The sequence below is a fragment of the Telmatherina bonti genome (genome assembly GCF_933228915.1).
Source record: "Telmatherina bonti genome assembly, chromosome: 10".
In the NCBI taxonomy this organism is placed as follows: domain Eukaryota; kingdom Metazoa; phylum Chordata; class Actinopteri; order Atheriniformes; family Telmatherinidae; genus Telmatherina; species Telmatherina bonti.
This window is the reverse complement of record NC_136628.1, coordinates 32,774,036-32,918,214: the sequence shown is the minus strand read 5'-3', so window position 1 is coordinate 32,918,214 and position 144,179 is coordinate 32,774,036. Positions and strand designations below refer to the sequence as shown.

At 40.0% G+C, this 144,179-nt stretch overlaps 2 protein-coding genes across 2 annotated transcripts; both read left to right on the top strand.

The window, feature by feature from the left end:
* Positions 1-50,578: 50,578 nt before the first annotated feature.
* LOC306761097 (junctional adhesion molecule 3B-like) lies at positions 50,579-96,153 on the top strand. The gene is made up of 9 exons (XM_079247191.1): positions 50,579-50,662; positions 88,024-88,092; positions 88,186-88,299; positions 88,400-88,552; positions 89,092-89,294; positions 91,977-92,076; positions 92,189-92,318; positions 92,402-92,456; positions 93,696-96,153. The coding sequence occupies exons 1-9, from the start codon at positions 50,614-50,616 to the stop codon at positions 93,729-93,731; spliced, it is 909 nt and encodes a 302-aa protein (XP_079103317.1). The 5' UTR covers positions 50,579-50,613; the 3' UTR covers positions 93,732-96,153.
* Positions 96,154-103,306: 7,153 nt separating this feature from the next.
* vps26bl (vacuolar protein sorting 26 homolog B, like) lies at positions 103,307-115,287 on the top strand. Its single transcript, XM_079247076.1, has 6 exons — positions 103,307-103,583; positions 106,578-106,734; positions 109,031-109,195; positions 109,327-109,502; positions 109,612-109,754; positions 114,320-115,287. The coding sequence occupies exons 1-6, from the start codon at positions 103,361-103,363 to the stop codon at positions 114,455-114,457; spliced, it is 1,002 nt and encodes a 333-aa protein (XP_079103202.1). The 5' UTR covers positions 103,307-103,360; the 3' UTR covers positions 114,458-115,287.
* Positions 115,288-144,179: the final 28,892 nt, after the last annotated feature.

Here is a 144,179-nt window from a genome sequence, read left to right as displayed (position 1 = left end):
CATCCAGAGAACCAGAGGAAGACAAGGTGAAGAGAAATTTGACTTTTGCCTTGACTTTAGTTCCCTGTCCACCCTGGGCGGCTGTGTCTGCGTTTGCTGGCCCCTCAGGGCCCGAGCACACAACTGTAGCTGCGTTTCCATTACATTTTTCTGCAAAATAAAAGCGACGTTTGTCAGTTTCAACAATCAAAAATTGAAAAAATTGCAATTTGCGAGGATTTCCATTTAACAGTGTTAAGCGCGTTAGCCTAAAGTCTCGTAAAATCTCGAGATTTTACCAAAATTGCTGTTTATGCAAAATTATTTTGGGGTTATCTACTTACTGCGGAGAATTTTCTAAGTTGGAAATAAACTGGTCATGTCCCCCCTATGTCACGTCTGCACTGCAAAAACTGAAATCTAAAGTCAGATTCTTAGTTTTTATGCCAGATAATTCCTCTTGTTTTAAGAGTATTTTTACTTGTGTCGGGAAGTCTTGACAAGCCAAATTTTCTTCTTCTGTTGGCAGATAATTCATCTTATTTTAAGCAACATTTACCCAATTTTTGTATGTTTTTTCTATTTTTTTTAAGGGTGAATTTTTGCAGTCTAAGGACATGTAAATGTGAAAAAGTATTTCCATGACAGTTTGGCAATATATTTCTGTATCAAAACATTTTAGAGATATTTGAGACTTTTGTTTTAAATGTAGGTGTTTCCATTAGTGTTTTTTTTTTTTTTTTTTTTTTTTGCTTTATTTAGTTTTTGCACATTTCTAGGTGTGGAAACGTACCTACTGATGGACTCTGGCTGGAGCCTCCCTCTGCCACCTCCTGGCCGGATGCTGGGCTGACTTTGGGGTGGAGTCTGTGTTCATCGGGTGGCTGTTGTTTGCTTGGGTCTCAGGGTCCTCATGGCATGCCTCTCACCTTTTTGGGTCGCACTGGCATGACCACTCTTCTCCTAACACTTTTCACTTGTACATTCTGCATGCTGACAGTCACCGTGTTGTTCTGTAGATCAGTATTTTTCAACCTTTTTTGAGCCAAGGCACACTTTCTCTCACTGAAAAATCACAAGACACACCACAAACCAAAATGTTTTTTTGTCCATATTATTAACATAAAGTCCATCTCATCAAAGCCTCTTGAATAGAAATCAGATAAACACGAGAAGAGGGATTTTTTAATTATCTTTCACTGGGGCCCGTTTAGATGAACACAGAGCTGCTTTTTAGACCAATTAGGTGAAATTGGGTAATTTCTCAGGGCACACCTGATAATCTCTCACGGCACACTAGTGTTCCACGGCACTGGTTGAAAAACACTGGAGTAGATTATTCACTTACAGCCATTTTCAGTCGCCTTTGTGTTTCTGGTTTCAGATGAAATACATGGTTTCTCTTTCACTTCTTCAGCTTTGGTGCTTCTGACAGTTGTTGGCTTGTCAGGGGACGTGGCATTTCCCTTGTTGTGTTTCTGTACAGGTGGAACAGACTGTCTAGAACAGGGGTCACCACCGCCGGAGATATCATCCTAAATGTTTTAGTGCTTCCCTGGAACAACTCACTAAATTCAAATGAAAATGTTCTCCAACCACTTGTCATCTTCTGCACCTGCCTGTTAATGAGCTGTTGTTTAGGGCAGGTGTGTTGCAGCTGGGAAACAGTGAAACCTGCAGGATAGTAGCTGTCAAGGACCGGAGTTGGTGACCCCTGGTCAACATCATGTGGTTGTTTTCTATGTGTCGTATTTCTGTGAATTTTCCTTTCCCTTTCTGTTCCCTTTCCATCCTTTTTAAATCCCCTCCACTCAGGTATGGCAGAATGTAGATTCAATAAAAAAGACATTTATTCAAAATAAACAAATAAAATAATAATTTAGATTATCAAGGTTTTTTTTACATATATAAAGTACAGTTGTGCTCATATTTATTCATACCATTTCATTAAAGAAGGAAAAAAAAACAGCTGCCTGTAAAATAAGCTGAAATTGACTAAAGTAATAATAAATAAAAATTTTATTAAAATCATTACATTATTTTCTAATTCTAGTTCAATAGAAATATTTTTTAAAAGCAAATAAGATAATTTATTACATATTAAATCCCTCATAAACTAATATTGAGTTGAACAATCCTTTAATGTTTCCACTACAGTCAGGTGTTTTCTGTTCCTCTCAGTCAGACTTCTGCACCTGTTGACAGGTATTTTGTCCCACTGTTCAACAGAAAAGTCTCTAATTTGTCCAGGACTGATTTGTTTGTTTGTTTTTTTTCTTTCTTCAACTCAATTAAATGAAAAAAACAGTGTCTTATGTTACTAAATTATATTTTTGCAAATTTTTAGTTATTGTTCCTTTTTTAAGTCTCCAGTTATTTGAGTGACTGTTATAAATTCAGCCTTTTTTTTCATGAAAGGGGATGAATACATATGAGCACAACTGTATGTATCTATTTATCTATAAAAGTAAAGAACAGTAAATAAGTGAAAAAGTAAATATGAATATAAATCCCATCCGAGGGTCACACTAATACAATACAATCATGTGATTTTTCTGTTAGAGTAGCAAGTACCAGTATCTATAATGGAGACATTAACCCATCCTTTACCAGGACAAGATGACGTAAAACAAACCATGATTCTCATTACGGAGCCACAGAAAACAGATTAATTCCCTGGATGATCCAGTGCGACCACACTCTGTGGGAACATCCAGGAAGAGTTTACTGGCCTCTCTATGACCTGAAGCTGCTATGACTTATTTACTGCACACTGGACAACGTAGCACGTTGTGTGATCCAACTTTCTCGTCTCCACTTGTCAGTAAACGAGCTGGAGAAGAAACCGGGGCGTCTTCAGGTCCTTTACTGAACTGCAGTTGTTCTTAACCATCTGGCAGGCTGAACATACTCATCTTTCAAAGCACTAACAAGCATCAGGAAGAACGAGCAATAAATTAGTTTATGTAGCGGTTTTAATGAGTATTGATTTTCCTTTTTGGCCGCATGTGCATGGGAGGGCCGAGACCTTCACTGTAGCGAATACTGCAACGTCAAAGCCATGAAAACAGTTGAGTTTAACCCCTTTTTTTTCTTATTGTATGATCCCATGCATGAAATCACACCGCACTTTAAAGTATCGTCTGAATCGTACGTTGCATGGATGTGCTCGCTTCTACTTAGTAATGAAGAATGAGGATCACTGAAGTGTGACACAGATGGTGAACTTAATGCGTGTCCTAAAGGGACAATTTACTTCTTTTGTCTGCAGTATTTGCTGTCACAATATTTACAGTAACTATGGAATATCTATAATTCATGTGCATCACATGAAATGTTAAGTAACACGCATCGGACTTGTGGTATTAAGTAACCTGATAAAATATGTACTGTACTCGCCGCACGGTTCACCTCTGTGAGAGACTTCCAGTGCACTTCCAGTCCTCCAGGCCTTCATAATTAATCTAATTTGAACACGTGCACGCATGCAGACGGAGAGTGAGCATGTGCTTTTCACTCGAAGCATCTCAAATGTCTGTGGCCTTTAATTAGGCTGGAGAGGGTTAACAAGCAGCTTCCTTTTGTTTTAGTCGCATTTGCAGAGAGAGACGCGATATTTCAGCTTCTCACCTTGTAAGGTTCGTTATAACAGGCAGCTTGATGGAAGATACGTCATTTTCACACCTTGGAAAGCATTGGTGTTGTTTCACATAAAAATACTTCCTTCTTTTGTTTCATAATATATTTATGCTGAGAGATGAAACAAAGAAGCCAGAAGAGCAGAAACTTTCATAAAGTATTGACTTTATTTATTTGTTTATTTGTTTATTTATTCATTTATTTATTTTTTATTTATTTATTTACAGTTGTGCTCATATGTATTCATCCCCTTTCATTAAAGAAAAGGCTGAATTTACAAAAGTCACTCAAATAACTGGAGACTTAAAAAAGGAACAATAACTAAATATTTGCAAAAATGTAATTTAGTAATATAAGACACTGTTTTTTCATTTAATTGAATTGAAGAAAGAAAAAAACAAACAAACAAATCAGTCCTGGACAAATTAGAGACTTTTCTGTTGAACAGTGGGACAAAATACCTGTCAACAGGTGCAGAAGTCTGAGTGAGAGGAACAGAAAACACCTGACTGGAGCGGAAACATTAAAGGATTGTTCATCTAAATATTAGTTTATGAGTGATGTAATATGTAATAAATTATCTTATTTGCTTTTTAAAAAAATATTTCTATTGAACCAGAATTAGAAAATAATGTAATGATTTTAATAAAAATTTTTGTTTATTATTACTGTAGTCAATTTCATCTTATTTTACAGGCAGCTGTTTTTTTTTCCTTATATTACTAAATTATATTTTTGCAAATTTTTAGTTATTGTTTACGGAAGAGTATTAGGGCCACTGAATAAAAAAAAAAATCTAATTCTGAGAAAAAAGTCAGAATTCTGACTTTAATCTCAGAATTCTGACTTTTAATCTCAGAATTCTGACTTTTAATCTCAGAATTCTGACTTTAATCACAGAATTATGACTTTAATCTCAGAATTCTGACTTTTAATCTCAGAATTCTGACTTTTAATCTCAGAATTCTGAGCTTTTTTTCAAAACCGAAAAGAATAATATATTAGGTCTGTGCCTTCTGCTAACAAGGAACTGGATTGTGGTCAGTGCTCAACTACAGGAGAGCAAGAGCGGTCTGAAAATATCCGATATTCAAGATTTTCTTCAAGACAGAGGTGTTTCTGAGGACCAGATATCGTATTTAGAGGAGCAAAAGGTAAGTAAAACAGACATTTACTGGTTGGTTTATGAGTTCTGTTCAGTAAATGTGTGGAGCGATCCGATTAAGTTAGCTTGCATGATGTCATTAGCTAATCATTTGCAAACGTAACGTTAACCCAACGAGTGAACCAGTTTGTCGGATAATTTCAATATATATTACAGCAACATTATATTGTCTTCACTGTTTATCTTCATACAATTATACGGACTCCTCTGGGGACTGGTTAACTGGTTCGACCATATCGACCATACAAGGCTGCTACTCATTGTTTACGTACACAACACACATCAGACAACCTCAAATGCATGATATAATGTTATTGTGGCGGTTTGTGTTAGGAGTGTTTGAGAGCCATCCCGACAAAATCGTCGGTGTTATTTATTTATTTATTTAATTGAACTGTATTATATTGCCCTGCGATGGACTGGCGACCTGTCCAGGGTGTTACCTGCCTCTCGCCCGAAGGCTGCTGGGATAGGCTCCAGTTTCCCTGTGACATTTACTTGGGATTAAGTGGGTTCAAAAAATGAATGAATGAATGACTGATTGTATTATATCGCACACTGTCCCTGAAAAAATAATGCGAATGAATGAACTTATGAGCATACGCGCCTGTATTAGTTATTCATAAACGCTGGTGTAATTTGTTTTCTGACTTTGATCCGTATGATATTAAAAGAGATTACTTACATTTACCACACGGAGTAAGCCATTGTAAGTTAAGGTGCTGTCGACTTTATCCATTTTAGATCTGTGTATCCTTTTGCAGGAAAACGCTAAAATAATTCATTTAGAATTGTTTCTACTGTAGTGAAAGTACAACAGTGCTGTACTGTATTACTGCACATCAGAAAACATTTTTTGGGACTACTGCATGCACAGCTTTTGTTTGCGAAACTATGAGGATACAGACTCTTATTCACTAGCAAGCAAACTAACCACCTGAAATAGGAGACTTTTCTGGAAGTAACACTCGTATTTGTGTGTATACACATGCCTTTCATATAAGAATTATGTGTTGTACTGAAAATCAGTGTCTTTGTTTTGTCATTTTGCAGATTGACAGCGGTATTATTCTGCTGATGGATGATGCAGCCCTGGCGAACTATATCCCATCCTATGGAGACCGTATTGCCCTCTTCAACTTCTTCACAGTTTTCCATTAAAATTAATTTAATTGGTGTCATTAGTTTTTCCATTCAACAATGCCTCCCATATCACAGTTGGACAACTTAATCAAACTTTACTTTAGACTTTCTTTTAGCAACAAAGAAATTCTTGCCATTTTAGCGCAAAACAATCAGATAGTAATAAGTATCCGGACTTTAAAGAGAATCTGTAAAAGACTTGGACTATTTCGAAGGAAAAATCAATCAGATTTGGATGAAGTTTGGCTTTTGTGCAAAATGAGGTCATGACAAATGGACAGATGCAGGGTTATCGCTGGTTACATCTTCGTGCGGTTCAGCGTGGATTTGTTGTGTCACAAGAAACAATAAGACACATCATTAAGCTGGTTGACCCACAAGGTGTGGAATTGAGAAGAGCAAGACGCTTGAGGAGACGTCAGTACAGCTGCAGAGGACCAAACGCACTCTGGCACATAGACGGCTACCTTACAGCATTGCCATTAATGGCTGTATAGATGGCTATAGCCGATATGTATTATGGATGGAGGCTTTCACCACAAACAATGATCCCAAACTTGTTGCAGGGTATTTCATTAGAACAATCTCAAACTTAGGTGGATGCCCTGAGAGGATTCGAGCAGACAGGGGCACAGAAAATGTCTGTGTAAGAGACATGCAGATTTTTTTACGAAGGAACCACCCAGACAGTTTTGCAGGCGAGAGAAGTTTTCTTTATGGAAGAAGCACAGCCAACCAGCGGATTGAGGGGTGGTGGAGTACCCTTTGCAAACAGAGTGTGCAGTTCTGGATAAACACGTTCCAAACGTTCCAGGATGATGGTCACTTTACAGGAGACTTTTTGGACAAAAGTCTTGTTCAGTTCTGTTTTCTAAATCTTGTTCAGGTGAAAGTCTTTCAAATCACCCTGGAAAGAGTCTGTCTGTCATAAATTTATTTAAAGTACTGCTGCTGGTTTTTAAGTAGGTATAAGTGTACAAAATGTACAATTAACATTAGCAGAAGGTCTATTCATGCCATGACATTGTTCTTTTTGAAAAAAGTTAAGATTGTGTACATGTATATAAATATATTTATGAAGTTGATCTTGTAATCAATGTTAACATCTTCCTTTACTGTGATATATTGACAAGTACAGACTTAAATTTATCAGTTTAAATTAGACTTTAAATCTACAATATATTTGTACAATATTTTTCTTACAATTTCACCTGATCTGGGACATTTTAATAAAACATATTACAGATCCACAATTTTGGTCAAAATGATCATTAAATTTTAACCATTATAGTGATCCCAAATATTTATCACAATAATATCTTCACTGTACGCCTTAGTGCACCTACTGTCCCAGTGAATCACTCTCTGCTGACTCTTGTGGGTGAAAACATGCAGAAGAGTATTCAAAGAAGTTGAGAGAAGCATCCCAGGCAGGTGGCTAAAAATGCACATGTGTGAGAAGTATTGACAAATAATGTTTTGCATATTGTAATTTTCCATGTATACATAGAGAACATGGGAACCTCTCGAAGTTTAAGGTGGATGACATATCTTTAAAAAATAACACTATAATTAAACGTCACTTTGTTTGTGGTGGACAAACCATGCATCATAAACATAAATATTCATATGCAGACCTACTACTTTGATTGAGGGCAGTCCAAAGTTGTGATCATATCATGATTAATTGTGCATGTCTGGGTCTGTTAAAAAAACAAGGTTACAAAAACTTTTTATTTAAAATCATTTTAAATATCTACCCTTGCGTTGTTGCTACCAGGTCAGTTGATGAAATATCAGCTATTGTTAATAATGTTAAAATTGAGTGTGAATTAAGTTTGACTTTCAATTAATGTCACTGTATGTCTGAATTTATTATAAACTATTAAAATTAAAGTCCGAATTCTGAGAAAAAAGTCCGAATTCTGAGAAAAATGTCAGAATTCTGAGAAAAAAGTCAGAATTCTGAGATTAAAGTCAGAATTCTGAGAAAAATGTCAGAATTCTGAGATTAAAGTCAGAATTCTGAGATTAAAGTCAGAATTCTGACTTTTTTTTCCTCAGAATTATTATTTTTTTTATTTAGTGGCCCTATACTCTTCCGTAATTGTTCCTTTTTTAAGTCTCCAGTTATTTGAGTGACTGTTGTTAATTCAGCCTTTTCTTTAATGGAAGGGGATGAATACATAATATGAGCACAATGGTAGATAAATGTGAGGATTGAAGCATGTGTATGAGCAGCTTGAGACTCCGCGTTTTTTTTTTTTTTTTTTGTGTGTCTTTCAGTTCTAAATAATGAACATAAATAGTGTTACATCATTTAACATTCATTTGTTAAATAAATGTTGAATATTGTGTCATAGTTGATGGTTTTTGGTTTCGTTCTTTTTACATTTTTGTTTCATGTGTTCGTCGGTTCTTTCTCGTGTCATTTTTAGAGGTTTTCCTTCAGCTAAATTTGCTTCCTGCTCGTGACACACCTGGTCTTCAGAGCTGATTAACACACCTGCTGCTCATTTAGAATTGTCTCCCTTTGTATAAAAACCCTTTTTGTTTATTTTAGTCATTGCCAGATTCTTGTCCATCCTGTTTAGTATTCCTCGGCTTCATGTTTTGGAGGTCTCCTGCGCCTGCAGAGTTTTGGTTATCTAGAAACAACAGATTTTTGTGGCCACATCAGCCTGCTTCTGGGCTTTCTTCCCCCGGCGCTGTGACAAATTTGTTGTTTCAGCGCTGCACAGTTTAGTCTACGTGCGGTCAGATTCTCACTGAAGCAATGGAGCTGAGGTTCAAGAAGAAGAAAACAGTTTTTTGTGGTTTTCTTCCTTTTTTTTTTTTCAATATATAATTTTCCTACCTTTTTTGTCAGCATGCTGGCATTCATCACGTACGTTCCTGGAGCTGTCACCACCCAGCAGTGTCCTGAGGCTGATAAACAGCTGCTTTTCCATCACAGTTCTTCACAAAATAAAACTGATGTTTCTTCAATTTAATTTCCATTGTTTCCAGAGATAATGTTTAGCACATAAGCTGTAATTCTGGTAAAAAAAAAAAAAAACTTGTAAAACTTTACTTTGAGGAGGCTGGAGATGCAAACATTTTACGCTTTGGAGAAGCTATTTTGGCTTCCACTACTGCTGTTGCCGTTATCCTCATCAGAAGACAAAAGAAATCATCCAGAAGCCTGAAATAAAGTGGTCAGGACCCCCTACGCCATGTCCAGAGATGTGTAAATGTGGAAAAAGGTGTTTCCATTACACCTTTACTATATACTTCTATACTGACTTGTCTGAAAAAACAACCTTGTGAGTGTAAACATTTTTCAGATGGAGGTTTTTTTTTGTTGTTTTGTTTAAATTTAGGTGTTTGAAATTTCATCACCAGTTTTTTTTAAGTTCAGGTTTTGTATAATTAAAAAATTGTGTTTGTGATTTTCATGGGGTCCTCCGCTGTTCCCAATAACATGATGCCGTCGTGATTTAGTTTGAGGTGATTTATTTGTTTAGGCAATCCACCAGCGTGCAGCAATATACAGTTGTGCTCATATGTATTCATCCCCTTCCATTAAAGAAAAGGCTGAATTTACAACAGTCACTCAAATAACTGGAGACTTAAAAAAAGGAACAATAACTAAAAAATTTGCAAAAATATAATTTAGTAATATAAGACACCGTTTTTTCATTTAATTGAGTTGAAGAAAGAAAGAAAAAAAAAACAGGTCCTGGACAAATTAGAGACTTTTCTGTTGAACAGTGGGACAAAATACCTGTCAACAGGTGCAGAAGTCTGACTGAGAGGAACAGAAAACACCTGACTGGAGCAGAAACATTAAAGGATTGTTCAACTAAATATTAGTTTATGAGTGATGGAATATGTAATAAATTATCTTATGTTTGCTTTTAAAAAAAAAACAAAAACATTTCTATTGATCCAGAATTAGAAAGTAATATAATGATTTTCAATTTTTTTTTAAATTTATTATTGCTTTAGTCAGTTTCAGATTATTTTACAGGCAGCTGTTTTTTTTCTTCTTTAATGAAAGGGTATGAGTAAATATGAGCACAACTGCATACAGTGAATAATATTAACAACTATTTACACTGATTTCACCACTAACTCCCTCCAGTTCCAAAAACACACTGTGACTTGCGACGCTCTAATCTGTACTCCTTACTCTCCACTCCAACAACTCCTCTCTTGTAAATACCAAGCCCCGCCCAACAGCAACTCCCCAGTTACCATGAATAACTGGTTTCAACTACCCCCCCACAGTAATACATATACAACACTCCAAAACTAAGATACATATGTAAACCCCATACATTTCCCATCTTTGAAACATAAAGAAAGGAAACATAATGGCGCCTTGCTGCGTTCAGAGGGGCACTGGATGGTGACGGCAATCCATGGCTATTTAAACATCATGCACCCATTCATCCCATTCATCCCCAGCACACATGGCTGACACCCAGGTAAGTTACCCTCCTGTACCCTGTTCCCATTACTATGACAAGGTGGCGGTGTCACAGTGTTTCACTTCATCCCACATCAGCACCTGGATATCAACACATCAGCCATTTTTTAAAGCCCAACATGGCTGCTTTAGTAAAGAAACACCAGCGGAGTAAGCACAGAAAAGACAATAAAAAGAAAAAGTGATAAAACATTAGACTGACTTTTACTGGCTGAAGAGAGCTCAGAGAAGAAGCAGGAAGCAAGAATGAGGCTGAATTAGCCTATATTTTGGTTTACCAAAGTTTATTGTTGCTTCAAAACTTTCTTCCTTCTTGGTTTTTCTTCAGGTTTTTATTCATTTACTTAACATAATGCTTGTATCACAGCCAGCCCACAAGCTCCAAACACAGGAGCAGGTAGCTCTGATGGTTTCACCGAAGGTTTTAAACAAAAACCATTTCAAAGTGCTTAAAATACATCTAATGGTAACAACACCAAATGAAACAGATTCTGAAAAATTAAACATGTAAATTAGGACAGGTGAAAGCAACAATTCGGTAATAAAATAAAATACGATAAGAACAATGAGAAACTTTAAATGTTCATTTAAAGAGTTTCATCAGATCGACAGTTCTAAAAAAGCGTGTTCTGCATACAAGGCATAAACATCTGTAAAGTAGTAGTCCAGGGTTAACCAAGAGCTGCAGTCCTGCAAGTTTTAGATGTTTTCCTGTTGCAACACACCTGATTCAAATGAATGAGCCTCTGAGCAGAACTTGATAAGCTGTTGGGTCCATTTTATTTTAATTAGATATGTTGGAGCAGAGAAAAATCTAAAACTTGCAGGATTGCAGCTCCACAGGACTGAACTAGCCTACCCCTGGATTGGTCCTGATTTAGTGCACCAAAAGCAAAGTTTGCACTGATGCTTGAAGCTGCCTGAGAAGGTCAGATCAGAAGATGTAGTGCTCAACTATTTAATAATTCCTACAGTAGACCAGGGATCTACTTCCAGTGTTATTCAGGTTTTAGATGTTTCCCTCCTTCAACATTCCTGAATCATCTGAATGGGTCTTTAAGAGGCTTGTGCAGAACTTGAAACGAGCTGCTGGATCTGGGTTTATTTGAAACAAATGATGCTGCAGGAAAACATCTAAAACCTGAAGAACACTGGTCCAGGAGGTTCAGAACTGTGATCCCTGCAGGACACCAAATCAATTCTTTCATCAATCAAAGTGGCTGTAAACTCAGCTGATCAATCCAAACAGAGTTTCACTTCCTGTCAGGATGTCCTCAAAAAAGGGAAAAAAATAAGGATTTATTTGACTTTACAGCAGCGTCAAAGCATAAACCTCTTCCTGTAGGCCTAAAAATAAAACTGGAAACCTATAAAGCAGCCAAATGGGGGTCATTATGCCATATCAGCTCATAATATCTATTTTTATCTCTGCAACAGACTCATGAACCTCCTGGAGGGATCAATAAATACAGTTCCACAAAAGATTATCAATTTCATTGAAACAGAGTTTAGCAGCAAAAGCCATATGCTGTTTAATTCTAATCCCAGTAAATTGGCATTAGCTCAGCATCCCTTACTGGGACTCGACAGAAGAGAGCAGAGCTGAAACAGCAAAGCACATCAAGATGAAACTAAGCGTAGCAGGTCGGCTGCAGAGCAGCTGGAAAGATGGCACCGTCCCAGTCTATCGTTTTCTCTCTCTAACCAGTGCTGTACCAGTGTTGGCATATCAGGAACATTTAAGTGAGGTCAATAGGTAGAAGCAGTTGGACCACATGACTCCAGCATCTGGGCCAGCGCCGGAGGTGCCAAAGGATCTCAATCTCACCGAGATGTTCGCTCTCCAACCAAGCCAAGCAGACCGTTTTTTGGCCTGTGAGCCCTTTTAACCAGTGTACTGTTCATGCCAGGCATTCTGGGATTTGTGACAGCTGCAGGCAGAGAGACTAGACAGTCGGTCAGTTTTGGCAACTGGAAAGGAGGAACAGGTGGAGCACAGCTCATCCGCTTGAGGCTTGAATGCATGAGGGGTTGAGTCGGCCAAAGCCACATATTATCATCATCATGCAGAAATCCAGTACATGACCCTTATCGGTGTGCTATCTGCAACTCTGATGCCTGAAAAGAGTAAGCTCTGACTCAACAGGAGATGTGATTTAGCACAGTGATCAACTACCGTCCTCAAGTTGTTTAAGTGCTGCAAGATAAGAGGTAAAAAAGATAACGTCTGCATCATAGAAATACACAAAATACCTCAACCGTGGACAAAAAAATTAGGGAGGAGATGCATCATTTGAAAGGAAAGCCATGTTCTAAACTTCAGAGTATGCATTTTTACAAATTACATATTATTTCCAGTCTGTAGTTCATTCGAGTTGTTCTTCAGTCACCTTATTTATTGTGAACATGGGATCTGCATTATAAATCTGTGTCCATCCCAAGCTCCAGAAGTACAAGGTTTCAATCCTCTGAAAGGTTAGTTAATCTTTTCAACCAGTCTTTCCAGAACCCTCTTCTAATAAAGAAAGAAATTTAGACAACTAAAGTCATGCCTCAGTTTGGTTTGCTTCACTTTTTCTTGTGTTTTTTTTCTGTTTTCAGAGTGGCAGGTGGAGCTCATCAGGCCATCAAGGAGCACCTGCCCAGTCCTCCTTATATATAAATGCCATCTGTTGCAGCATGGAGTCCCCCGCTTTTGCCCTCTTCCCTGTCTTCTCTACAGCATTTTGGTTTCGTTGGGCATTTTGCTTTGTTTAATAAATTATCGTTTACTTTTGTTTGCAACTTTATCACGTACCGCGTCTTTGTTATGGCTTTTGGTCATGGCAACTTGGGGGCTCGTCCAGGATTTGAACCCGGGACCTCTGGCCGGGTCATGACACTAACAAAGCTAACTCTGTATTTTTAATTATGTCAACTGCAAGCTGATAACCTTGGGAATTGGAGGGATTTTCAGAGACAAAAAATCAAATAAAACAAAATCAAATCAAATTGAATCAAAATATATTTACATAGCACTTTTCATACATGAAGCAGCACAAACTGCAAGAATAGTCACATGTAAATCCATTTCACCAGACTGTAAACAGTGGTGTCAAACTCAAATATACAGTCGGCCAACTTTTTAAATTGGACAAACCCGCGGACCAACATTGATATTTATTGAAAAAATCTTCCACATAAGACAATGAACCTGATAGATAGGTGGTAAAATCACATGAGCCAATGTTATTTTGCCACAGGCTCTCATTTGAAAACGCTTGTTTTCTCTCTGGGCTCACAAGCTCACAAATCTGATGCCCTTTTTCACAAACACGCAGGGCTTATTTTGCCATCTTTGCTGCAGTAGCTTGAGGTTGCTATGACTACGGTCTACATTGAAGAAGGTCCTGTCCTGACTGACACACCGAACCAACTCCACTGGGGTTTGTTCATGTGCTGTTTAACACCGGTGGGCCAGCTTTAGTAGTCATTTGGTATTGCCTCATGGACCAAATATAAGTACATGAAGGGCCTTAATTGGCTGTGGGCCAGAGTTTGACACCTATGCCGTGGAACAGCTCAATCCATCCATCCATTTTCTTAACCGCTTCGTCCAATTAAAGGTCACAAAGAGGCTAGAGTCTATCCAAGTAATCACAGCGTGAGAGGCAGGGTCCACCATGGACAGGTCACCAGTCCATCACAGAAGCTCAAACCAATCAGAACGATGTCATACCCAGTTACAGTATAGATCTTGTTCGTTAAATGTGGCACTTTGTGTTCTTTTGTGAGGCTGAAGTCTTCTTTTGTTTCCTTTTTAAAATATGCTTTAAAAAGCAGACTGACACAAATGCAAAGCATGTGTTCATCAGAAGCCACAGTTAATGTAGAGATTGGTTTTCATTTGAATATAATGAAAAGTAGAGAAAATCTATGAGTTCAGTAGGTTTTTATATAAAAGAGGATGGTCTTAACTGAGTGAAATGACCTGGAAGTATCTGAGAAGCAGCCATAATGAGGTCTTCTTGATTCTCTGAACACGAAGGAAATGAGATCCATTGCTTCTTTTATTACGTTCTTTAGAAAAAGAAACACTCGACCATCCTTTATGAAAGAAAAGGTAATTTCTTCCCTTGTGACTGCAACGGGCAGCAAGAAAGTCGCTGGTTTGAGCCTTGGCTGGGGGAGGATTTGAACACTGGTCTTTCTATGTGGAGTTTGCATGTTCTCCCAGTGTATGGGTGGGTACTCCACTTCCTCTCATTGTCCAAAGACATGCATGTTCAGCTAGTTTATTACTCTAAATTGTCCCGAGGAGTGAGTGTGAATGGTTGTTTGTATCTCTGTGTTGGCCCTGTGATAGACTGGTTACCTGCCTCTTGCCCAATAACTGCTGGGATAGTGACCCTAAATTGGTTACGAAAGCGGTTACGAAAACGGATGGATGGATGCAACTGTTCAAGTGACCCTCAACTATATTTATCCAGCTGTTCTAACAGGAATTCATCGGGGTAAAGATTGAGAAAAGGAGAAGCGGAAGAGCCTTTGACTGTTACGTATGTGGTAGATGTGAAGACCCAAGTACAGGATGGAGAGGCAGTAGAAATACCTGAACAACGTTTTAATCATGTCAGAGTCAACGGCAAAACTTAACATGATTATCTGACAAAGAAACCTGAAAACCAAAGAGCTAAAAATACACAGAGGAACTGGTGAGGAACAGGTTAAATAAATCAGAAAATCAAACCAGATGAGCTGATAAACAGGAAGTAAAACAAACAACAATACAAAAAGAAAAATAATCTACAAAATAAAACAGGAACCCAAATTTAGGGACTGGACTACACAACCCAAAACCATGACATTCACAGCAACATATTCACCGTTTTGTGGCTTGTTCTTCCAGTTTTTAATTCTAATGCCGGTGTGATTTTAGAAATCTGACTGTTGGGGAAATGCTCCCACTGCACGACCGGGTTTGTCCCTCGTACTCTATTTGACCCTACGACATGTGTACTCATACTGTACGACTGCTGTCAGCCACCATTAATGACAACCACAACTAGTTGTCGGCGTCAGTCGGCGTGTGACGGCACGACGTGATCGAATATGAACAACGAAAAACAAAGGTCCCTAGTTCCTATGACAACAACAGCGTGCCTGACAACAAGATGGCGAGCAGGCAGCAAGTTGTTGCAGTTGTGTGTGCTGTCTTGTGTGCTGAAACGAAATAAAAAAAAGAAAACCTCGTGTTCTCTCCATAGCTCTACTAATCTCTCTTCTAGCAGCTGTGTCCACCGCACACGTCTGAAGTTGGGGTTGCCCGCCATTGTTTAAAGCTCCACCGGTGTCTTCTGCGCAGGTGCGAACGTAGAATCGTGACGTAACACCACTCACACTGTACGAGCGACGGCGAATATTTCTGACATGCCAGAAGTTTGATCGGCAGGTCGCAGCATCATTGTTAGAACGTAGCAGCAACTCCAAAAAAAATCGTGGTGAAATCCCCTCAAAATCGCACAGTGTCCGCCTGGCATAAGATATCTTACGCTACCTTAAGGACAAGCTTGCACTTTGATTGCGTCAGCTTTTCCTCACGCCAACTTTCATTTAACTTGTCACATCTTCCAACGCAGTAATGAACAGACTTATTTTTTACTACTATTCAACCATTCCCTCTCATCTGCTAATGGACTGGAAACAGTTGTGAGAGACTCAGACATAGCCTGATGGCTAAGAGTCAGGAGAGAGGAATGAGGCGAGTTAAAGTTTCATCCCCAAAGAATGAATTCCTGGAAAGATGAAGCAGACTGGTACAGGGATCAACTCACTTACAACCCTAATAAAGCTAAAAAGCCATTCCTGGACCAATAACCACTCAAACATCTGCATTAGCTAGCTAGCTTGTATTTCCCTTATTTTTCAAAGCATCATAAGCCTAAAGTTTAATATCTCACATTGGAGTGTGCACACAGTTTGACTGGGATGTTTTACAGTAAAATGTCCAGATGCACAGTTAGCATTCGCTTCTGCACAGTGACTTTCACAAGCTTGAGTCTTCCCACATGCTTGCTAATCAGATATTTGAGCACAATAGCAGGGATTTGGGTTACTGTCGGTGGAAGACAAACCCCTATCAAGAGTCAGCACATTGGTCTGACAGAAAGTGTCACGACTGTGGAATCTTTATACCGATGATGGGAGAAATAGCAAGGTAATATGTACTACTTTGTGCAAACAGATAGGGCAAGATGTTTGGATGACAGATGTGCAAAATTCAGACAGCATGGATGGCTAAAATTGCGAGCAGATTAGCAAGGGTTCATTCAGTCTGTCAGCTCAGGGTTATCTGCGCTACTGTATGTGTGTTTGAGTGAGAGGGGAGAGACAGGGAGAGGCTGCATGAATGACGTTTTATCTGTGACAGTAAATTTTCAACCTGAGCACAGTCGATGCACCTTCTTTAAATTGAAGCCACTGGCTCGCAGCCATATTCATCCTCCTGAGACCAACTTTGTTTGTGTGCAGCCGCCACTGGTTCAATATTGGCGAATGCAAGCGAGAAGAGGGAAATCCTCACCTGGACATGCTGGTTCTTCCCACCTGACAGCCAACTTTAGTTGAAAACTGTCTAACATGGCAGACTTTTTTTTTTTAAAAAAATACTGCGCCTTCTCTGTTATAAACAGTATATTCCCGCCGTGTACACATTTCTAATTCCTTCAGACATAATCTACCACTAAATTCTTAATTCCAGTCCAACCACCTGCTTCTATGTCTCGGTTAAGGAGCCTCAGAAATGCAGCTTGAAAAGATCCGTCCAACCCTCCGATCTGTGGTTCAGAGTCCACGTGTGGTTTGCTCATGCCTGCTGTCGGCTCCCATTACCTAATTGGAATTGAGATGCATCTGGCCTGTGTTTTCATGTGTGAGTGTGTGTGTGTATGCTACACTCCTGGTGGAGATACCCTTTGAGCCCTTCCCCTCCCATCCTCCCTCATTGCAACTCATATTCACGCCATCCTGCTGGGAGAAGCTCTTTTCCCCTGACGTGTGGTCAAACTGTCGTTTTGGCTAATAAAAACAATGAGAGATGGCAATGAGTGGATCACGGCCAACTGCAGGAAGCCAGCTCCTGTGATAGACCGCAGTTAATAAGATCACTGTTTAATTCATGAGATCTGTCATGCTACAGTGGCTTCATCCTCAGTGTTGGCAAATGAAAATTCACAGAAGCTTCTGTACTTCCAACTCTTTTTTTATCTGCTGGGCTCCATGACCTTGTATCCTCCTGGCCTGCAGATCCATGAAGACATTTTTCTCAGATGCATTCACATCCTTCACAGCCGTGTGTCACGAATCGGGATGTGCTATATCACTAGGCATGAAAAAGCTTCAATCACATAATTGATAGTGATTTTCTCCCCACCGTACCCGCGGCAGAATGAGCCCTCCTTCCATGGGAGGAAGTATAAGTAGCCTGTCACATCAGATGGATAATAGCTCATTAATATCCATTAACTTAGTGGGAAAACTACTGGCAAATGGCCTAAATTCCTGAGTGTTTCAGGACAGCTTTTGTAAGAGAACAAGAACTTTGAAACAAAAGAGCGAGTGTTAGTTGAGAGATTATTTTGTTCGACTCTGCGGCTTTTAAAATGAAGATGTTTAATGTAAAACTGATTAGAAGCTAAAAGAAAACAGTTGTGTTGGTTTTGAGGTCTTGTAACATGACAATCGATGCATGTTGATAATGGATTTCATATGTTTCTGCAGATTTCTGTCTTGTTGCTGTGATTTTGACCCACAGTAAAAGGTGATATCAGGCCAGCGTTTTGATTTCTGGAGCAGAAGCTTGGACTTTTCTCCTGAGCCTAAAATACTCGGACGATGAACGATCGTGTTACGTGCAGCTTTAGTGAGATTTACAGCCTCGCCTTGAATACTGAAAGGTTTTTAGTCCTGAGGATGATAGCTGAAGAAGCAGAGAGGGATAGCAGATATCTAACTTTCATTTTCACTGAGAACAAATGTGTAGCCCCCACTGTGATGAGACAGAAAGACCAACATAATCTATCTGGCACAAAAGGCTGAATGGCCTGAGAAAATCTTCGCAGTTCTCAACAGATGTGGCTCCATTTTCTGACAAATGTATTGAGATAATACACTTTAAATAAAGAATAAGATATATACATCCTCATAATACTCCAGCAGGAACAAGGACACAGTTTGATCAACTAGAATCTTTTGCACAAATATTTCCTTGTTTCTTCACTGAGAGTGTTTTTAAAAAAGCAGACATGTGATGGAAAGCAGATTTCTTCCTGAAAATGTGCTGGAAGAGAAGCAGGTGGAATAAATGATGATTATACTCGGATAAAGTCGATTATAAATCAACACAGAGGCTGTTGACAGTAGAAACCTTCAGAAGCAGTTGAAACTTTAAAAAACTTTCTCATCTACATGCATACACACACACACACACACACATAATACACACATAAACACTTTTCCATAATATTTATTGAGAAAATAAATAAGTAAATAAACAATCAGCTTGATTTTCATTATTCTTTAAGAAATCAGAGACAAAAAAAAGTAAAATCAGGCTGTTTTTTGCTCCACTATGCACCACAGCGACCAACATCCACCCCATGGTGATGCTATGGGAGAGAACAGTAAGTACTCACCACAGCCCTCCTCAAACTGGGGGTTCCAGGATCATGTATAGAGGTTGACAGGTCAGTGCAAAAAATAAATGCATTAATGAAATAAATTAGGGATTTTCAACAAACTTGTCAAAACGGACCTGTTTCGCAAAGAGAATAAACTGTGAAAGTAACATATTAATGTTTTTTAATACATAAACATCAAACATTGGAACGTCACCTCTCTGGTGGGGAAGGAGCCTGAGCTTGTGCGCGAGGTTGAGCGGTTCCGACTAGATATAGTTGGACTCACCTCGACGCATGGCTTGGGCTCTGGAACCAGTACCCTCGAGAGGGGCTGGACCTTCTTCCACTCTGGAGTTGCTCATGGTGAGAGGCGCCGAGCAGGTGTGGGCATTCTCATTAGCCCCCAGCTTGGTGCCGTCACGTTGGGGTTTACCCCGGTGGATGAAAGGGTAGTTTCCCTCCGCCTCCGGGTGGGGGGACGGGTCCTGACTGTTGTCTGTGCTTATGCACAGCAGTTCAGAGTACCCACCCTTTCTGGGGTCCTTGGAGGGAGTGCTGGAGGGTGCTCCTTCTGGGGACTCCATTGTTCTGCTGGGGGACTTCAATGCTCACGTGGGCAATGACAGTGAGACCTGGAGGGGAGTGATTGGGAGGCATGGTCCCCCCCCCTCTGAACCCAAATGGTGTTTTGTTATTGGACTTCTGTGCTCGTCATGGATTGTCTATAACGAACACCATGTTCCAGCATAAGAGTGTCCATATGTACACCTGGCATCAGGATTCCCTGGGCCGCAGTTCAATGATCGACTTTGTAGTCGTATCGTCGGACCTGCGGCCACATGCCTTGGACACTCGGGTGAAGAGGGGGGCGGAGCTGTCAACTGATCACCACCTGGTGGTGAGTTGGCTCAGATGGTGGGGGAGGAAGCCGGTCAGAGCTGGCAGGCCCAAACGTGTTGTGAGGGTCTGCTGGGAACGTCTGGCTGAGTCCCCTGTCAGAGCGAGCTTCAACTCCCACCTTCAGCAGAGCTTCGAACATGTCCCGGGTGAGGCGGGGGACATTGAGTCCGAATGGGCTGTGTTCCGTGCCTCTATTGCTGAGGCGGCCAGCCGGAGCTGTGGCTGCAAGGTCGTTGGTGCCTGTCGTGGCGGTAATCCCAGGACTCGTTGGTGGACACCAGCAGTGAGGGATGCTGTCAAGCTGAAGAAGGAGTCCTATCGGGCCTTCTTGGCCTGTGGGACTCTGGAGGCAGCTGATGGGTACCGGCGGGCTAAGCGGCATGCGGCTTCGGCCGTTGCCGAGGCAAAAACTCGGGCATGGGAGGAGTTCGGCGAGGCCATGGAGAAAGGCTTCCGGACGGCTTCGAGGAGATTCTGGTCCACCATCCGGCGGCTCAGGGGGGGGAAGCAGTGCTCCATCAATACTGTGTACAGTGGAGATGGGGAGCTGCTGACCTCAACTCGGGACGTTGTGGGTCGGTGGAAGGAATACTTCGAAGACCTCCTCAATCCTACCAACACGGCTTCCCATGAGGGAGCAGAGCTGGTGGACTCAGGGGTGGACTCTCCTATCTCTGGGGCTGAAGTCGCTGAGGTGGTCAAAAAGCTCCTTGGCGGCAAGGCCCCGGGGGTGGATGAGATCCGCCCGGAGTTCCTTAAGGCTCTGGATGCTGTGGGGCTGTCCTGGCTGACACGCCTCTGCAGCATCGCGTGGACATCGGGGGCAGTACCGCTGGATTGGCAGACTGGGGTGGTGGTCCCCCTTTTTAAGAAGGGGGACCGGAGGGTGTGTTCCAATTACAGGGGAATCACACTCCTCAGCCTCCCTGGTAAGGTCTATTCAGGGGTCCTGGAGAGGAGGGTCCGCCGGATAGTCGAATCCCGGATTGAGGAGGAGCAGTGTGGTTTTCGTCCTGGTCGCGGAACAGTGGACCAGCTCTATACCCTCTCTGGGGTCCTGGAGGGGGCATGGGAGTTTGCCCAACCAGTCTACATGTGCTTTGTGGACCTGGAGAAGGCATTCGACCGTGTCCCCCGGGGGCTCCTGTGGGGGGTACTCCGGGAGTATGGGGTACCGGACCCCCTTGTACGAGCTGTCCGGTCCCTGTACGACAGGTGTCAGAGCTTGGTCCGCATTGCCGGTAGTAAGTCGGATCCGTTTCCGGTGAGGGTTGGACTCCGCCAAGGCTGCCCTTTATCACTGATTCTGTTCATAACTTATATGGACAGAATTTCTAGGCGCAGCCGAGGGGTTGAGGGGATCCGACTTGGTGGCCTCAGGATTGGGTCCCTGCTTTTTGCAGATGACGTGGTCCTGTTGGCTTCATCTGGTCGTGATCTCCAGCTCTCGCTTGAGCGATTCGTGGCCAAGTGTGAAGCGGCTGGGATGAGAATCAGCACCTCAAAATCTGAGACCATGGTCCTCAGCCGGAATAGGGTGGATTGCCCTCTCCGGGTCGGGAGTCAGGTCCTGCCTCAAGTGGAGGAGTTTAAATATCTCGGGGTCTTGTTCACGAGTGAGGGAAGGATGGAGCGTGAGATCGACAGACGGATCGGTGCGGCGTCTGCAGTAATGCGGACTCTGCGCCGGTCTGTCGTGGTGAAGAAGGAGCTGAGCCAGAAGGCGAAGCTCTCGATTTATCAGTCGATCTACGTTCCTACCCTCACCTATGGTCATGAGCTGTGGGTCGTGACCGAAAGAACGAGATCTCGTATACAGGCGGCTGAAATGAGTTTCCTCCGCAGGGTGGCCGGGCTCTCCCTTAGAGATAGGGTGAGGAGCTCAGTCATCCGGGAGGGGCTCAGAGTAGAGCCGCTGCTCCTCCGCATCGAGAGGAACCAGTTGAGGTGGCTCGGGCATCTGGTCAGGATGCCTCCTGGACGCCTCCCTGGTGAGGTGTTCCAGGCACGTCCCTCTGGGAGGAGACCCCGGGGAAGACCCAGGACACGCTGGAGGGATTATATCTCTCGGCTGGCCTGGGAACGCCTCGGGATCCCCCCCGCAGAGTTGGCAAATGTGGCTGGGGAGAGGGAAGTCTGGGCTTCCCTGCTTAGGCTGCTGCCCCCGCGACCCGACCCCGGATAAGCGGCAGAAGATGGATGGATGGATGGATGGAACATCAAAGTTAAACCACATTAAAAAAAAAAAAAAACAAATTCTGCATTTTCCTGATGAGAAAAAAGAATCTTTTGTGGAGTGGTGAAGCAGATCCATCAAAAAGACTTTATCCTCCTTATACATGAAGATTCTGACTGTTTTCAAGCCCAACATGTAGAGCGGTGTTTCTTCCACCAGCACCCTGTATGTTTTATAGGCAACCCCACTTTAACACACCTGACTCAGATCAGTGGCTCGTCGGTAGACTTACAAAGAATTTCACAAGCTTACCTGAATCAGGTGTGCTACAATCAGAGAGAACTTCAACATACAGGGGGAAAAAAACAAGAAAACATCATTCATTTAAAGAACGGTTGCTTGTGACCAGACTGGGATGGAAGAATCTAAACACCAGCTTATGTTGTCTTCAGCGTCTGGGCTTAAAAAGTTTGGGAAGCACTGCACTGCTACACTAAGCCATGTTTATGGTTTATTTTCATCTCTACCTTTTATTTACAATTAAAGAGGAATTAAACTCATGTAAACGTGGCCACTGTTGTCAGTGAGCATTTCATTTAAATATTCTTACACAATCCCATTTTCTGGGAAACTGTGTCAGATGACAGGCAACATTACAACTTATTTTCATTATGAGACTTGTAGGATGACTCATATTCGCTATTTCTTTTTGCTTTTTGTTCAAACACATCAGATAAAACTAGGCGAGTGTCTTGACATTTTCAAGATTAATTTTAAAGCATTGAATTGATGTCAGAAATAGATTTTGAAGAGTCTGATATTGTCAGGTCATGACAAAGTTAACCTTTCTCTAAACTGAAAACATTGTTTAAAATAGATTTTTTTTTTAATGAGGAAGCAGTGGATGAGCGAGCTATGTGATGCTGTGCAGGTTGTGTTGGACCTCTGGTCTCTGTCATAGCAGAACATTTATGCAGAAGACAGGCCTAAGTTTCCATTTTCTCAGCTGGGACGTCAATGTGAACAGCCGGAGATGCATGTTGGTATCTGTTATCCGACTCGCTGGAGCCTTCATTCCCCTTGTTTCAGTGGATTTTACATTGATGTGAAATAACGGCCGTTTTTTTAAAATAAAAAACTGAAGTTAACAAATATTCTCTGTTGTGGTAACAAAGTCTTCAGGTTCTTCCAACTTCCTATAAATCATATTTCAGCCCTGAACATCTCTGCCCCTTGTTGCCTGTGAGAGGTTCAGGGGTGTTTCTAGAAAATGTTTGTTGGGGGGGCCAAGCACAGGCATGGGGTGGGAAAAGGGTGGCAAATTTAAACGAAACCTTTTCTTTATTTTGTAAAGGATCTAGATTTTAGGAACAAATTAACTGATTTTTACAACTAAAGCAACATTTATTATGAAGAGTAAAGCAATAAATGAACTTGGGATGATTTTTTTTATCCCGCGACTAAAGCTTGTTACATCCTCTACGAGAAACAAGAACTTTGTTCTGGCTCTTGATGCTGTCCAGACTGATTTAGACTGAGTTAGTCTGGTCAGTTCCTGCTGCACAAAAAGCTTTGACGGCAACATGGCTAGGTTGTGCAACAAGGTCTTTCAAAGACACGTGTGGTATTTTCTCACCATCTCGATCAGCTGTTTGCTAAAACAATCCACTCAACATTGCATCAGAAAAAATGCTGAAGAAGCAATCATCCGTTTCATACTTTTCCACTTTAACCACGCCCACCCCAGCTGTCCAAACAGTCACACATACTTCTTCTTGGAGCCCCACAAGAAGAAAGGTCTGCTCGACTGATGTGCTGAGAACAAGCCGCAAACCCAGGCAGAACCAACTGGAACCCATTCAGGTAAACACAAGGGAGGCCACTATGGAACTTGCAAACAAACCCACGTGGGACCCTAATCTGCAGCCCAGATGTAACCATTATGGGCCCCACATGGACATGGAGACAACTAATGCTTAAATCTGACTGGCTCAGGGGGCTGGAGGTGGAGCTAAACTGAGGTCAAATCTGATTGGCTGATGAAAGCGAGTCAAATTGGCAGTCAAGGCAAGGAAAGCAAGGCAAGTTTATTTGTACAACACCTTTTATGTACAAGACAATTCAAAGTGCTTTATATGCAACATTAAAAGAAGGTTTAAAACAGACAAATAAAGCATAAAAGAAAACACAAATATATAAATCAATAAAGTAAAATGACATCAATATTCATTCATTCATTCATTTTCCGAACCGCTTATTCCAATTCAGGGTTGCGGGGAAGCTGGAGCCTATCCCAGCCGGCTTTGGGCGACAGGCAGGGTACACCCTGGACAGCTCGCCAGTCCATCGCAGATGACATCAATATATGGATGTAATTTTAATTCAAGAAGAAACTATTTTTTAAAAAAGTATGTGGTGAAAGGATTATTATAAATAAATTATATAAAAGATCATTTATATATTTTTTAAATTAATTAAAAAGGTAGATATATAAATAAAGTTAGACAAAAGTTCTTTAATTTGGCATCTTATTTTACCATATTTTTGTTCCTTTATTTTTTCATATTTTTACAGCTGTTAACTAAATTTGTTGATATATTTGGGGGTTTTTTATACCTATTTATAGGGATTGATTTTTAGCATATTACTTTGTATTTATTGCTATTTTAGCATAGTTCATATTTTAGTATAGTACCATTGTTTTTTTATTTTTCACTGTTTTATTCTATTTGAGCAGCACTTTGGAAACTGTTTACATTTATAAAATATGCTATAGAAATAAAGGATATTCTCTAGTCTTTTTCTGATTTTTAAAACATTTTTACTTTTTGTATGGCACTGCCACACATGTGGTCCTAGATCCACCTCCCACAGAGTCACCGAGCGCCTGTTTTCACATGAGCAAAGATGTTTGTTTATCTGTGTGACTGCATGACTGCCTGAGCACAATGAACTGTGGAGCAGCTCTCCACTACTGCACATGTGAGCACCGTTCACATGAGATTTATTGATCCCATCATTCATTTCCCTCTGCAACCTCCAGCGATCCTGGGTGCACATCACTCACCACCTTGTATTTTTTATATGTCTTGACAGGTAAACAAACACAGAAAAATCTCCTCAGCTAAATAAACTGTGTTTCGGGTCTGTTTGCCATGTAATCAAATCATACATGCGGCTCTGTGTCAATGAATCTTTTATGAGCCCATGAATATTAACGTTCACTCCTTGATGATGAATTTGAAAACTTTCCAACTAGGTTTGCATTAAAAAATGAATTAAGAATATAAAAAATTCAAGCCATGATTTGCTTTGATTCGAGTGTGTAGTTTCGATCCAGCATTTAAAACAAGCTTTAATTAAAGCAGGCTGGCTCTTCTGCTTCACACTCAGTTTGCAGGTCTAATTTTAGCCGTGGTTTTAGCCTCTTTCCCCCCTTGAGGCTTAAGATTTTACCTAAAGGGCCATTGTAGTGTAAATATTTCTAACCGTATTAGTTAAGTTACGGATGTTTCTGTGACAGCTTTGCGAAGCGTGAGAAATGATTACTTGAGACACACGTGTCCCCTTGAGAAAAGTTTTCCCATTTCTTTGATGTGATTTTTTTTCTGCTCTGCATCTGTCCTTTCTTTTGATTTATACTTTAATTGCCCTCAAACCTGATGTTACATGCCTGATTGGGAGTAGCTACAACTAGGAAAAAAAAAAAAACTTTTATTACCCCAGATAAATTCACTAGTCCTCCCATGCAGCAGTTTATTTCCTGTTTGTTTTTTTGGTTTTTTCTGAGGCAAGATGGTGCCATGGAGAATTTTGTGTGACAGAAGCTTTCAGTTTGCCTGTCTATCAATCTAAAAGATGCGAGACATGAGGGATATAAATACACTGCCGAGATACCCTTGTCTCCATCCTTCAGCAACCCTTTCCCACGTGGTCCATCTGATTGCACACCGCTCGCCTCCCGTGGCCCCTCGCGGAGGCTGGAGTTCGCCTGAGTGCGAGGAGTGTTTTGCTCTCTGCTGCTCTGATAGGGACCTCAAAATAGCAAACGCCGCCATCATTGTCAAATTGACCAACCACTGTAAAATGATAAGGAAATTGTGTTAGCCTTGTGTGTTATGAAATAAGGAGTGAGTGAAACAGCAAGGCAGCAGCTCCATGAACGGGTTTATTCCATCACAATAAGGAGACGTGAAAATACATCCTGCCCAGTCAAACAAATGTTTTGGCAGTGTGGACAAACAAGGTGAACCACTCACAAGGATGCATTGACCCAGATCAAACCAAATGGGAATAGACAGCAGGCAAAACATGCTTCTTCTGTTGAAGTTGTGTTACATACTGGAGGTACTGGTCGTTTTTGCTATTTAAATTCACATGTCCAGTTCTGGCACATGATCATTTTCCAGTCAAAATGTTTGTTTTGTATCTTGTGCTATATTTTCTTTCTTTATTTATTTATTTTTTTTGCTTTTGTTCAAATAACTTGGCATAAAATACCAAATTTTAAACAAAGTTTAAACTAGGCGTGCATGTCTGCATCCCTGCAACTGCAGGAATATCATGCTAGTTGGTCTGATAGACATTAAAGCAACAATACATAAGTTTCCAGCCTTAAAACTCTGCTTCTGACTCTTTTTCATGAAGCACTGACATTTCTTCTGATCATTCCAGTAGCATCCCAAAGCTGAGAAACCGCACTTAATCTTTTCTATTCCCATCTGGGAGCATCACTTTACAGAAACATTTTGCTTTAAGGCATCGTCTCAGATGCCAGCAACTGCATATTCACACACCAGCTGTTTTAAATGAGCATTGTAGGTGTTGGAGTAAAAAGGAAAAAAAAATAATACAAGAGGACATTATCAGATGATAATACGTTATCTTGCTTTTGACATGGCAAGAGATACAGCAACATCTTCTTGACTTTTACCAGTTGGAAAGAGCTCAGAGAAGAGACAGGATGCAAGGTGGCCAAATCAGCCTTCGTTTGGGGGCACCACAGTGGATAAAACATGCCAAAGGTAAGGGATGCTACTTTAAGTCCTTTAACTGAGAACAGTCATGTCAACAAGTGTTGCAGAAATGTTGCCTAGCGCATGCTGAAGATGGGGGGGTTGGATCAAAGTCAAGATTCAATGCAATCTGTTGGTTTTCCATAACTAGGTTTTCATTATGAATTAGTGTGTCAATTAGGTGCCCTGAGATGACATTGTTGTGAAGTGGGGCTACACAAATAAAGCTGAATTGAAACGAAACACATCTCTACGTGAGACTACTGCAACATCCTGTTCACTTGCCACAATAAGAGGGAGCTAACCTGTCTTCGTGTAACTGGTGAGTTTCTGAGCGGAGCTGCTAATAAAAATGCTGTAACTTGAAGATCACTCGAAGAAACAGTTCATTTGCTGAGAATAACATGGAAAACTGTTTATCTCCACAAGCTTTTAGTTCACGTATTCGTCGTGAATTTGCCAGCGTGTTTGTCCGCCTCTCTGTTAGCAACATAACTCAAAATGTCATGGATTTAGACTGAATTTGCAGGAAATCTTAGAATTAGAATAGGACACAAGTGATTAGAGTTTGGGGATAATCTGGATCACCACCTGGATCCAGGACGTTTTTTTTTTAGGAATTATTTTCTATGGGGATATAAGGAGGGTTTTTTTGCCATTTGAGCATTCAACTCAACAATAATGTCCGCATGCGACCTCTGAGTGCTTCTAGTTTAACGTGGGCTCTGATGACTGTTTATCATTTTATTTTATACATTTCATTTTGTGCATTTTTATATTTTTCTGAAAGTTATCAGCTTACTTTGTGAAGCACTTTGTGACGAGTGTCTGTGAACAGTATCATATAGATTAGAGGTCACTAACTCTGGTATTCAAGGTCAAACATCCTGCAGGTTTTAGTGTTTCCCTGCTGCAACACTCCTGACTCAAACCAATGGCTCATGGCTGGTGCAGAATTTGGCAAGTTTTTGGAGAACTTTGTTAGATGTGTTGATAAGATAAGATTAGATTAGATTAGATTAGATTAGATAAAATAAGACAAGATAAGATTTATATAATGCATTTTATTGACACAAAGTCACAAAGTGCTTCACAACAATAAAAACATACAACGTTTGAAAAAACACCACAGTGTAAATACAAAACAGTGTCACCGAGTCTATTTGGAGCTAAAATGCCTGAACAAATATGTTTTAAGAGCTTTTTAAAAGCATCTACTAAATAAAAAGAGCGCAGATCCTGGAGAAGCTCGTTCCAGAGACGGGAAGCAACAACTTTAAAAGATCGGTCTCTCCAGGTTTTAAAACAGGTTGTGGGACCATCAACGGGTGTATCCCGGAGGACCTCAGACTTCGAGCTGGACTGTAGGTCTTAGTTTAGTCCTCAGTGTAACTAGGGCCCTGTAGATGTAGGGCTCGGAAAGTAGGTACCAAAATTCTGAAGATTTTTTTTGTACCAGGGAAACACTAAAACCTGCAGGATGGTGGCTCTAAAGGGCCAACATTGATGACTCCTGACATACATGCAACACAAGCAAATAAAAATGCATTTACCTTCAGGGATGAACCAGTGTCTAGAAATCCTCCAGAACACCTTCCACTTTTTCTCCCACATGAACACCGTTTTGCTTGGTCTTGTTACTCCAGAAGTCATTATTTATTCCTTGTTTGTGTTCAGGGCGAGGCGATTGTTTCTTTACCATCTCACAAACTGACTGGTCAGCTCATTCATCACTGATTCCACTGCAGAGTCAGACCCAACACAAGACCTCAGAGATGCATCTGGACCTTCCGTTAATCCATCCACAGTTGGCCGAAGCCTTATCAGAAATGATCTCCATTTAAGGGTGGCTGTTATGAAGCCATTCTTAAGGAAGGAAAACAAGGAGAAAAGGCTGAGGATCGCATTAGACAGGTCTGATGGAGAGCTCAAACATCAACATTGTTGAAGCATGTGGGTTCATCTTGTCATGCCCTGCCTTCCTGGCTCCCTCGCCATCCTCCAGCCTCAGCTGCACCTGGTCAGCCTGATGAAAACACACCTGCCCACAAAAACCACCATCTCCTTTAAAGCCAGTTCTTTCTTCTACAGCAGTCACCAGTCTGTAGTCAAACTCTGTTCCTGGTTTCCCTCCTTGTACCTTGTTTGACTAATAAAAAAAACCTTTTGGATTATTCAAACTTTCTGCAGCACGAGTCCTTCATCAAAACATGACACATCTGGACAGAAAACAACAAAAGGAAACTTTTGAAAGTCCTGCAAAGATTCTGGAGAATTTTCCTGGAGACGATAGAAATGATAAGAAAGCTTGTTGAAGCTGTGGTGGAGGATAAAGCTGCTCTTACAGCTCATTAAATCTCTGTTTTTGCCTCATGCACTGTACTTCCATTCATGTTTGTACATGTCTCAACAAATTACTCTTGTTTTCCAGTTTTCCAGCAGAGTGGTGCCATAGGGGTGCAGACTGCTGTGTCCAAAGACACAAAAGCAAACTATATTTAAGTGGTTTCATGAGGTTTTTCATGAATGTCATAACCCTCTGACCTTACTCCAGCCCCAGCCAAGGATTCCCATCTGAAAACATAAAAACAGTTCATGTCCTTTTTGTGTGTGTTCTGTTTCATCAGGCTCACTGTGGCTTTTCTTAGAAAGTTTCATGTTTACACCTGCTACGCCAAAACAACTGAAGTGGCTCCCTTTGTTGCATTATGTCTCGCTTCATCTTTAGTCAAATTTCCCTAAAACATCATGACATAATACAAGTAGCGGGACGAGGCTCGACAAAATGTGCAAAACTATGAGTTTTTTAATATACGATGCGACAAAATCCCCAACAAACCACAAGAGTAGCAATAAATGAAACTGAGATCAGGACGATAACTGACACTTTCACTCCCTCTGGCATACACCTTAGAAGGAAAGGTTTCATTTTTTACAAAAAAATTATGCTTGCCGAGAGCATAAAAGTCCTGAAGTATTAATGTGTGGTGCAAAATGACAGCATGCTTTCAGAGTCAGAGCTGTAAGCCAAGCATTTAGAAAATGAATCAGACTGGCGAGCATGTCGGCTGGCATATTTGGTGTAGGGACTGAGGGGTAAACACATCGTACACTGCACCTCCAGGTTGGGAGAGATGGAATAAGGCTGCACCGAGTGAAAAAGTATGACAGCCAGAGTTGACGTATGACTGAATCTCTCAGCTGCTGAATCTTTATCAATCAGGAGGCACTCTGGCTGTGTGAGCTGGATCATAAAAGTCCACAGGGCTTTGGCAGCCGCTGCTGCTGCCTGCTCCTTTATTAGCATTGCAATGGCTTCACAAGGTAACCGATCAATAACAGCTAAACTTTGGAGGAACGTATCACGGCCTCAGGGATTTGCACATTTATGCAGCCTGTGGAAATACATTTCCAGCATGCATTTGCTCCCAGCAAAACACCATGTGCCTCAACCTCAAGGCAGATATTGCACAAAGATCATTAAGGTGCATGCTTCACAGACGTGGGTAGCGGCGAGGAAGTAATTTAACATGACAGCTTTCTCTCAGTCATCTTTATTCACATCATGTCAGAGGTTGCACTAACACATAAAGTCAGATACTCTATGCACAACTTTTGCAATCGCATTGCAACCCTGAATCTCTGCACTGTTTACCATAGAGAGATGTGTCCATTTTTTACAAACTTTTATAGAAAAATAAGTTTTAAACACAGAGGAGAACCTTTTTCACCTACCAACAGTCACCACAAATGATGCTGCTGGGTTATTCTTATTTTATCCTTATGTATCTTCATGCATAATGCTCATGATCTACATACATGGAAGCTAATGGCATCAGGAACCATTTCAGAGTAAATCTGATCGGCTCCTTTACACACGTCTGACAGGATTTTTAAAGACATTCCTGCTATGCACTCTGAAAAAGGCAACAACATAAAACCCAACCAGTCTGGGATTATTTGCCCCACTGAGACCAGATCAGTGTCGTACTGTGTTAGAGCAATGTTAGCTGATTCCGCGTGTACCTCTGTTGCTCCTCTGGGTTTCGTCTGAGCCGATTATTCTGGCAGTTTCAGCAACAGGTTTGTACCAGGGGGCTGCTTAAAGAAGAGTAATGGAGACTCCAGTTAAATGAATATTAGGCTGTAGCAGGAAGTGTTATTGTAAGGACAATTATTAATATTTAATAAAGTTTTTTAATATAAAACATTACCTGCTACCAATGGAAAATTCCAAAGCTAATAGCTATACCTTAATGTCATTGTCAGAGGTCTCACTCTGTATGGGTCAGTCTTTGACAGATATAACATGCACAGAGCAGATAATGAAGACGATGACCATCACAACCAGCAAGCACACAATGATCACACAACTTCTCCTTTAAAGATATAACAATACATTATTAAAGTAAACATAGGGGAGTGTGGATTTGAGCAGAATGGAGACTTCACCATTTGGCTGCGGACGACAGATGTTGCTGTGCAAACAAGGAGGTAACAAGATGACCAGCGTTAACATGGACTGTGTCTGAATGTCCACACTCGCCCCTAACCCCTCATTTATTACACATAACTACACTATATGACACACAGTGCAATCATTCTGTTGGTGATTCAGACATGAAGCTGATTATTGTCGCAGATTACAGGTTTCTCCAGGTTCTGAATTGTTTCTACAGGTACATCTCAGAAAGTTAGAATATTATGAAAAAGTTTTCATTACTCATTTCACAATGTGAAACCCATATATGATATAGGTTCATTACACACAGAGTGAAACATTTTAAACATGTACTTCTTTAAATTTTGATGATTGTGGCTTATAGATAATGAAAACCCAAAATATAGTGTCTCAGAAAATTAGAATATTACATAAGATCAATGGAAAAAAATTATATTTTAAACAGAAATGTAAGGCTTCTGAAAAGTATGTTCATTTCCATGCACTCAGTACTTGGTTTGGCCTCCTTTTGCATGAATTACTGCATCAATGCGGCGTGGCAATGGAAGAGATCAGCATGTGGCGCTGCTCAGTTGTAATGGAAGCCCAGGTTGCTTTGATAGCAGCCTTCAGGTCATCTACACAGTTGGGTCTGGTGTACGGCTGGGCGATATGACCTTTTAGTAATATCCCGATATTTTTATGGCATGTCACGATATACGATATATATCTCGATATTTACCTCAGCCTTGAATTAATGCTTTGGTGCGTACAATCACATCAGTAAGATGATTTTGTGTCTCCGTTAAAACATAATTGTTCAGACTGCATTAAGATATGCTGATTTTAAACATTCATGCCAAAAGGATGAAATTGGAACGAAGCAAACTCATCAAAACCGTATTTATTAAGGCTTTGCTTTATGGATACGTTTTTGAGTTGTCGTGTATTTTTTTTAATCGCAGAGTTTAGCGTAGAAATCAGTCTTATAATACAGGCAGAATGTCCTCGTATCGTCTCCAATAAACAGCTTCAGACAGTTTTTAATTCAGCGTTTGATTTCCCACTCCTTTCTGTACTTTCTAGAGACATGACGAGCTAGATAAATATGCTTGTGTCACACACACAGTGCATGAGGTGAGTAAGTGACAGAGACTGTGAATGTAATCAAATAGAATTAATTATTTTTGCGTGACGTGAAAAACTTTGTAATTTACGTCCCACTCTGTAATCCGGAGCGGGATCAGTGGCGGATTTGGCTGTTCATTGTGACTGTAGGTGGAGTCGTGCAGGTGTCCTCTCTGCTCCTCTGACTGGCTGCAGCTGCAGCCGGAGCGACTGAGTGCTTTAGGATGGGGAGAGACTCTCGTTCTGACAATAACTTTACAATATGCACTTTAAAGTCAGTCGCCAAAACACCAGGAAAGTCTCCAATAACTCCAGTAAAAGTCGCTAGATTTGTCGCTTGTCGCTTTTCACAAAAAGTCGCCAGATTTAGCGAGACAGTGGCTCCACGCTGCCTCTCGTGACGTAGCACGTAGCTCACATTATGTACGTAACGAGGTGCGCTTGCTTTAACTCTCTGTGCAAAGCGATGCAGAGAGTCGAGGAGGAGGGAGGAAACCCCGCCCACAGCTAAAAACACCTGCGTGACAACAGGATACTCGAATATGACGAATATAGGCATTTTCTATATCGCACAGAGGACTAGCCACGATATATCCAGTATATTCAATATATCGCCCAGCCCTAGTCTGGTGTCTCTCATCTTCCTCTCACAGATTCTCTCTATGGGGTTCAGATCAGGTGAGTTTGTTGGCCAATCAAGCACAGTAACACTATGGTTACAGAAGCAGCTTTTGGTACCTTTGGCAGTGTAGGCAGGTGCCAAGTCCTGCTGGGAAATGAAATCGGCATTTCCATAAAGCTTGTCAGCAGAGGGAAGCATGAAGTGCTCTAAAATGTCCTGGTAGATGCTGTGTTGACTGTCACCTTCAGATGACATGGCTCCCCACATTATCCCTGACAGTGGAAACTTCACACTGGACTTCCAGCAACATGGATTCTGTGCCTCTCCACTCTTCCTCCAGACTCTGGGACCTTGGTTTCCAAATGAAATGCAGAATCTGCTTCCATCTGAGAAAAGTCCAGTCCTTTTCCTCCTTAGCCCAGGTGAGACTTTTCTGTCGTCTCTGGTTCAGGAGTGGCTTGACACGAGGAATGGGACATTTGAAGTCCATGTCTAGGATTCGTCTCTGCGTAGCGGCTCTTGATGCGTTGAATGCAGCTTCAGTCCACTCCTTGTGAAACTCCCCAAATTCTTGAATGGATGTTGCTTGACAATCCTCTCAAGACTGCGGTTCTGCCTTTTGCTTGTGCACCTTTTCCTTCCACTCAACTTCCATTAACATGCTTGGATCCAGCACTCTGTGAACAGGCAGCTTCTTTAGAAATGACCTTTATGGCTTTCCCTCCATGTAGAGGGTCAATGATCGTCTTCTGGACATCTATCAAGTCAGCAGTCTTCCCCATGATTGTGTCGCCATCTGACCCAGAACAAGAGACCATTTAAAGGTTTAGGATACCTTTGCAGGTGTTTTGAGTTAATAAGTTGATTAAGATGTGACACCATGACTTTCTAAGATTGAAGTCTTTCACAATATTCAAGTTTTCTGAGACACTATCTATACGTCCACTATCTATAAGCCACAATTATCAAAATTTCAAGGATTGAATATTTGAAATGTTTCACTCTATGTGTAATGAATCTATCTAATGTATGGGTTTCACATTCTTAAATGAGTGACGAAAAATATTGAACTTTTTCATAATATTCTAACTCTCTGAGATGTACCTGTACAGAACAAAGAGAGATCAGCTGCTACTGACAGGCTTACCAGGAGATAGATAATAGGAAGCTGAAGTTTCCAGACTTTGCCTTGTGTTGAGGTCTGGAGAAAAGCTGAGCCAGCTGCAGGTTCTTGGAGCAACATGAGTGGAGAAGTTTGTTCCCTTTCAGATTGAAAAATTACATTCTAATATAAAAAAAAATAAATAAATCTTGTTGGTCTGGGAATGCCTCAGAATCCCAGTGGAGGATGTGGAAAATATTTCAGAGGAAAGTTAACCGACCCAGCTCAACCTCTGAAAAGCCATACAAGATGGATGGATGAATTTTATCTCTTTTTAGCCTCAGATCTATTTGGATCAGATATTGGATTTACTATAATGGAATTTGGACAGACATTTATGGTCCACAGTGGATGAGGACTTTAATAAATGATGGCAGACAAGTGAAAACTTAAGGTTAAAATTTCAAGTCAAAGGGCAGAATTTAAGCCAAATTTACTGGCAGGTCCACTTCGAAGGGCAGGGTAGGGGAGGGACTCCAGGTTCGAGACCCTCCTCCCAAGATCAGGAATTAGGTTTAGACTGAAAACTCTCCATCCACAGAGTGGTCACTGAGGTTTGTCAAGTATGAAAATGATGGAAATATGTTAAATATTCACTCTGGGTTTCAGTCACCAGACTCACCCGACTCTCAAATTAGATGATTTTTAGAAATATGTGTTTGTCAGCAGTTTCCAGCATCATCAGCTCAACCATAGACGAAGGGATACACAGTGTTTCAGAAAATGACCTTCCATTCATACAGCAGTTTCACTGACTTGCAAAAATCACATTTCAAGAAGGCTTTTTTTTTTCATTTGTCACACGCTTTGACACTGTGGACTGTATGCAGGCAAAGGAAAATTAATCATTGTTGAATGAGTAATGGGACATCTTTGAATATTTAATACATCTGCAATGAGGGCAACATAGTGCCGGGTTTGAGTCCGCTGATTGCCTGGGACCTTTCTGTGTGGATTCTGCATGTTTCACACGATTTTCCGCAGGTGCTTCAGTTTATGCTCTAAACACATGAAAAGATAGTTAATTTGCTTTTAGAAGTTGACCATATGTGTAAATATGAAAGTAACTGGTTGTCTTTCTCCCTGTGTTGGCCTTAAGAACCCCTTGGTTGACTATTTAGTGTTTATTATTTAGTGTTATCAGGCATCTGGTTCAGACATATCCAGACGTCCTTAACAGCTTAAGCTTAAGCACTGCATATGGACTGTTCATCTACATGAAGAGGCTCACAAATATGATTGATTAATACAGGTCAAATAAAAAATTCATGGCTCTTGACCAGATTTCCCTAAGATATATTTGATCCAGTGTTTTCATGGAGATTTATGTTTTAGTGGAGAGAAAATCTGTGTGACCATGACTTAAACAATCATAACAGCAGTACAAACTCTGTAATACAAACAATTATGAAAATAAAAAGAATGCAGAATACCAAGAGGATCATTGTATCTATAAGGCTCCCCTTGGCAAAGTAATTTCATCATCAGAATACAACATCCAGATAATCATTCTGCTTGCTGAAATGCTCAACAAGACAAAAAAAAAAAAATTTAAACAATGCCAGATTCTGCTGATCAAGCTCATGCCATTTAACAGAGGCTGTGCATGCACCAGAAAACACAAAAGTGGTATATGGCGCTTTTTAGAGGCCAACAGCAAACTATTGGAAAATTTGTCATAATCTCAGACAGCAATGAAACATTTGGCCCATTTATGGCCCAAGTGTGTTTCTGTCTGGCCCAAACTTGGTTTTGACTTACGGTGTTGACTGAATGTCAAAGCTCAGTCACATGACCACCATACATGGCATACTAGGAAATTGCCGTAGTATATGTTCAAGCAAGCTTCGCAGAAAAAAGCCACTTCTGGCCCAAAAATTCCACACCCAGGCCAACAATGATATCTGGACCAGATGTGGACCACAGAGGAACTGCCATAACCCAAGCCAGGCTGGCATATGACATCTGGTACACTTCAGACCCACACAACACTTGCTAGTGTCGAAACTGAGCCATAAATGCCAAATGTAGCCTAAATGTTTGGCTCAAACCTGCCTGCTATCTGGGATGTGACTTGACTAAACATACAAAACTGATAAAAAAAAAAAAAAAAAAATACTGATTAAGGCTGTGAAACAGAATATCCAGTCAGAATATCGAGACTTCTCATATGTGATGACTGTTGATAGAGATGGAAGGCTCAATTGCAAGATTAAAAAGACCTAACTAGCTAAACTTTTTGGTTTAGCTTTTTGATGATCTTATCTGGTTTTTAGACTATGTAAAGATTATTTATCGATTGTTGTTGTTCTTATTTTTGTTCTATTGTTATTCTTATATTTTATTTTTTACTTTATTTCATCACTTTATTATTTAAACATTTTATTCTTATCTTTACTTTTGTTTATTTATTTATTTATTCATTCATTGTTCTTATCTGTTTTTTGTAGGTCTTAGTCTTGTTTGAGTTTTTAAGCTTTGTTATTCCAGTGTTTTCCTCAGGTAGATCCTTCACGCTGGGAGCTACTCATTTTGCCGGGCCGTTGCCATGGGAACGGTCATTTACAGGTTGGCCCTTGCATTGCAGCCATTTGGCTGTAGTGCGGATCTGGGTCAACCCTGGTCATTCCAGTGGTAACGCCCTCTATGGTTATGGGTGAGCTGGCCCCTGGTGTGAAAGGATCCACAAGATATTGTTTCCTCACAGTTTGCCAAACCAGATGTTTATTCTTTTTTTATTATTATCATAATTAGTTAAAGAGACAGAAGATTACTTATGAGTTTTGCCATGCAACGTGGGATTGGGGGTGTGTTCAGCATGTGTGTGTGAATGATTATGTGTCTAACTGTTTTACTTGTTTTAATACATGTAAAGAAATTTGTGCTACTTTATGTATAAAAGGTGCTATACAAATAAATTTTGATTTGTTTGATTTGAAGATGAACTATCAGTGTAGTGGCCAAGAGTTTCCCAAGACAACATAACAAATGGGAATTAAAGTTTTATATCGGCAGTAATTGGTGAAATCCAAATAGTACCCAGAAAAAAAACAAAACAATGCATCTATCTGGATGCCCATAGTGCTCCATTTCCACCAATAGACACATTATTTTGCATTTCCACAGGCATATCATCTGAGACTGCACACAGTAAATGGACTGACTGGGCAGATTTAACCTGAGTTGAGAGGGATTCTTAACAAAAAAGATAATCTTTGCTTTGACTTTCTACTTTCTATAAAATGTTTATTCTTTGGCTATTCTGGTTAGGGTTTGTGAGCTTTCATTTCCCTCAGAAGTAGGGACACAGCATGAACTATCTGCCACTGAACTTTTAAGGTACCTTACACTTAAACTTCATGGCTTTTCTTCATTGATTTGTAGCATCCAACCCTGACAGTTATCTTCTCCTTGAATCCTTTTTAAAGCCAAGATTGATAACTGCTCACACTACTGTGGCAGCTGCAATATCTTTGTGCTGGCATAAGCTAACACGCTAAGCACAAACATTTATCGCTGTGGAAGTACTTTCAAACATGTACTCCATTTTTTAAAAAAACTGATGTATAATGTAACTCTTAAATCATGCAGCCAACATTAAAACCAGAAAACATACAACAATCATCTTCGGGCACAAGTTAGTCAATCGAGCAGGCTGACCCAAGTCTGCTTAGAGGGTGTTGAGAACTCATTACGTTCCATTTCTAGCCTCAATCAACTTGATTAAGGAGACAGATTCAGAGGTGTGGACCCAAGAAATCCCCCTAAGGAATTTGATGATGCAGGGCAGCACTATCTTCCTCTTGCAGAGCTAGTCCTGCTGAGCTGTTGATGGATTGAAAATGTGGGTCAATTTGACCGACCTTGTGAAAATTGACACTGTCAGAAAAGGTAAAAGCACGCGAGGAATTGCAGCCGCCAACCAAAAACTGACACATAATTCCATAAATCCACTGAAGCAATGTTCTGCCATGTTCTCATGAAACCGGAAAACAAACAAAACCCATTAGCAGCAGGATTCTGTTCCAGCTCTATGTGCGGAGCTGCCTTGATTTCTGGAGAGACCTCCCTCACCTAAAGAGCAGACGTCCGTAACTTGAAACAATGATTCTGTGGCTGATAAATAAAATTACAAACATGCAAACATCTGGAATGAAACAGCTGCTACACGCTCTTCTCTTTTTGGTGAGGAAAGAAAGACGTGGAAAAGGTGGAGACACAAGGAAACCAATCACTGGGATAGATAGATAGATAGATAGATAGATAGATAGATCTGTTTGTAGCCAGTACAAATATGTGGTCTGGCAACCGAAATGTATGCAGTTTATGATGCACAAACATCTTTGATAAATAAACACCTGAGAAACCTTTGCAAGGTACCACACAACATCAGAAAAAGAGATCTGAACACTCACCTGGTGGCATGTCTTGGTTAATCCCTGTGAACTACACCACTAGCACAAGTAAGAAGAATAACTTAACTGGATACAGATAACTTTTTCGACACAAGTCAGTGAAGTCAGAGTTAATTAAAGCCTCAGTTCATTATTTATTACTGAATTCCATTTTATGTATCCTTGTCTATCCATTTTGTTTGTTTCATTTTGTTTTTTTTAAAATTCCTATTTCTTTTTCTTTCTACCTTGTAAACCTTATAATTTACCTTCCACAGGGACTTCAGTAAATATCTCGGCTGATAATTTTACGAGAACCGTATCAACGTTGCCATGTATCATTTCTTCAGGGTTTTTTCGGGGCTTTTTGAAGCCCTTCCACCTATTTTCCATTTTTAATTCAGTATAAAACTGCATTTTGCTTTTTTTTGTGAAACACCACACCATCTTTATCGGAAAGAAACTCATGTTCATGTCTCGCGATGCATAAATTCGGAAGTTTTAATCATCGGTCCTGAAGACAAGAGAGAGATCGTTTCGTGCAAACTGCAGAGTTTTAAATCCTCCCAGTGTGTACGAAATCTGGGTGTTATTTTTGACTCTGAGCTGAATTTTATTCAACATATCAGAAATATTACAAAGACAGGATTTTATCATCTTAAAAACATCGCCAGAGTCCGCCCATTTCTCTCTCTTTCCAGCACGGAGGTACTAATGCATGCTTTTATTTCTAGTAGACTAGACTACTGTAATGCCCTGCTCTCTGGTCTTCCCAAAAAGAGTATTTCTAGTTTACAACTACTGCAGAACTCGGCGGCACGAGTTCTGACAAGGACCAGGGGGCGGGAACACATTACACCTGTTTTAAAGTCGCTGCATTGGCTCCCCGTGCATTTCAGGATTGATTTTAAGGTTCTTTTAGTTGTTTATAAATGTCTTAATGGTCTTGGGCCTTCTTATTTATCTGACCTATTTTTAAGGTATGAACCCTCGCGGACCCTGAGGTCCTCAGGTACTGGCCTTTTATTTCTTCCTAAAGTTCGTACCAAAACATATGGCGAGGCCACATTTCAGTATTACGGGCCTCGCCTATGGAACAGCCTGCCTGAGGGCCTCAGGGCTGCAGAGACTGTTGATGTTTTTAAAAAAACGCTCAAGACCTACCTTTTTAGTTTAGCTTTTAACTAAGTTTTAACATTCTTATATTAACCCATATTTATTCTTCTTTTTAGTTAATTTTATTTATTTATATATTTTATATATTGATTTACATCTTTTTAGTTAATTTGATTTATTTATATATTTATTTACATATTAGTATAGATTTTATTATTTTATTATTTTTTAAATGGATTTTATTTTTGTTTTCACTCCAGCTCTCTCCTCATTGGGGTCCTCTTCACCAAGGGCTGCCCCTGCTCTGACTGCATGGGTGTTGCTATCTCTGTCTGGTGGGTCGGGATCCGGCGCTGCAGCCTTACGGTTGTGGCGTGGGTCCTGTCTGCCCGGACCCGGGTGGCCCCCATGGTGATGGCCTGGGTGGTCTTGGTTGGGGGTAGCCCTTTGTGTAGAGGCTCCCTGAGAATATCGTTTCCTTATCTGGTGCACATCTGGTACAAATGCACCTGGCCATTCAACTTCTTTTAACTGTTACAGGGCAAATAGGGCATGGGTGAGGGTGGTTGTGGGTGGGTGAAAGGGGATGTGTATGTGTGTTAGTGTTTTACCTATTTTTATCTATTTTGATGTAAATTGTTTTATAATGTAAAGCACTTTGTATTGTTTTTAAGCACGAAAAGTGCTATACAAATAAAGTTTGATTTGATTTGATTTGATTTGATAAATTCGGAGGAAGTGTTTCCGCTACACTTTTCCCACATAATTTTGTATCAAAACATCTGAAAACCCACCTAGTGAGAGCATAAAAACTTTTAAGCAATATTTTAGAGTTTTTTTTAAAAAATGTAGGTGTTTTCATGACCATATTTTTATTGCAATGTTTAGGTTTTGCACAATGCTAGGAGTCATGGAAACACAGATAGCATTTCACCACATGGACAGATACATACCAACGTATAGTTAAGGTTAAAACTACAATTTAAGAGCTGTATCCCAAAGTTTTGAAGCTAAAAGAAATGGTTTGTCATTCAGCTTTGCATCATCCAAACTCAGTGAGACAGGTGCTTTCCATTCAAAACCGAGACAAACTCCAGACTCCATGGTCTTGTGAAAACATAAATGTTTACCGCAGATATTACCAGTGCTGGTAAATGTTGATTCTCCCGTTAGCCAAACATGCTGAAAGGATTTTACTTCCTTTTCCCTGCAAATGGACCAACATGTCCATCTGGTATTTGAAAAACTGAACATCTGTACTGAGGGTGCAGTCAAAATATCCCAAGTTTGAGTTTGACCAGTGTGGGAACTTTCTGAGTGGAGATGTGAGAAAGATGCTCATGTTAGAGAAAAAACAAATGGCTTGCCTGGGGTGGGAGAGCAGCAGAAGGCTTTTGCTTGTGTGCAGTCTGGTGGTACACGTGTCTGGCTTTGGCTCTAATGAGGACACTGCAGAGTCACAGTTTGCAGTGTTTACAGAGGCTGGGGCACCTCAAGGTCACAAAAAGCTAAATCAGCCAACTGGAAGCTCATCCAAAAGCAAACATTTTGTGTTTTTCTACTCATATTTAACTGTAGGACACCAGGAAAGTATAATTTTTTACATTCCCTTGGTTACCAGTTGCGTAAGCAACCTGAACAGCACATTTTCACATGCTACATCCTTTGACTTTCTGTTTTTCAGGGCTCTGTAATTCCCACATGGGCTACTTTCAATCAAAAAAGATACATGGGCTTATGATTTTGAATAACTTTTAAGCTGATTCTGGGCTTGTAATCCTTAAAAGGATTCCATTTAAATAATATTTAAATGCTATTAAAAGGTGATTTTCTGAGCAATTCAATCCAAATTGTTGGGAATATCTGATCTCCTATAAGACAATGTGAGGTAGGAAACATTTATGTGGTCATTTCAGGTTGGATGGCTTGTTATAGATGATGTTTGAAATATGGCCTCAGTGGTCACAGGTCAGATCGAGCATCTCCTGGCATTCCAAAAGCGCTACAAGGCTGAGTTTAGATACAGATGTCCATACATTCACCATATGCTTTATCCTGATGGGGGTCATGGAGAGCCCAGTTTCATTGGGAAAGAAGTGAAGTGCAGCATGCACAGATCACCAGTCCATAACAGAAATTATACAGAAGCAGACAGACATTCACATTTTGGCCAAGTTCCCATTCTCATCCTCACCAATACATTTTACAGAGGTACCAACTCTTGTCTTTAAGGTAACAAGGCAGAATGGTCATCTAGTCCTTCAGATTATGACTGAAGGACTAGATGACCAAAAGAAAAATCCTACATTACGAAAGGAAAATGCCACTTATAGCTTACCTTCAAGACATTAAAACTGAGGAGCAAGGAACAGTTTCAGTGGACAGGTTCAAGGGTTGCTTGTTCTGTAGAAATGAAGACAGATGAATGGGGACATTCTGTGACATCTAAAGGTAACTTTTTGTTTTCACTGCTGCCTTCCTTCTGCAATAATATATATATATATATATATATATATATATAAATATATATATATATATATATATATATATATATATATATATATACATACATATATATATATTTGTATACATTTATATATTGATTTTACCAATCATGGCAGAACAGGAGCAGGCCCTGAGCACCAGAGCGATAGAGGCCAGATATACCATACCAGGCCGGATCCCAGATGCAGACAATGCAAAGGAACCCCTGAAACAATCCAGGAACTCACAGCAGGGTGCAAGATCCTGGTAGGCAAAGACTACATGGAGCGCCATAACCAAGTAGCTGGCATAGTGTACAGGAATATTTGTGTAGAATATGGACTGGAGACCCCTAAATCCCAGTGGGAAACTCCCCCCAAAGTGGTGGAGAATGAGAAGGCTCAGATCCTCTGGGACTTCCAGATCCAGACAGATAAGGTAGTGGCCAACCTACCGGACATAGTGGTCATGGATAAGCAGCAGAGGAAAGCCGTAGTAATCGATGTATCCATCCCCAATGATGGAAATATCAGGAAACAGGAGCATGAGAAACTGGAGAAGTACCAAGGCCTCAAGGAAGAACTGGAGAAGGCCTGGAGGGTGAAAGCAACGGTAGTACCCATAGTGATCGGAGCACTGGGGGCTGTGTCCCCCACACTGGAGAAGTGGCTCCAACAGATACCTGGTGAGACATCAGACATCTCTGTCCAGAGAAGCGCAGTCTCAGGAACAGCTAAGATACTGCGTAGGACCCTCAAGCTCCCAGGACTATGGTAGAGAACCCGAGCTGGAGAGATGAACAGCCACCTGCTCTAAACTGGGGAGATGGGAGGGATGAGTGAGAGGAGTTTTTATATATATATATATATATATATATATATATATATAAACACATATATAGCATCCATGGCTTCAATGAACAGCTAATCAGAGGGAGCTTTCTCACTGATTGACAACATCCTGATAAAATGTGTTTATTCAGATGAAACACAATACTAGCAGTGCAGTCCACTCTGACATAGAAGAGACAGATGTTGATCATTGCGGCAGATGTGCACCATGATGGGTTGGTGGTCTGATCTATCAGAGTCCTTGCACTCACGCTTGATTGTTTGGACCTTTCAGGGTGTGATTTCTTTATTCTGAGTGATTGGACACAGCTGTTTCCTGATTATCCTGGAGTAAAAAGCCTGAGACTGCTCTCCACTCTGCGCCAGTTTGTCTGCTTACCGGTGATATCATACAGCCGATCAAAGTTAACTGCATCAGTCTGTCTGCCTGCTACAACTCTTAGTAAGCCTGTTTTCTTTGTTTCTTCTTTGTCCAGCTACCTGCCACTCAACTGCTTGGATCATTTTCCCTCCCTCGGATCTTCTCTGCCACCTGCCACCAGCACTGACACCTCTGGAAGAAACCCTGCCACTCTGCACTGTCACAGCTCCACTTCCTTGTTCACACCAGAGCTTTCTGCTACCAGATCAAAACCTGGCCATCCTTCCTCATTTCTGAATGGTTCTCGCCATCATTCCAAAACCGTCACATTCGATCTGTACTTGGTGATATAAAGTCTGAATGAACCACAGATTGGGTTAAAACAGCAGACCAGAAAGTCACTTAAATCCCCTTTCTTCCTCATTCTGATGCTCAGTTTGAACTTCAGCAAGCTGTCCACGTCTACGCTACTAAATACACAGAGTTACTGCTATTTGATTGGCTGATTACATATTAACAAACAGTTGAACAGGTGTACACGTACAGATTATACATTCTGGGCAACATTTAGCGGTTGTGTGTTCAAGTTATTCGTTGTTTGTTCAGACAGTCGTAAGATGTGGAGATCTAGGAGGGGGGGCCTTGTTAGCGCATGTTCTTCACGGTACATTTATGTAAAAGAGGCATTATATCCACAGGCCACTGAGCTTCACGCACAATCTCCAAGGAATTATAAATAAATACTGCATATGTACTAGAGCTCCTTCCACCACAGTCCAACCTGGGATACGATCTTGAGGGATAAAATGCACAAACTGGTTTTTAATGGTGGGAGCTAGGGAGTTATTACATATTAAATACATTTATTTTTGGGCTTAACTCAAAACATCCACTGGACTGTCTCCAAAAGAGATGATCGACGAATGCAAACTATGACAATGGGACTATTTCATCCTTCGTTTTTTTTGTTTTTTGATATTAAATGTGGTGGATAAAGTTTTTGCACCCCTGAGCTATCAGTGGATTCACAGAGCTGACTTGACACCTGTTTGTGTGGAAGAACATGTCAGAAACTGCATGTCATACTTCTGCTGTTGTCACGCTTCTCGTTCCACAAAGCCGTCATGCTCGTCGTTCTGTGTGAGGAAGAAGACATTTACACAGGGAATACATGACTGAACATGTAATTCTTGCATTTCAGCTATTTTCATCGAACAATAATGCGACATCCCAGAGTGTAGACCAACACAACACAGAAAAGTGATGCATCTTTGTTGTGCGACGAAGGGAGAAAACAGGAACAAGCAACATCCACGCACACAAACACAAGCGCAGCCACAAGAACATGTAAATACACACTACATTGCATCTTTTGTTTCCATTGTGTTCCCTGTGTCTTTTGAATAATAGAAGTGGTTAGAGACTTATTGAAGTCTCAGATTTACTTTCAGCACTTAGGACAACACTCCCACTTTCACTCAGGCCGCTAGCACTAAGCCTGCATTGTGTTCACAAATGTATTTTTTCCTTCTTTGTCTCCAAGCTCCCTCCTTCGCAGCACCTGTGAAGCAGCAGCAAAATGCAAAAACAGAGAACAGAAACATGAAAATTTGACAACTTTCTTTGCCGTTTATCAATGATTACACCAATAAATCAGAATGAAGAAGAAAGGGGGGTTTAAGTGACTTTGAAAGTGGCATGGTTGTTGGTAAAAGACAGGTTGGTCAAAAATTTCAGAAGCTGAAGCAAATGGGTTGCCGCAGTAGAAGACCACGCTGGGTGACATTCCTATCTGCTAGAAACAGGAAACTCAGGCTGGTAGATTCAGATGTATGCATAAAAAACATAAAAGCATGGATCTATCCTGCTTTGTATTGATTGTCTGAGCTGCTGCTGCTGGTGTGGAGGACAGTTTTGGCAGTGTAGCCTCTTCTGGTGGCTTCTTCCAGCGGAAAAGAAGTCATTTGGCTAATGCTACTGCTAATGCTATGAGCTAAAGCAGCTAATTATTGCAAATAAAACCGTAGACGGAAAATTTTCAGTGCTGATATTAAAGCTGGGGTAGGTAATGTTGGGGAGCTAGGAAGAGTTGAAGTGGCACCCAGTCTTGGCTCCTCCCCCCTCTGGCTTTGCACCTTGCCTAATCCGAGGCTTTTTTCTTACCTCCACCAAGGAGGTTACGTTTTTACGGGCGTTTATCTGTTTGTGTTCAAGACAACTCAAAAATTTATGGACAGATTTTAATTCATTTTCAGGATTTGTTGGAAATGTGAAAAGGAGGAACTGATTTAATTGTGGTGGTGATCCGGATCACCGTTTGGATCCAGGAACTTTTTAAAAGCTGTGGCGGAGGTTTGCTCTCCGAGTGCTTTTCAAGTTCGCAGCTTTTTCCATCAACAATTTTCTCTTTCTCTTTCTCTTTCTGTTTAGCAGGAGGAGGCAAATAAGCCAAAAAATCCTTCCTGCATTTTCTCAGCCATGTTTTCCTTCCGAGTTTCTTCTTCACCACTTTGTATTTTCATCCTAACACACCATTTATATGTAGGGTGAGGCAATCAGGTATGCGCTGCTGGAGGGGGAGGAGGGGAACCGGGAGAAGAAGCTTACGAAATATTATAAATGAACAACTTCATTTCGGTCTGAACGTTTGCATTGGTAAGAGTTTTTACAGATTTACAGTAAACTGAGGGGTCTAACTATATTTCTTATTGTTCATCATTGCAAAATGGACAGACATACTATCAGGTGTCATGTTTTTGCCACCCTGATCTCCTGGCGCTCATCATTGGTAACTCGATCCACCTGCTGGCTTCCTAATTGCCTCTGCTACCTCATTCAGTTCACCTGGTTTCCTTTTCTCTCACTGCCTACTTAAGCTCCCTCCAATCCCTCCTTTTCTGCCAGATAATAATCAGACCTATGTCTAGTTTTGTTCCAGCGTTCTACGGATTGATCCTCAGTTGCCGACCTTCTGCTTTATGCCCCTGGATTACCCTCCTTGCCTTGCCCTCAACGGACACCGCAACTTTTCGGATCTTCTGGTTACCGACCCTGCCTGTCTTTGGATCTCTGAGCCTTGTCGTTGCCTGGACGAGTATTTTGCCATCCTGTTTACCTCCCAGCTGTTGCCTGGTTTCTTCTGCAGACCATTCCCCCGGACTGATCTTCTGTTCATACTCCTCCACCAATAAACTGGTCATTTGTCCAGAACTCCCTGTGTGTGGCTGTATTAAGGATTCTCAGGGTAACTCATTACAATCAGGACGAGGAACCACTTCACCTAGAGTAAAAAAAAAAAATGTCTGAGCAAGATTACCTACCCCAGCTTTAAGTCATTTAATGTCAGATTCAGATTCCTCCAAACAGCTGATCACAGGTCAACTTAACAATAGTTGTGCTGTGCCAATCTGCGAATGTACCTGCAACCATTCACACTTTGCTGAAAGTGACAGTAGATGTTAATCAGGTTTCCATGGCCCCATGAATTCACTCAGGGGTTTGTGTTGCTCCCAGATTAATGGAAAGCAGGACATGCATGGAAGAGGATGTAATGTTTAGGATAAGAGTAAGGCTTGTATGCTTAACAGCTGGAACTGTTTGATGAAGATCAGTCAGACGAGTTGGAGGTTAAGCCTGGTCAAACATCCCATGGTGTGTAACTCCTTGCAGATTACTCATGTAGTGTGAACTTTCGATGAATCCCGCTATGAATTCAGAACTCTTGATCAAAAGACCAGCATGTGAACAATGCAATGATCTGATGTGTAACATGTTATGGGCCTCGACTTATCTAATTAGCAAGCCCCAGCAGAAATAGCCACGTCTGGCTTCTCTGTGGTCTAGATTTGGTCCCTTTTCTTCTTCAGTATCAGAGTTCTCTCTGCAACACTTGCAGACAGCGTGGTCGCTTTCTCCTAAAGATCATCAGATTTTTGCCAGCAGGCAGAACACAGCCAAACTGCCTGACTTTTCTGCCAACATCTGCTGAATGGTAGTAAAGTCTCTATTGTTGCCGCCTCTGCTGTGTCTTTCGTCTTCCCTCTACTTTTCCCTTGTTAATTCCATATACAGTTCTCCATATTATGTCATCTGGCATCTGCAGTTAACCTGTCAGCGGTTAGTTTACCCCGTTTTGTTTCACTTTCCGCTTGTATCCATTACTTATTATTATTATTTGTCATAGATTTGTTTTAAGGTCTTTTGCAATTTATAGTGATCAAATAAGTACACCATTTGTCAAATATAAGGCTTTACGATCATGACATGCCATGCGTTGTTCAGCTGTTGTTGCATTTGTGTTGTCTTTCATTTGCACGATGACCCTGCAGAGGTCATGCTTTGAGCTGAAGTAAAATAGATCTTCATGTGCAGAAAAAAAATACATCTGACTTGATCACACAATGCAATGTCAAGTGTAGATTTTAAAGACAAACGTGCATTTTTTTTTTTTGCAAACGTCATTTTGTTGTAGTACGCTGAAGGTGCTGCCATGCCTTGTTTGTAGGGTGGGATTAACTTGGCATGACAGCAATAAAAGAGGTCCATTGGGATGCCATTCAATATTACCATCTGGTTGGTTGATCCATGCATGACTGTATAACCAAGAGATACACCAAATATGCAGAGGCTTTGACAAAAAAAGACCTATCTCACAGCAAGAGCAGTGAGATAAATGAGAAGATAAAAATGGATTAAGAAAACAGAGTTACATGCTGAAGTCTTAAGCAGAAGCTAAGTCATAAAAAACTGAGCAAGCTGTTAAAGTTCAATAACAATACATAGGAAGAGAGAGAGAGGCTGAAATACATAGAGGCGAAACAAAAAAAAAAATTAGTTCTCAGTGAATCTGCCTCGACATCCTCTGTAATCACTTTAAACTCATGCAGAGAAACCAGCTCTTTTAGTCGTACGTCATTTCCCCATGGGCAGTGGGCGCAGAGTACATGAAAGCCCTTTGGTCTAATTCTGTTTTCCCTGACAAGAAGAGGGGAAAAAACACTTCCACAGTCATGCACAGTTGTTTTCTACCAGGTTTTCCAAAGACAGCTGCAGATCAAGCCTCAGAGAGGAAAGCACTGAATGATTCTACGAAGTGCAACCAGAGTCGTGATGTTCCGCATCACTAATAAAACCTCGATAATGACAGAATATCACAGAGGAAGTCAGTGTACATCAAATATTACTGAAGGATCAGAAAAAAAAAACATTTAAATGCATGTCATTGTGTAGAAATTCTCGCTGTTATGAGTTTTCCGACAGGACAAGGTGCATTTCAAACAAGCAGATATTTATGTTTTACTTTAAAATCTTCCACAAAAGCAAAAAACTTGTTGGAACAACAGGTACTAATGCTTTATAAGAGAGGGATTTTTTTTTAATTTAAATACTGGAGGATGACAGCTACAGGATTAAGCTCTCAAAAAAAATAAATAATAAATAGTAAAGTAACTGGAACAGCATATGCTAAAGGCTGTTTTATCTCTGGCTCGTAAAGTTGCAGAATGTTCTACTCTATGAAACAATGCTTTTCTTTTTTCCTGACATGGTTTTTCGGCCTGTCACGTATCATTTTCACAAAACATGCAGCATCTTAAGTACATTATATACCCAGTCTGCACATGGAGAGTTATTCAAATACATTGAGTCTGCTCATTTTAACTGGAAGTAATGTCCTTCTTCCACATTTAAATGGCAACCTAGAGAGCAGTTAATGTAACTACACCTGATTTATATTGGAATATTGCCTAAATTAAAGATTCACATGGGTTATGTAATGGAAGTCATAGGCATCCAAGCATAATTCAACATACATCTATATTTAGATTTAATTGCTAAAGTAATGAAGTATGCATAGAGCATTGCAATTGTGTCTGATTGGACTTTTCAGAGGGCAGAACCATTCAATTGTGACACCCAGTGGTTAACTATGCCTGTCGTTTGAGGTATTTCTTCACCCTGTGGCTGTATTTTGAATGGGTTGAGATACTTGTTGTTGTTGTTGTCTTGTTTTTTTACATGCACATTATTTTGGGCAATTTTCTAGGCTGCACCAGTTGTTATCTCAGAGTTATTGCAGAGCTTAGAAGAAAAAAAATGTTTGATGTAAGCAGTGCATGTCTATATAAACAGAGGCCTGTAAAAAGAACATGTCTAGTGTGATGTGACAAAAGGACTCAACCAGACTGAGGCTGGTCTTTCATGTGAACAAGGTGAGGGAGGTCTGGTTTGACATGAATGCAGTGCCTGTCATTTCCATCAGACATATTGTCTGAGTCAAGTCCACGGTTCATGACAGACCTATGATGTAGACTCAGTCGAATGATATGATTAGGGAACATTTTATTACCGCCATAGGCGACCATATGCAATTTGTCACCACAGTCACAATGTGCCAAATTCAATCTTTACCATTTTACAAATTTCCTTGGAAGCAGAAGTGGCCTGGAGTAGTAATTAACTTACATATGAATGTTTTATAAGACGCTGCAACTTCAATTACTTATGATTAACTTACAGCTCGTACATTTTTAGGTGCTACCTTGTTGTAATTTCCTTCATTTTAATTTTAATGAGGAAAAAGTGGGAAGGTTTTTTTTTATGTATATTTATGTTCCATCCCACAGATTAAAAAAGAAACTGGAGGCTGGTGCTTTCATAGCTGCCTGTCTACAGTGTAAGGCCACAGTAGTAAAAGCCTCCCACATCGTGTCAACTATAAATTCTTGTCTGTGTGAGTGATGCTTTCGGTCGCCATGGAAACTTAATATAATAGATCCCCTCCGCCTCTCACCCGCCCTCTCCCTCTCTATCTCTCTCTGCCAGTCTCGCTCTATGTCTCTCTCCCTCTCTCTATGGCTACTTTGCGCATGTACGGCCAGTCAAACCGAGGATTGCATCGACACCAAGATGGCGAAAACACGTCTGGCTTGCCTCCTGACTCTCCTCTCAACTCACTGTAAGTACTTAAAATCATTCTAACCGGCTGCTTTTTTTCTTTCATTTTTAATCCTGCTTCTCTTTCGGAAGGCGACAGTCTAATGCCCTCTGCTCATACATCAGTTTTATGGACCTATTTCCCCCCACCTGAACGGAAAACGGTTGCTGTTAGAACTTAATGCGTGCGCAACTAACGGTAAACTCAGAAGAGACCGTGCGCGAGCCCCCCTTAAGGTCTCTGCTGTTAAGTAAAATATCCGTTAGATTAGATCGTAACGGAAAATGTAGTCGCCATTTTATTGTATTTAAAATAAAAAGCAACTTATTTTATTCGGTTTTTCAGAGAGGGTTTTATTTTAGTTAACGCGTTGTAACTTTAGTTAAAAGATATCAGACTATGTTAACATATAGTAGGGCTGGTTGAACTAAATATTCAGCTATTTGAAACACAGCGGTACACCAGTTTGGTTGATCAACCACGTTTTGTGTGCGCTCGCGCGTGTCCTCGCTCCTCGAAGGAGAGAGAGAGAGAGAAGGGAGGGGGGGGGGGGGGGTGCAAAAGTTTAGGTTGAAGTTTGTTGCTTTGTGAATTAAACATGTATAAATGTGGGTTTGTAGCTCGTTCGGTTAAGTATTTAACGGGAGGAGTTGAAGCCGCGGTGATGGCAGAGATGTAGTGATGCGAGATAACGGTTTTTCCTGCGGCGGAATAAAAAGCAGGCTGACCGCGGGAGGAGCCAGGCCAGCCAGGCGTCCTCTACCTACCCCCACTCCTCCTCATCCTCCCTCCGCCGCTCAGCCCTTTCAAACCGCACCAGGACTTAGCTGGTAAACAGCATCAGGGGTCGATGGGTCGGATCAGTTTTTACACGAAGCCCTTATCTGCTCTCCTCATCGGTCCCGGAGCTGAAAACACCTGTAGCGAAGTTACAATGCAAATATTTCTGCACGCTTATCAACGAGCTCCTCGCCCGGCATTTTCCATACAGTTTATAAGTTTATATAACTTATATATAATTATATAACTTCTCCCTATTTAACCCTCCGAGACTTTACATCAAAAGTAGCTTTTTTCTCCATTAATTTTAACGCGTGGCTGAAAATTTATAAGAACACTTGTTGCTGTAAAATGTAATGATTTGCTTATTAATCAAGAATGTTTTGGCTACTTTAAAAATAACTTCAAATTAGTTCAATAAGATATATATTCCTCATAAAAAAGTTCAATAATTTAGTATAGTTTACTTTCAGTCAAGAGATGATGAAGTCGAAGTTGTATTCCTGTTTGTTCCTGTAAGCTAAGACCATGATTTTATCACTTCAAGATCGTTTTCCTGCCTCTACAATCTCTTTTTTTTTTTTTTTATTCCTAATTACTAAATATTAGATGTATATGTCCACTGTGCAACTCATGAATACATTTTAATTTGAACACTTACAAATCTCACTACATTGCAGCATATCTATGGAAGCTTTGTAGGATGTTTAATTTGATATAAATTTATCAAAACAAAAAAAGATTTCAGCACAATATCAGCTTATTATGGAGTTGTTCATTTATAATTTAAGTGCATAGTTCAGTTCCATCTTGTCCTCGCTTACTCTTCCCGTCGTTTTCCTTCTCCAATAAGTTTGTATATTTTTAGCAAAAAAAAGTATCTAAACAGGCGACAGCCACTCCAGAAAAAAGATATAACAGGAGCGCTTCTTTGTAAGATGGCGCTCCCATACCAGCATGCAACATGATGTTATGTAACTTTATTCTCTATATTATTCTTATTATATATATCTTATTATAAAGTAAATATGCCAGAGCCTCCAGATCTATGTATGTTGTTGAAAGTGTTGTGCTATTACTTTTTCCATTTTGAGTTCTCAGTGAAACATGACCCCAACCATTTGTGAGGAAGAGAAAAGAAACATTTAATAATCCAAACTGCTTCGTCTTGTATATTAATCTTGTGTCAGTATTGATCAATCTTCAGCTTATTTACTGCAGTTGGCCTTTTGGCAAATAGGATCAAATCAATCACTGGCAGTGGGAAGACAATGGCTGATATTGGTTTGATGTGTCATGGCTGTGTTGCATTCAGGGGACTGCCCAACGCATCAGGAGTTTATAATCACTACAATGTCAAAATATGCAATATGAAGGCTTTAGATCATTTTTCATCGTAGACAGTATATTCATAAGTGCTGGACTCCAGAGGAAGTTCTACTTTCGTACATGATCTATATTCATCCAGCGCGTACAGGTGCAGATACTGAATGTAGCCCTCATGAATCTACCTTAGCTCAACGTCATATACTCTAGTATGTCTTTATAAGTCTGATCATCATCACAATACTCAACAATAATATCACATGTTTCATATTTTATTAACATTGTAGGGTCAGTTACACTGACTCAGCCTGGCAGCCAACAAGATTGGTTCGTGTTTAGTTTTATTGGCAACAAAATAAATGTGAAACCTCAACCGTCATTAAGACCATTTACATGATCATCCACGTCTGATAACTGGTAGGAATCAGATAGTTTCAATAATCAGATCTGACATTTCTAAATGCACTTCTGACATGTGACATTCAGAGAAAAACCTTGTCTTCATTTCTTTGTTAATTGTTTCCCTCCCTATAAGTAAGTAGATATGGAGCTTCCTATTGTTTTGGTCTTTGTTGAAAAGACTGGTGTCATGAGATTATAGCGTTAGCTGCTAATAAGTCTGCTACGGAAGCGTAGAGCTGTCGTCCTAATAAAAAAAAGTTAGGGCCTTATCACGTTATAACGTGATAGTTTTATTGTAAAAACGTAGAAAGTATCACGTTATAACATAATAGTTGTATTGTAAAAACGTGGAAAGTATCACGTTATAACGTGATAGTTTTATTGTAAAAATGTGAAAAGTATCACGTTATAACATGATAGTTTTATTGTAAAAACGTGAAAAGTATCACGTTATAACATGATAGTTTTATTGTAAAAATGTGAAAAGTATCACGTTATAACGTGATTTGTATGAGAACGTGAATTTGGGCATTTTCGACTTCAGATGAGGAAATTGTGTGCCGTGTGGATAGGAGATCACAAATGGCTCATGTACAGGAATTTATAAAGTTTGACTTCATGCTTGGGTTGAGACATGGTGAAATTCTGCTACTTTTGATGACATTGTAATAAGTATGCGTACTTTAAGGACCATTTTAAAAAGTATGGGTCTGTACAGAAGGAAGAATAAGTCCGGTCCTCTTGACGTGGAATAATTTCGGATTGATCAACTTGAATCAACGGGAATCGCTATGAATACAAACTGCATCATCTTAGTTGCATTCAAGTGGTAATACGTTTTTACAATAAATATGATCACGTTTTTACAATAAATGGTCATGTTATAACGTGATACGGCCCCCCACTTATTGTTTCATTAGGATGACAACTCTACGCTTCCATAGTCTGCAAAACAGACACATGTGAACGTTTTTCTTCGTTTATTCTCTGTCTTCCCCACTGCTGCAAACTGCTTCATTTTTTTTCTGTTTGTTTTATTATTGTTTGTTTTTGTGTGCATTTCTTCTCATATCTTTGAGACTACATCACTTCTCACTTAGTAACGGAAGTTGTTTACAAGATGCCATTTTTTGCATACGTGCAGACAAATCAGATATGCAGGTCTGCCTTCATAAAGTCCTCAGAGTGTGATGGAGTTTGGAGTGTCAGTGTGATTTCTCAGACAGCTGCCATCATCTGATGAAAGCTGTCAGATTATGCTGACTATAGGATCACTTTAATAGTCTCTTAATTCCGAAAATTGAAAGTGATCCGATTTTTTGTGTACATTTAAATAAGCTCATTAACTTGGCAAGCTTTTTTTTTTTTTATATATATATGTATTTAACCCAAAAAAGCCAAACATATAATATTTTATACATACAGCTTCTGAGACTTAGTGGATCAGTTTATGGTACTTTATACTTTGTTTAAAACTGTAAAAATGATCTGACACTTGTCTCCTGTCCCTGAATGGATACCAGGAAGCAGAAGATTAGACTACAATCATTTTGACTTATCACATGGTAAAAAAAAAAAAAAAAAAGTAAATAAGTAAAGACAATCGATAAAGAGCCAAATTAGGACTTCAGATTTTAAAAATTGGATTTTTCCATCAGTTTTTCTTTTCCTGGACTTTAAAGGGACATAGACTTGTATAAAATGTGCTTATTTTCCAGGCACTGAAGAAAAAATAGAAGAAAATACCGCTTCAATGACTTGGTATTATCCTTTAACATTGGTATCAGCCAACAATATCATAAAGTTTAATTTTATTTGGCTTTATTTCCTCATATGACAGGTTTAATGGTCATATGAAGCAAATCGGTTATCCTTTACCAGTTGGAGCCCAGTTTTCCCAACTTGACATGTTGAGCTGGCTGCAGGCAATATGCTAAAGCCAATGTTGCCTTCAACATGTCTCTACCATGTAAGTTGCTTTGGATGAAAGGATTTCCTAAGTGAACACGATCGAATCATTAAAAAACATCAATGAACGAATTCCTTTTCATGTGTACAGATTTCTCTTCAGACATTTCTGTTCTGATCTGTCAACATGACACGGAAACTGCTTTGAGTTTTTCACCTTGGCTTACAGGGAGAGGACAAACAGATCAAAGAGAAATGCAGACATAAGAGTCTTTCCTGTGATCTCTCACGTGTGTGTGTGTGTGTGTGTGTGTGTGTGTGTGTGTGTGTGTGTGTGTGTGTGTGTGTGTGTGTGTGTGTGTGTGAGGAGGCTTATTCTCTTTACTTTAATTAGGATTGGCAGTGGGGCTTGTTTGAAATATGTTTCTGTGCTCTCAACCTTGTTTCTCTTCATGAACCTTCAGGCTGTGAGAAGATGTTTTCCACTACATGATGTTTCAGAGTCTTCTAATGATGTTCTCCTGAGTAAAACCTGCGACAGCGACTGATAGCAGCACGATTATATTTACAGGAGGGGGGCGGTGAGCCGGTAAAGGTTTAGGAATTTCTTTTGTCTTGCGTGGACAGGGCTTAGCCATGTGGTCGGTCGGCACCTGGCCAGCATCGCCGCTGTCTTTAGGAACAAGACAAATGTGGCAAGACGGGAGCTGGCCACAAGCTGTGCTATGAATTACTAATTGCTGCTGATAGGCGCTGATTCATAACGGGCAGTGACGGTAATTAGAAAGCTTGTTGTTTTCCTAAATAACTGTTCTCCTAATTTAGTTTCTTATCTTTCACAATGAGAATAAGAAGCTCTGGGAAGACTGTGTCACTAGCCTCTCTGCTTTCTCTGTGGGCCTTGCTTAGTTTTATTTTCTGGGTCTGTGAGATGAGCTTGTTATTTCTGTTCATGGCATTCTTAGAGCAGCGATCATTTTAATGGTCACGCAGTCGTTCCAAGTGAGGGCTAAACCCAGCACCACTGAACACGCTGCAAATATGAGCCCAGTCATCTGTCATGGCAGCAAAGAAGAGGAGGCCCTTTGTTATTTAAAGTACACGTGCGTACAACAGACTTTCCAATCTTATCTAATGGAATGCACTGACATTTTCCATTGTTTACCTTACCTGAGCCGCTTTACTCACAAATATGACAAACAAAAAGGTGGAACATATGCCAGAAGTTTCCTGCCAGCACCACGGCCAAGATATGTGGGCTTGGAAGATGCTCAAGGTGGATTAGAGGTGAGCAGATATAAACTCTGAGATCACTGCTCATACTTTTATAAGAAACATCTGCAGACGGGAATACAGTTCAAATATCTCTTCTTTTTTTAAGCTGGGTGGTGAGTTTACATCAAGTTTCAGTCCGTTTACATAATTCAAGCGAAACAGAAAAGATATGTCGACTTTCTGAAAGGGATACACTAGAGGTGGGAAAAACTAATTGAATATCAGGGTTTTTTTGCTTGACAATTCTAAATTAGATTTTTTGTTTTTAAAAAAATCGGTTTTTTTCCAAATTAAAAAAAAAATCCATTATAAAAATAAGTTTTGTACATTTTTTTTAATGTTTTTAATCAATCAATATCAAAGAATTGTAAGAATCGCATTCTAAATCAAATCTGCACTCAAAAAATCTTAATCAAATCGGGACAAAAGCATGTCGTCACAGCCCTAGGATACACAGACTTTATGATTTTTCACACTTAAAGTATAGAAGTGATTTTCTCTCTCTTTGACAAATGACTTTCCAATGATTTGACATTGTCTTTGTTCTGGCTGTCGCCCATCAGCTAGATCCGATTTAACCCCCTCTTTTAGTCTGAAAGGATAAGATAAGCAACAATAGCTTCACCCGATTGTCGCTGAGTGTTTTCTGCAGATAAAGCTTTGAATCGTGCTGAGAGCTTTGAACATCTTCAAACCCACGTCAGCGCTGTCCAGCAACCCTCTCCTCAAACGTTTTCCTGAACCAGACATGGGCATTTTTACTTTTCATTACTCTTGCATGTGTGTCTCAGCCATTTGGCGTGGCAGGAGTCGCCATGCTCCCAGACTACTGCTGATAGCGGTTCCCCCCGAGGAGGTGCTTGTTGTCTGATGTTTCTCTGCCCACCCAAAGCTCGCAAAGCAAATGTTTGGAGCACTTTCTGAATGGCATGTTCGGCCCCTGTGGGCAAGTCACATACAGTCTGACATTTTACTGCAGACAGTAAATGGCAGAGTAAATCAGAGGCAGGAAAACAGAAAGAAGTCCCGAGATGTTCGGTATTTGTTTCCTACAAGTCAAGACTTCCTTTCTGCACACCTCTTAATGGGAGATGTCAGAGTAACAGCAAGTAGTTAGGTATCACGAACGCTCATATGTATTCATCCTCTTTCATTAAAGAAAAGGCTGAATTTACAACAGTCACTCAAATAACTGGAGACTTAAAAAAGGAACAATAACTAAAAATTTGCAAGAATATAATTTAGTAATATAAGACTCTTTTTTTTTTTTTTATTAAAGTGAGTTGAAGAAAGAAAAAAAAAACAACCAAACAAATGTGTCCTGGACAAATTAGAGCACTTTTCTGTTGAACAGTGGGACACCTGTCGACAGGTGCAGAAGTCTGACTGAGAGGAACAGAAAACACCTGACTGGAGCGGAAACATTAAAGGATTGTTCAACTAAATATTAGTTTATGAGTGATTTAATATGTAATAAATTATCTTATTTGTTTGCCTTTTTAAAAACATATTTCTATTGAACCAGAATTTGAAAATAATGTAATGATTTTCATAAAAATTTTATTTATTATTACTTTAGTCAATTTCAGCTTATTTTACAGGCAGCTGCTTTTTTCCTTCTTTAATGAAAGGGTATGAATAAATATGAGCACAACTGTATCACGTACGCGAACTTTTGCAAAAAATCACACAGTTTTGCCGTTTTAGAATTGCTGCATTTAGTCACATAGTGGGGAAGCTGCAGGAATCTGCTGGATGAAGTGAAAATACCACATGGCCCTTCCTGTGGAATGACCTGAAACAGCTGAGCAGGAGTGGGTGGTGGTGGTGTTTTGAGGAGCCTTGCAGGCGTAACCAGAAATATCTGTCCCTCCCAAACCTGACTGTTAGCAAATGCAGCATTCCAAATAGAAAACACATGGAGGCAGAAACCTTCGCATCACATGAGCGCTGACTAACAATCATAACCACCTGTTTTCCTAAAAGATAAAAGAGACGCCTGCTGATGAGCTGGCGGAGGTCAGAGTGGAGCAGGGAGGGGGTTTGAAGACAGAGCTGAACAGCGTTTGGCAGTTTGAAGGCGCTCAGAAAACAAGCTGGGTGTGTCGGCTCATCTCCTGAGACAGAAATCCACTTTAACTCGACACAGAGTCAAGATTCAGCTCCCTGTCCTGCTTTTATCAGGCTTTTTCTCTTTTGTTTTTTGCAGTCTTTCTCTGAAGACGACTGCGAAGGTTGAAAGGCTCATGTTCCAGAAACTGTCATATGTTTGTGCTTCACATGTCAATAAAGACAAGGTTGGGAAAGAACCACCAGTCATAAATTAGAACCAGTCTCCCAGCAACTCCTGCTGGCCAAAAACCTCCAAATGAAAATATTATAATGACTGAGGTGTGGGAGAGGCATTCTTGTGAGGTTTTGTTGATCTGTACGGTCAAATTACCAGAAGGGAGGAAGAGAGTCATAAGGAAAAGATGGACATTGTTGGATAATGAGTGTTTGGAACAGATAGGCCTTGCTCAGTAGCAGGCCAAATTGGTTGTTTGTTTAGCCAAGACTTTATTATTCAGTGTTTAGGCTGGTCCAGATCACCGGGATAATCTCCAATCTGCTTCCTTACTGGCTTTCTGAGTTTTGGGCAGCACAACAGCGGCGTCCTGTTTGATGATCTTTATCTTTGGTCACATGATCCCCTGCAGGGAGGAAGCACCACAGCCGTTCTCCTGGTTGTGTGTTCACTGGATACTGATGGAATATGTCAATAGGTCAGAGGAGACCACCATTGATCATACATTGGGATGCCGTCAGCTTAGTGAAATAATTAGGGGTTTCACTAATGACAGCAAGGCAGTGAACTACATGTGGCTGAAAAGTAAAGAGCTTGAGGCTGTTCTCCAGCTAAGAGTCATAACCATATAATCGCACTGGATTCATCTTTTGTTTACCAGGCTGTGACAAAAGGGCAATTATTGTCTAAAAATAGCCTGAAGGCAGAGTCTTCTGACAACCTCAGGTGTCCGATCACAGTTCATTCGAAACCGCTGGACTGCGATAACCACTGTGGACTAATTTCTCTCGTTTTCAGAAAAAACTAAAAGTGAATCATAACAACAAACCCTGTGCATGAAACAAGACGGCATTAAACTCAGATGATTCAAGGTCACATAGGGACTAAGAGTGTCAGAAAGCATACTTAGGTGAACCCTTGATATCTAACTTGAATATTAAAATCAACTGAGACTGGCTGAGGGCTGCGCTGTCACATTTTAAATGGAAAGCGGCTGTAACACAGGCTTTCACATTTCTGTGGACTCTGCAGTTTTGGTAATTTAATGAAATACAGGAGAGACTGGAGGATATAAAGCAGTTGGAACTGCTTGAAGAAAAATGTTATCTCTGTCTGTGCAGCAGGAATCAAATCTATATTTTTCTGTTAAATCTACTAAATCTGATATGGCTCATGGTTATGATAGTAAGCAGATATGTGTGAGGCTCTGTCGTGATTATAAACTCTGTTTGCATTTTATGTGAGAGAAACAACCCTCCTCCTCACCTGGAAAGCTCATATGAAGTCAGGCCTCGCAACACGGACTGAAGCACTTCTTGTACATATAAAGTGCTTTGCAAATTTTCCTCTTTTGAAACAAAAACAGAAATCTTGGACAAAGCAGCAGAGGATCATGTGGTCTGAAGTGTAAAACAAAATCAGTTTGTCTATTATTTTCAGTAATATTTAGTTACTTTTTGTTGTCAAGCAGACTATTACAGCAGTTTTAGCAGCTTGCATTAGGGCTGCAACGATTACTCAGGTAACTCGAGTAGAAAAAATGATCGAGGCAAATTATCTGCCTCGAGGCGTTGTTTAATTAATATCACGTGGTGATATATTTTAATTTATCCATCAGCGTGGCATTCTCAGACCACTGCACTGTTTGGAGGGACTACATCACTGTTTCAGTAAACATATAAAACATCTAAACATGTATAAAATATATAAAAACAGAACCTGTCGCCTGCGGTATGTCTGTACAGTACGACTGTTTCACCCGGACTGATGACGGACGTTTCAAACAGCAGCGGCGAGCGGTTTGCTTTCTGTCTGAAGGTTCTCATTGCTTTGGTCTTTAATGGCAGAGAATGAAGAAGAGGGGAGGAAAAGACAGAAAAAGTTGCAGTGTGGGACCATTTCATACTGAAAAGGCAGAAAACGTAGTGCAGTGTGTGTGCTGTATAGCAGGGGTCAATGTGGCTGCACCTGAAACGAACCCCCCCACAGACACTTCACCGCTCCAAGCAGAGATTCAGCTTCGCGATTTATATCAACAACAGCAGCGGCTGTTAAATGTACAGTGTTATAACCTGCGATATTCGTCAGCAGTAACGAGGCATGGCGAGGTGTCAGCTGCTAATGCACGTTAACCGTCTTGTAATCCATCCCTCATCTGTCTCTCCTGCACACACGCAGAGTCAAAGCGCATGTTTTAGGCAGCGTGTGACGGCAGGTGGAGCCTCTGTTCCTGCAGCAAACTTTTATTCCATATTAAACAGACACACTTTTAACAGGCTTGTCGTCCACCAAGACATTGGCTAGTTCTTAGATATTTTGGACATGTTTACAAGTCAGTCCTTCTTTCTACGTGAATTCTTCTTTTAAATCTTTTAAAAGGCAGAAATTTGCAACCGGTTGAGAATTGTTTCTTCACACATTGAGCGCGTGCACAAACACGTTGGCACATTTTAAAATATGATACTTTTAAAACATTTTAAAAGTATATTTTAAAACATTTCCCTCATGCATTAGGTAGTAACAACACATGCAACAGCTTCACAAATATACATTTATAGATTTACTTTGGTTGAGTTTCTAGTATTTGTTTTACAAATTATAATAAAAGCAAAAATCGTTAGAGTACTCGATTACTCGAAGAAATAATCGACAGAGTACCCGATTACAAAAGTACTCGATAGTTGCAGCTCTAGTTTGCATGAACACATGCTAGATGGGGACACAGTTTACACACTCCAAAAGTCTTTAAATGATCATTAAAAACTAATGGATTTCCATATGACTACATTTATTTCTTTTCAATTAAGCAGTTTTGTTAGACTATGCTAGTTTCCATGAGGACATTTTTTATTCTAATTATGATTCTTTTACTATAAAATTCGTTGGATCAACTCTATTAACTTGAGACCAAGTATAGAAATATTAGTGGAAAAAACAACTGAATTGAATGGACCAAACATTTTAAATAGAACCAACTAAGGGCACATTCACATCAGCCTTTTTGATCCGAATCAAAGTCCGCTTTGTTTGGGGAAATGTGAACGCCCCAAATGAATTCTGATTTGGGTCAAAGAAGCAGACCCAGTCCATCTACAAACACAGGTCTCTGTCCTTTTCAACCAAATACAGGAAGTGGACTACAAAAATAGTCACTACTTGCATTTGGCATAGTGTTGCATTGTGGGTAAATACATCGTAATCGTCTTCTGCCGTTCATACTGCGTCCATTGTTGCAGTGTATTTCTGAGGTATACTTGCATTAGACACAATGAAAAACCCGAAACAGTCATAGTTTCGTCCTCATGTTCATGGAGGAAACAGAGTTTTCTACTTCATGCAAGTCTTGTCCTCTCTTTTGCCGTAATCTATACACCCCCCTACAACTGAGCCCAGTCTCCAATCAGACCGAGTCTAGCGGACTGTCCTGCTGTGAATGAACCCGAAAGCAGGGGTGTCCAAAGTCGGTTCCCAAGGTCCGCTGTCCTGCAGATTTTCAGTGTATGCCTTCTTCAACAAGCTTGATTCAAATAAAATGGCTCCAACAGCCTGTGAACTTCTGCATAATGACTCATTAATCTGAGTCAGATGTGGGATGCATCGCTAACCAGCGGGATTATGGTCCTCGGGGGCCGAAGCTGGACACCCCAGATACTAAAGTAAATTAAATTGTTTTTAGTGTAATGTCAAGACAAAAAATAATTAATCTCATTTAAATCCTTGTTTTGTTCTTTTTATGTTCATTCAGTGGAGTATTTTTTTAAATCCAGGCTGAATAATATGATATAATATGATGAGGTATGATTTGGAGCAATATAAAGCACAGGTTTTATTTATTTATTTTTGGAAGTTTTCTTGCTTTTTATTATCACACAAAAAGAACTGGTGGTTTCAAAGTAAACATTTTCCACAGACAAGCTGTAGTGTACGTACTTATCCATGGTGCTGTGTCTGATTGATAAAACTGCTTCACCAATAAACATTATTACCACATCATCACCTTCTGCTAATCAGGACCGCATTAGCTTCAAGCCCATTGCCTTGTCTTCCATCTGGCAGTGGGTACGATGTGGCCTCCAGACCTCTACACACTCTCCTCAGGGCTGCTCGATGAGGTGGCAGCTTGCAGGTGTGGATGCAAAAGTCAGACACGTGGCATCAAAATGAGAAGCATCGAAATCTGTCTTGAAAAAAGGAGCAGATGCTGCGGTTCTGGTGATTAAATCACAAGGTTTGACATTAGGGCTGGGTATCATTCAAAATTTTTCGATACTGGTACCGGTACTGATACCTTCACTTCAATACCGGTTCATCAACGATACTTTTTTCGATACTTAACAAAAATAAAATTACACATTATCAATAAATTCTGAGTTTTATTTTTCAGCTTTGGCTTTCTCACACTCAAAAATCAGTTTTCCAACATCAATTTAAATGCAAATTTTTTGTGCAAAAGAACAGTTGCAAACAAGTTACAAAGCAGCATCTGGTGCTCATTGCTGCAGACTAAACACCCTCAAATTTTAGTGAGGCTTTACTTAGCAATTCTTTTTCAGGAAAATTAACATGTCTGCTTTCTCAGGTAGGAGACATGCACGCTCCAGGCTGATGGTGTCCCCAGCAGTAGAGAATGTACGCTCTGAGGGTGTGGATGATGCTTGCACACAAAGATACCTAGTTGCCAAGTTTGATAATATTGGCAAAGTATCCCTCACATTCCACCACCAGGTTACTGGATTCACTGAGGTTAGGGTGGATAGCAGATCCCTGTAATGCTGTATTTCTCTCTGAATTGTCTGTGCAGTGGTTAGAGTATCCTCTTGTCTCCTTTCAACTGCCATGTCCTCGTCAGCAAATAGCTCCTCAAGGGCAGAGAGCTTTGGCTTCTTCTGGAAACAAAAAAAAAAAAGGGAAAAAAAGAGAAGCAAAAGACAATCAGCCTTGGTGTCAGTCAATTTCCTTAAAATAATAAATGGGGGAATTATATATATAACATTATGTATATATATATATATATACATATATATATATATATACACATACACATACATACACACATTCATGCTATATTACCACTGTTGCTACTGCAGCTGTACAGTCTTCATCAGAGGAGTCATCATTAACATGGTCACCAGCAATGGTGTCTTCAAGGTTCTGTTTCAAGTTCTGGGCCTGGACCCTGGTCTTTACACCCTCATTCTGTATTCAATAGATTATATGAGTCATATACACTGATATACTACAATGGAAGAGGAAAGGAATACGACCAACAACAATAAACACCTGTTGTGAGGTTCTGCTCATGAGCTCCTCCTCCAATCTGGTCCACACTCCATCGGCCACTTTAGACTTGAATCTCGGGTCTAAGGCTGTGCCCTCCTCTAAGAACTGCTTGATGCTCTCATCCTGCACAGCAAAAACATGCTATAGTAGTTATGTCTGTTTGAGTATATTTAATGAAAACAACAGAGAAATCAGAATTTTGTTACACACTTGGTATCGTTTTGAGAGGTCTTCCCAGATCTTCTCCTTTATGGACTGTGTAAAGGAAGAGTCCTCATCAGTGACTGTAAAGTGCTGCTGGAGCTTCCCCAAGATGGGTAGAATCTGGCCCAGAGTTGGACTCCTGTCAGCAGAGATGCAGATGGTTGACGTATAGAGGACCTTCATAACTTTGACAAACTGTTCTGCTTTTCTGTAATCGTCATCAGAAAGTCTCTCCAGTCTGAAAAAAGTACACATTGTTTTTTGTAGCTACAGCCTTTTGAGCACTTTAGCTTACATTGAAAATGGAATAAGGTAATATCAATGTACTTCCTTATCTACAATACCTGTCCTTCTCCATTGGTTTTTTTAAACGAGGGTCCATGGAAGCTGCCTGGATAGCAGGGAACTGCTCCAGAAATCGTTCCACCATCAGAAACAAGCTGTTCCACCTGTTCTTCACATCCAGAATGACAGCATGTTGTGAAAGACCTAGAGAGAGCATGTGTTTGGTTGTCAAATAGGTTGTCTTTGTGTAGTAGTAGTAGTAGTTCAATAACTGATTTAGCCATGGAATTTTGCTCCAACTTTAGTCTGTTTCCATTTCCAGACTTACCGAGAAGATGCTGCTTCTCTTTTAGGACAGGTTTAGCCAAGCTACACCTCTTTAACCACACCACCATAGCTCTGATCCTTCCTGCCCACCTGGAGACTGCTGGTATAGTGTACAACTTTTGAGCAGCAATGTTTAGAGTATGAGCAAAGCAGCCAATTTTTCGAATGCTCATTTTTTTTACTGCTACATCCATATTAGCTGCATTGTCTACAGTAATGGCAACAACTTTTTCCTTGATATTAAATTCATCAAGAATATCCCCTATTTCCTCAGCTATTACAGCCCCTGTCTGTGATGTGTAGACTGCCCTGGTATGCAGGATTTTCTCCTTCATGGCACCCTCTCTCACGTAGTGGACTGAAACAGTCAGGTAGTGGTCCTGTGCCACACTGGTCCAGCCATCTGCAGTCACAGCTACATCCCTGACGTCTTGCAATTCTGTCTTGACATTTCCCTTCTCTACTGCATACCATGCAGGTATGAGTGTATTTGACAGAGTGTCTCTGCTGGGGGACTGATATCTGGGGTTTAGGGCCCTTATCATCTCCCTAAATTGAAATTGGAACACAAAACATCAATGATCGTATGGTTGTATTATTATTACTGCTTACTATAAAAGTTAAAAAAAAAAAAAAAAAAAAACATTATCTAAGCTGTAGCTGAGAGATAACTAATCAACAATAGCTTTTGAGCCTTACTTACCTCCACCATGGAGCCTCCACTGTGGAAAAAGGCAGCAAACCTTTAACAATAAAGTTTGTAACTGCCCTGTGGCACTCATCTTGTTTTTCTTTGGACAGTTTTCCTTTTTCAGCCAGTGTGAAAGGATTCACATTGGCTGGCCTTGTCTTCCTCCCACCATGGTGAACTGGATCAGCAGTTTCTGTGAGGAGAAAATAAACAACACACCTAAAATAAGATGTACTCTTCAACCAATCGACCGACCTAACAGATAACCTCTTATAAAGATGCTAATATCAGTCACTGTCGTTCATTTGTTACCTTTCTAGCTCAATAGCCATAAAATAAAGCTACACAACAATATATCCAGAACGTGATAAAGTAACATTTTAGTCATCTCGGTGCATCTTTTTAGTTGCAGTAACGTTAACGTAAGTAAACAAACATAACGTTGGCCCAATTTTGCTAAACGTTAACTTACCTGTTGAAATCCCAGACACAGCGCCGTCGTCGGTCCGCTCGGGTAAAACGGGGTCCGGTGGTGCAAGTTTTGGAGGCCCCCCAGTCTCTTCAACGTCCTCAGGCGGACTTGAATGATGTGAGGACGACGCATGCGGTCCACTCTTCTTGCAGTCAAACACGGAGCAACTTTCTGCCCTTAAATTGATTCCGTGCACATTCAAATGCTTCATCAAATTCGTCGTGTTACCAGCCTTAGCAACTATTTGTTTTTGGCAAATATTGCACCGCGCACTGTTGGCATCAATCTTGCTAAAATGGAGCCACACTTTTGACCTGGGAGGCATTTTTTCCCTGCTTTGATAACACACGCGCTATAGTTAGCAACACAAATACACGTGAACCTTGTTGTGGGCGTAACCACACGGTATTGTCTCTATGTGCCCGAACCACATGTGGCATTACAGCCAATCATCGGCAGCATTGTCAGCTCTCGTTCCTGTTATTAACCCTTAAAGGCACCGAAACTTGGCACCGACAGACACATCATATTTTGATACTGTTTAGTATCGAAGTTTTTCGGTCGGTGTAATAAAAGAACCAAAGTTCGGTACCCAGCCCTATTTGACATGAGGTCATGCTCATGGTTTGCGTTAGATCAGTAAAACTTCGTACAAGTTGGCAGCTTCTTCGTGGAAACGATGGATTGATCAGTGCTAATGGTCTCAGTATTTCTCAGAAATTAAAATGTTTTTAACACATCTTTGTAATTTAGGGTGTACAAGCCTTACAGCAGCACTCATCATTTCACAGTGGTTAAAAATCAGTGTGAAAGCGTAATCCAAGTCCTCATCTTATTAAAGAAAGCCTTGATTGCTCCATATGAGGTAAGACAGTTTGGGTTGCAGAGTGTTTGTGGTACATGAAATTAAATTTTGGTGCTCATCTGAATGAGTTATGATTATTTAGGCTGTATGTGTGAAAACACATAAACAGACATTTTACTTACAGAGGCATCCATGATGCGGCTGTAAAACGCAACTTGTTGCTCTGATTTCTGTTTCGTTTTATTGCCACTTCAGCAAGTCACTGACATGAAGGTGCAATGAGGTTAAAGCAAGACACCCAGTTATCTGTCGTCAATCTTGCACCATCTCAAGTTCATCTTAAAATAATGCTGGATGCTTCTGACTGCAAAAATAAATCACAAATTAGATTTAGATCATATCAGCTTGCTGCAACTGCATGAGTCTGCTGTGGTATTTCAAACCTGATGGAATTCAGATGTAACTTTGACAGCCTGTGACAAGTCGCAAAACATCACGAACGCAGCAGGTTGTTCCTGATTTCACATGTCAAAAGTGGAGCAACAATTCAGTATTTTAGTAAACACGCTGCTCACCTTTGGTCTTAAAAATTGCTCAAAAGCACATCTGAACTACAGTCTTTATTTACAAGTTATATTTTGCTTTTTACAGATTGATAGATAGATAGATAGAAAGATACAATAGATAGAAAGATACAATAGATAGATACATAGATACAATAGATAGATACAATAGATAGAGAGATACAATAGATAGATAGATAGGTAGATAGATAGATAGATATTGATTAAATGATTAAAAACACATTGTGGGACCAGTAACTTTACTGTGTTGCCCAGCAACAGCTCCTCCTAGCCAAGAAACAGTTTGGCATACAGCCCATCTAAAAAATGTTGAATTGTAAACAAGTAAAATCTAATGTGTAAAGTAGTGAACTTTAAAGATACTGGATGGTGGGTTTTGTTGCCGTGGTAATGCATTGCTGTGTAGTCTGGTTTCTAAGCTACAACTGGTGGGTCTAGCCTGATTTACCACCCTTGACTTAATTTTGTCATCAAACTGTCTGTCAGTCTACCAGCTGATAAGCAGAGTTTTCCTCGTCTCAAATAATTCATTTTAAACTGCTTTGGTTATTTTTTAATGCTTATTTTTTTTACTGAAAGAGCTTTCTTCATGCTTCCTGCTCCAGTTTAATTTAAAGCCCTTTTGTACTTTTTTTTTTTTTTTTTTTTTTTTTTTAAACAAGCACACCAGAAAGCTTGCAAATGTATTTGCTATCTAGGAGGAAAAAGTGTGAGAGTAGTGATCGCAGTAATACAGGAAGATATCTACTTTATTTTTCATGCAGATTCCATAAGCTGTATTATCATTGTGATGAATAGCCCGTGGAAAGGCCACCAGTCCTGATGGGAGAACAGTTTACATTCAGCTGACTGGACAGACTGGGATGGCAGATTGTTACCAGACCATCTGGCCATATGGTGGGAGGACTATCCCTTCAGGGTGACTTAGTGGTAAACTTGTTGAGCCTGAATTGGAACTGTTAGCACTTTAAGGCTGTCTTAAATCTCACCAAAATACCTTTTGGTAGAAAGCAGTCCAGATGGCATCTTCCTTACTGATATTGATCTCACACTGGCAGCTGATGAGCATCAAAGTGATCTTTCTTTTTGTCCTTTCTTAAAGCATGGAAAAGGAATTAATACTTAAAGAGAGCTGAAATAGTTGTTATAGAGAGCATTAATGGAATTTTCTGATTCTGTCATATGAGATCACGAGAGCCCACATTGTTCATGCTTCTTAGGCTTTGCTGTGAATCACGCTGTGTACGCAGCGCTGTTACCACATGTGTGTGAGGGCATACTTTTGGTAAGTGAGTGCCTCGGATATTTGTCAGGATGCCAGACATAGGCAACGAGTAACATGGTGGCGGGTCTCTGTCTGAGCTCCATTAGAGGGGGGGTTATTCAGTTACTGTGCCATAAAAATATATGGAGGAGAAGGACGAGGAAGTAATTTAGGTGGATTTTTATTGTGGCTTGATAAGTTTGTGGCATCATGATTGAAACAAATTGCACCAGTATTACAGCTGATCACAATCTTTAGTATTGAGTTGAGACTGTAATAACCTGAGCTAGATAAGAAAAAAACAACAGAAAGAGGATAAAATTAAAAGGGGGCAGAGGATGAGCCTGCGGATAGTCAAAAGGCCATCTGTGTCGAGGGATTTCCTGTACATTTTGTGGTTAAGGTAGTAATAAAACTAAATTGTCAGTTTCTCGTCATTAAACCGCATGTTTCATGGAGTCATTCCCAAAATTACTGCGTTATCTACTCTCCCATTTCCCGTCACAATCCTGCTCCGCTTTCCAAGTCACATTAACATATTTATAAAATATTTTCATTTTCCGACCGAAAAGAAGTAACTGTAAATCATTTCACATCACGGGCATTATTGTAAATGATTTAAAAGATTTAAACCTGTTGAGAAAATGTATAAAGATACAGCAGTAATACTAAAGAGAAACCAAAGGTTGCCTGAGGATTCTGGTTTGCACAAAAGCTCACGGTTATAGTGGTATATTCTTGCTTTTTTTTTCATTTTATGAACATTTACATTGACACAACAGTGTACAAAGACAAAAATAGTGACTGCTGAGGAATAATGTTTGACAGTATTGATATGGTTTTTTGCCAGTCAGTCCAGTATTTTATGTCTTTTATCGATGGATGTGAGTGTTTTTCCCTGCTACTGTCTGTATGACGTATGATTTATACGCAACTGTATTTTTATATTGATATATGTTTTCTGTGTTCGTTTTTTTTTCAGGGTTTTCTGACCTTTTAACATTGATCGATGAACGATATATATATATAAAACAACCATTTGTCCAATTCTGGCGCATTTACATCCTTTAAAAAAACTTTGAAATAATAGAAATTCAAGCAGTTTATTAAAACCACAACAAGGCACAGTGCTTTATTACTTTGTTAAAAACCTAAAACTTGAAAGCAGCTTCGAGTTATTTAGTTGGACCGTGTGGTCGGACAGCTTGTTCGACTTTTCCGCTGCGTCGCTTTCCTCATGCTGAAAAACAAAGCCACTTGTTATTCTCTTGAACCAAGACCAAGAGTACACTTGTGTGGTTCCTAAAATATTCAACATACAAAAGCTAAGAACCAACAAATAATTTATTGAGAAAATCAAAAAACAGCAGCAGAAAATAGGAGAACAAAAGCCATTTAGATGGTCGGAGTAAAACAGTGAGCTTCATATGTGCAAGCCTCTTGTGGGAGGTGAACTTGAGGGAAAACATACTGCAGGTTACCAAACCCTGCATTTGAGTCACTCTACCCAAAAATTGAACATTTACCTCCCCCACAACTACTTATACTGGTTTGATCTGGTTCAAACCAGAACAATGACCCTACGGTTTCATGAGCTCTCCACCTCCTTTTCAGGGGGAATCTTTATTTCCATCCTAACCGGCTTCTCAAAAAGAAACGCCATCCAGTGCTCAAGGGTAATAAATCCCCACTATTCCCCTACCACCACCACCACCCACTCCTACCATCCTTTCCTGGCACAGATTCATTCATGTAGAACCGAGGGACTGTACCGTTTTTATCTCAAATCATCAACACTTAAGATCATCAGTGCTCACATCTGTGGGCGTCTTCCTTTGGGGCGATTGCTAGTCTGTTAACGCTGTTCGGTGTGCAGGACTCAGTCGTTTGGAGAGGGGCGAAGTTTGCAGAGCTGGTATCTGACCAGAGGCTCCCAGTCAGATTCGTACAGCATAAGAGGCTGTAAGAATGGCATTTAACCACGTCTGCCTGCTCCGTTATACTGCCGATATAGAGATGGTTGCATTTAAGCAAATTGAGCCTGGCGTTTTGCCACCGAGTTGTAGTCATGGCTTATCAGGGCCGGTCCTGCTGTGCTCACTTTACAGAACCCAGGGTATTTCTTACCAAAGGCCAGAAAAGACATTCACAGACAATTCTCACTAATGTGACTAATGGTTACTCGCAGTTATCAGTTTACGTTTTAATGCAAGCAGTGGAGTCATTCTATATTCATTCTGCATTTATTAAAACTTCATTTGGATTGTCTGGGCCTTAAAGCGAAACACTGATAAGTTTCATTGGGTTTTAATTTCAGAGTTGGGATCCAGCGCCAGATGTGGCGGTTTTTTCATCTTTATATTGACATAAAAACACCAGATACTGACATATAATCTGCTGAAGAGAACATTTTATGCATTCTAACCCCAACGGAGAATACATTTGATTAAAAACTTTTTTTTCTTTTTCTTTTTTTTCTCCAAAACTTATGGAATTTAACTTTGTCCTAAATACACAACAAACAAAACAACAGGGTTTTCTACGTGCCATTTTCAGCCGTTGCAAGCGGAAACACAACACAGTAGTTTGGTCTGACGCAAGCAAAGATAGCACGTAATGAGGTCGCCAGCTGTCCTCTATTCTTACCATAAGAGCGCTTTGGAGCTTAGCCATTGTTTCCTGGATGCTCAATACGCTGTAGCACCATAGCATACTGCACACCTTTACTTCCTGTATGGATGCACGGTGGCATAGTTCACTCGGAAGGAGAATGAGTGGCATGAAAACGGTGCATGGTTTGGCTGTCTGATGCCTTTGTCTGGTATTTCCCACGGAAACCCATCAGGGATTCCTCCCTGAGCAGGTGATGGAAGTGTGGCTCCGTTGGGTGGGTCAGCAGAAGGAGCCTCGGATGGTTTCCCTTCCCAGCTGTTGTTTCAGTAACATTCTCCGCCCCACAGCTCGGCCAGCCTGTACAAACTATTTGAGTCTAGAGTATGCCTTTATACACACTTGTTGCCTGAGTGGCCAGCTTGTTGGCAAATTCCTGTTTGATGTCTCAATGTTTCATTTTTCTGCTGATTATTTAGTGGGCTTGAAATGTTCTGAAAACACCATCACGTGAAATGAATAACAGGCCTGATTCATTCCCAGTTATGCGTCTGGTTGAATGGAATTCATCTGCTTTCAGTGTGGTTATGAGAGCATGCGTTTCCACCCTTTTAATTCAATTATTATGAAGCAGTTCTTATATTTATGTTGATTAAAATCCCAGCAGAGCCACAAAGTTATACTTACTCAGTATTTAATCACAATAGTTTTTAATTTCTGTTTAATATAAAAAATGCTTTCACCAAAATGAAACAAATCGCTTTTTTGTGTGTAATTCACAGATAGCTTTGAGAAGAGGTTGTGTCTATCCTTGTCAATGATCACAGCTTTGTGACATTTAAGGTATGAAAATGTGGGGGCAGTAGGTGAACTCAGTCCCCTCAACCCCACACCTGCCTGTCAATGCTCAGTTCACGTCACGTCAGTCCACGCTCATCCCTTACACTGCCACACACTTTGGGCGACCTCACATTCTGCACTCCACTGTGGTGCTATGTATGGGAGAGAGCAATGACTTGAACTGGTTTCCACAACGTTATCCAGCATGCAGGCTAGTTGCTCGAGTATGAGAGGAGTCTTTACTGTGTGAAGTGAACTTTGGCTGCAGTAGCATGTTTGAACCTTGGCTCTGTTTTAGTCCTGCTTGTTGACTTCCTTTATTTTTCTGTCACAAAGTCAGAAAGCCCCCGTTGTAGTTGTGGGATTGGAGATAACAATGGTCACAGCTCTGATCCGTCAGTACACATTTCAAATCATAATTCTTAAACTTCAAACCATTTTATCTCTTATGCATGCAGAACATTTTAATCACAGTTAACATTAGGGCTGTGACGATATGATTTTGTTCCGATTTGATTCAAATTTTTTGGGCGGCAATTTGATTTTAAATTGCGACTCACAATTGTTTCATTTTTTTTTATTTTTGTAGATTAAAAAAAATGTACAAAACTTTTGTTTTGCCCATCATTTTTCTTGATTCAAATTAGGAAAAAACAACACAGTAGCCAGACCATCATTCTGCTGCTATAATGCCCAAGACAAGTAAAAAGATCAATAAAAACAATGAAAAGAACACAAATTTTAGAATGGATTATTTGTATTTATTTAAAAAAACAACAAAAAAAAAACATTTTTTTAAAAAAAATCTATTTTAAAATTGTGAAGCAAAAAATCCCAATATTCAATTTTTCGATTGGATTTTCCCACCCCTAGTTAACAATGACATTATCTTTATCAGGAAAGCCCAATTGTCAGATTATGCAAGTTAAATGCTGTAAAATGAAAGTATCAATTGAAGTAGCACCATAACGGCCAACGAAATAAGCGAAACAGAACTTACTACTAACAGTATTTTGTAGAAATAAAGTAGCTCAACATCGACCAAGCCTTTTCTCTTCTGCATATCATTCACTCAAGTCTTGGCTTTCAGGAGAAAAATACTGGCGTTGAAACAAAGGTCCATTTCTCTTCAGTCCGCCGATTGTTGATCTATGGAGAAGTGATGATGCGCAGGGGAAGACGACTTTGTTGCTTCATTAAAAGGAAAGCATTAGGAGGTGGGAAGATGTGTTACAAAACCCAAAGAAGAATGGATCTTTCAGAGCTAATTTTATTTTAAAGATAATCAAAAGTTATTCAGAACTTTGTGCACATTTGTTTTTAAGCTGGTATATTCTGCTGAGGACAACCGTGTCCAGTGGAGCTGTCTTAACAAACAAGGACAATCTAATATAAATGAGTTGGATTGGGACAAAACTTAGAGCAGGTGAGGAGAAGAAGTTGTTTTAGGAATCATTTTAATGTGTACTTATCAATCTAACTTAAATAAAGGCAACACATAAAGTTGGAACTCTTTTTGTGATATGTTTGTGGTTTGAAGGGGCGTTCTCACCGAAGATCTCGTCTGATCTGAGTGTCTCATCTGGCGTTTGATGAAAACTCCACCCACCCAGACAGCTGCTTGGTCACTTTGTTTTATGCCACTCACAGAGGCCCATTACTTTTCATATTTTTAATCAAATAAAGGTGTCACTTGTTCATGTTTAGTTGCTCCTGATTGGATCTTAGCTTTAATTTCAGCTAATAAGCCGAAAGTTTGACTGGAAATTGCTTCATCATACATTTCTGGTCAAAGTAGAGATCTCTTGGTGTCATTGTCGTGAAAACGTGATAAATAAGATTCTTGTGGAATGCTTGATGAGGCTTTTTAGATTCTCTACATTAACACAATATTTTGCTGCTGGACTATAAACCTCCTAAATAGGATTTAAATACCTGCAAAACGTCTGTAGATCACCTACAGATCGAGCCGTCTATCGTAATTTTCCCCATAGAGTTACACGATATTGTTCCTAAGACATTGTTATTGATATGAGATAGCACTGGTGGGCACTGGCGATCAGATGAAGTTATACCCTGACTTAACCAGTTCAGCCTTGAGGAGTGGAAATCTCTGTGCAACTAAGATCAGCTCATGGATGGTCCTCAGTATAAACCAGATAGTTAAAGTCTGAGTTTTTAATGAACAAACCAAACAAATGCTGACTTGAGTCCCTGAAACCAGATTTTATTGCCAGTAAACTGAGCTGTGATTGTGATGTTATTGTCTCCAGCAGTGATCAGACATACATCATGTCAGTTTCATTGCTGCGTATTTCCCGTATCCAGGCCTCCGCTACACAACATGGCTTTTGTTCAGAAGTGAAAACAAAGACTGGTTAATAGCCTGGCCTGTGTGAAGCTATTGTTGTAACAGCAGAGTTTAGAAATACTGGGCTTTTTGTCCTGGACCTGTTGTTTCAGAGTTGATAGCATCTTGATGACTGAGCTGAACTCCAGCGGGAGGCCTCGCCACACAGATGTCAAAAGCTTCCTGCTTCCATCTCACACATTATGCTTTTTATTAACACGAATGTGCACAACTTTTCTGTGTGTGTTATGTGTGTTTAATGCATTGGTGCTTTTTATCTGTGGTTAGTTGGTTACTTTAAACCTTAAACTGGTATAGACCTGTGCAGGTAGTGGGACACACATCCAGAGACAGACATACACATCAGCAAGTTAATAAAAAGTCGAGGTGTGGTTAAAAATCCCCCTTTCTCCTTGGAGCATGCAGGAAGTGAGGCAGATTAAACCTTTTGGACCTGCTAAGTCAACATGTCTCTGCTGTGTGCCGACGTGTTATTGTTCAGTTGTCAGTCGAGCCTTAACTCATAGCGGTCGGCTACACTCACCGTCTACAGACTCAACAATGAGCGCTTATCTGGCCGGCTGCTGCAGAGGGCATCAGCTGCCCCCCGCCCAGTCTCTCTCTCTCGCTCGCTCTTTGCGCACCACATCAGGCATTAGGTAAAGGAAATGCTGGCTTTTCAAAAAAACAAACACTCAGATTAGCCTGCCACCTGCACATGTGAATGTCTCTGTTGTATGTTGTTGGGTAATCCTGATGGAAGCTGTAGAGAAACAGTTGTGTTCATATTTATTCATACCATTTCATTAAAGAAGGGAAAAAACAGCTGCCTGTAAAATAAGCTAAAATTGACTAAAGTAATATTAAATAAAAATTTTATGAAAATCATGACATTATTTTCTAATTCTGGATCAATAGAAATGTTTGGGTTTTTTTTAAAAACAAACAAACAAATAAGATAATTTATTACAAATTACATCACTCATAAACTAATATTTTGTTGAACAATCCTTTATTGTTTCCACTACAGTCAGGTGTTTTCTGTTCCTCTCAGTCAGACTTCTGCACCTGTTGACAGGTATTTTGTCCCACTGTTTAACAAAAAAGTGCTCTAATTTGTCCAATTTGTTTGTTTGTTTTTTTTTATTTCTTCAACTCAATTAAATTAAAAAATAGTGTCTTATATTACTAAATTATATTCTTGCACATTTTTAGTTATTGTTCCTTTTTTAATTCTCCAGTTATTTGAGTGACTGTTATAAATTCAGCCTTTTCTTTAATGAAAGGGGATGAATACATATGAGCACAATTGTAGGTGAATAGATGTACAGAAAAACAAGTATGTGTGGATGTTAGTATACATGGTGGGGGAAGGTTACGTGTGTGTGCTTACAGGAAGCCAAGGCATAACGTTATCCTGGGATTTCGCTTCATGCATGACCAGTGCATGGTTCATTTGTAGGGTTAATGTTTTATTACTTCATAAAAAAAAACTTTACTCTTGTAAATGTTGTCACAATCAATTCTGCACACACTCGAGTGTTTATGTTCGCCGTGGTCAGAAAAGACCGACACTGAAACTGCATTCCTAATTAGGATTAAGGAAGGGGTTAGGCCGTCTGGGGGAGAATGTAAAGCATTTGCAATGAGCGCCACTGCTGCCATCTGTGCAGACTGCGGCGAGGAGCTAATTCCGGCATTGAGTGTGGCATTTTTTAACACAGATTTGTTGGTAGCAGGTTCAGTTCAAGCATGCAGGAGAAGCAGATTCTTACAGCAAGGAGCTCCTCGATTCATTTGGACATGCAACATGTGGAGCACATCAGATTGTTCGCATAACAGAGATGTGTTGCGCCAGGGGAGACCCGCTCAGGCTCTTGTGCCTCGATCTGTTTTGACAAGATTTTCTCACCGTCTCTCTCAAGAGGCTGACCTGAGCTTGAAAAACGATCAGCCAATTATTTCGTAGTGAAGTATGGATGCTTCTATAAGGAAGGAAGAGCGACTGCTGCTTGCTCTCTACCTGGGAGGGATCCCAATTAGCAGGCTGATAGTCTTGTTGCTGCTGACAACCACTATAAATAGAGTCTGTGTTTGAGCTCTGAGCTCCCACTCAGTTGTTACCGAGTTGTACCAACTCTCGATATGACTGATGATATTTTCACAGTGCATCTTTCTTCCTCTCCGACTGCACACAGGGTTAAATAACCCTTCTGGAAAATCACTTTGTGTGCTCATAATTGCACAAACATTTAATGCAGATGTATTCCAGCTGAAAAAGAAGTGTAATTTATTCCACTTTATCTGGCATAAAAGTTCGCAGAAGCTGCTGTGTTCTGGTGTGTCTCTTTGTAGGAAGTCCCTGTGCAAACATCCCACTGTGGAGAGCGACATTATTAGTCCACAGCTCGTTTTGAAGAAAATTGGGTCGTAACTTGTTGCGCAGCTCATGACAGCTTTAAAGAGGACTTGTTTGTGTTTTAATAACATTTTGCATAGGAGTTGTTGATCTGAAACCTTTGAGTTTGTGGATATTTAGAAACAGAGTTGCTTTGAGATCTGCAGACCAGCGTCTGCTGGCGGTTTTACATACGCAGTTAAAAACAAAAGGTGACAGAGCCTTTGCAGCAGTGGCCCCTGCTTTAAGGTACTCCCATCCTCTCAGAGATCGGCTGATCTCTTTAAAAAAAAAAAAGCTTAAGACACATCTTTTTAATCTTGCTCTTACCTAGTTTTATTTGTTTTTATGTTCCTTCTCGATGTTTCTTTTTTTTAATGTTGTTTTAATGTTTTTGTGTTTTGTTGTGAAGTGCTTTGTGATTTTTATCTTGAAAGGCGCTACATAAATAAACCTTTACTTACTTACGTACTTAGCTCATAACTGAATGTGGAAGAGAATGGCTGTCGTAGTTCATACTGATTGTACAGTACTGCAAGTGAAGATGAACAAATAAATACAAAACTGAAATGTGAATTTTGCTTGTTTCATTTAAAATGTAAAGATAAACCTCCACATGAAAAGCATGTGTGTGGCGGGGGGAAAGGGTGTGTTACTGTTTGCATGTTAGAAAGACCACCAGTTCAGCTCTCATAAATGGTCAACATGAAAACCACTTGTACTAATCTAGATTTTGTATCCGCTTTTACCTCTATACCCGGGTCTCCAACTCGGTCCTACGAGGTCCGCAGTCCAGCAGGTTCTCCATGTATCCTTTCTCCAACACAGCTGATCAGAGTGATTGATTCTTTGTGCAGAACCCGATAGATGCATTTACTAGGAGCATGGAATCGAGTAAAAAAAATTTAAAAAATTGTGATTTTTTTTGCTTCACAATTTTAAAATCGATGTTTTGTTTAAATTTTTTTTTCCAAATAAATAATAATAATCCAATATATAAATCTTTGTCATTTTTATTGTCTTTATTAATCTTTTTACTTGTCTTTTTGGGTATTATAGCAGCAGAATGGTGGTCTGGCTAATGTGCTGTTTTTTCCCTAATTGAAGTTAAGAAAATTACTCGCAAAAAATGTTTTGTAGATGTCGCAATTTAAATCAAATAATTTAATCAATAATTTCTCAGTTTTTCTAGCTTATAGAAATATTAAGTTACATATTAAGTTGAAATTTGCACCTTTTGTTACTTAAATGTAACGATTATGAATCGAAAATCTGTTTGAATCAAGTATCGATTCTGAACCGAATCGTCACCCTGAAAATCGGAATCGATTCGAATCTTAAGTTGTTGTCAAATTCACATCCCTACCATTTAATTTGATTCAGGTGCGTTGAAGCAGAAATACGTGGGAAACCTGCTGGATTGCAGGCCTCGTATGACCAAGTTAAATACCCCTGCTCTATAATATGATTTAATTTGTACTTAAAAAACAGTAGAATTATTTTAGTTTACTTAGTTTAGTTTTTTTAGTTTACTTTTCCATCAGGAAGACAGATTCATGTAAATGTGACACAGTGAAAAGCAGGGGCGAATTGTTTCAGAAGAGGCTGCTGGCCTGGAATGACACCGCATCCATATTTTTCCACCAGATTTAGGCTATACTTTCACATCATGGTCATTGTGTCCCTCCTCACAATCCTCTGTGTTCTGTTTAATTAAGACTTCATTCACTCCTACCGCCTGAAACTGTGTCACCAAACAAAGGTCTCCATTGGCATGTGGGCCTGCTGAGACCATGTGAAGAGGCAGTGTGACACCAAACAACTGGACTATTTTTACACAACAACCATCTGATTATCTTACAGCCAATTTGTGTCACATCACTAAATGATGCAGTAACGCTATCAGTGAAGACTGCCCCATGATTATTTCTTCTTTATGGACCAGAACAACTTCGACGCGGACTAATAAGGAAGTACAAGCTTTCTATTTGCATTATTTACAAGCAGACTAGTTTAGGTTTGCTTCTGCGTGTTTTGTTTTATCTGCTGGCATCAAGAATTTTAGACTGTTTTTGTGTAAAAAATCTGATTATCTGAACTAATGTTGATGTTTCTGATGCAATCGGCCATTTATTGTTGCAAAGGTTTGAACCTCGATTGAAGAAGTGTAGCCTGTTTATGGCGTTGCAGAGTGAAAGTGGTGTGAATCCCGCTGTAGCACGTTAAAAGCACGCATTGTAACATGGAAGGGAAAAAAGTTGGTTTTCCTCCTCTGTGGTCCAGTCCTGTGAGCTAGTCATGCTTAGCTTGAGGTTAAAGTTGAGAGCAGGCCAGATGCAGATGCTAACACTGAAACAAAGTGACAGGTTCCCAGGCATTCAGTGACACCATTAACTCCTCCCCATCACCCCCTCTCCTACACCCCCCCTCCATCTTCTCATTGGTTCTGGCCAAGTGTTTCACCCTCCTAAATCAGAGGGCTCAGCAGCAGTAAGGCACTTGGTTTGGTTCAGACTCACCGGTCGGGGCTTGCAGGAACTTAATATTCAAAAGCCGAATAAATGAATAGACAAGGACACCTTGCAGGCAGAGCTGAACCGTGTCTGAGTTCGCCTGAACAAGATGGGATGCATTGAATTAACTCTTGATACTAGGAAACAGCTCGCGGACAGATTAGTTGGTCCACCTGTGGTAGAACGGTTGGTGGGGAAAGGAAAAAGTCAGACACATCAGAGTTAGTTCCGGTCTCGAGTCATTACAGCTGCAGATTTGGTGGTCGAAAAGAGCAGTCTGATCATCAACTGTTTGCATCGGTTGGAGCACTTCACCTTTTCACTCAGTGCTTTTTGCCCACATTTCGCACAGGAACTTTATTTTTTTATTTTTTTCTACAGTTCTCCTGATTTTCTCTGGATCATTCCCGAAATACAAAGATAATTTACATTTCTGTAAACATGAATAAGGTTTTAGAAAAATGTTCATTTTTAATAATAACACGAATGTTATGCAGAAGAGAAAGTTTTATTTTCAAAAACAATATAGAGCTAACTATATAACTGAATTGATTGAAAGTAAACTCATAAGACGGTGCTGCTTTGGACAAATTTCCCTCCTTCAGACGTTTACATATAATGTTATCTTTTTGAAAATCATTATATTTTCATTTATTTGCAAAGGCAGCTTCTTTTTGTTTATTTATATACTGCGTTTATAGCTGCCTTTTCATTGGCGACTGGTTTTCAGGGCAGCCCTCGGTCGCTGCTTGAACACACACCGGGAGCTGGATGGCGGCTGCTCTTGTTTCCTGGCAACGTTTTTCAGCGAGTGTATTCTCAGCTTGCTGCTTCGCAACTTCGTGGTGTTGAATTTCTTTAACATTTGGACAACTTTGGTGTTTCTGTGAGCGTCTTAGCTTCTACTGAACTCCTGAGACAAACTTCAGCCTTGTTAGTTCAGGTGACGTCACACAGATAGGGACTGCAGTGGTCAAAGTTCATTCATCTCTCATTGAGCTTTTCTTCTTCATTCGAACCAGACGCTGAAACAACTCACAGTGTCAGGGCAGGAATTACGAACATGTGACCACGGGGGAACTGTATTTGTCTGAATGAAGAAGCAAGACCATTTTTTGCCATCTTGACATGATATTTGATGCGTGCATCTTACTTTGCTGTACTTGATGCCTAATATGGCCAATAGCAGTTTCAACCACACTTACAATGCAGCATCCCGCTCTGAATCAGAGCCAATCAGAGGTGAGAACATCTGCAACATGTTAGATGCGCCAGTACCACCAACGTAAAATAATAGTTTTGACATTGGATAACTTCTCTGGGTGTTTTGAAAAGACAAAAAGCAGATCCAAAAGCAGCTCTTAGTTACAGGTCAGCATCTACCATGTTAACCAGTGGAGTCCTTATGAATGTCCTTTCATTTACTGTGTTGGGAAGCAGAGCCAAACCAGTTTTTTTTTTTTTTTTTTTTTTTTTTACTCTACAGCTCAAAAAATATCTCAAAGTGTTTCCAGAAAGCATATACACCGACTTCCTGAAAATGTGGATCCGTTCCTTTCCAGATCATTTAAAAAGCTCATTTGCTGGTGTTTTGTTAAGTGGCTGGGAGATTTCCATCAGACATGGAGATGGGAAGCTGGAAACCTGTTTCCTGACTTTGCAGGAAAATATTACAGTGTGACCCAAATACCAGAGCAAACCTCGAACTGAGTAGTACACTCCACCCATGTAATACATGTCGATTTGATATAGCCACATATTTTACATTCATTTTTATTTTGCTTGGAATGAGGACGCACTTCATTTGTTAAGCAGCTGAGGGGACATCTGACACTTTAGTGTCATATTCATCCCATCCTCGATAGTTCTACCTTGCTGTAAGGCCCGTAGACAGTACTGGCATTGTTAATGTAAACTGTTAACAAGCAGGAGATCCGCAGGGAAGTACTCCATGCTTGTGCTTTATTACAGGTCATTTCATGGTTCAAATGTACAAACATCTGTCACTGAAAGCTTTTTGAAAGAAATTGCTGCTTTTTTTTTATCTAGATAACAAAAAGTGATTTCCCCAGTCGACCAGAGAGATTACACAGCTGGAAAAGTTAACTCTGATATATTTACATGTGGAATTATTCTTCTGTGGCTTTGCACGACTGGCAACACAGAGAGCGGGAAGGTAAAAGGAGGTGTCAGTGGAGGAAAAGTAAAGTTTCTGTGGGGATGGGAAGAGATGAGCGCAGCTGTGACTAGACAACCTTCAGGTCATTCTCCCTGCCAGCTCAGCGCTAAAGCCGTTCCCTCCTCGTTGGAGTGCCACAACCTTACCGCTCAAGATGTATTCTGTTTAGTCACTTTCCCCACCAGCTACCAAAACAGGTGGGACCGTGTTCGTCACTGGTCATCATGGGGTGGGTGGGAGTGGAGGGTATTATGGAAAAGAATAGAAAAAAAAGAAAGAATCCAGTTACTATGGAAATTTCCATGATGTTTCTATGGGAACTGGAGCATCAGAGCCTGCTTTGGTTCGGATGTAGCAGTAATCGTGTCTCAGAAAGAAGCTTATGATAATATGCAATGCTCTTATGAATTAATTTGTCCGGCTTTGTGTCCCAGCTGACATCATACACTCATCAAATGAAAATTAGCATCTCCTCGTGGTAAAGCGTGCAAGACATGAGTGTGTCAGCAAGCATGCCGTCGAGTCGAAAGCTTGCCTTCAGTCAGAGCACCACTGTTCTGGTTCATGGTTTAAACATCTGAATATAAATGTTTATTTCACTTATTTTCCATGATGCTGTTATTTTGTTTGGTAAAATTACACTTTAAAGCATTTAGATTGAAACAGTAGATACTTTAATGTTGTATATTTGTGCCATTTATGCTAAAAAAAAAAGGCACTTCTGAGGAACTAAAAGCTAAGAATGTTTTAATGAAGACACTCCTAATGAAACTTATGTCTATAAAACAGTATATATATTTGTTTTTACTTGTTTAATGTTTTCCCGTGAAGCATTATCCCTATCAGAAACCTGGAAGTCGTGCGTGCAATGCTAAAAACACCGACCTAGTTTGTACGAGAACATTTTCACCCTTTAAAAGCTGTTCTGTGTGCTTTCAGAAAGCAAACTCCAACAGGGATTCCTTAAAGCGAAGACAAAGTGTGACGTGGCAGGGGACTCGTCTACCTCTTTACACAGCATAAATTGTTATGGTCAAGTCCACAATCTGCTGTGTATGAGAGGCATTAATGCCATTCTTAGGACTTAATCTAATTTTAAAGAGAAATAAATAATCTATTTTAATATCAAAACAGAAAATTTGCTATATAAAATTCCTATGTGAGTATACAGTCCGCACAGTGTTTTCCTCTGTCAGATCACAAGTTTAAGACTAATAACATGATGAAAGAACAATGCCTTCTGCAAATGTTCTTGTCCTCATGTGGGCGATTGAGAAAAGATGTTCTGGCCCAGTTAGATGCTTTGTGGACACCGTGCTTATTCGTGCTAAATGCATTGAGGTTAATGTTGATAGTTCGCTGCCGTTCTGCTGTAGATGCTTCTGGAAAGGTGCAGTTCAAACACATCAGTAAAACAAAGGTATAAATTTTAAAAAGGAGAATTTTATTGTTTTGTTTCGACTCGTGTTTTAGTCCGTTGTTTTTTGTGATGGAATCGATTAAAAGTAACTAAAGTGCTTTTTTCCAGGACCTAAAAAGCATTACACAAAAAAAACTTTTTTGTTTTACTTTGTTCTACTTAAACCATCACGATTAATAAAATCCAATCCAGTCTAATTTATTTATAGAAACACAATGCTGTTAACCAAAGTGCTGAGCAATGAAACAAAAATTAAAGTTTAAAAGTAAAAGTCACATCTGAATGCAGATACTACAGCCAATTGTTACTCTTTTAAATTTCAGCAAAAATATTTATCTCTCAAGCAGCCATCCAAACATGAAACATCCAAGCTTTGTTTAATGAAATAAAAAAAAGAAGCCCAGTCAGGAGTTTAATTACAGTTACATTACAGATAAATTAGTAACTGCAGTACAGTTTAGTTTCAGCCCATATTAAACTGGAGATTAATACTTGCTCACATTTAAAGTCCAGAGAACCTCTTTCCTTCTTTGTTTCATTTCATTCATTCATTCTTTTAGCTTTAATTATGAACATATTTATGATGTTACTTTTTGGGATAAATCGTTAGTAAACAGCTATGCCTCGGCAACCAGCTGAGCGGAGTCTTCCTCCTCACATCCTTTCTTCTTCCCTCCACCACAGCCTTACAGCTTCCTCTGCTCACCAGCTATGTTACCTAGTTTGCATGTTTACTGATGTCTGAACTGGAAACAAGGTGCTGAATATGTATCAGGGGTATGTAGGCCATGTTGTTCATGTAACTTTAGCTATGTAGCACGCACTCTTCTCATGTCCCAGCACCTGACCAGTCTACGTCGCCCATAAGAAGGTGTCAAAGTGCACGCACAGTTTTCTCACAAGCTGTTATGAGGCAATGCCACTGTTAAAAAAGAGCTTATATCATTTGGAGGACACGGCCTTGGAGATGTCAGCAGCTGATGTGACACCGGTCCTGGAGCAGGAGGGGGTTTTATTGAGACAAGTATTTTATCTGGACCAGGGAAGGATATGAAGTTCATACTTATTAAACAGCCCATTTGGGAAGAAATAATCCATCAGATTAGAGTGAATATAATAACAAATTAAGTGTTTCTGAATCGGAAAAGCATGCAAGGAGTTTTTAGATAGGAACTGTTGATTGTGTGCAAAAGTGTGTGTACGTACTTTGATGTCTGAGCTTCTAAAGGGGCGTGGGAATCTTCTCCACAGGCACGAGGTGGAGATGCTCCACGGGGAATATCACTGGTTGCTTAATTGAAACTTTCTATTTGTGAAAACAGCATCATCTCCCTGGATTTACTGAGGAGTGGTACAGGAAACAAGCGCAGCCTCCCGGGGGAAACTGCAAAACAAGGAGGGGCTCATTACACCACGCTGGAATCAAGAAATACCCTGCTCTTCTGGGTCTTCTCTATTGTTCAGTGATGTAAAACTGAGAGGGGGGGGGCTATCAGGGCATTACACTAAGATTACAGAATAGCCTGAGCTGTTGGAGGCGGAAAGGAAGATAGATTAAAAAGAAACCAGGAAAAAAAACTTTAATGCAGATTTGCAGATTACAAGTTGTCACATCTGTACAGGACAAGAAAGAAAGGTCTTATGTAAGTACGAAACACCTGATTAACATCCCAAACCTGCATCCCACGTTGTCACGCTGGCCACATGCGTGGTTATCTCCAACTCTGAGGGTGAGACCTGTTAAAGGACGCCGGAATGCAGACAGGGTGAGTTTGGCATGACCAGGGAAGGATGCGTCAGTCAGACTGGAGGAGAGATGGGAAACATCGCTCTCATAACACCCAGTCAGCACTTCCTGATACTTTACCGGCCCGTCCAGCTGTGTACTTTTGTTACAGAGCTGAAGGAAGATGCAGTCAGTGGCTTACTGTCACCAGTAATCCTTCAAATATCATCATTTTTGAGTCATTAATGTTGTTTATTTCGAGTTTAATTTCTACCTAAAACAAAAAATTTTATTTTAATCTGAAAAATTAAACTTTAAAAAGCTTGTTTTTATTTCTTTTTTTACATTTGTTTTCATTATTAAGTCACAAGTGATGTGTTGTTCCCATTGACCAGCGAGCATTATGATGTAGCTGAACACCGACCCAAGGCCAGTATTTTTGAATGGGGAGGGGTTAATGTGCTTTTCTGGACAGCTGTTTCCACAGCAGACCTCTTAGGTCTGTCATGTTGAATCTTAATGAAACATCAAGCTTTTTATTTCTATATCAGGCTCATTTCAGCACCTAATCTTCTCTAATTCTGACTGAATAAAGGAGGAGTACAGAGATTAGGAGGAAACCCCGTCGTTGATTGCTGTGATTAACAGAAAATAATCCCAAATTAATCACCTGGAATGATTTCTTGTTAACTTTGAGTTCTATTTTAACGCTGCATATTTGGATACTTTGGTATGCTGGCTTACTTGGCCTAGTTAGGTTGGGTATTGTGTTACACAGCACGATGAGTGCATTTGAAACTTAAAACTCGGAGGTTTTTACTGGCATGCCACGCATGAAAAGCTTTTGTCAGAAACGGTAAATATAGCACATCCCTGAATTAGGATAGATGGAATTCATTTCTTTGTATTCAGTCTTATTCTTACCTTTCTGCGGAAAGAAAACGTCGCCCTTAAAGTCACTTTTCGTCAAAGGACAACAAGCGTTTGTAGAAGAATGTAGCGGTAGTGTGAGGAACTGTCAGTGTGTGTGTGTGTGTGTGTGTGTGTGTGTGTGTGTGTGTGTGTGTGTGTGTGTGTGTGTGTGTGTGTGTAAATCGAAGAGCATTTTTTTCTCTTTCCATCCGAACTACGAGCCTTTTTTTCCTGCTGAGGATAAACAGACTTCCACTGGATCGCTTTGTGTGTTGAATGTCACATTTCTGAAAAAGTCAAACTTCATATCCATCCTTCTCTACTGGGGTTTTAGTCACTTTTAAACTTGTCAGGCTCCTTTTCATTCGCTGCTGTGGAAATAACCTGGAAGAGGTCTCATTGCTGCTCAGCACAAAATAAAAATTAACTTAAAGATGCAACAATTAACCAGTTATAATCTGATATTAATGTGTGCCTTCAGCTCTGCTTCTTAATGATATCCTCATTTGGTGTAGGCTGCCGATATTGCAACAAAGCGTGCTTTTGTTTTTGCTACCGCCGCCACTGAGCGAGATCAGCACACTGATCTGGATTCAGATTTTTTTTTAATTGAAAGGCTTTATTCATAGCTTAGTGACTTCAGGATGAATTGCACCCACACTCTCATTTTAAATTAATGAGCATTTGAGCAACAACTGGCTATTAAACAGATCTTACCAAGTTAATACCTCTCGCTCTGCTAGAAAAGCCAGATAAAGTGTGAGCATGAGCTCAAGGCACAGAGAGATTGTAAGAATTACCGCCTTCTTACGCTCATGTGGTGTTACTGCTGCCGCTTGCAGCAAAGCACAAGCCTCCATCTTGTTATGATCTTCAGAAACACCAAGGGGCTAATCAGCTTAGCGTGTCTGCTTTAGCAGGTGACCCTACACACTGCTGTGTATCCAGATAACAGGTGGTGGAGGTCAGGTTATCCCTCTTTCTTCTGAGTCAGAGACCTTAAACCTCCTCCACCACTAATGACTTACTGACTGCACCAACTGGATGCTGTTCCTGCTCTGCTGTCTGCAGCATTCAGAGGTGGGGTCACTCCCTTTTCAACTTTTTGTTGACCTCTAAATGGTAGTTTTTAAGGCATTTATATCACAACCAGGAGACATGCAGCCCAACAACTCTGGTAATCACAATTTAGTGATTACAAAAGTTTGACAACACTTTTATGATGCTAAGAGACATGTAATGTCCAAAGACCAACAGGTGAGCAGGAGGTTATATGTGCCTGAAAAGAACACAAGTAATAGTCGTCTATGGCTGCATAATGCATGGTGGCTCCCGAAATGAGCTGCAATGGAGTTGGTTTTGTGAGTATAGTTGGTAAATTGTTGCATTTTACATCATTTCAGCCTCAGTCTGATAATGGAGTTTGTCCTGAGACAAATAAAGGGTTAAAGAGCTGCTGCTCTATATGCATTTTTTAGCTCATAAGCAAACACTGATACACTTATTACTTATTCATTTGCATATTCCTTTAAAAAAAAAACAACCGGAAATTAAATGACATTTTTACATAAACAACAACCAAAAATAGCAAAAATGATGGCTTCACCCTGTAGGTGGCTGGGGAGGCTTTCTCAAGACTTACTTTGTTTGTTATGGCCTGTGATGCTGATAAACCAATAACCTCTCACTTTAAAGTCCTGTTTGGTTGGAGGGAAGCCAACGTTAGCCAGCTAACCGTGACATTGTAATGCATTTATATAGACTGGACCTCCAAGCCTCACTGTGACTTTGTGTAGCCTGCTCGCTGCAAGTCAGATATCCTTGATATCCAGACATCGCATCTTGCTGATGCGAATGTCCAGTAGAAAATAGATTGAATAAAAATAGATTTTTTCGGTGACCCTGCACCCAAAAGCCAGAACATCATTTTAGATCACAGCCGACGAAGTGTCGATGAGCATGTTTCTTAGTTAATAAGTCACGTGGAAATTATTTGTGGGAGTTTAACCATGGACAAAATCGGCTGTGAGGATGATTCAGCAATGCCCCCTCCCAAGGCCCCTGTCCCTCAGATGGTTCTGGGGTGCTTTTGCCCCATTAGTCCCACATGGGTAACAGCATCAGGCCCAGAGACAGAGAGGGAGAGGGAGGGTTAGCAGGCAGTTGAACTACTGGCATGGCAAGCTTACCCTGAAAAGGGCACATGCCTCCCTGCACAATTATCCACTGTGCATAGAAACAGCACCCCCCTCCCGCACCCTTAGCTCACACACCCACACATGCACACTTACACAATGATTTAACCAACAAAACTAAAACTGGAAGATGGATGGGAACAGAACAAGGACATTTATTTTATTCTGTTAATCGTGAAATGTGATATGACTGCGCGCATCGCAGACTCCCCCCCAAGGAGAGCGGAAGGAAAAGCCAAACATGAGTGCTTGTCAACTGGTATTTTACATATAGCATGAGATCATCGCTGCATCATGAAAATTCATGCTTCAGAGAGTCTAATGTTGCCTTCTCCCTCTCGTTTCACAGGCTACTTGAGCGTGTTAGCAGTGGTACTGAGAACAAACAGCGAGTCGCCGGGGATAGACGAGTTTGGCAGTAAGAGCTACCACATAAAAACATCCACAGAAAAAAGCTGAAAACACTCATCCATCTTGAATTAGCTCATGTTTTTCTTCGTTTGCCCTGCAGGTGTTGAGTTATCATGTTTGATTGAGTCCATTTCTACAGTAAATCCCAGAATTGAATGGAAGAAGATAACAAATGGGGGACCGAGTTACGTGTACTTTGACAGGAAAATCTCAGGTAATAAACTTCACAAACACAAATCAAACCAAAGTTTCTCTCATATTTACTTGTCCTTTACTTATATATGTGGGGTTTTTTTTGTTTTTTTTCCTGACAGGTGACCTGGAAAACAGAGCTATAATCAGAGAACCGGCCACGCTAGTGATAACAAACGCCACAAGATCGGACACAGCCAAGTATCGTTGTGAGGTCACCGCTCCCGATGACCAGAAATCCTTCGATGAGATCGTAATTGACCTCGTTGTGAGAGGTATCCTGACTGATTGTGTGTCCGTGTTAAAAATATGTCACGCATCCTTAAAAAGTCTGAAAAGAAGCCATCATTGTGCCCCTTCAAGGAGAAACCTCGCTCAGTGAATCACACTTCAGATGCTGTAAAACGAAACCAGCGCCGTAGGTCGCTGCGAGCCGTTGGCATACATACTGTACGAGGATGCGTTATGACCAGAACTGCCCAGCTGCAAAGGCGTGTTCTGGGCTATAAGGGGAAACCTCTGAAACTACATCTGCTCCGAATTGCAGCGCTAAAGAAAGCAAGCGCTGCGTGTTTTGGTGGCGTTTTCTGGCACAGCCCAAAATCCGTGTGGCCGTCCGGTGCTGTCATGCGGTGTCAGTCCAGTCATCCATGAGGAGTCAGAGTGACATTGTCTTGTTGTTTTTAACCCCAGCAGCATCATCATGTGGTTGGTTTGGTTTGTTTTTTTTTCTCTCTGCGATGCTTTTCCAGCATAACTCCCTGCATGACAGCTCTCTGCCCTGACCAGCATCATATGTTGTGTGTCTCCACAGTGAAGCCGGTGGTGCCGAAATGCAGCGTTCCAAAGTCGGTGCCTTTCGGGAAGCCGGCCGAGCTGAACTGCATGGAGGAAGAGGGCTTTCCCAAGTCTCAGTACCAATGGTTCAAGAACTCGGAGGAGATTCCCGTCGACGCTAAGAACAGCCTCAAATTCAAGAACTCGTCGTATACGCTCAGCGTGGAAACAGGGACTCTGGTCAGTGGCATGTGTCTGGGACAAGGACACACATGAGTGACAAGGGCGGGGCAGTGGGGGGACGGTGGCCTAATGCCCAGGGGTGGAGGTGGATATTTTTGGGGAGACAGTTGATGGTGTGAGAGGGCTTGAGCCACGAGGGGAATCTGCTGTCGTCGTTTGCACATTCCTCAATTCTAGCCTACTTTCCAGCACGGCTCTCCTGTCAACCTTCAGATGTGACGCAGCGCAGGACAACACTGTTTGTCTGTCTGTGGACAGGTCACAGCTGTAGCTACGGAGGTGTGGGGAAGGTTTTTCTCACCCCACTTAAGACTTCATGATTGAGATATCACACACTTAGCACTCCTATCTGCTGTTCTGGTGGGAAAGAACACCTCAGACAGCACAGTTAGGGCAGAAAAGCTTCTCTGATGAAATAAAAGACTAAATAAATTCATTAAAATACAATTAATATGTTATTTATGGAACTGCGCCAGCTGTGTGAAGCTCTGTGGAAAAGTCTTGATCCACTCCATTCTTTTTTATATTTTGCTTCCAGGCAGCCTGACTTTCAGTAACCTGTTCAAGTAGTCTGGAGCAACAGGTCTTTAGACTTTCTGAAGGTCTTTCAGAGTTTTTCCTTTGGATGTTTTTACACATTTTCAGTCCAGTTCTTGTAACTTACCATTTTCTAAGAAGTATGATGTACATTTGCTAAGCGATTTTACATCACAGCCAACTTAGCAAGGAACCCAGAACCCAGAAGACAGTTGTATCTTTAGACAGGGTCCTGCCAGCAGGCGGTCACAAAGACGCATTGCTTGTCACCATTTAGTAGCATCTAAAAACAAATGTTATAGATGTCGCAGTTAGAAAGACTTTAGAAACGTTTTCTAGCCAAACAGCTATTAAATGTACACTTGGCAAATCTGCGTGATTTGCAAACATCCTCCAACTTCAGTGGTGGAACAAAGATAAATATTTGTTATGAATTCTATTGGTGGTCTGGAAGAAGTCCCTAAGCAGACGGATGTCACATGACACTGTAAATCAGCAGCAACAGGTCTGATGGAGGGATGAATCGTCCTTAGAACTTGGAGATCCATCCATCCATCTATCCATCCATCCATCATCCATCCATCCAACCATTCATCATCCGTCTATCCATCCATCCATCCTCTGTCATCCATCCAACATCCATCCATCATCCAACCATCCATCATCCATCCATCCAACCATTCATCATCCGTCTATCCATCCATCCATCCTCTGTCATCCATCCATCCATCCATGCAACATCCATCCATCATCCAACCATCCATCATCCATCCATCCAACCATCCATCATCCATCTACCCATCATCCATCCACCCATCCATCTATCATCAATACATTCATCATCCATCTATCCATCCTCTGTCATCCATCCATGCAACCATCCATCCATCATCCATGCAAACATCCATCTAGCCATCATCCAACCATCCATCATCCATCTACCCATCATCCATCCACCCATCCATCTATCATCAATACATTCATCATCCATCTATCCATCCTCTGTCATCCATCCATGCAACCATCCATCCTTCCAACCATCCATCATCCATGCAAACATCCATCTAGCCATCATCCAACCATCCATCATCCATCTAGCCATCATCCATCCTTCCATCCACCTGTCATCAATACATTCATCATCCATCTATCCATCCATCCATCCTCTGTCATCCATCCATCCATCCATGCAACCATCCATCCAAATATCCATCATCCATCCATCCATCCAACCATCCTATCATCCATTAATCCATCCAAACATCCATCCATCCATCTATCTATCCATCCATCATCCATCTATCCATCATCCATCCATCCATCCATCTGTCATCAATCCATTCATCATCCATCCATCAATACATTCAACATCCATCTATCCATAATCCATCCATCATCTATTAATCCATCCAAACATCCATCCATCCATCATCCATCTATCCATCATCCATCCATCCATCAATACATTCAACATCCATCTATCCATAATCCATCCATCCATCCATCATCTATTAATCCATCCAAACATCCATACATCCATCTATCCATCCATCATCCATCTAGCCATCATCCATCCTTCCATCCACCTGTCATCAATACATTCATCATCCATCTATCCATCCATCCATCCTCTGTCATCCATCCATCCAAATATCCATCTATCCTTCATCCATCCATCCCTCCATCCAACCATCCATCATCCATTAATCCATCCAAACATCCATCCATTCATCTATCCATCCATCCATCATCCATCTATCCATCATCTATCCATCTGTCATCAATCCATTTATCATCCATCCATCAATACATTTATCATCCATCCATCCTCTGTCATCCATCCATCCAACCATCCATCATCCATTAATCCATCCAAATATCCATCTATCCATCATCCATCCATCCCTTCATCCATCCATCTGTTCATTGATTCATCAATCCGTTCATCATCTATCCATCCATCCATTTATCCATTCATCCAACCATCAATCCGTTTATCATCCTTCCATCCACAAAAATTAAATAGAAATGCATCAGCCATAACTGTATTATTTTGATCCAAGTGTGTAAAACATGACAAAACAGTAAAATAACATAATCAGGTTCCATCAGCCCACTTCTTTTTTTATTTGTCCTCTGCAGAAATTCAGTGAAGTTAGAAAAGAAGACGCAGGCGAGTACTTCTGCCGAGCGAAGAACGATGCAGGAGAGGCTCAGTGTGCAGCCCAGACGATGGAAGTCTGTGAGTGTGGAGATGACATCATGGATACTTTGCTGTTTAAAACTGTATGAAAACTGGGACCAAATACAAACAGAAATGCTTCATTTCTTCATTTCTGACTTCAACTCTACAGATGATATTGACATTGTGGGAATCATACTGGGAGTACTGGTGGTGGTCATAGTGCTCTTATGTATAACAGTGGGAATCTGCTGCGCGTACAAACAAGGCTACTTCTCAAGTCAAAAACAGACGGGGAACAAGTAAGACATGAACACGTTGTTTACTTAGATGAGCCATGCTGCAGGCAGCTGCTTGTTGAACTCTGCTGTGGTTTGTCTCTTAGTTACAAAGTTCCAGCGAAAGGAGACGGAGTGGACTACGTCCGGACAGAGGATGAGGTTTGTAGACCTTTTCTTTCAGAGTCCATTCACGTTGGGTCCTTTTTGCCCAGAATAACTACAGACTTCAGGAAGTGTCCAAACAGTCAGAAGGTTTACAGCAGGGATCACCAATCCTGGTCCTGAAGGGCTGCAGGTTTTCCAAGTGACCCTGCTGGAAAACTCCAGTCTCAGACCCAGACAAGCTCTGCTCATGTCCACTAAACACACACTGATTTGAATCAGGTGTGTTGCAGCAGGGAAACTTGGAGAACCTGCAGGGCACCGGTCCTCAGGGACCCGGATCCCTGGTTTACAGGCTACAGGTTGTTCAGAACCTCTTCCTTTACTTCTGGGTTTGGAGCTGAGCAGTGAATCCAGGCAGGAGCAGTTCAACACTTCCTTTCATGTTTAAGTGTGTTTTATAGGTCTAGTTCTACGCAGACGAACAGAATCAATCAGAATCATTTGGACTGTCAACAAAATGACTCAACAGACAGAATTCAGGCAGCTGTCAGCTCAGATTCAGTACAAACATAAATCCATGAATTTCATTTCTAACTTCATATTATCCAAGATAAATTATTAACACTTTGATAACAAACCAATTCTAGCCTTTATTTTATCTCATTTTTCAAAATTATTTTACCTGTATGGAACATTTTTACACATATTTTGGATATTGTTTATTAAGAAATTTATCAATTTTTAATTTTTAGTTATTTAAATTTATTCAATTTTGTTCAAGTCTTTTTCTTTTTTTCTTTTACAGATTTTTTCTTTTGATTGATTTAACTGATAAAATTGGAAATAAGTTGGATATTAAGGGTTAAATACAAATAATAAAGTATTAAAATAATTCATTATGTGTTCTCACTTATTATACCAGATTAATGATTATTTTTATTATCATTATGATCATTATAATTCATTATTATCCTATTATTACCATATTATCGTTGTTATCATTATAATTATTATTATTATTATTATTATTATTGCATGGAAATTATGAAGACATTACAAGTGTAATTTTCTGTAAAACCTGCAGCTGCACGTTGCCTTTTCTGTTTTTTGACTGGATTTTCATAAAACATGGATTAAGATAGATTTTTCACAGATTGTGTGTGTGTGTGTGTGTATGTATATATATATATACACACATATATATATATATAGTTATACATGGGGGTAGTATTCTCAGCTCTGCCTGAATTCACTGTTCATCTTTGCCCCCGTTGGACTGTGTTCTGCCTGCAGGGCGACTTCCGACACAAGTCATCGTTTGTGATCTGAAGGTGGAGAGGACAACGAGGGCCGTTGTGCTGAGTGGAAGACGTGACACGGGGGCCTGCCCTCCACGCTGGCGGACCACAGAGCCGCCGCGGTTCACGCTCTCAGCTCGCAGCATGACTGAAATCCAACTACTCACATTTGCCAAAGGTGACAGGAACTCGCAGGACAACGATGTGTAAAAACAATACATGCTTACGGACGGAAAATAATTTACCATTTATCACCTTCAGCTGAGTTTATTTGCTAAGTTACAGTTCTTATTTACAGTTACTGCATGGTTTTAAACACTAACTGAGGTGGAGGAAGAGGAGGCTCCGTCCTCCACCATGGGGACTTTCTACTGTAAACATTTTGCTTCAAACTTTTCGTCATTTGTATAACGTTTCTTTTCTACTGTTGAAATTTTGCCAGACTATTTTTGATGGAAGATATTTTAAAATGCCTATAGATAAAGGTTTACTTTTTTAAACATTTGTAAAATACTAACATTTATTTCATTTTGTTTCTTTTTTTTTTCCTTTCATTTTTCTTTTTCTCGGGTTGTGGATAAAAACATGTAACACTTTAACCACTTTGCATCAAACTGTAAGTATTTACACCTTTGCAAGACAAAAAAAAAAGACTTGTAGTTGCATATCAAGATGTGCGTCTTGATCGGTGGTCTTACATCCTGAATATCTCCGCTGGGGGCTCCCCAGGTTCTGTTGTAAGAGACTTCCACGTTCATGTTTGTAGATAGTCTTAGGAGGACGCTTTGAAGAGTGCCAGTCAAATGCTGTGAAACACTGTCCACACTCAGTGCTGTGTTTTTCTTTATTTTAAGTGTCCTTCCATGCTTGCTGTTAATCTTGTATATATTGCTGTCAACCATACGGTCTCTGTTCGGTATTACACGATAACAACAAGAGTGATGATCATAATAAAGGGTTGGTTTGTAAGTTAACCTTCCAGACTCAAAGGAATAACTGATAAAAAGCTGAGTTAAAAGATCTTTTCGAAGATCATGACAGACTACTGAAGGTATCAAATGCCCAAAACATAATCATGCAGGTTTGGTTGCTTAAACACTTTCAGTTTAACAAATCCAGGAGCGCGGTGAGAAGCTAGTCTCAGATTAAATCTACATTTGACAATTAAATCAGAATCATTGCAGAGGTTTTATCCTTTCTGTCTTCCTGATGTGACGCTGTGTGCCAGGCTGATGAGGCGTTCACATTATTTCCTCTCATGCTGTCAGTATGTGCTCCGCCTTTCGCCCAAATGACTGCTGGGATAGGCTCCAGCTTCCCCGCGAACATTCGTCGGACTAAGCGGTTAGGATCATGAAAGAATGAATGTCAGTATTTGCTCCAATCGTTCATTTTCCTGACTAAAAAAAGATGGCGAGCAAGCATCAGCTGATCCTGAACCTGATAAAATGAAGAGGTATCCTACGCAGTGGAGAGTCATTATGTTGAGGAAAAAATGGGGATTAATCTCACCTCATTTAAGGTTGTTTTATTGCTTTGGTGCAACATAAATTAAATATCTATCGTGATTTTTTTAAATGTATCGTCTTCAGTGCAACCAAGCCTTCAGTTTTTAAAATGAATCCTGATTGTTTGTCTACTCAGCAAAGCTGAAGGCAAACAGAACTGATCCTGCATCAGTTCCAGTAAAATATAACTGGATGGGTCTGGAGGGTTGACAGTTGTACTGACTGTAAATAAGTATTTGTGATTTCTTGTTTTGTTTTGGGGTTTTTTTCTCTCTCTCACATGATCATGTAAGTTGGTGACAAATGAAAGAAAAATTGAGGCGAAATGAAACTCTTTCCATTTGTAAGACTGAGAACAGTTAACATTTCATCAGATTATCAGGAGAAACTTCTTGGATCCGTTTTTAAATCATCTTTCAGAGCAAACGGATCTCGTTGCCTTCTACTAATTCCACCCTCAGAACAGATCTTTAAAGATAAAAACCACCTGATCTTTGTCAGTGTTTATATAATCCTCTCTTATTCTGATTTATAATGAGCAGGAGGTGAAATGTTAACTGAATGCCAGTCGTGGGAGAGACGATCTGCCCACCGTTTGCACATCAGCATCCTCAGACTCAACACGTCGCATCACAGAACCAACATGTCAAAACACAGTTTGCCCAGGAAAGAACAGGATCTAAGCTGTACAGCAGGTCGATGCATTCATACACCACACTTCATTCCTCTTAAGTGCCTTCAGAGTTGTCCATTTCCCCCCTCGCTTCCTCTTTCCTCCACACCTTTCCTGCTTTTTAACCACAAGCACGGCGTTTGAGAGGAATGATGCTACAGTCCCGCTTCCCTTTTTCACATATTTTCACATATTTATTTCTGTAAATACTTTTTGTTTTTTCATAGATTTGAAGGTGTAGACATGTTGAAGTAGCAATTAAAAATTTTAGTGCCTACATATATATATATATATATATATATATATATATATATATATATATATATATATATATATATATATATATATATATATATATATATATATATATATATATATATATATATAATATACATAGGGGACATATTTTTAGTGAAGACAGCACTATAAGGCCAAACAAACAGAAATAAAGAGAAAAAGTGGGGGAAAAAACTTGATTTCCAGAGTAGAAACCTTGTTAGGATCTCTGTTTTGCGGCTGGTTCGTTTGTGTTGTTTATGTCCAAACAAAGAGCTGAATCTATTTGCTGAACTGCTCATGTGTCGACTCCACACACAACATCTGACCCACCTGAACGTGTGTTTGCAGACTGGGTGGATGTTCGGTCTGTCCAGTTTCCAGTTTGTGTCACTAACAACTGCTCCATCATGACCCTCTGAACCACATGTGCACACAGGAGATTGTCAACATGGGGCCTGCTGGCGTTGCTTTTCTTCATTTTAGAGCCGCTATTTGTGATTAATAAAACTCACTTGTTACATGAGCGCTGACTTTTGTCGCCTGTGTGATGTGAAGGTGAATAATCAGGGTCTGTAGATGCTTCGCCTGGCGATCCTTTTCCTCTGCTTCTGGCTCCAGCTGTTCACACAGAAAATCCTTCTGAGTATGACTGTCCATCACATGCCCCAGTGACTGCGTCTTTGTTGATCTGAAGCCATAATCTATTGGTGGGAGTTAAGCTATTCCTGCTCTCCGCGCCGCACACAGCTTTCTTCTTCCTCTCTGGTGACTGTGCCAACTGGCAGCGGCGTCCCGCGTGAAGAGCACTATAATCAATGAGCTCAGAGAGGATCATATATTGTAGACGGCAGCAGAGCTACCACACATTTCATTTACACAGAAATCAATTTGGGCAGAGATTCCCCAACTAGTGATTAAAAAACAGCACGATCTTTACAGTTTGTTTGTTTGTTTGTTTTTTAAAAAGGAGACTTCATCTATAAATATTATAGACACTAATTTATTATAGTTTTTTAAAATAATTTTAATCAGATTTATTTATTTTGTTTTCATATTTCATTTTATAAATACATTTACAAATCATACATAACAATATTTAAGCAACTATTTACATATATATATATATAAGTATATATGTGTGTATATATTTATATATACATATATATATATATATATATATATATATATTCGTATATATATATATATATATATATATATATATATATATATATATATATATATATATATTCATAAGAAATTTTACAAATATTTATTTTTGTCATATTATAAAAAGATTTTTATACACACTCATGCATACACACAATATTTATTTTTACCGACAGTTAAAAATAATTGTGATTTTCACAAGTTTTATTTATTATTCATGCACATTTTGGACCAAGCGAGGGATTGTTTTATTCTACCCAAATTTCCTTTTAACAGAAAAAATTATCTGTTTCGTTTACTTCCTTTTATAATTAATAATATACATAAAATAAAAACTTTATAAAATAGCAATAATTTTAAAGCCCCAACGATGGTCGACAGCCTTTTTCTTCTGTATCGCATGAAAAGCAGGTGTTTGTTCTGCTTCCTGCGCGTGTCCATGCTGGCGTGGACACTGTTTGACCCCGTGTGTGTCCCCTCCTCAACTTCACCCCCCTTTATAGAAACACAAATGTTTTAAAATGAATTTGTCCCCAGTGTTAATACCCTCCATCCAGGAGTGGCTTCTACGTGGATTTCACACCTCTTTCCGTAATACTTGTTGCTCTGAGCCGTCTTACAAAGTAATCTAGTAATGTAACTGTCTATGAATAGAATCCACACAGTTTGGGTTTGTGTCGGTTTTCAGAGCAGAAATCATCGAGCTGAAGTGTGGTACGCCACCGTGCTGTGGAGGGAGGACAAGATGGGAGAAAGTCAGAATGACAGAGAGATGCTGCTTATTTAGAGAATATCGCAGCACTGTGTGATGAAGTGACACGTTGATACACGTCTAAACTGGAGCTCCAACTGGTTTCAGCACAACTTTTTACACCGTTGTGGTTTTCATGCAACATAAGAAGAGGAAAAGACTCATTTCAACATGATTTCCACAATGATAAGGTCTTTTTGTCAACTATATTAGGCTTGGGTTGAGTTTATTAACCCTTTTCATGCATGAATTAATAAAAACATTATTTTTAAATCCAATATTTTACTTCTACAGACATGTAATGATACTTTATTTTTGTTTTATTAGTGATATATTAAGATTATTTTAATGTATTCTGTCAAATATTTATAAAATAATATATAATTATAATTATGTAAATCATCCATAAAATATAGCTGTATCATTTTTTTCCTATTTATCACAAAGGCAAACTTGCATAATTAAATTATGTTCAATTTTGTCATATATTTATTTATTCTCCAGTATTGGATGACTTACCAAAATTGACAAAAAATACCCTCCTCCTTTATGAATATGTAAGAAAAAAGCTTGTAAATAGGTGCCAACTACATGGCCACCATGCATGAAAGGGTGAAAGAGCATTTACTGTGCATGTCAGGCACAGGGGAGCCATTTAACTGCTGGTAGTTTGGATTATAAAGCTACTCTCAATAGGAAGATTATGACAATCTTACAGTAAAAATTACTGGAACTGATTGGGTTGTTGGGAAGATCTGTTCCCAGAAAAGCCACATAATAAGATAAAAACAACTTTCTAGCTTGTTTCTGAGTTCACATGAAGTTTTAACTCTTTGCAGACTAGCTGTGAGAGACCAAGACAAAAAAAAACAGGAATTTTTTTTACAGAAAAATATAACGTCTACATTGATTTAACAAAAATATCAAAATAAATCTTTTAGTGCAATCACTTTGGGCTCATAAAAGAGGTCAAGAAAACAAACTTCAACATCGGCAATAACATAAGGAACTGAGATATATATATATATATACATATATATATATATACATATATATATATATATATATATATATATATATATATATATATATATATATATATATATGTATATACACACACATACCGGCGGATCAGGCCAAATTAAACACACAAGGAGGGTGAGACAATACAATGTTCTCTAGATATAATAGACTCTATATCAATGTATCGAGAAATAGACTCTATACCAGCTACCATAAACCTAACTAATCAGCATAGTGTTCCATGTAACCTGTTAAAACAATAAAGTAAACAATCTGAAATTCCCAAATAATGCAAAACACAAATGACAAACAATAGAAGAACCTAAACCCCTCCTACACTTCCCTCCTACAAAGATGGTTCGGCCCAATTCGGCCTCAGTCTGATTTAAGGAGCTCCAGTGCAGCCAGGATGTTTTTCTCTGGCAGGCTGATGAGCTCCATGCAGGAACTGGCAACTCAGAAGGAAAGTATGTTAACAAAGCAAAATAAGACAAAATAAATTCACTAAATGTGTACGCCCTGTTAGTTAACCTCCTCTCAACCCAGCTAATAAAAATATGAGAAATAACAGAGTGGATCTTTAAAGTGTTTACAAAACTAATTAAAAAAGAAAGTTGCCAGACCTTTACTGTAGACGTTAACGTGTGTGTGTGACATGTTGCTGAATGCTCTTATGTTTGCTTGGTTTTAAACTTTATGTAATGCATGGAGACAGTCACACGGTGCCGGCTGTCACTAGGAACATTTTCAAAGTTCCACAGGATTATCCATCCTTTTAACAAAGAAAAGAAGGGCAGAGCTTATAATGTGGGCGAGGATTTGTACGGCAGGGGAATATCTTTTTTAAAACACTGGAGCCTGGCACAAAACATCCGGAGCTTAGATGCACAAACCTCCTTAACTGCAGATGAATAGAGGAGGGCACTCAGGCTAATCCATGGCGTGGCGTGGGTTCGCTCTGCCCTCTAAAGGCACAGCAGAGAGACACAGAACTGGGTCAAACATGACGTGTTTATTTAGAGCTCTGGAACCACAAACAGCTCGGCTTTTTCAAACCACATCTCTTCTGTTAAAAGATCTGCAACAAATGTCATTTAAAACTCTGGAAATGTCCATCTGGAGCTTTTTTACACTGATGTCCTGAAGTTGCTTCAAACATTTATCATCTGGACTCTTCAGAAATAGGATTCCACGTGCACGAATTAACACATTTAAATGTGCATTGACTGTCTCTGCAGCTTGAATTTTCCCTTTTAGTTGGAGTTTTTACACTAGAAATAAACTGCATTTCTTAAAGTAGTGTGCAGGAAGAGTTCTCTCAGCTTGAAGGACTTCATGAAGCTCCATGATCCGCTTCAGTTATGTTCAGTCGCTCCGTTGGAGTTGTGGGGAGTGATATGCAGTCTGGTTCTTGGGTCGTGTGGCAAACATCGGCCTTTTTTTTCCTGGCTTCTTTGACATGGAGACGATTTCTGATGAGGAGATGGATCAACTGAAGGTCCAGATGCATCTCTCAGCCAGGGCTGCATTATTATCCTGTTCCTGCAGGACAACACTTTCAGATTTTATTAGTTTACTTTAACTCTGACACTGATGAGGCAAAAAGCATGGTGCAGAAGATCGCAGTCAGCTGTTGAAGAGGCTGGAGGATCATAAAATGCATGCATAGGCTGCAAAACATCACCAGTCTGGAAACTCAGCTGCAATTGATGGAGACGCCACACTGGCTGAGATGTTAAACGGTTTCTTTTATTCTGGGAGACAAACAGGAGTAGGACAACCAGAATCACCAGAACCTGGAAGCAACAGGCTCAGAGTGGAAGTACAGGAGGTAAGACGCACTCTGCAGGCGGTAAACCCTCGGAAAGCTGCTGGACCAGATGGTGTGACGAGGAGGGGGATGAAAAATTGTGCTTACCAGCTGATTCGTCCCTTTCCCAGTGCTCCATTCCATCCTGTCTGAAGTCCTCGGCCATCATTCCTCTTCCAAAGAACGCCAGCATCAGCAGCCTCAGTGACTACCGGCCACTGGCGCTCACACCTGTCATCATGAGATGTTTGGAGAAACTGATCAGGAGTCATATCGCCACAAGTCTGTCACCCACTTTTGATCCCCACCAGTTTGCATACAGGCTTGAACAGGTCTTCATTCATGTGGACAAGCAGGGGAATTATACCAGGCTGCTATTCATAGACTTTAGTTCTGCTTTTAACACCATCACACCAGGTAGACTGGCCAGTAAACTACTGGACTTGGGCTTTTCACAAAACATCTGGACCTGGATCTTCAGTTTCCTGACTGAACGTTCCCAGAAGGTGAGACTAGGACCACATCTCTCCTCAGCCCTGACCATCAGTCCAGGCTCCCCACTGGGCTGTGTACTTAGCCCCCTCCTGTACACCCTTTGTCGCCATGACTGCAACCCAACCTATGTGAACAACAGAATCATTAAGTATGCAGATGACACCACTGTTGCAGGACTCATCTCAGGGGCAGATGAGAGGACATACAGGGATGAGGTGGACAGGCTGCCAACATGGTGCTCCACAAACAACGTCATCCTTAACATCTCTCAGACAAAAGAGCTGGTGATTGATTTACAGAACTTATGCCCATTTTCATTAATGGGTGGAGGTGGAAAGGGTCTCTGTTTTCAGGTTCCTGGACACACAGATGGAGGAGGACCTGTCCTGGAAAACCAACACCACATCACTGCTGAAAAACAGCCCAGAAGCGACTTTATTTTCTCAGGATCCTTAGAGAAAGTAATCTGACTGGTGTCCTTTTACCGCCTTTCACCGAGGCGGTGCTGAGCCGCAGCATCTCACCATGGTTTCCCAGCTGCACTGCAGAGGGTCTTTTACACCGCCCAAAAACATCTACAACTCTCAGGAGAGTCCAGAGTATCCTCAGAGACCCCTCTCACCCTGGTCGGCCTGTTGCCGTCAGGCAGACACTTCTGAACTGAAATAAGGTAAGGGCTCCTTGGAAGTACAATTTGAAGAAGATAATGATGGTAATGCAATTTTAGAGTCAGTTTTACAATTTACAAACAAACAAAAAAAGTGGTAAAATTGCATTGTCAAAGCGTTTCTTCCCTTCATCAACGAAAAGAACCAAACACAATGTATTGAACCCGGATGACTGAACTTTAGAGTGCCTGAAAGACTGTACTCTGGGAAGACTCCATACAGGTTTATTTTACTTTTGTCGCCTGTTGATTTTGAGCTGAAAACAGCGCAGAGACATAAGAAACTCAAAAGTATTAAAATATTTGCCATTGTAAAAGAAAACTTTATTCCTTTTAAAGTCTAAAAACAAGTATAATCGTTATGTTTTAAAATAAATAAATGTGAAGAAAAAAAAACTCAGACGATAGTCATTGAGAACAGCTTTCCGTCACATGACTTTCGACGCATGCGCAGTTGACCGGTTGTAACTGGAAATCATAGACATCTTATACATAGACCATATGACATAGACGCCTCATTGAGCGCTGGAGTGTACCAGCATCGCCGCCATATTGGATGGGTCTCCACTTTTGAGTTTTGCTGCAGAGTCAACGTAGTTTTCCCACAAAACTCTTTTTTGTGGAACGGGTATATATAACACACAAACAAAACACTTTTCTACATAATTGGTTGATAAATAATATCAACACAGTGAATAATTACTAAATGCAAATGATACATTTTACTCCAATTTGGTGTTTATTATTATTTAAAAATGGAATATAATAATAATAATAATAATATTATAAAATAAAATAAAGAGAGAGAGAGAGAGAGAAGCTCAGTGTATCAGGAAATGTCCATCAGCGGTCGAAACCTATAGCACCATAACTAAGAGATGCTAACCAACCCTAACTATTGGACTTATCAAAATATTTTAACATAAAAGCACGTTGGTTTTTTTTTTTTGTTTTTTTTTTTATGTTTTACAGTGATCTGTATCATAGCAATATCTCTGCCCTTTGTAACAAACCAAACTGTGAGAAAAATCAGGTAAAAATTGGTGAAGTTATTGTTGTGGTAAGACCTTCACCTTACAAATAAATGCATTGGAGGCGCATGGGAGACCCATCCAAGATGGCGGCACGATGGCGTGATACAGTGCGGCGTCTCTGTACAAATGATGTCTATGCTGGAAATATTCAATAATCTGGGAAGCGGCTCGCGCTGGAGACCTGTGCGTGCTGCTGTGCGGGAACAGAAACGCATTCCTCTGCGGGACATATTTCATGCTCTGACCAGCAGCGATGAGCTTCTTTGGTTTCGGTCAAAGCGCGGACATCGACATAGTCCTGAATGACGCCGAGACGAGGAAGAAAGCGGAGCATAAAAGCGAAGACGGCAAGAAGGACAAGTATTTCCTCTTCTACGACGGAGAATCCGTGTCCGGAAAAGTCAACGTGACGCTGAAATACCCCGGAAAGAGGCTGGAGCACAACGGCATAAAGATTGAGTTCATCGGGCAGATAGGTGAGCAGCTGGTGGGCCTGCATGTCGCGCCGCGTCCGCCGGGACAAAGTGCTTGAGGAGCCGCAGGAGGCGGCTGGAAGTCGGTATCAAGCCTCGGTTCCACTCATAACATGTGTTTATTTTACACAAGTCTCCACAAAGGTATGAAGAAATTAGCTAAACTTAACACCAGAACACAACAGGCTGCTATGCAGCTTCAAAAAGTGTCACTTTTAGGTGTCGGGTCTCGTGACATATGTGGGCGTGATGATACGATCAGCTGACCCGTCAATCATTGGCTTGCTGTCTCTGCGACCTTTGACCCTTTTTGGGTTTTTTTTTTTTTTTTAAATAAAAACTTAATTACCTAAACCACTAGGGCTGTGATGATATGCTTTTGTCCCGGTTCCGAATTTTTTTTTTTTGGTGCAGATTCGATTTATACTGCGAATCTTACAATTCTATAATATTGCTGATTTTTGTAGATTAAAAACAGAAAAAATATATAAAACTGTTTTTGTTTTTTTTGTTTGTTTTTTTTGCTCAATCAGGAAAAAACAAAACAGTAGCCAGACCATCATTCTGCTGCTATAATGCCCAAGAAGACAAGTAAAAACATCACTAAAAACAATATAAAAAAAAAAAAGAAAATTTACAATGGATTACTTTTATATTTGAAAAAATTAAAACAAATTTTTTTTTGTGCCCTGTAAAGGGTTAAATCACAGTGCATACATCTAACTCGGTTATTTTTATATATATATGGTTTATCAGTTTATATTACTGCTATATTTTATTACAACCTTTGAAAAAAGTATTTATTATTTTTCATGAAGGTTTAATGATTTTCTTGTATAGTTTGTACATCTTTTTGGGCTTAGATTAGATGAAGAAAAAATAGAGTAGAAAATAAACATCAATGGAAATACAGTATTTAAGACAAAACAAGAGTTTACACAACTCTAATATTTGGTTTGTGTGCCTCTTATTTGTCGATTAAAAATTAAGTCATTCTCCAGACTTTCAGGACTTTTTTAAGCCAGTGTTTTTATTACCTTTTTTGAGCCAAGGTTTACTTTTTTCCACTGGAAAAATCTCAAGGAACACCACAAACAATTTTCTAAAGCCTATATTATTAATTTATAATCCATCTTGTCAAAGTGTCTTGAAAAGAAATCAGATAAACAGAAGAAAAAGGAGTTTTATGATCTTTCACCTGGGCAGAGGCCTGTTAAATGAGTACAGAGCTGCTTTTCAGATGAATTAGGTGAAACTGGATCTTTTCTGATGACACAACTGATGATCTCCAACGGCACAGTGGTTGAAAAACACTGTTCTATGCTCTTCTATTGATGTTGACCCCCCTTTTGTTCTACTATCTGTCTCTATGATCCCACACTGACAGAGTTCTTGAGTTTTGGGTTCTGGAGTGGATTGATGGCTCCATCAGACCTGTTGTGAATAGAATAACAGCGACCTTTCCATTGAATGGACCCAACATCCTATCAAGTTCAGGGACTCGTTAATTTGAGTCAGGTGTCTTGGAGCAGGGAGACACTGAAAACCTGCAGGACTTTGGCCCTCGTAGGATCAAATTGAGGACTGAATAGATGAGATGAATCTCTCAGGTCTTGTGTCAGATCTTGGTATTAGTTTTGTTCCAATTTCTCAAACAAATCCCTCTTAGATACTTTTAATTGTCTGTTTATTTGTGCTCCATGCGTCCAGTTTCACCAACATGCTTGAAGGACACACTTCAAAATAGTGTTTGTATCTTTTATGTAACTAATAATACCCTGTAAGTGGCTGTTTTGTTTTGCAGGAATTATAAACTTATTGATAAGCTTATAGATAACTAACAAAGTAAAACAACTTATCACATCATCATCGTGTGTGATTGACAAATAATTGTTTACTAAAACTCCAGAATGGTGACAGCCATGGAAAGTGTTGTTGCCACTAAATAGGTCCTGCATGAATATTTTTATGAATATGGAAAATATTTTCCTTCAACCCTGAACTGGAATAAGTGGTACTGAAACTATATTTTTATAGTAGAAATGTATTTTATATTAAAAATTATTTTATTTGATATTTTCAGTATTTAGTTAATAAATTACTAATAAATGTGTTAAAAGTTAATTTAATGATGTATAATTTGCCAAATTATTATTTCTTGATTTTTAAAATGTTTGATTTTGATTAGATATTTAATAAATATATTTACAAAAGCAGAAGTTTTAATAAATATCAATTTATTAATATCAAATTTATACATATATATATATATATATATATATATATATATATATATATATATATATATATATATATTCTTATTGTAATCTTACATAATTTATTCTTTTTATTTATTTTTTTTCAAATGAATCTTTCATTATAGATGTAAACATACAAATGAATGTATTTTTAATATTTAGTATATTTTGCTGAACATCTGCAACATTTTGAATTTATACAAAAGTAATCACAAAGGCTTCAGTGTGTAAATAAAACCTCAGGCCACTTTGTCTGTGAAGATAAAGTCTTGTTTGGACCAATTTCAGCTTGTTCACTTTCTGAGTGTCATACTGTTCTGCATTTTACTGATTTTTATATATGTATGTGTGTATACATACATACATATATATATATATATATATATATATATATATATACAATCCACTTTACTTTCTTTTGCTTTGTCCTTCCGAAGACACTCTCATACCTACTGTAAGGCTTGTTTTCTATGTTTTCTCCACGTCACACCCCTTTTTTTCCTTGTTTTTCTTGCCTTTTGTCTCCAAACAAAGAGTTTCTTAGATTCAGGAATGGAGAGCAACCAAAAGGCCTTTTAGAAAACACAGACTGTGTCAGATCAAGTTGTTTAAGTCAGGTTACACACGGATAAATCACGGCATAAGTCATGTCACATGTTACATGTTGATCTGTTGCTTGTGGGGAAATAGTTTCAAGTGATTTGACCTTCATAGTAATAAATGTATGCTTGTTTTCCAGAGCTGTACTACGACAGAGGAAACCACCATGAGTTCGTGTCCCTGGTGAAAGACTTGGCCCGACCAGGGGAGCTCACCCAGTCGCAGACGTTTGACTTTGAGTTCACGCATGTGGAGAAGCCCTACGAGTCGTACACGGGTCAGAACGTCAAACTACGGTGAGCAGATGCTTTCTGTTCGTGGTTTTTCAGCTCTGTGGACTTTTCACGTCACTGGAGAGGAATTAGTCGCATGTTGTCGTCATCACACTGAAACCAGAGTTGCATAATAATCCTCATGAGGACACGTTACTTTTCTTTATTTTTCATCTTGTGCTGATAAGCAGATACGGCACCCGTCTAAGCTTGAACATGCATTTTCTTATGAAGGCAAACCGGAAATAGACTCGAACTAAATACAGCGACAAAAGGAGGACAAGACGACCCTTATTTCAGCCAGACAAGATTATAAAGCATCAGACAGTCAGAGGAGACTGTTGAGTCAGAACCAGGCCAAGCGGCTGCAGACTGATGAGTATGAATGTAGCCGATTTTACCAAACCATCAGTGCATCTTCTTGTTTTTTCTGCCTGTCGTCTGTGTTGCGACCCAGAAATCTTTCAAGGCCAAATATTTTGAGGACTATCTTCATTCCTAAAATACACCTGGAGGAGAGAGGAGCTGCAGGAGGAGATTTAATGAGGATGCAGTGGTGTGTTTTCTCCACATGCAACACCTGATTGGGGCGTTTTGTTTTAATCCATCCATCCTCTCTGCTGTTTATCTGGTCATGGGGGTTTCATGGGGAAGCCCAGTCTTCCCTTTCCAACTCTTGTTTTAACTTCTTCCTGCTCTTCTGGGGGGAATCTAGAGACACTCCCAGACCAGCTAAGATAATTCCTATATACCTGGAACACCCAAGCAGGAAGATGTCCAGGAAGCATCCCAACCAGATGCCCAATCTTCCTATCCTCCTCTCAAAGGGAAAGCCCAGACGCTGCAGAGGAAACTCATTTCAGCCATTTGTGTCTGCTTTCTTCTTGTTTCATTCACTACTCACATATAGTAGCTACAGACGAGGGTAGGGATGTTGGCTGACCAGTAAATTTAGAGCTTTGCCTTTTGACTCTTCTTCTTAACGACAACAGACTGATGCCATATTACTTCGGTTGTATTCTTCTTTCCTCTCGCATTCATAAAAATGGGACTCAAAGTCAATAAATATGATTATAAAACGCAGATATAAAGGTAGAGTATGTAAGATTTTCAATATTTTCAAAATAAATTAACTAATAAAATAACTACAATCATAATTAGATAGTTTTTTGAACATGTAGGTTCCAGTCTGTCCATATTTGATGCGTTATTAAATTACAAGTTTAATTTGTCATTTGTCATAAATTAAACTTGTAATTTAATAACGCATCAAATATGGACAGACTGGAACCGACATGTTTTTAAAAAACTATCTAATTATGATTGTAATTTTTTTAGTTAATTTATTTTGAAAATATTGAAAATCTTACATACGCCACCTTTAATGATCATGTGACAGAGATGTTTGACCGAAGCAACAATCATTCATTTAATTTTTGCATCAACCACTTTACGGACAAAAATTATTCTGACACAAACACGTTTACGCAGCAAACATCTGACCATCCAAACCCCACAGACAACAAACCCACAAGTCTGACACACACATATGAAATGTTCTTTGAAAGCACTGCCTCCGTCCTCACTCAAGAAGCCAAAACAATAAAAATCTGAATAAAATTAAATGGGACACTGCAAAAGCAGAATGGAGAAAAAATGGCTTAGAAGTCATGAGTTAAAATTTAAAACAAGTTCAGTAGTAAAATTTTGTGCTTGTATTGTTCTCACTCTCAGATGTAAGTCGCTTTGGGTAAAAAGCGTCTGCTAGATGACTTTAGAATAAATAAAAAATATAGGTAAAATGCATTCATGTGCAGTCATTAAAACCATCAAGTTGCTTCTGATTCTTCTTTGGTCAAATACTGTTCACCTCTGTCCCCCATGGTCCATCCATCCATCTTCTGCCGCTTATCCGGGGTCGGGTCGCGGGGGCAGCAGCCTAAGCAGGGAAGCCCAGACTTCCCTCTCCCCAGCCACATTTGCCAACTCTGCGGGGGGGATCCCGAGGCGTTCCCAGGCCAGCCGAGAGATGTAATCCCTCCAGCGTGTCCTGGGTCTTCCCCGGGGTCTCTTCCCCGGGGTCTCCTCCCAGAGGGACGTGCCTGGAACACTTCACCAGGGAGGCGTCCAGGAGGCATCCTGACCAGATGCCCGAGCCACCTCAACTGGTTCCTCTCGATGCGGAGGAGCAGCGGCCACCCTGCGGAGGAAACTCATTTCACGACCAGATGAAGCTAACAGGACCACGTCATTCTGCTTTTTGCGGTGGAAGTGCTCCATTTGCTCCACAACTAAAAATACACATTCATTTGTCTTGCAGGTACTTCCTGAGAGCGACAGTCGGCAGGAGACTGAACGACACCAGCAAAGAGCTCGACATCGTGGTTCACACACTGAGCACGTATCCCGACCTCAACTCCTCCATCAAGATGGAAGTGGGGATTGAGGACTGTCTGCACATAGAGTTTGAGTACAATAAGTCCAAGTAGGAGGTTTTTTATTTTCCCTGTTAGATAACTGCATTAACCATCTTTTTCTGAAGGATTAGATGCGTTTATGTTTACTTGGAGCTGAACGCAGTAAGACAAGCCGAGGAAACATGTCATCTGCTTTTAGGTATCACCTAAAAGATGTGATTGTTGGGAAGATTTACTTCCTGCTGGTGAGGATAAAGATCAAACACATGGAGATCGACATCATCAAGCGAGAGACAACAGGAACGGGACCAAACGTCTACCACGAGAATGACACCATTGCAAAATATGAAATAATGGATGGGGCTCCAGTCAGAGGTGCTTTTCTGTTCTCATCTATTTTTATTCATCATATATTATCAGCTGTTACTGTCTTGAGAGTTATTTAATGGAAGTCTGAATTTGCCTTTGGTTTCTCGTGCGACAGGAGAGTCTATCCCCATCAGGCTGTTTCTGGCAGGCTACGAGATTACACCCACGATGAGAGACGTTAACAAGAAGTTTTCTGTGCGGTACTACCTAAACCTGGTCCTCATCGATGAGGAGGAAAGACGCTACTTCAAACAGCAGGTAAACGAAGCGCTTCGTGGCTCTGATCGATACTTTCACCAGACATGGTACAGTTGGACCCCTTTTCCCTGCAGAACTGCTTTAACTCTTCGTGGTACAGATCCAGCGAGGTGTTGAAGACATTCCTGAGAGATGTTAATGATTCTTTGACTTCTGTCCAGACGAGCTCTCTCCATCGTTGGGTCAACCAGTAGATCCCAGTTTTCACAGCGTCGCTCTCAGCAACACATTTCAAGGATTGATTTCTGATTATTAACTTTGATGTTGTTTAAATTATATTGAACAAGATATTGGATAGTGTTTATTTGAGGTAAAGGGGCAAAAAGCAAGTTGTTTCACTGCAAGGCTTGCTGTTATGCACTGACTGTAGACTAAGAGCATATTCTCATCAGCCTTTTTGATTAGGATCCGAGTCTGTTTGCTTGGAAAGTCGGCTTTGTTTGGGGAGATCTGAATGCGCCAAACGAATTCTGATTCGGACCAAAGAAGTGGACTCGGTCCACCTACAAACACAGGTCTCGACCCGTTTCAAGCAGACCAAATACAGGAAGCGGACTACAAAAGAAAAGCCACTTCATGCATTTGACGTAGCATTGCATTGTGGGTAAATCCATAGCGATGGCGTTAAGTGTCCTCTGCCTCGTCTCTTGTTCACACTGCGCCCAATGTTGCAGTGTATTTCTGCAGTATACTTGCATAAGACAAAGTAAAAAACCCAAAACAACGATAATTTCGTCTCCATGTTTAACTCAACAGAGTTTTCTTCCTTACTTGTCCTCTCTTTTGCTAAATACGAGTGCAGCGCCACCTTTGGTGGGGATGGGGATATATTATTCTCATGGTTTGGTTCGTTTGATCAAACAGCAGCGTGAATGTGATCTTGATCCGCATGGATACACCCCCCTACAGCTGAGCCAAGTCCCCATTCAGACTGACTCTAGCGGACTATCCTGATGTGAATGCACCGTAAAACAAAGCGAGCCACTCCTCCTTTTTAATAGGGTTGTCTGATTATGACAAAAATTATAAACACGATTATTTTGACTGAAATTGAGATCTCGATTATTTAACACGATTATCCAGTATTTTTAAACAACGCTGCCCGTCGTGTTGTTCTAGACTCCGTGTCGTGCATTATAACCGTCTAATGAACGGTTCCGAGTTATTTAATCTGCTTTTACCGCTTATATAGCAACTATTTCACGTTGGTCTCAATGTACGTTTTATGCCAAACAACCGCTGTCAGGCTGCAGCGCGTTTCTCTCATTCACCTGTTAAAAGACGGCTGATCTGAACCAGCTGATTAACGCGTTGCTGTGGTAACACCCCGTAACGGAGGGATATTACAGTGTTTAACTCACCGAACTTTGTATATGAAAATAATGCAGCCAGTTGTCACTGACAATGGTATAAACCATGTTTAGGTGAACTTCCACAACCTACTGCAGTTATTCTACATTGACCTGCAGCCGGAGCCGACTGAGACTGGCCGCCTGGGAGTGCTTTAGGACGGGAGAGGCTCCCGCTGCTCCTTCCTTACAGTAACTGCAGAACAATATGTGCCTTCAAGTCAGTCGCCAAAACACCAGGAAGTCTCTAATAACTCCAGTAAAAGCTGCTAGATTTGTCACTAGCTGCTTTTAACAAAAAAGTCGCCAGATTTAGCGAGAAAGTCGCCAAGTTGGCAACAGTGTCTGAATGAAAGCAAAGCGGCTGTGGGAGGAGTTTACAGCACAGCGCTGCAACGCCAGAGACGCTCGATTAGCAGCTGAAGACAGCAGGAGAGGAAACTGCAAAGAGAAAAAAATTTGCACTCTTTCATTTTTATGATTGTTGAAAACCCAGATTGTAGTTGAGATTAAAATCCGATTAATCGCCCAGCCCTAGTTTTTACCTTGGTCCACCCCCCACTTGCCTCATGCTTACATGAACATGCAGCCAGATAGGCTTGTAAATGAAAAGGCTGGAGAGCCTTACGGCTTTGTGTTCTTCCCAATGACCCATTCATTCACGACCCATTAATACCAGTCAGGTGAAACATCTAAAAGCCTGCAGGATTGTAGTCTGACACCCGTGCTGTAGTTGGATCCATATTTCAGTCAGCCTCGTGCAACAGCTTGTTAAAGTCTGCAGGAATTCTCCCTCGGCTGCAGATTCATTTGCATATTTAGACTTTTGCAGGTATTTAATTTAGAAATGCATATTACAAGAGATGACTTCAATTTGGCCTCTATTTGATTAGAAAAATCCAACTTCTATAACTAATGTATGAGGTGATTTGTAGGCTATACATGAAATACTTTCACCAAAACCAGATCTTTGAGTCTGAGATCAGTTTGATTCAGAATATAGTTTTATAAATGTGAGGCCTGTAGTACGAAGCTGGATTTCTTCTTATCAAAGTAACTTTGGGATTCGCCCAATCTTTTTTGTACGTTGATGCTGGTTCACTTCTTACCAGGGTGAATTACCATGGCAACTTAAACTGAACAGCGAACCTGCTCCAGATCAGATTATGGTCTGGATGAGAAACCAGCAAGGATAAAAGCATCCTGATCGGTTCTTTTGGAAAATCCATTCAGTCAACGACGATCCTGAGAGGAGCGCTTTGGAGAGAGTTTTTAGGGATAGATATAAACTTATTGGTGAAGAAATAAAACCTTGGCACTGGCTACTTTTACATGGACACATATTTCACAGAAACACAGCTTTGAAGTGTACCAGGAAGCTAAACGTTGCAACTTCTGTTCCGTCTCCTCAAAGTTTCCAGGCGGATAACAGTAAACAGCAGAAATACCAGGAGGCTCGCGGCTAGCCTCGCAGATCCTGTTACAAAGCGTGAGATTTACTAATTGTTCGGGCTGTGACGATATGCTTTTGTCCCGATTCGATTCGGTTCCGATTTTTTTGGACGCCGATTCGATTACGATTCTCACAATTCTTCAATTTTGTTGATTTTTGTAGATTAAAAACAAAAAAATTGTAAAAAAAAAAAAAAAAAAAAAAAAAACCAAACCAAAAAAAAAACAACTTTATTCTTTTTTTTTTTTTTTTTTTTTGCTCATCGTTTTTCTTGATTTCAATTATGAAAAAAACAACACAGTAGCCAGACAATCATTCTGCTGCTATAATGCTCAAGAAGAGATGTCAAAAGATCAATGAAAATAACAAAAATGACCAAAATTTTATAATTGATTATTTTTATTTATTTGAAAAAAAATTAGATTTTTAAAAAAAAACAAACCGATTTTAAAATTGTGAAGCAAAAAATCCCAATTTTTTATTTTTATTTTTTATAAGATTTCCCAGGTTATAAGACTAGCATTTGTAAACATCTAGGCTTTTATGGACGTTGGATCAGCCAAGACCTGAACCAGACTTACTCCATTTTCTCTACGGCTTGGTCCCATTCGGGGTCGCAGAGAAGCTGGAGCCTATCCCAGCAATTAGCAGGGTCATGCTGGACAGGTCACCAGTCCATCCCAGGGCCAACACAGACACACAAACAACCATTCTTTAGAGCGACCACTCAACCTAACATGCATGTCTTTGGGCGGTGGGAGGAAGCCAGAATTACCGGAGAAAACCCACGCACACCCAGAGAGGCAACGTGAACTCCACACAGAAGGGCCGCCGTTTTCTTGCTATGTAGCTTCGATGCTAACCGCTACTGTGCAGTCTGAATGCAAAAGATTTGAATAATTGTGATGTACTTTAGTGTTTACATGTCAGTTCTTATTCTGATCGGACACTCTATGGGATTGAGGTACTTTGAAGAATGTTTATTCACTAGTTCTGGACGCTAAACGTGTTTACACGCGATGCTGAGCTGAGGATGCTCCGTCTGGAACGTTGTGGCCAGAATAAAGTTAAATAGTGATCAGAGTGCTGTGTTTTATTAATAAATATTAAAGAAATGTATCTGTTTATAATGTCAGATGAATTAACAGAGTCGGCAATGTTTCTGTTGCTGTGGCAACAGTGTTGCTTTTGGCCCGGATATGCGTTTAATTGTCTGCTGCTCGTAGTGAAGTAGCTGCTATGTGTTTGCGATTGGTCAGACACTGCAGAACATCACCTCTTCCTTGTGAGCGCACACTGGTGAGGATGGGAAAACCCTGGGTTGAACTAGCGACCTGATAACCAGCTTCGCTGTACCGCTTGTTAGGACTGTTAATATCTGGGAAAGTCGACGAGGTTAACGGATATCCAGGCCATGTTGATCCTGCTTCATCGCACAGGCCTCTGGAGGATATGATGACTTGTTGGAGAATGCATCAACTCTGTGTTTTATCAGCAAATTAACTTTTTTTTTTTTTTTTTAAATAAATTAAAATCTGTTTGAGCTGGTGATTTTATGCAGCCTTCAGTGTTTTTGCACTTTAGGATGCTTTCCCATGTTTTAAATGCAGTTTATGTTCCAGTCGAGGCTTTTTGCAGGCATTTGATGAATTCAATAGATGATCTTCAGGTTATCGGTCCTGTTTTGTTATCAGGGAGATGACAGCAGGAGTATCGCGCTGCTCCAGCATGTCTTCCATTATTCTTGTGTCATCCTGTTGTAGGAAATCACCCTGTGGAGGAAAGGTGACATAGTGAGGAAGAGCATGTCCCATCAAGCCGCCATTGCCTCCCAACGCTTCGAATCTCCTTCCAGTCCGGACAAACCCGAGAGCCAGAGCGCTGAAGAGGGCGGCAGCTAAAGCCCCGCATGCACCTTCCAGCTGCGAAGACGGTGCAGAAACGTCAGTCTGAATATTGAATGTAAAAAAAAAAAAAATCATTTGTGCTGCAGTGTTTGTCAGAATGGGCGAGTCAACAAGATGCTCTGAAATTTGACCGTTTGTGCATCAAGGGAACAAAGATGCGTTTCTTTTAGTGTTTAAACACTTTGAAGTGGACGACGTTCGCCATACTGAAACTGGGTAGGTAGGCGGTGCCTGCAAACCTTCTCACAAAAAAACTGCAAAAAAAAACTCATTTTTACGCATTCGTCTTCATCATCATCATCATCATCATCCAGCCTGTTCGATGCACCGACAGTAAATATTTACCATTTCTGTGTGATTGTATGTATAATGCACCTCTCGTGAATTTTTTTTTTTATGAATTTTCCTTTGAACTCTTTAAACAGCTGGAAGATTGCGCTTTATTTCACACACAGGTGTGTGAGCTGAAGGAGTTGCTTTTTATTTAAAATTATGATTCTAATAGTTAATCGACTCTGAGACGACACAAACAAAACAAGATTTTTTTTTAAAAAAATCTCTAAATAGAAGATATATATGTTTATATAAGATGAAGCTCCAGATATTTTCATACATTCCAAGACTCCCATCAGAAATCAGTGATTATAGAGGAATTTATGGAAGAAAAATGCATATATTTTCTTTTAAAACCAGCTTTTTACCTGCGTTGTTAAAGTTGCCAATGTCTTGTAGATTCCTCTTATTTGCGCTGCTCTTTCTGCTTCTTTTCCTGCTCGCAGCGCTTCAGAGTACGGACGTGATGTGACAGAATAAAACTCATCACTGTTATCACTCCACATCGTCTCGCTTCTACACACAGTATGCAATATTGTGGAAACTTGCAACTACAGCATGACTTACAGCAAATATAAAAAAAGATACCTCAGTATATTGATCATCTCAGGTGTGTGAACGAGGGCTGCGTGTACTTTATGTGTCAGCTTCCTCTCAGAGGAATGCAGCCCAAATGAACCTTTTTCACAGCAAAATATCATATAAATGAGATATAAATATATTTACAGATGTTGCATGTGTTATTGCAATAACTATATACGTTTTATGTTTTTGGTTACCCTATTTGAAAGCATTTGGTACTGATTAAATATGATGCAAATACAGAACATGTGAAGTATGAGTGTCGTATGATAAAAATAGGAGGCGGTAAAAACCGGTGCAGCCAAATGTTTTAGTGAATAAGAAAGGAATCAATTTATAACAAATGAAAAGTCAACAAATCGTCACTCTTTTGAATTAATGACTCATTAAGTTTTACTTTTTCTAAAAACGCACAAAAAAATAAACAATTTCTTGTCAGTATTTTGTTGAATTTTTTCGTGTTTTTCAGAAAAACTTGACGAAATAATTTGACTGAAAGTAAAAGATTTGGTTCTTTCCACCACCGACCCTCCAGCCTCCCAGAGTCGGCTCCTGTTACTGTAAACGTATCCTCACCTGACAAGACGCTATTTCACAGCATCACACATCAATTTAAGACAAATATACCCACAGCAATGAGACCAGAGGCCACGGGGGAGCGTCCTTATCGCGGCTGCTTGGTCTTAGACTTTAACCAGACGATGAAGCAATGGCTGCTGTGTTCGCCTTAATCAGTATTATATATTATTATATTACTAAATATAATATATAATCCAGAGCTCTGCCATTCTACCAGAAGTATGGAATAACAAATTTGACTTCTTAAAACGGCTGCTGTGACCGTGGACAGGTACGCTACTCACAAAGATTTAGTGATATTCAGCTTTTTGTATGAATATGTCCTAAAACACACAAAAAGCTTTGCAACTTTTGAATGTTTATGTACTTTTCAGTGTTTAGGTATTAATCGGACAACGTGCTGCTCTCTCTGATTATCAACCACAAATAAAACAGAAGTGTCGGGACCATGAAAGCGCACGTTCACAGCATTTGAATCCGAGCCGGTCTGCTTAGAAAGTCCACTTCGATTTGAGGGGGGATGTGAGTCCACAAACTAGTTCTGATTCGGATCCAAGAAGCGGACTCGGTTTGCGTAAAGTCGCAGGTTTCGGTCGCGTGTGGGGCGATCGGTAGTTCTGGACGGGAGACGCAGATCACGGCCAGAAGTGGAAGAATTTGGTTCTGATAGAAATCTGGTCCTTCCAGACTACCAGGATCTGGATCATGTTGCAACAGAACCGAGCCCAGCGGACTTTCCTGATGCGAATGCACCAGAAATGTTCTGGTTTCATGACAGCTTGTGTCTAAACAGTCCTCTTCATCATACTGTTGACATTTTGACCTCGTCAGACCAAGACGACACTTAATACCAGCCCAGTTGTCGCCTCATCACGGTGAACGCCCCCCCCCCCCCCCCCCCCCACACACACACACACACACACACACTGTTGTTGGCGTTTGTGACAGTAAATAGTTAAGAATGAAGGAAGCAGCAATGCATGACTGGACTTAAATGTCTCACATTCATGATATAATATCCGTGTAGCGTCAATGTTTTACATTTTCTCTAAACCTAACCCTAAATTTTAACATCTTTCATGTGTCTGTGTGTGTTTTCACAACAAAATGTCTCATAAAAAGGTTCAGTAGCATCTACAGCAGGGGTCACCAACTCCAGTCCTCGAGGGCGACCATCCTGCAGGTTTTAGTGTTTCCCTGGTTCAACACATTTGATCCAAATGAAAAGGTTCTCCAATAACTTGTTGTCATCTTCGGCACCTGCCTGTTAATGAGCCATTGGTTTGGGTCAGGTGTGTTGTACCTGGAAAACAGTAAAACCTGCAGGATGGTAGCCCTTCTGGACCGGAGTTGGTGACCCCTGTTCTAAAGTGTTTTTTCTTGTACTAAAGTAGAAATGCATCCTATTAGAGGCTGGAGGCGTCTCTTCAGCCGCCCGTTTAAAGCCGTTAGCAGCTGCTGGTTTGTAGCTTTGTGCCTAAAAACGTTAAGTGCCAAAATTGTTGTGCACGAAACCAGTAAGCAGTCGCCACAGTGTTCTGCTGAACTTTCTCCCCTCATTTATTAAACTGCAGTCTTCTCATGGCAGAAAGCGAGACTGGTGGACGCGCAGTGTCCGATCACGTTGTGCTGAATGTTTTTCTGGCAGCTCTGTTATATCGAGCCTTCACCTGAAATAAAAGAAACAAGCCGAGTCGTTTCTGCTTTGTTTAGATTCCCCTCACATCACATCTCCTCTGAGAACCTTTTTTGCTTTACAGCTTCATGTTTTTATGCAGCTTTCCACAAACTAAATCACGTCCGTCGTGCTAAGATCTAGAAAGGTAAGAGTTTTAGTTTCCAGATCATCGCCGAGGTTTCAAGTTCAACTTTATTTATATAACACATATTTTACAGCAGCAGCTGCCCAAAGTGCTGAACAATTAAACAATAAACAACACTCTAAAAACCTGGACTTAAAAACTAAAAAATAGAAGTAAAAATTAAAATACACAAAGGACACGTTCAGGTTTGATTAAAGCCAGTAGATTTAAGAACAGACTTAAAATAGGAGACAGATTGAGCAGCTCTAACATGGTGAGGAAGACTTTTCCAGCAGCAACAGAGAAAGCTCCGTCACCCCCGGACTTTAATCTGGCAAAATTGACCTCAAGTAAGAGATGTCCAGTTTATTTCTATTGCACATTTCTACAGCAGCAGCTGCCCAAAGTGCTGAACAATAAAAACACTCCATAATTTAAAACTAGACACTGCACATTAAAAAAAATAAAATAAAATCTGGACAAAACAAAAATCTAAAAAGTATATTAAAAAATTAAAATACACAAAGAAATAGCTCAGGTATGCCCAAATGCCAGCACAAAGAAGGACAGACTTAAAATCCGAGACGGATTGAGCAGCTCTGATGTGAAGGGGAAGGCAGAAGGAACAGAAAAGGCTCCATCACCCCCTGGATTTTAACCTGGCCAACGGGACCTTAAGTAAAAGTTGAGAAGAGGATCTAAGAGTCCTGCCTGGAGCATGTTGATGGAACAACTCTGACAGATACCAGGGATCCAAACCATTTAAGGCTTTAAAAACAATCAATAAAATCTTGTTCTGGGTCCTGAAACTAACTGGGAACCAGTGCAGAGAAGCGAGCACAGGGGTGATGTGATCAAAACGTTTTGGACAAGCTGCAGTCGGTGCAAAGTTAACTGATCAACACCAAAATAAAGAGAGTTAAAATAATCCAAACGGGACATAATGAGCAGGTGGTGAAGACGACCATCAGCTGAGGTTGATTATTTTCATTCAAGTTTCATTTGAGTTTCCCACCTTCCATGATCATCGTTGAGGACGACGCATTGAGGCGTTGCTGCATTCTGCACTAAAAGTTAATCAAACAAATCAATCAAAGATACTTTATTCATCCCCGAGGGGAAATTCAAATGCAGGTAGTCTGTAGAAATGAAGGGTTCAGTCGGGGAATATCGTCTGTATTACCTGCCAACCAATTAGAATTTCACTAAAAGTGTCGTTACTCCTCAAACTCACAGCTATTGATACTAAATGGACAAAGTTAAACATGCAGCGGACTGTTCCGTTTCCAACAGGTGGGTTCGGGTCGGTACCGCCTACTGGCCGGACAGCGATGGCATGATGCCTGACCAAAAGGGTGGCACCCCTAGAACCTGACAGAACCACCAGGTACCCTTTCAAGAAAACAGACAAATTGCAGCTTAAACTGGAATTCTGCAAGGTAAAGCTCATTTGTCCAAGTGCAAGTGAATGCAGCATATGAAGTAAATCTGTACGTAGTTCTGCATCAACACTAGCGGTTTTATGAAGCAGCATTTAGTCAGCGTCATCTGGCCGACTGCTCACATGAGCTGATGATAAAATGTGTCTCTAAGCCGGAGGTGGGCGAGTCTGGTCACTCAGGACACAGTCCTGTAGGTGTTAGCAGTTTCCCTGCTGCAACACACCTGACTCAAATCAATGGCTGATCAGCAGGATTAGATGTCAAACTTTGTCTGCTAATTCAGCCTGAAGTGTGTTGCAGCAGGGAAACTCCTAAACCTTGCAGGACTGGAGTTACCCAGCACCTCCTGCTCTAAACTGTTTACATTTTATGAGGAGGATTTAAAAGTCAGTAAACAAACCGATGTGAGGACTGAGCAAAGTTAAACGGCCAATAATGATGAAGAAACTCTGAGAAAATTTGTGATTTGGCTCAAATCAGTTTTTTTTTCTTTATAGGGAAGTTTATTACCTTTCACTTTCTTTCTTTCTTTATTCAGACTCTAGGGCCATTAAAAAAAAAACAACAATACAGACATACAAACATATTTCAAATAGACAAGTACCAGTGCACATTGTTGTGCAGCAAAGATTAAAGACATAACAATGCAGGTCATGCTAAATAAACGCTGACTGATGAATAAGTATCATTATCTGTTTATTTAGGTTCATTTTAAACCTGTCGCTGTGTGTAAACACAAACAAACGGCTCAGTAAACCAGTCTGCAAAGTTTGTTCTGTGAGAACAAACTGGCAGAAAAGAAAAAACAAGAAAGGACGACGTCCCCTTTCTGATTGAAACTTCGACCCTCTGGTCCGATTGGGGGGATGTAAACAACACAAGGTGGATCTTCTCCCTCTTTATTTTGTTTCATGATAAAATCCCTGCTTTTTGCGGATGATGTGGTCCTGTTGGCTTCATCTGGTCGTGATCTCCAGCTCTCGCTTGAGCGATTCGCGGCCGAGTGTGAAGCGGCCGGGATGAGAATCAGCACCTCAAAATCTGAGACCATGGTCCTCAGCCGGAATAGGGTGGATTTTCCTCTCCGGGTCGGGAGTCAGGTCCTGCCTCAAGTGGAGGAGTTTAAATATCTCGGGGTCTTGTTCACGAGTGAGGGAAGGATGGAGCATGAGATCGACAGACGGATCGGTGCGGCGTCTGCAGTAATGTGGACTCTGCGTCGGTCTGTCGTGGTGAAGAAGGAGCTGAGCCAGAAGGCGAAGCTCTCGATTTATCAGTCGATCTACGTTCCTACCCTCACCTATGGTCATGAGCTGTGGGTCGTGACTGAAAGAACGAGATCTCGTATACAGGCGGCTGAAATGAGTTTCCTCCGCAGGGTGGCCGGGCTCTCCCTTAGAGATAGGGTGAGGAGCTCAGTCATCCGGGAGGGGCTCAGAGTAGAGCCGCTGCTCCTTCGCATCGAGAGGAACCAGTTGAGGTGGCTCGGGCATCTGGTCAGGATGCCTCCTGGACCTCCCTGGTGAGGTGTTCCAGGCACGTCCCTCTGGGAGGAGACCCCGGGGAAGACCCAGGACACGCTGGAGGGATTACATCTCTCGGCTGGCCTGGGAACGCCTCGGGATCCCCCCGCAGAGTTGGCAAATGTGGCTGGGGAGAGGGAAGTCTGGGCTTCCCTGCTTAGGCTGCTGCCCCCGCGACCCGACCCCGGATAAGCGGCAGAAGATGGATGGATGGATAAAATGGAGACAAAACTAAAAATAAAATGTCCTGTAAGACACAGTGTAAATGTAACCTCCTTCCTTTGCTTTTATTTTTGTCTTCTTGCCTGTAAATGTTGATTTAAATCGTTTTATATCATGTTTTTAATTAAAAGGGAGCAACTTTTAAACATGTTTTGTGTTAAAATATGTTTTCATGTGAGAGAGCCCACTGTGACTCTCTCTCTCTCACACACACACACACACACACACACACACACTGGTCATGCGTTTTCCAGTTTTTTAATATTTCTCTGGTAATTATTGAAGTGCATGTAAAATTGTGAACTTTTCCTCTCAGAAATCACGTAAAAGATGGAAGACATGGAGGGAAACATGAAACAGTGTGAGTCAGACAGGTGTTTTCATTCTGTGAACGACTTCAGCGTGTGTTACAAGCCGAGGAGCAGAATAAATGAATCCAGGCAGCCATCTCTCTGAGCTTAATCAGCTTGTTGGAGCTCCAGCTTAACAGTCTTTAAGAAAAGCCATGGGCTGCTCTAAGTAGCTGCCAAGCACTTAGAAAATTAAAATAAGGGATGCCAACAAAGCAGGGGGGGACGCCGTGAGAGAGTAAAACGCTCTCGGGCAGAAGATCCCTCAGCTCTTAATGTCATTAAGAAATTAGCAGGAACAGTGGAGATCAGGTTTCGGTTTGGAAGGCCATAAATTACAGAGAGAGCTGCTCAAACAGCTTGATTTGTAGTTGGTGGTCCATGCAGGCACAGATGTGATGAGCGAGAGCAAGGGAAGCGTGCTTTCTTCTGCAGAAATCTCACGTAAAATGACTCTTTTGGAGATGCATCTAGAAGCAAAATGTTTGAAGAAACGAGTTAAGTTTCAGATGAAGGACCTCCAAAAGCTTTCAACGTGGAGTTGCAGAGAATATTTCACTGATTAAACACTGAATTCCTGCAGAAGATGTCAGTCTGTGGGAAAATAGTCGCCTCTTCACTGGTTTTAATGATCTTAAACATGCTATTTATTCACAATGGGCTCCTTTTAAGAGGCTCATGCAAAAGACGGGCTCAGCGTAATTGAAAATGAGGGCACTCACCTCTAAGAGCAGTGTATGCAGGAAAGCTGCAGAATCTCCCACTAACAGGATTTCTGCTGGAAGAATGAGCAAAAAAAAATCCCCCAAACCAAAACAAACAGCCTCTTAGCCTGATTGGAAAAGTCTGAAACTGCATGAAAGGGGTTAAAGTAAAGCATTTCTGGCCACGCAGGGCGACTTTTCACCTCTTTGCTTGTTTTAAACCTGTAAAAGACTAAAGAAAAAAACTTCTTTAAAATGGAAATCAGCTCATTGTTTAAACAACCGGCCTTTCTCAGTTGACATTTCAACCCCAAACGCTGGATTAAAATCCAACGTTGGTGAATTAAAACTGTATCTGTTGCACTGAAATCAGCTTTAAATCTAATGCAGAGCCTCTATATCTGTCATTATAAACCCTTGTGATGCCACTAGAGGGCAGGTTTGGATCAGATGTGTAAATATTCTCAGCTGATGGAAATAAATACATTTTACCCAGAAAGGAAATGTATTTTTGGAATGCCTGAAAACATGTTTTTGCTGCTTATCTGTCTCGATTGTGTTAATATATTAATTATTGTTGCCCAGAAATGTTAAACGAAACAGCCGCAAAGGTCAAAAGAAAAATATGCATCTTAAATACTTTTCTGTCTCTTCTCTGGTTTTCTTTGCATTTTTTTTTCTCCTTCAGCCTAAAAAGATCCACTTGCAAACACACTGTTGTCAGTTTGAAAAATGCTGCAGAGGTCCTTTAGTTTCCCTTGCAATGCATGAGTGGACGTGTAAAAATGAAAGCTCCTGTTAATCTGCAGTCGTGAAGGTAACGTTTCCTGCACAGACAAATGAGCAATGCTTTTCTGCTCCAAAAATACAGCAGAAGTGTGTCACTTGTGACGCTTTCCTGAAGAGACCTGCTCATCATGTAACACAAAGATTTAGGATCCCTGACTGAACTTATCTGCTGGCGTGGCGTAGAAGAGACGAAATAAACTTAATACTGCAATTCCAAGGAGGTTGTGTGACATAAATAATAAGAGAATACAGCGATATGTAAGTCTTTACAAACATTTCAAGTGAATACACTATAAAGAAAAGATCTTTAATATTTAAGATGACAAACTTTATTGGGGGTTTTTTTTCCCAAACATTCACTTATTTTTAAAAATATTTATTATGTTATTTTTTTCATTCTTTATTTTATTATATTTTATATGTATTTTTTAAAATATTTTTTATTCACTTATTTTTTATATTCATTTTATAATTGTTTTTATTCTTTATCATTTTATTATATTTATTTTTTTATATTTTTATTCACTTATTTTTTTTATATTTATTGTTTTTATTCTTTATCATTTTATTATATTATTTTATATTTATGTATTTATATATATATATATATATTTAACTTGACTTATTTTGATGCCTGAAACACGTTTCTGGGTGTTCAAACTGGGCAACAAGTGACTGGGAAAGTTGAGGAATGATTAAAAAAAAAAAAACACCTGTGTGGATCATTCCACAGGTTGACTGGAAACAAGTGAGTGACATTATTGTGTTTAAAATGAGCATCATCTGCAGCGAGGTTTAACAGTTTAGGAATCTTTCTGAACGTATAATTGCAGGAATTTGGGGATTTCATCATTTACAGTCCATATTATCAGCAAAAGATTCAGAGAATCTGAAAAAATCTGCATATCAGTGAGACCATCAGTCCCTCAGGCAGCACTGCATTTAAAACCAGCATCAGTGTGTAAAGGACATTACTGCTGGGCTCAGATAACACATCTCATCGCTACAAGTTAAAACTCTATCATGCAAAACCAAAGCTAGATGTCTGCAACACGCAGAAGCTCTGCCAGCTTTTCCGGACCTGAGCTCGTCTCAGATGGACGGACACAAAGTGGAAAAGTGTGCTGTAGTCTAACAAGACCATGTTTTTAGATTGTTTTTGGAAATCATAGATGTTGTGTCCTCCGGCCAAAGAGGAAAAGGACTTTCTGGATTGTTATCGGAGCAAAGCCAGCATCTTTGGTAGGTAACTTACACACCTGCAGGAGGCACCATTCATGCTGAAAGATACATACATGCTTTGGATCAGCATATACTGTCCTGCAAGCGACGTCAGCAAGACAAAGTCTATCTGCATTCTGCACGTGTTGCCAGCATAGCTTCGTATTAACAGTGCAGGTACGACAAGTTGTGCATCAAGCCAGAATGTGAATGAATTCCACCTAAAAATCTTCAACAATTAGTGTCCTCAGTTCCCAGACACTTAAATGTGAAGCAACACAATGATAAACATGCACTTGTCCCAGACATCACATTCAAAATTAGTCACAAAACAATAAAGTTTATCGGTTCGAACAGTAAATATCTGGTCTTTGTAGTGTAGTAAACTGGATACATGTTAAAGATGACAACCATATATGACACCTGATTTGGCTGCTGAGTTCGATGGCACTACTGATACATGTCTGCTTAAAGCAACGGCTGCATTCAGAGGAGATATTTCACTGTTTGAGCATCAATAAATGCCTTTTATTATCTGCATGGGCCTGTAAGAGTTGTGTGTGAAAGGGGTTGTTTCAAAAGAGCACACAAGGTCTCAAACAGGAGTCATGGATGCAGATTTTGCACATATTCTGCAAGAGAAGAGAAGGAGCCAAAGAGATGCAAGAATCCTCTGCTGGACGGTGTTTGACTGATGGCCTCAGGTCATTTCCCCTCACTGGACGTTTCCTCTGACGGAGCTGACAGGAAGGGCGAGATCACAGCCTGCGAGGAGGAAAGGGAACTAAAACCGGACTGGGAGCAAAAAATCTGCAAGATGAGAGTCAGTGTCTAGGTTTAAAATTCCTCTTTCTGTCAGTAACTTCTTGGAACAATGCCAAGAAGTTTTTTTTTTTTTTTTTTAAATTATTATAATCCTTAATCTTCACATCATAAATGTCTTTGTTAAACAGCTTGATTAACTGGTCTTCTCAGACACAACTGCAGCTTTTTTTGTCTTTAAAATACACAAAATGTGCCTGTAAATCTGCTGTTTTTTTCCTATATAGATCCTACATAGATCTGCATTCTTTCCTCTCATGGTTCCTCTGAACACCTGACTGTTCAAAATCATCTGACTTTGCAAATGTCAGAACATCTATAGCTCTGTAAAACACACTGACGCGGCTTGTTTTTGGTTAAAATGACACTTTTCCTCTTGTTGTTGGCCTGAAACGTTTAATAGCAGGAAGAGACTGAGTTTTGCTCCTTTTGCATCTGAGCAGGAACGAATCTGAACTTAATTTTTTTGAGAAATCAGCAACATGTAAATGAGTTTTTCTTGGATGTCACATGGCTTTAACGTTTAAGGAAGTGACTTGTTCCCGACACAACCCTTCGTGATGTCATGCGTCAGTCATCTGCAAAAGAAATAACCTCTTGTGTTCATTCTCTTTTGTCTCTGCAGCTTTTTGCAAAATCTGATCTGTTTCTAATTTAACTCTTGTAAATTTAATTCGTTTTTGTCAGTTTAAGGTAATTTTCCCCTCAATTTTTATTTTCTTGAAGAACAATTTCAATTTTCAATGAAGGTCTCCAGCAAACAGGGACATATTTCCTGCCCTTCTTTAGTCCCTAAAATGAACGGCTGAAAAACATTTAGATTTGTTTCCCCCTCAGTCAACTTCACTTCATATCAAAACTCCCAAATATTGAATCATTCAATTGTTTCAATCCAGTAATTGCCAGTTTGATCACAGTTTCTTTTAATAATAAAAACAAAGCCATAAAATGAATTATTTTCATACATGTAAGGAGGATGGGTTTATAATCTAGAAGACCAGTGTTTTTACATTTTAGTAGATTTAAAAATGATACAAAAAGAAGTGATGTTTTTATTGCAGTTTTTTGGAAGACGACTTGTCCTCTAGCAACCTGAAAAAAAGTTATCAATTATAAATCTGAAATGGCAAAGAAAACGTAAACAAACAAAAAAATTCTAAGAAATTATTTTTTGTTTTAGTTTCTCTCTCTCTCTCTGTGTATTTCAGGGTGTTTTTTGTTTTTTTGTTTTTTTTTCAAATGAAATATCCATATAACCATCCAAATAATTTTTCTTCTCAATAAAAAAAAAAAAAGAAAATGATGACGTACAATCAGACTGGCATACAAAGGGTTAAAATATTTCCAGGGTCTAATAATCATGTATTTGGTAGTTTTCTTAGACTGAAGTTTTTAATCACTTAAAAAAATTATAAATTTAACATTGAAAATAAAATTAAATAAATATTTGTTTTTATTAATCAGTATATTTAATACTGATCATTACATACAAATTCCATCCACCCGCAATATTTTATGTGAAAAATAATTTTGTCATTAATAACAATAACACCACGTGATCACACTTTCATTTAAAAGAAACAATCAATAATTGCATCCTAGATCTTTTTTAAGATCATATTAATTGGATTAATCTGGGTTTTTTTTTTCCAGTATTTTTTGGGTGACTTTAAAAATACCCCAAAAACTCTATTCTATTCTATTTTATTCTGTTCTCATTTAGCAGACGCTTTTAGAATAATAGAATAAACTTTGTTGTCATTGCAACAAGTACAACCAAATTTAAAGTGCCATTTTAGTTGATGCCTCATTCACGAAATAAAACATAGTATAAAAAGATAAAGATAAATAAAATACACAAACAACACAACAGTGCTGCCGCAGCTCAATCATCTCTGATTGACCGTATTTAAAATGATTACTGACTTTGGGTAAAAACTGTTCTCAAATCTGTTTGTCTTTGTCTGAAATGATCTATACCAGGGGTGCCCAAGTCCGGTCCTTGAGATCGACCATCCTGCTGTTTTTAGGTGCAACCCTTCTCCAACACACCTGGATCACATAAGTGGCTCGTTGTCAGGCCTCTGCAGAGTGGATGACATGCAGAAGAGGAATTCAGTTGTTTGACTCAGCTGGGCTGGACAGGGGTTGCATCTAAAGGTTGCGCAGGATGGTAGCTCTCGAGGACTGGACTTGGGCACCCCTGATCTATACCTTCTACCTGAAGGTACGGAGTGTCCAGGGTGCGACTCACTTATGAGAGTAAGAACAACACAAGCACGAAATCAAACAGTAATCTTTAATAACCCAAAAGGTTATAGGGTTGACATAACCCGCAAGAGTTACATAATTCAACTTTATAGTTGCATTAGCTTAAGGTGGTCTTATAAACAGAATTAATTAATGTGTCACTTGAAAAAAATGCAACACCATGTCCCGCTCTTGCTGGTGTCCCATATTTCCGACGTCCCGCGAAGGCAACGCAGCAATTGCGCCGCTCCTCGGCTCCAAACAGCGTCCAGCCCGCGGTGTGCTCTCCACTCAGTCCCAACACAGAGCACAGCCTTCCGGCAAGTTTTTAACTGGGAATACCGTAGCGAGCCACCAGGGAGAGACGAATATTACCAGACTTTTCCATCGAATGGGAAGAAAAGCGTTGGAGGAGACGACATTCCTGGTTTTTACTCCTCCAGAAGAGCTGACAGAAATCGCTGCTGTGCGCCTTGTTGTCCCGGGGGAGCTTCTTTTTGTTTGGGGTTAAACCAAAACTCGCTGTGAATGCGACCAGTGCCGCGCTTTCCTCCGCTTTGGACGGGAACTGCTGAAAAAAAAAAAACAACCTTCAATACTTTCTGTCTGCTGTGTTGGAGTGTGCCGGCTTAAGCTGTGATGAGGAGGGAATTAAACAGCGGTGAAGCGCCAGACGGAGACAGCGAAAGCTAAGCTCATCTCCCCAGCAGACGGTGGTCAAAGACCGCGAGCCCCGCGCCGGAGAAACCCAGGTACTTTTCACACATTCAGCCGGAGAAACCCAGGTACTTCTCACACATTCATTACAAAAAACCACTAAACCGTTTTATTGTTGTTTAATTTGCTAAAACAAGGAGGAAAGCTTGGATTAAATGAGCCAGACGGCCCACGTGTGTGTGTGTAAGAGGGTCGGCTGACCTGAAAGCAGCTGTGCGCTGATTCTCATTCAGAAAAGCAGCAATTTAACGCATTTTGGCCTGAAATCACACCTTGCTTTTTACCTTAACTGTTAAAAATCAGATTTAATTGATTATTAATGTTTTATGTCATGTTCGGCTGAGTTATTTTTCCCAAAATATGATTATTAACCCCGTTAAGTATTACAATTTAGTCCAAATACACTACTGTCGACATGATGACCAGGTGATGCCTGCATTCACCTGTGCAGATTAGTTATGTTATTATGCCTATATTTCCAGCCATTTGTGGCAAGTATAACTCATTTTTAAGATGATAATCTGGTTTATGTGTTATAAAAAAGGATCTTATGTGCAATGCATTCAATCAGCCACAGGTTTCACTGCATCAAGTTGAAAAATGACTTTTCCCCTGTCAACTACTCTGCATTTTTCCTTTTTAAAAATGATTAAATGTGAAATGGTTAACCTTAAATTAGGTTTCATCCACAAGGGAGTGTCTGTAAGCTTCCCACGTCCCTTGCTTGTTATTTGATCCACAGTGTCTATGGTCCTCAGGAGCCACACTCCCTGCATTAGATGACAATGTAAAACATGCCAGGAAGACTTTCATCCTTATTTAAGCAGAGAAAACAACTGCAAGCAGGCAAGAACAGCATTTATATCCAAACTGGCGTCGCTCTGATCACCCCAGTAAGATTTCTTGGAAGAAATACCTTGCTGAAGGGTTTCTAATCATCTCCCTTGTGCAACATTTCTCAGTCAGAATGACTAATTAGTTGCAGCAACACACCTCCTGAAATCTATCACACTTATAGCTGAGGCATGATTGGGTGGAACACTTTACAAGCCATGGTTCATTAGGTATTTTGCCATCGAGGTCACGGCTCAGAGCATTTTTGTGTGCAACTGTGTGTAAACTAACACTACCCTGAATTTGTTCAGCTGCTCGGGCATTCCCAGCATGTCGGCGCTTGATGCGTTTTCTGATCCAAACCCTCTGTTGTAGTTCAAGATTCTTTTATGGAGAAATAACGCTGCTTGTTTTCTGGCTTAATTTTTGTTTTTTTTTATAACTTTCTCTCTTTGATGATGCAGAGCAGCAGGTTTCCTTTTATTTCTGCAGGAGAAATGTACAAAATGAATGAGAATAGCGTAGAGTGGACGAGCCAGTTCTTTGCCCTGGGAACCAGCAGGTAGTAATTTGATTCTTTGAAGTATCTGCTGCGAAATCTGATATTATGGTGAAAATGCGGTTGGCCAGAAAGGCTCACTGGGCTGTGATGACCTTTTTATGAAGTTTTCTGAGTGGGTTTTGCTTCTGGCTAGACAACAATCATAAGAATCGGCAGCGATGCCAATCAAAGTGTCGTTTGTATGCAGCTGAAGTAGGTTTTGTGTCGGAGAGTTCAGAATAACATTTTGTAAATGAGGTGCTGTCGGGTTAAACACAAGTAAATAGAAAATGATGAGAGTGGAGCTGTTCAATAGGGGGTCTGTGACATTTGTGATTGATTGGACTATTTTATTTATGAATTTTATATGTTTTCCACCCACAAACTCCTGCATATTAACATGAATTGGCCGTATTGTCATGTGTGGAGGCAGAGGATGTCATCTGTCAGTCAGAAATCCACACATTCCCCAGAAACCACTGGTGAAAATGCAAGTGGCAAAGCGGCACCTGCTGCTGATGTGGAGGCTGATGAACAAGAGGAGACCTGAAAAATTACAGATGACAATCTAAAGTTTGGATTTACTTTTTATCTTATTGATGTGTTTGCTGAGCTAAACGAACGTAGCAGTTCTAGGCAAGGTTTCTCGTACGCTTGTTGCTCACCTGGATGATGGTTCTTGTTTCAGTTTTCCATCCACTCACGGTCAATACAACGAAGAGCGATTGGAGGAGCTAAGTAGGGATACACCGATCGACTTTTTCGGAGTTCCGATCCCATCCCGATATCTGAAATTTTAATATCTGCCGATACCAAATCTATTTATGTGAACATTATTGTGACTATGGTTATTATTGCTGTTATAACTGTGTAAGATTTCATTAGGTTGTAATAAATGACCCTTTCTTTCTGAAGTTACCTCACCGAAACAATATAGTAACATTACAGATCTAACAAGTTCAACAAGTTTTACTTTGATTTGGCTCATTTTACCAAAATACAACCATAAATGTGTGGTTTTAGTGTAGCAAAAAATGTCACATTTTAACTTTCAAGGCATTTATTTCTTTTAAAACATGTCTGAAACATGTCATCAAACACTTCTGCACTTGCTTGACTAGTGTGGTATCGGTTGTGGTATCGGTAGTTTTATTATTACTAAGTACGAGTACACACGCTTGGTATTGAGCCAATACTGATAATGATATCGGTGCATCCCTAGTGCTAAGTTTATTACAATTCTTTCTGTCAGAATTGGATTTATTAATTTATGGAGCTAAGTTAGAGACAAAAAGTTTGAGATAATCGACTATCAGGGGAAGTTCACTGAAAATGTAAAAACGGTGATGCTTCATAGGTGTTATATCATGAATCAGGAGCGTTTTTGTTGAAATGTGTGAAGATAATGTTTTCCTGAAATCATGCAGCACAAATTCTGACATACAAAAAGAAAAATATCTCCAACTTTTGTGGGTATTGTTAGTTTTATAACCTGTTGTTTTTTACAAGCACAAAACATTCGTCCCACATTTTACATGCCGACTCAAGAACCAATCAGATTTCTTTAATCCAATTGCAGTTGCAACCATCGTGGCTCCCGAAAGGCAAGTCGGTTAAGTATCAATAAAATTCGTTAGAACGTTGTTCAGAACTGATTAATAGTAAACCTGTGTTTGTCTGTGTCCAGATCGGGATTATTGATGATCCATAACCCTGCTTACACTTACAGAGCTGCGGCAGCGGCCTTGATCTGACGTTGAAGCGAAACTTTTGCACATTAGTGACGATGGTGAATCTTAGCTTTCCTCTCTGTTAAGAGATTAGATAAATCTGATTGGTTGTTGAGATGTTTAAAATCATAGATTGCGTATAAAAAGATGGAAGGAGCTTCCGTGATGTCACTTGTAGGTTTATGAAGAGCTGAATTGAGGCTCGGTGGGCGCTCCCCTCCGTTGCCAACTTGGCAGCGTCACATGCGGCATTGCTCCCGGAAAATACCAAAAATAGGCAAAGAGGTGATGCTGACAGGGTGGGAATCAGGGTGACTGACACACATTAAACTCCATCAGCCTGTAGCTAACTGAGCTAATACAGGACCAACCCAGAGCTAACTGGTTAACAAAGATAGCCAGGCTTAAAGCTGGGGTAGGTAAAATTCTTCAGAGACATTTTAGTCTGGGTGAGGTGGTTCCTCGTCCTGATAGTAGTCGATACATTTTGTTATCATGAACAATAAGAAATATAGTTAGACCCCTCAGTTTACTGGAAATCTGTAAAAACTCTGACCAATCCAAACGTTCCGACCCAAATGGAGTCGTTCATTTCTTATATTTCGTAAGCTTCTTCTCCCGGCTCCCCTCCTCCCCCTCCAGCAGCACATACCTGATACCCACACCCTGTATATAAACAGCGTGTTAGGATGAAAATACAAAGTAGTGAAGAAGAAACTCGGAAGGCAAACATGGCTGAGAAAGGATTTCCCCACCCGGCTTTGTTTATTTGCCTCCTTCCGCTAAACAGCAGAGAAAGAGAAAATCGTTGGTGGAAAAAGCTGCGCATAAAAAAAGCCTTGGATCACGCAAGGAGCAAAACCAGAGGGGGAGGAGCCAAGACAGAGGGAGGAGCCAAGCCAGGAGGAGGGGCCATGACAGGGGGAGGAGCCAAGACAGGGCGCCACTTTCACATCTTGCCAGCTCCCCAACATTACCTACCCCAGCTTTAAGCTAAGCCTCGCTATTCGCCGGCTAATCTGTGGTTGTGCTACACTCCGCCTTTTTGCCTCCGAATACCAGATACCTGTCAATCAAAAGGACACGCCCCCCACTTATGCATAATTTCAAGATTAAATGACATCTAAATGGATCAGTTGTTAAAAATAAAAGCATTAACCACAGTTGTCATGATGGTAAACCTGACCTATTAAACATAAAATGGATTTTTGTACCAGGCTGTAAACATGTTTATTTCTGCTGTGACGGTGGCCTTATTAACATGGGAGTGTATGGGAATTTAACCGTTTTCGCAGCCACTTGTAGATGAGGGGTGACCTGCTATTTTTGGCACTTCAGCACAGGCGGAAAATGTGTGACAAGTTACTAACCTTATGTCCTTATCCGAACTCCGTATTAATGCAGAGCTTTGCATTTAAATTACCTTTCAAAGCAACGAGCAGACAGATTGTCCTCATTCTGCTGACAGCGACTTTGTTGTCGTTATTTACATGAAACTTTGTGCACTCAAAGGTTTCCTTGTCTGAATCTGTCCTCAACAGCCACGCAGAAAGCCAGACGTGACCCCTGACCCCAGCCTTTAGATACTGACGCATAATGCAGGGTGGAGAGCATCCATTGTTATCCCCTTTCTGTATGCTAATTAATTATGCTCGATGCATACTCTGCTGTCTTCAGGCTCTCTCCCACATGTACACTGAGCTGCAAACTTTGCCATTGAGAGTGTGAAAAAAGCATCCCGCTCTGAGCTGGTTGTGCAGTCAGGCCTCTGAAGATGCCGTGACATTCCCAAAAGAGATTTCATTCCCCTCGTACACAATCCTGGCATTGACAGGCACTGATTAGTGAGTTGCCTGGGTGTTTCCACAATGGCCCAGTGGAGGATAATGAGACTGGATCTGCAAAATGGAGCTCTCATTCAGGATTCTGCTGGCACAGAGCTGTGTGAAACTGCTCTGGTGTACTTTAGGCAAGCCCTGCTGCTGGAAGTTGAGCTCGCTGTCTTAGTGAAAGAGTGAAAATACAACAGTGTGTTCAGAAAAGCCTCTGAAAGCTGTTAGAGCCGGGTGCACCAGAGTTTAGAGATTTGTCCTTTGTTTTCTATCAGCAGTTTTCCCTAAAGTTATTGGAGGAAGATGTTCTTCGGTTTTCAGGCTTTTTCTGGTGGCAAACGGATTGAAATGGTTAATTTAATTGATCCTTGAGGGAGAAGTGGGATCCCCAAGCAGCAAAGAACAACCACAAGGAAGAAGTTTTTAAGTACTCAAATATAGGATGCAATAAAATGTCATGAGGGTGGAAGATAGAGCGGTGTTATAATCGAGTTAAAAGTGTATTCGGCAATAAAAAGCTAAATTAACAAGATGAATGACGGTTTCAGTTTGGATGAGGCCACTAAAACACAACAACCAAAACACACTGAATGAGGCCTTTTTGAGAGAAATATCTATAAGTTAATGAACTGTAGGAAAAAAAAAAAAACTAAATAAAAAATTCATACTGATACAAATGTTTTCAATCAGTTTGACATTGATAATAAAATAAAATAAACACAAAAACTCAACAGATACCACATGCTAATTAAATTAGTTTATTTTTTGATTTGTAGAAAAAAAAGCATCACAATGCCAACATTTTTTAGTCAATAAATCAAAAATCTAATCTCATTTTAGGATATTGGATCTTCAGTCTGAGTCATTTTCACTTGTCTGTAAAATTATCAATTTTTCTCCACCAAAATGATAACTAGCTAGCTAATATCCACAATTTACCAGCTGAAGTCTGAGATGCAGTCGGCACATAGGTTAAAAAGGGAAAGAAATTCACCCGGTCCGGTCCCGTTTTGTCATTCCCTTCTGCTTAGTTAAGGTCGGGTCATGGATGCAACAGGTTCAGGACAAATAGTCATGATTCTTTATGAGAGACACTGGTTTGGTTCTGGTTCCATTATGGAGTCTTAGAACATGGGACTTCTGACAAACTGGCCTGTGTTCACACCAGTTCAGCCAGAACTAGGGCTCGGCGATTAATCGGATTTTAATCTCAATTTTCAACGATCATAAAAATAAGAGGTTGTGATTATTTTTCTCTCTGCAGTTTCCTCTCCTGCTGTCTTCAGCTGCTAATCGAGCGTCTCTGGCGTTGCAGCGCTGTGCTGTAAACTCCTCCCACAGCCGCTTTGCTTTCATTCAGACACTGTTGCCAACTTGGCGACTTTCTCACTAAATCTGATGACTTTTTTTGTTAAAAGCGACTAGCAACAAATCTAGCAGCTTTTACTGGAGTTATTAGAGACTTTCTGGTGTTTTAGGGACTGACTTGAAGGCACATATTGTTCTGCAGTTACTGTAAGGAAGGAGCAGCGGGAGCCTCTCCCGTCCTAAAGCACTCCCAGGCGGCCAGTCTCAGTCGGCTCCGGCTGCAGGTCCATGTAGAATAACTGCAGTAGGTTGTGGAAGTTCACCTAAACATAGTTTATACCATTGTCAGTGACAACTGGCTGCATTATTTTCATATACATAGTTTGGCGAATTAACACTGTAATATCCCTCCATTACGGGGCGTTACCATAACAATGCGTTAATTAGCTGGTTCAGATCAGCTGTTTTTTAACAGGTGAATGAGAGAAACACGCTGCAGCCTGACAGCGGTTGTTTGGCATAAAACGTACATCGAGGCCAACATAAAATAGTTCCTATGCTTCAGCATATTTAGCAAGTGTTGTAAAAAAGAAATACAAAATTGTTTTATATATATATATATATATATATATATATATATATATATATATATATATATATATAATTATATATAATTATATATATATATATAATTATATATATATATATATATATATATATATATATATAATTATATATATATATATATATATAATTATATATGTGTGTATATAATAAAAAAGTTTCCCGTGTGGGACCATGGTAAAAGTGGATGAAACAACCCGGAACCGTGCATTAGACGGTTATAATGGACGATGCGGAGTCGAGAACAACACAACGCACAACGTTATTTAATCCTTACTTATATTAATCTATTCAGTTTACATCAGTATTTGCCAAGACAAAGCTTCATGTTATTTGTTTGTTTTCTAAAATTTGTGGAATCCTAAAGATATTGTTAAAAAGCCATTAATGTCAAATAAGTTAAAAAAAAATTTTTTTTTAAAAAGATAATTGTGTTAAATAATCGAGATCTCAATTTCAGTCAAAATAATCGTGATTATAATTTTTGCCATCGAGCAGCCCTACCAGAACCAAGTAGGAATACCTGTGGAAGCAAAGCGGATCACGTTGATTATCTGCAAACTTTCATCCTTGTGGACTTGGAGAACACGCTGAACCCCAACATCACTCTCCTGTTGGTGGTGACCGACCAGTCTAACCTGAACCTGCTCTAAACGAGAAGCTGGTGCTGCTTTGAGGAGAACTCATGAAAGTAAAAGTTATTTTTCTCTCAAGGGTGGGAAAAATAATTGGCTTCTTCCATCAAGTACAGAAAAAGGATTCTATTTATTTATGTATTTATGTCTTTTTTTTTTCTTTTTCTTTATTTAATAATAAAGCAAAACAATCAAGACAACACAAGTTTGAAACACTTGAAAGAAAAGGACCAAAATAAAGACCTTCTCTTCTCTCTCTCTCTCTCTCTCTCTCTCTCTCTCTCTCTCTCTCTCTCTCTCTCTCTCTCTCTCTCTCTCTCTCAACGTTTGACTTTTCTGTTGAGGAGAGAAATTATTTATTTACTAACGTGTAGCAATTCTGAATTCACACGACTCAAACTTCAATCACAATAAACTTTATTATTAATGAAACTGTGTGAAACTATTTTACATCCCACGGGCAGGATCTGACAAATAAATATGTATTTTAATCTCCCTTCCAAGTACCTAGACATGAGACTCACCAAGGGGAAGCTAAGATTTTTGAGATGTTAATGATTTATTCCATTCCAGGCTACAACCATAACTAGCTTCATACTATAGCTGACCAGAGGCCAAGGCAGTTTATCATACTAAGCATGGAGGAAACTTCTTTTATTCTGAGAAACCTGTTCAGGTGAGAATTTAAGGATTTAAGAGGTTTAAGTAAATTGATGCAAAACGAATTAATAAAATCCACTGTTGTAGTAGAAAATGAAATAAAAGTTATCTTATGATAACATAACCAACGAGTTGGAAACAAGAAGCGTCATTCCTTTTAACATAAAGTTTAAGATGAATAATGTATTGATTCGGTAAAACGCTCCGGCTTCAGAGGTCATACAGGGATGACATCACTGATATCAATAATTGATGCATTTGTAAATTAAGTAAGTGTGCAGCTATGATTCCCTGTAATCGATCTTTGTTGTATCAAACTCCCGTTTATTTTCTTTCTAATGGAAAAAAAACTACAGAAGAGATGCTGCATTTTTTTTTATCCATGCACAGATTAAACCTATTTATTACAAATCAAATCTATTGCCTCAACTAATAAACCTGCATTTGTAGGCCAGAAATTCCCACCAAGCTGTGAGAAAACACAGTTTGTTAGGACGCGACTCGGCTGATAGAAGCACGTGATGGTGACTGAGTTGGTTCTCAGTGAGTCAGTGTTGGGATGAGCCCTAATGTGGTTAGTAGAAATAAAAACCGTCTGTTCATCCACACCACACCTTGCTTTGTTTGTGTCTTCATTAAAACATGGGAGCCAGTGTGTGCAGCTCGTCTTGGTTTACAGAATCTCAGATAAAGGTTGGACAGAAAGGGTCTTGGGTTAAACTTTAAACCCTCAACGTCTGGTATTTTCTCCTGTGAGGAAATGTGTGATTTGGAGTTATCAAGACGACTCCTGACTTCTATTTTCTCTCTTTATCGCAGACTTTTGAAGTTCTTAGTTTTTTTTGTTAAGTTGATGGTTACATGTTTGTCTGCTGTGGTCTGTGTGTTGGTCCCACTCTAACCTGGTTTTTAGCCCTGAAAAGCTGCGTGACCCTGGAAAGCCTCGGGGCTCCAGACACCACAAAGACCCAGAGATGCGAGTGAGCGCAGCCCCCAAAGCTGGGTTGTCTTACAGGTCACATTTCTACGTTTATTGGAGACCCACTTTTCAAACCCATCATTCCAGTAATTAGGTTGATGGGTGTCATTTGTCTTGGTGCATTAATTTCCAATTTATCTGTCATGTTTTAGCCTGTTTGTTACAGCAGAGGACCGTCACGTGTTCTTCTGCTCGCTGCTGAAAAGTCAAGTACATTTCATCTTTTGATTTCAGGCTTTATTTGAATAGAAAGGCAAATAATAAGAAGTACATAGAAAATAGCAATATAAAATGTCCCTGTTCAAAAGGAGTGGGAAGAAGCTGGTGCTTGTAAGAGTAAACCGTGTTTTCAGGAAGTCCAGGCTTTTCTATGCGGGCTTCTAGCTTAAACATCTGATGAGCTCTCAGGTTAAATAAAACAAAGCAGTTCAACTGAGAGAGGTTGTTCATTATTCATGGTTTACTTCTCTTCTTTTTAATGAAGTTTTCTTTTGATTAATAATTCAGAATGTGAAAGTTTACCATCTGAATCTTGATTTTTAGACTTGAGCTCATTGTCAGAGGTGGATTCTGTATGTTGGTACACCACATAAGGGTTGAAATATATAACGTCCACATCTCTGTTTCTTTTTTGATGACTGGGTCACAGCTGCGTTTATTCCTTATTTTTGTTTTAATTCATGAAAAATAATTCAAATGGCTAGTCTACTTTTGATCTCTTAGCATTGCAGCTTCTTCCTGACTGCAGTGCATATGGCCTTGTGTTTGCATTAAAACTACTTTTTAGTTGATTTAGTTCATAGATGTGTTTTTTTCAGATGAATTAAGAGAATCTAGGTGTTCAATGAAGGTATTCACTTGAGATGTAGGGGTATTGAAAAGGCATTCAGCAGTCTTTTACCATTATTACATTTTCTAATTATAAAATACGAATGAAGGCAAACTCCACATAATACAGATATTATTCAGTGTCCTTAGTTACTATTCAATTAAAAAAAAAAAAAGTATTACAAAGACATTTGATCAAATAAATGAAATTTCTTCCATGTACTCAGTGGTTACCAAAGTTTTAAATAGCGGTTTTTAATAAATTTGTTCAATTGTAGAGATTTTATAAATAAATTATGTATCTATTATATATTTTCGTATAAACGCACACGTAGTTCTGCGAGTTAAACACTGTTAATCCCTCCATTACGGGGCGTTACCATAGCAACGCGTTAATCAGCTGGTTCAGATCACCGGTCTTTTAACAGGTGAATGACAAAAACGCCTGACAGCGGTTGTTTGGCATAAAAAGTACATCGAGGCCAACGTAAAATAGTTCCTATATATGCAGTAAAAGCGGATTAAACAACTCTGAACCGTGCATTAGACGGTTATAATGCGCGACACGGAGTTGAGAACAGAACGACGTGCAGCGTTGTTTAATAATACTGGATAATTGTGTTAAATAATCAAGATCTCAATTTCAGTCAAAATAATCGTAATCATTTTTGTCATAATCGAGCAGCCCTTATAGACGCAGGTAATTGCGGCATTAAACACCGGGATTAATTATAAATTTTCCTCAAAATGGTCATTTTCTGTAAAAGTTTCTTCCTGAACTGAATCGGCAGATAAAGGCACTTCCCGCAAGCAAGAAAAACAAAGTTGCACAATTTCCATGTGTTGCACTTGTGTAGCTTTGTTTTGGTTTTGTCTGAGTTGATTAGGTGTGTTATATTATTATTTATTTTCTACCTGCTTTTGTACTGCTGCTGTTGCGACTGTTCTCAAATTGCCCCTTGGGACAAAGAGAGTTTATTTGAATTGAATTAAATTAGACTGGGAAAGTCAGTTTTTTTTTTCTTTTTGGCGATGGGAAAAAAAACTACCAAAATGTTGTCATACTTGATGGTTCTACAGGCTGCAAGCATGCATTAAAAATTGCAGAGAAATGAGAAAATGCATTGAATCTGGAGGATAAACCACCAACTTCTTGTGCTACAGTAGAGGTAGATCATCAGTAGTTTTGTCAAATGATGTTTATGTAACTGCAATATTTAATGTTTTTGCATCATTTGCAGTTTTATAATTAAGTGCGAGTCAGGTTGGACTGAGAGTGCAACGTGACACGTTCAGCAGCATTTACTGAACAGTACATTATATGGATATTGCAGCTTTACAAATTAAAACCTTTTTCTTTTCTTTTTCAGGCTTTAAAACTGCTTAGAAATTGACTTCTTGCTTTGAACTTGAGAATAAACCCAACCCAACAAAAAAACCAAACCAAAAATCAGGAGAGCATGCTCTTAAGAGGTCACATTAGAGTCTTAACACAAGTTGGGTCTACCAGGATTTTTCCAGCATACTGTTTGCATCCGTAGATTCTCAGCCGAGCTGTTTCAGTCTTCTAAACACTTGTTAAAACTCTTGCCTGGAGGCTCTTCAGTAAACGTGGAATTTTTTCCTTTTCTGTCAGTTCAGACTCGCTTTTCTGACAGTTTTGGATTCCAAGCATGCTCGTCCTTGAAGTTTATATGATTTGAGCTACAAAGAAAAACGTCTGCAAAGCTCGATGGAAATATGTTAATTTCGCCAAGGAACTTTTAACAAGAACAATCTAAGGACACATTTCTGAGAAAGTCATGGGAGACATTTTTATTCCACCTAGTTCGGTTTACTTTCACAGCGGACTTGGAGGCCAGTTCGGTGGGAAACTAAAAATAAACGGCTAAGGTGCTGCGCTGCATGGAGGTAATTTTGACAGTTTGTTCGAAGAACTAAAGAAAGGTAATATAACTGAAAAAGGGGACATAGAAGGAAGTAAATGAATAGAAAACTGTGCTGGTTGCTAGGCAACAGCTGAAGGAAAAGAAGTTGAAAGTGTATGAGCAGCTTTTCATGATATGAAAAATCAGATTCGGGGTCAGAGAGCTGCTGCCAGGAAGAAGATGGCTGTTACGTAAAAAACGTGAATGAAAACAGTCAGGTTGAGAGTCATGAAGCAGCCATGTCAGTGGAGATAAAAGCTAGTGTGTTTCGCAGGTTTGCTTCTTTGGTCCTGAGCTTCTTTCATTATTGTTTTTGTTTTCAGGCAGTTTTTGTGTTTAATATGCTGCTGCTATATAAAACACTAACATGCTTAAAAACCTGCTATAGAAATAAAGTTATTTTTAAATTTAAAGCCTAAAAACAGCAACTAATCAGACTTCATTACCTTTACTTCAGTGGTCGTGTGTTTCTCGGTTTTTCAGTTTGGAAACCTTTAACATTTTGCACACAGTCTCTTCTCTGAGCTCTCTCCAATCAGTAAAAGTTCGATATTTACTTGTTTTATCTTTTGCTCACTTTCTTTGATAATGTTCTCGCATGTTTCTTTTCTAACTCAACCATGGTTCTCGTTCGGAAGGTCCAACGTGTTGACATCGCTGACGTGTAACACTGCGCTGAAAAGCAGAACAAAGCTATCACACGATGCACTGGGGAGAGTAAAGAAGTTGTGAAGCGTGGGTTTTTTTTTGTTTTGTTTTGTTTTTTTTTAGCCTTGGATGCTGCAGAGCAATGATAGCTCCAGGAATGTAAATAATAAATGTCACTGTGACATGAAAACAAGCCACAACCAGATAGTTTTAAGCTTGGGAGACTCAGTGCCGCCTTAAAATGACTTGTAGATACCAGGTCTACTGTCCAACCCATGAAAACCACTTTTCTTTGCTCCTGCTGTGCTCTGAGCATTTCGTGTCAAGTAGGTGCCATGCAGTACTTCACCTCCACTCTGAATTTAATGTGAGCTTTGCTTATAATGGTTCAAAGCCGTACTCTACATGGACTGACGTAGCTGCTGTGAAATATCAGTTGTGTTTCAGGGAGGTTTATGCCACTAATTTACTACTCAGTGCTTTTGATTGCTTTAATTATTACAAGAAAAAAAAAACCATGCTTGAAACCTGATATGTGGAGCTGCTTTGTTGTCTGAAGAGCCTGCCTCTGATACCCAACACCATCTCCCAGCCCAGTTTTATTCAACTTGGGAGGGTGAGCTGAATTAACAAGGTCATTCTCCTGACGTCCAGTCCACAGAGGCTGAGGACGGGGAGGCTTAAGACGGGGCATCAGATGACAAGCAGAACAAGCTGCTTAAAAACTCAATGTTGAAGGGGGGAAAAATAGCAAAGGCGGGTCGCACATTGATTTTTCTGCTTTGATTTTCTCCTGGGACAGCTAAATGCCAACGAGCTGGCTGTAAGCAGACATAGATTGACATGTAGACAAGATCTAAATTGGCCTTTTACAACCGTTGGGGACCGTTGAGCATAAAGCTGAGAAATTATCTGAGTAAGTAAAACAGTAGATAAAGCTGTCATTGCAGTTTGTGACTGACAATATAGCCATCTTTCCTTTTGTGTTTGGATGCATTTAAAAATCCACGTGGGGGTAATATCACTCAAGGATGCAGAGCAGAGAGTCTTGTCATGGCCTAATTCCTGTAAAGCTCCAAAGTACCCCATGAATATTTACTGCTGGAGAAAATGGGGCCAGCTCCTGTCAGTACGGCCAGTATCCTACTGGGTGTGTTGGTGTATGAACACAACAACAATAGAAAACCTTCATGACAGCACTGTGGGGTATTAGGAATAAACAGATGCAAGGTTTTTAGGACATTCAAGAGCCAAAGAGAGGAGAGGTGTCTTTAGTTGTACATGCTGATTTATTACTTGGTTTATTTTTTTTTTTAAAAAAAAAAAAAAGAAAAAGAAAAAAACTAAAATCAGTGTTATTGTAATTATAAACAATTATAATCTAGTTTAAAATGCCGTAATCCAATTAAATGTAATTAGGATCCACATTAGTCCAGTTCATTATAATTGTGTTCATATAAAGCCAATTAATGGCAAGTTGACTTGCTAAGAAGGTCATGAGATCACGTTGAATCTTCTCTGTGATTAATTTCCTCTTCTTGCTCAGGAAACAGGTTTAACTCTCTGATAACTTCCCATTCACGCATTTTGGACTTAATTTCTTCAACACAGTGTGTGTTTACACCTAATAGTCTGCGAGACTCTATGAATGGGTATTTCGGCATTCGTTTGGTCTGAGTTTGCTTTTACTCTGGTTTTGATCAAGCAACCCATTCCTTTTAAAAAGTTATTTTTCCTTAAGAAACCCTCCACATCCTGAGAATGATCTTAGTTTCAGACATTCTTGGTACTCCAGAGCATCCTGGCAGCTAAGGGGATGTGGCAGATTGCTCATGTTGCGACCTCCAGTGACGACTTCAACACAACAGGATCTGCAGTAAATCTTATGTAGTCCACGTTCAACATTTTTATCACCAGACAAAAGATGCGGCTCCTTTTTTGTTAAACTTAAACGTCTGCTACAGCTTCACTTTTTGAACTTTCTATGTCCTTTTCCCCCTCTCAGTATCTCCAGTAAAACAGCGCTTTGCTGCATGAATCTTGAGCAGTGCAGCAGTGGGGAAAAAAAAAAAAGTTTCCTGCTGTACTGTTCCCAACATTAAGGCTATTTAATCTGTTGTTTTCTGTACAAAACAAAGTTACATCACAACAAAAATAAAAACTAGTTCTCAGTAGGGCTGCACAATTAATTGGATTTTGATCGTCATCATGATTTTGGTGGCCACAATTAAACAAACCTGATTGTCAACAATATTCAAAACGCAGCTCTGCTGATCACTCAGTTTCTCTACAAGTCTGCCAACCACCAGGGGGCGAACGTGTGGTTCAGGCTTCATTAAGCTGCCTAAATACCAAGCGCGCACACCTTTTACCAGCAGCCAGTTAAGTATCGTTGGATTGGTTGGACATTTGAGGTCCGCATTTTTCCTGTTGCAGGTAAAACGGATGGTTATTAAACAGCAGGTCGAGGTGGTGAAAAATACAAACATTTTTACAACACGTGGCATTAAAATACACGAACCCCGCCGCGTGCACAACCTGCCCTGCCTCGGACAAAGTTGCTTGTTAAATATGAAATAAGCAGCTTCATTCCACAAAAAGCAGACATCGCCGTCCTCATTGATCCCTCCCGGCTTCAGACGAAGCTTCTCGTGGAGGATGTAACGAGCTTTAGACTGATGAGAGCAAGTCACGTCGAGGATGGAAAATACAGCTGCATCAAAGCACTGGATAAGAAATATGAAACTTTGTGTAATTATTTCTCCAAAGTGTTGCCTGCGCTGTATGAAAAGTGTCGAGGGAATAATGAGGGAGCAATAGAGTTGCCAGGTAGGTTGTTTACAAGTGGTGAATTAAAAAAATACATGTTTTTCTAGACACAATGAATGATCGTTATTGATAATCGTGATTATAATATTGCTCAAAATAATCGTGATTAACATTTTGGTCATCATCGTGCAGCCCTTGTTCTCAGTACAAATCAGTTTACTACACAGCATATTTGGATTTCCTTCAATCTGTCGACTTTTACGACATTCTGAGATGAATTGTACTAAACAATCTGCGATTTCTTTAGAATAAGTTCACAGCTTGTATGACCCTCCAACCACAACAAAACCTGCTTAAAAGTCAGATCTTGAACCCCACCATTGCCTCCAACCTGAAGCAGACTGGCCCTCCCACTCTGCCCAGTCTCTGATCTGGTTTGGCATGGAATGCCTCTCACTCTTCACATGAGCATTGTTCCCTGAATAGTGACTGGTTTCAGTGAAACTTCCAGAAGGCAAAACAAAAATCAGGTATTGCAGGTCTAGACCACTGAAGCATCCCAAACAACTGAAACTGCAGAACTGTTTAGACTCTAACCTGGATTTCAGACATTTCCTTGGTGACAAAGACCTCATTTAAATGAACAGTTCTGCACAAGCCCATCAGTGGCACATTGATTTGAGCCAGTGTAAAACCTGCAGACAGAAACTCACACGGAACAGATTTGGAGATCCCTGTAAAGGAACTTCAAAACTGGGAAAGAAACATGAGAAACCTTGGCTCCACAGATACTCACCATCTAATCCAGTTGCTGCAAATACTGAATTACTTGATTTTAATAAAGAGAATTAAGAGTTTATTTGAACATCAAGGCAAATTAAAAGGAAATGTAAGCAACAACTGAACATTGCACTTTAAAAAAACAAGTTGCAGGGCAGCATTGCTGTTTTGTTGTTTTATCAAGTATTAGAATTAGATTGCAAAGTGTGAAAACATCTTTTTTCATATATAAACTTCTAGTGTGATTGGCATTAAAGTTAGCTGGTTTTGTAATTCCTCTCAGG

Excerpts from the sequence above, each read along its gene's own strand:
- LOC306761097 (XM_079247191.1), top strand. The coding sequence starts at position 50,614 with ATGGCGAAAACACGTCTGGCTTGCCTCCTGACTCTCCTCTCAACTCAC. Across the intron at positions 89,295-91,976 it reads GCGTGGAAACAGGGACTCTG|AAATTCAGTGAAGTTAGAAA; the intron begins GTCAGTGGCATG and ends TGTCCTCTGCAG. Across the intron at positions 92,319-92,401 it reads CAAAAACAGACGGGGAACAA|TTACAAAGTTCCAGCGAAAG; the intron begins GTAAGACATGAA and ends TTTGTCTCTTAG.
- vps26bl (XM_079247076.1), top strand. The coding sequence starts at position 103,361 with ATGAGCTTCTTTGGTTTCGGTCAAAGCGCGGACATCGACATAGTCCTG. Across the intron at positions 103,584-106,577 it reads TGAGTTCATCGGGCAGATAG|AGCTGTACTACGACAGAGGA; the intron begins GTGAGCAGCTGG and ends CTTGTTTTCCAG. Across the intron at positions 109,503-109,611 it reads GGATGGGGCTCCAGTCAGAG|GAGAGTCTATCCCCATCAGG; the intron begins GTGCTTTTCTGT and ends CTCGTGCGACAG.